At 44.7% G+C, this 136010-nt stretch overlaps 1 long non-coding RNA gene across 1 annotated transcript; it reads right to left on the reverse strand.

Annotated features, from left to right (window-relative positions):
* Positions 1-34730: 34730 nt before the first annotated feature.
* On the reverse strand, positions 34731-100182 carry LOC108518068 (uncharacterized). The gene is made up of 2 exons (XR_001882285.1): positions 99819-100182; positions 34731-35042 (listed from the first exon to the last, which is right to left on the reverse strand). It is a non-coding gene; the product is annotated as an uncharacterized LOC108518068 (long non-coding RNA).
* Positions 100183-136010: the final 35828 nt, after the last annotated feature.

Consider the following 136010-nt stretch of genomic DNA (forward strand, 5'->3'; position numbering starts at 1 on the left):
CTTTCCTGTGTTATTCTCGTGATAGTGAATAAGTCTCACGAGATCTAATGAGTTTATCAGGGGTTTCCACTTTTGCTTTTTCCTCACTATTCTCTTGCCGCTGCCATGTAAGAAGTGCCTTTCATCTCCTGCCATGATTCTGAGGCCTCCCCAGCCATGTGGAACTATAAATCCAATTAAATCTCTTTTTGTTCCCAGTTTCAGGTATGTCTTTATCAGCAGCAAGAAAATGAACTCATACAGGATATTAGCCCCAAGGATAACATTTTTGCAAGCTGGCAGACCTGGGCAGGAGATTCTTTTCTTTTCTTCTTCTTTTTTTTAATTTTTATATTATATAAAGATGGGTCTCACTATGTTGTCCCCAGGCTGGTCTTGAACTCCTGGACTCAAGCGATCTACCACTTGGCCTCCCAAAGTGCTGGGATTATATGCATGAGCCACTGTGCCTGGCCATGAAGGTTCTGAATAAGGAGTAACAGGGCATGTCTCCACTCATATACAGCCATGTATCCTGATTGCTTGCGAATAGGGAGCAGTGCTAATTCAGCAGACACCAAGGCAAAGAAATTGCACCTAGGGAAGATTTACTTCTTATTCTCTGTATCCGATGTCACCCCCATCCCCTCTAGCTGAGATGCACCCCACGGTCCCAGCAGCCCTCATGATGAGGAATAAGCAACTCAGCTGCCTGTCCCGTATCCTGCCGAGCTGCAGCCAAGACCAGAGGGACTTTCCCCGCCCCCACCATACATGCACGTCTATCCACAGAGGAACATCTATCAGGGGCTCCTGGAGAGAAATGACTACTCCATAAAGATTTCATTTTTGTTGGAGTCTATCCACAGCTCTATATAGTCATAAAAATTCAATAGGAAACTTCCATAAAAAAAGAGGCATAATTAAAAAGAAATAGGGACAGCTCCAGCAGAGGTTGAAGACTAAAGGCCAAGAGGCCCAGCACAGATAGGGGAATTTTATGAGCTATCAAAGAAAGAAAAACACACCACACAGAAAATGCACGCCGTAGAGACGGTCCTGCCACTTTGAGTGAGGTGAGCCGACCAGACCCGGGTGCTGGTCTCTGAAGATGGGGGCAGGCACTCAGGCCCAGTGCGACACAGTAGCGCTCAAGAAATACTGCAGCTCCAAGTACTGGGAGCCAGTGGGGTGTCAAGTCTCCACTGTCAGACAGCCCTGCCCTTGTTGGAGCCACAGAGGTCTGAGGCTCAGGACAAAGATAACCCTCTGAAATTTCATGACCTGACGAGCTGAATTGTTACCCCAGTGGTCATGGGGCTGGAGAAAGAGCTTTTAACTAACCTCTGGGAGACTGGATCCTTAGCCAACATTCAATCAAAACACTCAGCTTCAAGGTACCAACTTGCTTTTCATTAGACTATTTTTCTTTGTGTTTTGTTTTGTTTTGTTTTTTTGTTTTTGTTTTGAGACGGAGTCTCACTCTGTTGCCCAGGCTGGAGTGCAGTGGCACAATCTTGGCTCACTGCAAGCTCTGTCTCCTGGGTTCACGCCATTCTCCTGCCTCAGCCTCCCGAGTAGCTGGGACTACAGGCGCCTGCTACCACGCCTGGCTAATTTTTTTGTATTTTTAGTAGAGACGGGGTTTCGCTGTGTTAGCCAGGATGGTCTCGATCTCCTGACCTCATGATCCATCTGCCTCACCCTCCCAAAGTGCTGGGATTACAGGCGTAAGCCACCATGCCCGGCCTCATTAGACTATTTTGTGATTACAAATACAATGGATGTTCATTGTAGAAATTTTGGAAATACAGAAAAGCAAAATGAGGATTAAAATTGACTGTCATCTTTCAACCTATCTATATGCATCTATCACCTTGACATTTTTGTTTCTCAATCTTTGGAAAAATGCAGGTCATAAAGAAGAAAATAAGAAAATAACAGGGTTGGATACTGGAAATCTGGGCAGGATAAGGGGAAAACTGCCATCCAAAGCAAACCAGAGACACAAAATAGCTGAGTTGTGGACAAAGTTTAGCGGTTACAGAGCAATCCTGCCCATCAGAATCCCAGGTAGCTCAAAGGAGAAACTGAGGCTTAAACAATGGGGGTGGGAAGGGAAGAAATGCAGAGGGATCCCCGGGGTTTTACAACCAAAAAGAAACAGTAAGGTTTGATCACCTCTCTGCAAAGCCCATGAGTATGTGTACATTTCTGTCTCCATTTCCAAATTCAACACAGTCAGTGATGATGGCAGCTTCCGGAGTCAGCACCCTCTGCCCCATCTAAGCTATAACTATGGTGGTGAGACCCACGTTTCTGGAGATGGGGTCACTGCTTTACCTGCAATACTGGAGGCTGGGAGTCATGAGCCCTTAGGGGTCATTCCTAAAGAGAACAGTGAGCCCCAGATATCCATAAACATAATTTCACAATTGGGAAGAGGCAGCTCTTGTTATTGCTACTATCTTGTTATATCACCATCATCATCATCATCATCATCATCATCATCATCATCATCATCACGATGATGCTGAAGATGGCAATCAGAGTAAGTCAGCAGTGCCTTAGACCAGGGCTGAACCACCTCTTTGGGTATAAGAGAGATTTAGAACACAATAAAAAGTGCTTTCCAGTGACTTTTTTTCCAGTAAAACATAGCTATGTTGAGTCCTAAGGGGGAAGATTTGACTCATCTTATGACTTAAGAGTTCCTAATTTTTGGATAGAGGATCATCTATGGGGAATCTGGCATAGCTTTTATAATGTGACCCTTGGCTCATGCCTGAGAAGTAGCCCAAAGTAGCCTTCTGGTTCCTCCTGCAAGCAGGCACAGCCCACCACTGAGTAGGTCACCCATGGGGTTCCTGGGGCACTTGCTACTGGGAGTAAGGGAAACATAACCAGGTGCAAAGCAGGTGAGGGACAGGGATAGGCCAGAAGTGCCTTTCCTAGGGCTGCTGTGTGTTCTACTCCTGTGGGATGTGAGCTCTGTGGGGCAGGGTGAACTCTTGCTTACCTATGTCCCCACTTTCACCATGGCCATGGGCTCACCAGTGCAAATAAATATTTTAAAAAACATGTTTAGCTAGATGGACTCTCAGTAATAGAAAGAACTCTGGAGAAGGTTCAAGTGAGCCTGTTCTTTCTCTGCATTTGAAATAAAAAGACCAAAGCCTGGGCAGATGGGGAAGCCCAAGGACATGTGAAGGCCACCTGCAGAGGCCACAGACGACCCAGCCCAAGGTGCCTTATGGCTCACATCAAAGGATCCTGTCCAGGATGAAGGCCACTCTGTGCATTTTCTTATTCCATAAAAAGCTAAGAACTTGCTAGGAAGATGGGGGAAAAAGCCTTCCTAGGTTTGTAGAAAGGAAATTTCAGGGAAAGTGGTTCTAAGATGCTCCTGAATTTGTCCTGATGGAGTTTTCCAGATTTCAAGAGTGTGGACTCTGGAGCTAGATATCCTTGGAGTAGACGGAAGTCCCCTATTTGTTAGTTAGGCCTTAGAAGGACACTTCCGTTCTCTGAACCTCCATCTGGGCATCTCCATCCCAGGTCACAGCAGTAGCCACCTCGGTAGCTCATCTCAAAAATCACAAGATCCCTCAAGCAAAGCTCCTGGAAAGATGCCTGGAAGACAATTCCTGCTCAATAAAAGTTGACCACCATTGCTATTATTTCATTGCCACCCACCCTCCAAGAAAAAATCTTCTCCTGGAACTGTTTGGGATTGCCAAGACAAGTAGGAGGAATCAAACTCACCAGTCACTTGACACTCATTGTTTCAAGCCTATGTCAAAATTGGCAAGCAGTGGCGTCAGCCCTCAGGGGAGGGAGACTGGCCATCAGACAAGGGATGGGGAGGGGGTTGCACTTGAAATTGTTTACAATGCGCATATATTCATTTTCAAAAAAGCAGTTATAACAAAGGAATGTCATTGCTAGTAATGAAAAATAATTATACAGATATTTTATAAGTTAAAAGACAATACAGGGACCCAAACCACAGTCTGGTAAATATATCTGCCCTGAATCCCAACACTCCTTCCTGGGCACAGGGACAAGAATTGTGTGTCTTTGGGTCCAGCAAGCAAAGCAAAGCAAACAAAGGTCTGGGGCTGTGAGGGGCAGAGCTGAGAAGAGGGGGAAGGTAAATTCAGGCTTTCCTCTCACCTTACTAATAAAGACATTGGAATCTCTTTTAGAAATTTAAATGTGCAATGAACAAAAAGAAAGGAAGCAAAATAATCATTACAAAAGCAATGACGGCTGTCACTTACACAGTACTTTCTACACGCCAGGAACTATTTAAGAATTATATAATGGCTAACATAATTCCAAGAACAATACTATGAGATAGGTACTATCACTGTTTATTTTAAGTTTTATTTTAAGTTCAGGGGTATATGTGCAGGTTTGTTACATATGTACATATGTAAACTTACATCATGGGGGTTTGTTGTACAGATTATTTTATCACCCAGGTATTAAGCCTAGTACCCATCAGTTATTTTTCCTGATCTTCTTCCTCCTTCCATCCCCCACTCACCCAACAGACCCCAACGTGTATTGTTCCCCCTCATGTATCCATATGTTTTCATCATTTTGTTCCCACTTATAAGTGAGAACATGTGACAGTTGGTTTTCTATTGCTACATTAGTTTGCTAAGGATAATGGCCTCCAGTTCCATCCATGTGCCTGCAAAGGAAATGATTTCATTCTTTTTACGGCTGCATAGTATTCCATGGTGTATATATAACACATTTTCTTTATCCAGTCTATCATTGATGGGTATTTAAGTTGATTCCATGTCTTTGCTATTATATAACTGTATTTTTTTCTTTTTTTTTTCTTTTTTTTTTTTTTTTTTTTTTTTTTTTGAGATGGAGTCTTGCTCTGCCACCCAGGCTTGGGTGCAGTGGTGGCCATCTCAGCTCACTGCAACCTCCACCTCGCACCTCAGCCTCCCGAGTAGCTGGGATTACAGGTGCCCGCCACCACACCTGGCTAATTTTGTATTTTAGTAGAGATGTGGTTTTGCCATGTTGGCCAGGCTGGTCTCGAACTCCTGACCTCAAGTGATCTGCCCTCCTCAGCCTCCCCAAATGCTGGGATTACAGGCGTGAGCCACTGCACCCAGCTGTATCACTGTCTTTTTTAACAGATGAGAAAACTGAGACCCAGAGAATTTATGTAACTTGCCCAAGTCACACTTCTAATATGTGTTGGAATTAGGACTAAACCAGAAAGTTTGGCTTCAGAGTCCACACATGTTTCTATATACCTCTAGAATACATGGTCAATGTATTCAGATTATCAAATCTTTTATTTGGAGAGCTCAAAGAAAATAGAGAAAATACAACTGATATCCACAGAGCCGAATGGACAGATCTAAAGTCTAAGGGGCTCCATGGTGCTCTCCTCACCATACATAGAATTTCTTCATTTGTCACAAATGGCAATGAGCACAAAGTAGAGGCCAAAATCAAGCATCTTTCAGTTCAAGCTTCAGGAGAAGGGAGAAGGCGCAAGAAAGAGGATAAGATGGAGTGGTGGGATCTAAAGCCCTGCAAGGCCTGAATGTGTCCCCTCGAAATTTATATGTTGAGACAACTACCAGTGTAATAGTATTAAGAGGTGGGCCTTTAGAAGATGATTAAGTCATGAGGGTGGAGGCCTCCTAGAGGGGATTAGTGCCCTTATAAAACAGGTGAAGCAGAGCTTGCTTGCCCCTTCCACCTTGTGAGGACACAACAAGAGGCACCATCTATGAAGCACAGAGTGGGCCCTCACCAGACACCAAATCAGCCTGTGCCTTGATCTTGGACTTCCAGCCTCCAAAACTGAGAAACAAATGTCCATTACCTATAAATTACCCAGTCTAAGGTGTTTTGTTATAGTGTCTCTAATAAACTAGGGCAAGCCCCCAGCTGGAAACATCCATCTCTGCTAACAGTTCCACAGGACCTGAAACAAGTTACAGACTCTTTTCACATCTTATCTGCAAGAAGCTGGGGGCTCTGTGTTTGTCTCAGCCTGGCCCTGCTCTCAAGGTTAGCATTGCACAACTGGAGGAGGTTCTGGTGACTTCTGCTGCCCACCTTGTTCTCCCAATAGAAGAGCCAGACCCCAAAGAAGGGAAGAACACCAGGTTCACAGTGGAGAGAGAGCCCCCTAGTCCCCTGCTGCGGCTACACTAGGGGTGAACCCCACCCCGCCTTGTCCTCTGGGAAGCCCCTCCTGACTCCTCCCTCTGCAATCAGGCTGTTTCAACTCATAGCATGCAGTCACAGCACCATTCCCCGTATCTTTTTGGACACTAGTCCTGGCTGCATTGCCAGGACGTGGGGCCCTTGGGTTTTCCCTCTGCTACAGTGCTGTCCTGGCTGGATGGAAAAACAGGTCGACAAGGGTTTGCCCCTGAAGATAAAAGGGATATAGGCCTGTGGCCATCCTGGGGGTTATAAGCCTCTCCACTCCTGTCTTTTTCTGTGGAATATAACAGAGCACTTGAAACCGAGTATTTATTTTTTCTGTTATGGAGGCCAAGAAGTCCAAGGTGGAGGGGCCACATCTGGTGGGGCTGTCTTGCTGGTGGGGACTCTCTAGAGAGTTCTGAGGCGGCACAGAGCATCAAATGGCAAGGGGCTGAGCATGCTCACCTGCTAGCTCAGGTCTCTCTTCCTCCTTTGTGAAGCCATCAGTCCCACTCCTATGATAACCCTGTGATTCATAAGGGAAGAGCCTTCATCACTCAATTACCTGTTAAAGGCACTGTCTCTCAATACTGAGGATTAAGTTTCAACACATGTTTTGGAGGGGACAAATATTCAAACTCTAGCAACTTCCCAGAAATTGACTCATTTCTGTTTCCTATGCAGCAGCTTCTTCACCTTTCAAAGGATCTGGTCCTCCTAACTCCAGGCCGCTGAGATGGGTCTGAGCAAATCTAAACTGTATCCTGGGTTCCTGGAGACAAGCTTCATGCAAACCCCAGGATGAGTGTCTCAGACTTGCCAGACCCCACTTAGCTAGCTGGTTGTCTGAGAGCACAATTAGAAAAGAAATGGCTCTGAGGAGACAGAGGAGATGCGTAGATAACTCTCACACACAATCTCACATACACCCAGCCTCACACCCTCACATACACACACGCCCCTCTCAGACACTCACACACACTCAATCTCAGACACACACACATTCAGTCTCACACACACAACACAATGTGCCAAGCATCTCCAGGTAGAGGTAATTAAAAGTTGATTTATGTCCACTGAGACTATAATGAATTTCTCCATGTTTCTATGATTGCTTCTTCAAATGGGGATGCTGACTTTTCTGGGGAAAAATATGGTGAAATAAATCTACATTTTGCTGCAGAAAATATATATTAAGGAATATGTAACATTGGTCTGGATATGACAGGAGTTATAAAGAAAAAAATCATCTATGTGCTTGCCCTATACCATACATTTCCTGCCTGATTACAGAAGGTGGGGAAGCATCTGCCTTTGTCAGTGTAGTGGATGGAGTTGATGTGAATCCACATGCATCAGCATTGTAGACAAATAAAGGACAAACCTGGCAAGATATGATGAATCTGTGCTCAATCAAAATTCATTCACCTGAATTCCAATTGGTTCATTCTTGCCTGGGTAAGTAATGGAACAGACATCACAGGCATTTCAAAAGGCCATGTCCATCCAGTCATCAACATTCTCTCTGGATGCCTCTCTAAAGTGCTTTTCTCTAAGTTTACCTTTTATATTTTGTCTCTGAAACATGGTAGGTATCAGAGTTAGTCCTTCACAGTTATAGATGCTGCTGTGTTCCTAACAAAGTCTGATCTTAGTTTCTGATCTCTGAACCCACAAGGGGTGTTAGTCTGTGTCACTCCAGGCAAGTGCTTTTATCTCTTGGGGCCTCAGCAAATAACGAAGCTAAAGCTATAGCAGCTCTTATAAACAAAGATAGTTCCAATGATTAAATCTAAATTCGTCAACCAGAAACACTCGTTACTACTCAAAGTGCCCACGGCCACCAAGAATTCTTCAAATAACCTTTCTTTCTGAGGTTCCTATGTCCTAAAAGCCACACGTCACTTATCAATAATAATACATCTTGCCATTTGGGGTTGACCAAAAATGTACTTAACTATAAAGCAGTGCTTCTGATGAGCAAGAGAAAATCTATGTCTTCAGGAAAACTATAATGTAATTCCAACCAAAAGTAATGACATTGCAGATTTGTGTTATGAATAACTGTATGTTTTATACTTGGAAATACATAGTGCTTATAACTTACAGAAGCTGCCATTTGACTCCATACTACCCTCATGAACCCTTTTGGGATTCAGGAGCCTCGAGCTGAGAAGTACTGGGTCTGCTGTTCTCTAAGGTTCTGGTATTCTATGCAATTTGGTCTAAGAAATTCTGGCTGCCAAGGGGAAAGGATACCAGGGACTCTCATTTATTTCTGTGAAATAAGTGAGAATGTCTAATCCTTGTGGAGGTCAATTTTGGAATACATTTTAAGAACCATAAAGTGGGTATAGGAGAAGTTCTAGTTTTAATGATGATGGAGTATCCTCCACTGGCCCAATCCTCCTGTGGATAAGATTTATAAACTCTGACCAAAATATTTTTTAAAAATTGAAAGCACTGGCAGAGAGAAACTGAAGTTTGACCTTTGAAAGAAGGAACTGCACCCGTGATTCTTATGCTTGTCCTGTTTTTCTCTACGGACTGTCTCTAGTTCGCCAGGCAGAAAGCTGTGATCTTATTGCTTGAGGTGTTAGAGGACACCTAAAGTTTTTAAAGCTAAATAATTATTTCAACCAATTGCCCATTGCTCAATGATTGGGAGACAGATTTTGGAGTTTAAATCCTATCAATTTTTCCAAAAGAGCTGTTTGGAAACATCTTGGGCATTTCACTAAAATCCTAGGAAGGGGTCGTACCTAAGAGTAATAACGATGCCCCCAGGATTAAAGATCTTCCCTAAGACTAAGGAAAAATCTAAATAGGCCTACCCTAAAGAGTATAAAACCAAGCTTCTACAACTTTAAGGTGATATTCCACAATTAACAGATTGATGTTGCCAAAGGAAACCAATACAATCCAGAATCTCTAAATCTATTACCCACAAAACACAGTATGTAATAAAAACTTATAAATATGAAAAGAAACAGAAAAAGGTGACTCATACGCAAAAGAAAAAAAAAGTTAATAGCAACAAACTCCAAGGTACTCTAGGTGTTGGAATTAGTAGACAAGAATTTTTGAGTAGCTATTATAAATATGTTCAAGGACATAAAGGAAAATATTTTCATAATGAGGGAACAGAGAGGAAATCAGGGAAGAAAATAGCAACAATTTGGGGGAAAAGAAAAAACAAAAACAAATAGAACTTCTAGAACTCAGAAATGAAAATTTCAGTGGATAAGCCTAACATCAGATTGGAGGCAACAGAAGAAAAGGTCAGTGAACTGGCAGAGAGGTCAATATACACTATCCAATCTTAAGAACATATAGAAAATATTTTTTAATAAAAGAATATCAGTGACATCTGGTATAATATCACATAGTTTAATATATGTGTAATTGCTATTTCAGAAGAGGAATAGAGAGAAAATATAATTGAAAATGTCTTAGATTTGATGAAAAGAACTAGCTTATAAACTCAGGGATCTCAAAACACTCCAAGGAAGATAAACATACACACACACACACACACACACACACACACACACACACACAGGCACAACACAGTCAAACAGTTGAAAAATTAAGAGAAAGAAAAATCTTGAGCAGCCAGAGGCATGTTACATACATGGGGCCAATGATATAAATCATATCTGTTTTTTTATCAGAAGCAATGAGGTGAGAGATGACAAAATTTTATGATAATGAAATAATACTGAAATTCTATGTCCAGCAAAATATATCGTTCAAAAAAATAAGGTAATGTAGACATTTTCAGTTAAATGAAGCTGAGAGCATTCATCACCGGGAAATATGAAAGAAAGTTCTTCAGATTGAAGAGAAATGACATCAGATGGAAGCTTGGGTACTGAGAATGGAAAGAAGATACCAAGACGTTGACAACCATGGATAGGTAAAATATGTGTGTAACTGTAAAAGACTACTCTCTTTGTCTTTCTCTAATTTCTTTAAAAGATTTATTGCTTTAAAAGCCTATTGCTTATCCCTGTTGTCTATGTCATGCTATACAAAGTGTATTATCTAACTAAGTGGGTACTAGACATCAACAACCATAAAATATCTTAAAATTTTCATGCAAAATTAAGTAGCACACTTTTAGACTTATCAAAATAGACTTAAAATAAAAGCCTAAAACTATAAAATTTGTGGAAGAAAGCGTAAAAGATCTTTGCTATCTTGGCAAAGATTTCTTAGGATACAAAGAACACTAATCATACATTAATCATACATTTATTTTAGTAATAAATTTATTTTCATGAAATTCTTCTCTTTGAAAGAAAGAAAATGAAAAAGAGATATGCCAGAGACCAGGAGAAAATATTCACAATATATTTATGTGCGAAAGGACTTGTATCAAGTATACATAAAGAATTTCTATAAATCCATAATAAAAAATACATAGCCAAATATAAAAATAGTCCTAGAACAGCCTAGAAGTAGGTCTAATAAAAGGTCTAAAACAGACACTTTGCAAATGGTCAATAAGCACTTGCAAAGGTAGTCAATATAATGAGTAATTGGGGAAATGCAAATTAAAACCAGAACTAAATGCCATTTCCCATGTACTAGAATAGCTCAAATTATAACGACTAAAGGTACAAAACGTAGGTGAGGACATGAAGCAATTCTCATGCTTTGCCAGTGGGAACATACACCACTTTGGAAAACTATTTAGTAGTTACTTATACATTAAACATCCACTTACGTATGGTCTAGCAATACTTCTACTTTCCAAAGAGAAGTAAAAACACTTGTCCACGAAATGACCTGTACTTGTTCTTACCAGATTTATTCATGATACAGTAGTCCCCGCTTTTCCACGGTTTTGTTTTCCATGGTTTTCGCTACCTGTGGTTAATCATGGTCCAAAAATATTAAATGGAAAATTCCAGAAATAAACAATTCATAAGTTTTAAATTGTGCCTTCTTCTCAGTATCATGATGAAATCTCATGCTGTCCTGTTTTATTCCACCAGGGACAGGAATCCTCCTTCTGTCCAGTGTCTCCACACCATATACACTTCCCACCCATTTGTCACTTAGTAGCCCTCTCAGTTATCAAATCCATGGACAGTGTCAATACTATCCACAGTCAGTGTATATAAGGGTCAGTACTGTCCACAGTTTGAGGCATCTACTGGGGAGTCTTGGAACCTATCCTGTGGATGAGAGGGGGACTACTGTACTACAAAATTGGAAATAGCCCAAATGGCCATCAGCAGGTGAATGACTAAACAAACTGTGCTATAATCATACAATGAATTACTTTTCAGCCAATCTGGGGACACATGCAAGTTGCCAGAGACCTTAGTGCTGTGCCTATGGTGAGAATAGGTCATGAGCAACCCCAGCCATAGACACCTAGGCAGGGACCCCACGAGGGTGGCACCTGAAGACCAGGAGGGAGAAGCTCTGCTTCCTTGGGAGGCCAGCCCCTTCTCCCCAAATGCCACAGGGCACACACACCCACTTCTCCTGGCACCTGGGCTGGATTTTGGGAAAGGAGGGGAGTGGGGAATCCTTGAGCAGCATCAGAAACTTAGAACCTTAATGAATGTAAGTTTTAATACAGTAGAGATTACAAATCTTTGGTTAGTAAAATGAAATATTTTGTTGCTAACAGAAGGGGGTTGATATGGTTTGGTTCTGTGTCCCCACCCAAATCTCACCTTGAATTGTAATAATCCCCATTTGTCATAGGAGGGACCCAGTGGAAGGTAACTGAATTTTGGGGGCAGGTTTTCCCTGTGCCATTCCTGTAGTAGTGAGTAAGTCTCACAAGATCTGATGGTTTTATGAAGGGGAGTTCCCCTGTACATGCCTCTTGCCTGCCGCCATGTAAGAAGTCCCTTTACTCTTCCTTCGTCTTCTGCCATGACTGTGAGGCCTCCCCAGCCATGTGGAACTGTGAGTCCAATAAACCTCTTTCCTTTATAAATTACCCATTCTCAGGTATGTCTTTATTAGCAGTGTGAAAACAGACTAATACAGGGACCTTAAGTGTAAGATGAGTTTAGGCATATACATAAAAAAATGAAAGTTAAATAGTTTTGCACTTCTGACATGCAGCTGAGCTACGCATGTGTTTCTAGAGGATCTAAATATCAGCGATGGGATCTGAGAGGAGGTAAGAGTAGGTAAGAGGAGAGACCTGAGTGGCCAGAGACCACAAGCACTCCACGTCTGGATTTTCATGTTCCTTTTATTATTATTATTATTATTATACTTTAAGTTCTAGGGTATGTGTGCGCAATTGCACCAGGTGTATCCTGGTAATAAAAATTGCTATAGCAGGTCTCACTGAGCTGTCTTAGCTTAAGGTAAGCAATGCTCCCTTTGTAATTCAAGTTAATCAGTGCAATTTTGCCTCCAGAGAAAGGCTGTTTTCCACACTGACTCATTATGGGCTCTGAGAAACAATATGTCTGCGTTTTCTCAAATATTAAAATTTATTGTTAAAATAAAATTATGTTATTCTCACGAAATCCTGAAGGTCTTTAAGTGTTTTCCTTTTATGTCAGAGTCCAAAATCCTGGAAAGGCCCTGGTCTCTTCTCCAAGAAGGAATGGCAGGAGGAACCTCCCCTTCACCCTCCCCTCACTCTACCCACCCCACCACCTTACCACCAAGAATAACCAGTGGATGAGAGGGGCATGCCAGTGACCTTAGATTCAAGATAAAAGCACGTGACATTCTTTCAAAGCCAGATAATTCTATAGACAAGTTGAAACTTGGGGGAGCAACCCTCCCAGTTTCCCCAGGGCTATTTGGGTCTTAGCACTAAAAGTCCCACATCTCCGGAAATGTCTCAGACCCACACAAGCAAACCAGTAATGGTCCTGCTGCCAGTAGGTCAGGACTTGTGGGTCAGAGGTCCTCCCTGCCCCCAGGGCAGCTGCCTCCTCTCCCGACCGTTGGAAAGGGTTCTGATGCACTGATCTACACCCCGGTTCTCCAGGCTGTGTGTTATCTCTGATGGCAGCCCGTGTGCCGCCAGCCTACCCACCCCCACATCGTGTTAAATTTCAACCACAATCTGCTGCCTTGGCTCTTCTTGGTATCTCTAGCCCAACGACAGCAGACGGCTTCCCAAGAAGACTGAGAGTTTAGAAAGTTTTTTGTTTTTTTGTTTTAATATCTTTGAGTTATCTGTAAATTTACTAACCTATCAATTCTGATGATGGAGTCTCTTTTCTTTGTTGTTGCTCTTGTCTACATTAGAGCTATATAATTCCAAAATGCTTGAACGTGATATGGCACCAACATTCACTTCACTACCCCAAGCTTTTACCCTCAAGTAAAAGATGAATTCGGGAACATGAGCTTTTTGTTTAGTTTCTGGTCTGTGGGGTAAAACATGTAACGAGAAAAGGAAGAACATGTAGATGGTCATTGCTTTTCAGGTGCATTGCAGAGACTTCTCTGTGAAGGGTGACTGCAGTTCTATACAGCCATGTCAATCCACTGCATTCATTCATTCATTTATTCATTCATTCATTCAACACATATACATTGCTTGGCAAAGTGCTTCTGAGATGCAACCAAAATAAAAACCCTGCCAGGATTCATTATGGCTGTGGTCTCCCTCTACTAAACCTCACAACCATTTTTGTATCTGATGTGTCCTGCAAACTGCTGTGTAAATGGGAGTTTTATGAGCAAATAGAAGGACCTGGCAACAATGCTGCTGTCTTAAGGAATAGAAGAGCCTGTTGTTGCACAATAGAGAGTGAGGGGCAGAAATCGGTGAAATCAGCTCCAACACTGCCCCTCCCCCAATACACCCCAGGTGCACACTTCTGCTTGACAGATGGCAAGGTCTCGATGTCAGGACTGGGTTTTCAAGATACTACCCCATTTGTAAGGTGGCACTACAAGGATTCCTCAAGTCCTGAATTAATTCCACATAGCAGGCAATCCTGCATCACAGATTTGGAGTGCAAGCAACAGAATCTGCATCTGTGAACTCCAGCAGAGGGCCTCTGTGCTAACAGTTCCGGTAGTTCTCTGAGCCATGCGGAAGACTGGGTCATCGAGTTTGGGAATGAGATTGCCTAGGGGGCTGAGAATAGGAATGGCAAAATGTGGTCGGGGTTCATTGCTGAGGTGAACAAGTAAGCTGCCAAGTCTCAGAGAGCAGCATCCCAGCCACAGACTGTGCTGGCATGTACCAAGAAAGGAGAGGAAGCACCCATCCTCTTGCTCCCATGCAGACTGGCAAGCAGATCCACCCCTTCTCAAGGTATCACACAAGCGCAGGGGCCAGAGGAAACCAGGGGCTGCAGCGGTAAGGGTCAATGTGGGGTGGCCCCCAAAACAGCTCTTCTGACAAGGTTTTGTGGCTTTTTTTGTTGCTAGGCTGCTTCAAATACCACTCAGGGATACAGAAGGCTGTCTCGTAGGTCTTGACTGTAACTATCTGAGTCTGAATAATGGCCCCCAAAGACATCCACAAATCCCTGGAACCTGAGAATATCACCTTACATGGCAAAAGGGACTTTGCAGATGTGATTAAGTTGAAGATCTTGAGATGGGGAGTGGTCCTGGATTATCTGAGTGGGCCCTTAATGTAACCACTGGAGTCCTTATATGAAGGAGGCAAGAAGTTTAAAGAAGGGATAGCCATGTGACGATGGGGCAGACACTGGAGTGATGGACTTTAAGTGGAGGAAGGATCCACAAGCCAAGGAACATTGGCCACCTCCAAAAGCTGGAACAGCCAAGGAAGCTGATCTCCCCAGAGCCCTGCCGACACCTTGACTTTAGCCCGTTGAAACAGATTTCAGGCTTCCGGCCTCCGGAACTGCGAGAGAATACATTTGTGTTTTGTTTTAAGCTACCAAGGGTGTTAGAACAGCAATGGGAAAGGGGTGCTGTTTGCATGAGAAAAGCAGGAAGACAGAGAGAGGAACTGTCAGCCTGGTGGTGTGTGGGGAGTCACATCCCGGGAACCCCAGTCTCTACCTCCTTCTGAGAAACATTCTCCCGGTCTCCCAGTCTGGAACATCTCCCTCAAATCCCAAAAAGACAATAGTGGGAATCCTCCGTGGTCCAGCAGAGCCTTGGGACAAGATGCAATCTTTCGCTAGCCCCAGGTGGGAGGGTTCACCCACCCTCAGCTCCAGCAGGTAGCCCCTTCTCAATCTCAGGCTGGCTGAATAGGTTCCAGATGCAAGAGGGAGACCCCCATCCCCTCTGGCAGCTGGAGTATGTACTGGAGATCTAGGCACGGGCTTGCCCAGGCAAAGAGTGGAGAAGCTTTTACAGGAAAGCCGTAAAAGCAAGCAGGGTTGACCTGGGTACTTCCCCAGTTCCCATGAGTCTGAGGCCCACGACTGGCTCATCGATTGCTTGAACAGGCACACATCAGAGACATCCAGATCAGAGTAGAAGCTGCTCAAGGCTCAGATGGTCCCAGAGTCACCAATGTTATCCTGGAGGTTCTTATCACAGAGTATGGGAAATGCCATACTATGCTGTGGGTTTGCAGAAATCCTCCAAAAGATGCAGAAACAAATCCAGGTGAAAATGGAATGCTTCCTAATGGCTCATTTTGTTCCAGCTTCAATCCAAAGGTATCTATCACAATATTTCTTGTACAATGGGTTATGCAGCGGGGGAAGGGAGATGCTTTACAGGCGTACTGTGGGGTGAGATACATTTCGTAACAGCTCCTGTTTACTGAAATGGCTTTCTACTGACAAAGAAAAAAAGTCCCGAAAAGAAGGGGGCCTGTTAATTGTTTGCTTCCGTTTGCTTTTTTGGTTACAACAGTAAAAACTGTCCTTCAAATTTAGTCCCAAAAGACATCAGAGTTTGACAATGACTAGTGGTAAACAGAGGTTCTTGGGTTATCAACTTCACAGCTTCCTCCTCTACATGTGGGCTCGGGGACACAGAGCTGGTCCCTGCCCAGTCTCAGAGGCCGGCCAGACAGACAAGTTCTGGGTGTGTGAGACTGATGGGACAGGCTTCTCCTGGCCAAGTTGGGCAACTTGGGGCTTTTAACTGCCTTGGGAATGAGGGTGGGTGCCTTAAATGAGGAACTAAGACAGGCCCTCATTTCCCAGCAGGGATGCCACTCAGTCTGCAGAGTTCCCTGTTCCCAAGGCCTGTGAAGCAGGGGACAGAAGAGGGGCCTTTTTCAGGACACTGTTGTGGGGTGGGGTGTTCACTCGCTCTCCTGTGTCTACATACTCCTCTCCCCCTCTACTTCCCTCTCTTTGGGAACCCCCATGGGGCAAGTACAGGGAGATGGGAAGAAGTGGGTGGGAGGGATCTGGGCTAATGACCAGGGCAGCCTCTTCCTCCCTCTGGTCTCCCTCCACCCTCTTCTGTCCCTAGTCCCTGCCTGGACTTGCCTCCTTAATAGGTAACCCCTACAGCTTTCCTCGGCCAGTCTCTGCACACTGCGCCCAGGGGTTCCTGATGCCATTGCCCTCAGAACATGCAGTCAGAGGCTCTGGGGAGCTAGAGGTCCAGGTGGGTGTGGAGAATACCACACGTATTCCCCCAGGGCAGCCAGGACATCCCATGGGGAGGCAAAAAGGGTCCTGTCCTGGGCTTCCTTCATAATCAGGCCACTTCCTCACCTGCCCACCAAGCAGCAGCGTGCGTGGTTAATGAAAATTGACATCCATGTGAGGAACCACCAAGACCTACTAGCTGGGTCTACGATCCAGGTTCTAGATATTAGGGGTTAGGAGGGAAGGCCCAGGAGTGCCATTCCCCAGGTTCAAATTCCAGCTCTAAGACATCCTCCGTGTGCCCTGGCATAACTCAAGGTGCCCTCAGCTTCCCCATCCTCAAATGGCAAGGTTTCGTACTTGCCCTTAGAACTGCTTGTGAGGATTAAATGATACCTGACTGCCAAGGGCTTTGCACCAGCCCTAGTATGCGGTAGTGCCAGTTACAGAGGAGGAAACAGGCCCAGGGAGGTTGAGCACCTGGACTAAAGGAAGGGGTGGAATTTGAGTCCAGAAGGTCAGGCTGTCTTTCCGAGAGCTGACACCCACCAGCCTTCGGTGGGCTCGAGGACACATGGGGCCTGCCATGCACGCTGCTGGCATGCATCGGGTGGTGTCAGGTGGGACTTGGCACAGTGAATCCTGAGCAGAGGGCAGGGGGACGAGGGGGCGGCTGGAGCCCAGTTCGTTTTTGCGAAGCACTTCCTGAGCTGCACATTCGGTTACCACAAAATGAGTCAAGGTCCCTTTTAAGTGGCTTGCTGAGCTTCCCTCTGATCTGGCACTGTCTCCCCGGGATGGCCGGCAGCGGGCTTCCCTGACGAGCTGTCAGGCCTGGCACCGAAACCCCTTCCCTGGGCAGCAGCTCTGCACGGGCACCACTTCACTCCTCCTCATGACAATTCTGTGAGGCAGGGGCTGGTCTTGTTTCCACTTTAAATGGGGAAACTGAGGCTCAGAGAGGTTGGGTGAGTTGCCTTGGGTCACATAGCAAGTCCGGGCCTGAACTCTGGCCTGTCTGGTTCTTAGCTGTTTCGCTTGCTCTTCTGCCCAGCTCACAGCAGTGAGGAGACCCACGCTCACCTTCACTGCGGGTCAAGTAGTGGCCTGGGACCTCTCTGTGGGCCCATTTGCAAATCAAGGCTGGGGAAGTGAGGTTGTGTGGATGAAGCATTAGAAGCACCTGTTTATGTCCCAGAAGGAAACAGGGGACTGTGCTCTCCAGGATGAAAATACAAGGGTCCCCTGATGGACTAGTGTTATCCCTATGGACTGAGTCCCTCTAAGAAATGGGTTGCTCTCCCCACAGACAGGCTCAGCTTAAAGACCTTGTGTTTCCTGGACAAGAGAGGCACCCCCAAAAGGCCAAAACCCAGCTTCAGGCCCAGGCCCCTGGCCTGGATGGAGAGCAGGCCTCAGCAGGGAAGGGTCATTCCTCCTGGGGCTTGGGGGTGCGGGTCACGCTCTCCTGGAAATGGGTTGCCCCAAGACCCATATGAGTCTTACCCAGGTGTCTCCTTTAGGGTCCCGGAACAAGAAGGAGGGATTCCCAGTGATACCTGGTGAGTAAGAGAGAAAAGGAAGCGGGTACATCCAGAAACACAAGCACGCCGTCAGACAAGAGGGCCTGAATGGCACCTGTGGTGATTGGGTCTTTTTGTTTGCTTTTGTTTTTGTCATTGTTGTTTTGAGTCAGTTTAGGAGTTTTCTTAGTAATGACTACTAGGAAACTCCGAGGGAAACACACACACACACACACACACACACACACACACACACGTGAAAGAACAATGCTGGGTGATGACCACGGCTCAACCAAACGACATTTTCGTCATCCTCACACATCTTGTTGAAACGGAAACAGATCTGGGCCTAAAGTCCTCACATCATTTTTCCTGATTCTCTTTGTCTGTTTTTAAAAGTAACTTTCAATTAGAGAAATAATGCATAGCCCTCCTTGTAAAATATTACAAGGTGATAAATAAGGCTCAAGAACTCCTTGGCTGCTGCCTGGACCCAGGGGCCCTCCCCAGGCCAGCCACTGTGCTCTATTTGCTGTGGGCCTTTGCAGTCTGGGTAGAACTTTTTAAGCATTTCATTGCTACTACTTAGCTTTTGAGAGTGGGTTCAGTGCTGGTGACTGAGGCATATGCTTAGAGAACAGTGTCCCTGAAGTCAAATCTCAAACTTTCCCTCAATGCCTCTCTCCTCAGAAGGGCCCAGAAAGGTCTGAATTGCCCTGAGAGTTTTCCTCCAGACAATAGCTCAGCCTTCTGGGCCCAGCCATGTTTGCAAAACTTTCTCACACAGCCCTCAGCTAGCCCTCCACAGTCTAAGCCTAGGCTGCTGGGATAGACATTTCTATTTTACAGGTAATGAACAGAAATCTCCATAGAGTTAAGAGTCTTATACAAAACTACCTACCCTGGTTGGTTTTACCACTATAGCAGGGACTCCTTTTCTCCAAGTCCCGCCTCCTCACCAAGGTCTCAGGTGATGAGGGCCTTCCTGGCATGAATGTCCCACACCCGTGCTTCTGTCAGAGTCCTCACACTCCCTGACCAAGCTGCTCCTGCCTCAGTTCCAGGAAGCTCTGGGCCTGTGTTCTCCCAGGGAGTGGGGCTTCCCATCTAGTCCTTCAAACCAGGAGCCCAGGGGTATTTGTGAGGTTCTGGGAGATTCTAGGAGTCCATAAATACCAGACCTTTAAGCAAGCATGGTCAGCAGCTGGTGATAAAAATGACGGAAAGCGACACAGCAATCTGTACTCCAACCCTCCAAATTGAGTACCTGGGGTTGCAGGGAGGCAGGGCCACCAAAGTCCCCAGTGGGACTGCAGTGTGGCTCTGAGGGTGGATATTGTATGGTTGGCAGCAGTTCAGGCCAGTACCCTCAAGTGGGACAGTTCAGAAAAGAGGTAGAAAAAAACATAGCATGAGAAACTTTAGGACAGGAGCCAGATCAGTCTTCCTAAAGAATATTGTGCAGACGTGCTCTGCACACAAACCTTTCCTTCCTAAAGATCCAGAATATCTAGGAAGATTCATGTTCATCAGCATATTGAAAGCCCTGAGAAGTCCTGCAATCATGGAATATTATAATAATAATGATAATAATAGCCCAAGGTTTTCTAAACTTACTAGTCCAGAGAACTCTTTTCTAGCGAAATTCCTATTGCTCTCTCCCCATGGAGCACACATTGTGACTGCTGGCCTGGCCCATCTGGGGTAAGGAGCAATGCTGATCACAGTGCTTCTTAAGCAGCTGTGAACTTCCACAGCCTCGCTACAATGGTCCTGGCCCCCAATCTTACTTCAGATAGATTAGACAGATCCAATGTCTAAAACCCTAGATTACTGATAACAATTTTAGTGACTTACATCTCAAACTATGGGGTTTCAAACTATGGCCCAGAGGCCAAATCTGGCCCTCTGCCTGTTTTTAAAAATAAAGTTGTATTAAAGCACAGCTTCTGCCATTCCTCTATGTATTACCTGTGGCTGCTTCATGCTGCAAAGGCAGAGCTGAGCCGTTGTGATAGAGACTATGCAGCCCAGCAAAGCCTAAAATATTTACTATCTGGCCTTTAGAAAAAATGTTTGCTGAACCCTGGCTTAAACAGAAAATCAAAACTCACCTGAAGGATTGGTTCTGTAAAGTCTCAATAGCATGGGAAATTTAGATTTAAAATCTCTGCAATTTGGACCAAGCCAGGTTCTGCTGTAGTTGCGTTGTTGATGTAAAAGGCCCAGACTACGGTTCAAGTGTAGACAAGGGGGTGTGTGGGGGTGTGTGTGTGTGTTCATGAAGAGACTGAGAATAGGAACAGGGTGGGGAGGAAAGAGAGATGCTTTATGGCTTAAGAATATTGAATTTGGAGCCAGAGCAGGGGAAGTTGTGCCACCCTTTAAGCCTCAGCTTTGGTCGTGTGAGAAACCTGGAGATAATGTAACTGATGGCACAGGGTTGTTGTGGACAGAAAATGAGCTCCTGTGAGCAAAGCATCTCTGCTGTCTCTAGAAGACTCAGCAAGTCCTGGGGACTCCTCTGCATTTCTTGTTCAGTGCCCAGTGTGCATTAAGTGCTTAACAAATGGGCTCCCATTCGGGAATTATTCAAGCGACGCACAATCTTATTTGGGGAACAGACAACATCTGGGCAAGATAAAACTTCCTTCTTTCCTTTTAAGGTTGGACATTACATTCTAATTTGGGTCATCTCCTGAGCATGACCTTCAGCCAGCCATTGCTCACCTTAAGTGCGAATAGGGCATGAGTGACGTTCCACGTATAAACCGCATGACAGCTCGGAAAGCAGACGGTCCTGTAAGTGTAACCCACAGACTGAAAATGACCCACGGCAAATGGCAATGCGTGCATGACTTTTGTGCTGGAATTCATGATGGAACATTCTGGATTCCTCCCAGCAAACCTGAGCTGGTCTGCTCTGTTGGCCAGTGAGGTCTGCCCAGAGAGACGCTGGTGTTTATCTGCCATATCCTTTAGTTTTTATTGCACTCAGTCGCCTTGTATATTTAATGGGGAAATTTGCTGAAATGGTTACTAAGCCACAGGGGGAAAGAAAAGGAAGGGGGTGGGGACACAGTCTCCGACCCTGAAGTTGGCAAAGTTGCCTCATTAATCAGACCTGTGTTGGGATACGACGTTATTCATGTTTAGGGCATTAAAACTTGAAGCTAAAATTGTAGCAGGCAGTAATTTGAGTACAGGCAGCCTGTCTCTCTGCGATAGATTTATGATGTTTACTCAACAATGGATGGGAACTTTCAGGGAAAGACTACCGCCCCCACCACCCCCGCCTTTTCAAAACACATTGTCAGGCCACAGTGATCAGGTTCCCGATTTCTGTGTGAGTATGCAGAGCCTTTTTAAAAGTCTTCAGGGTGATGAGAGCAGACCGTGCTCGATCTTCCCCATTCTGAGCTCAGCGGAAGTAGGAAAATGTGCAAGGCAGATGGAATGAGCTGTCTACCAGGCGTATGGTGGTTGCCACACTCTCTGACTACACTGCTTTTCCTGACGTGACCGGTGCAGTGCCGCCCCCACCGGCCTTGATGTTGAACCTGGAACATCTGACCACTGTGTCACCTCGTTAGGACCTCAGAGAATTCCCAGCAAAAGTTTCCATGTTCCTGGCTGAGGGTCTTGCTTTCCTGTGCTTCAAGGTTACAATTCTTGGAACTGACTGCTGGGAATTTCATGAAAGTGAGGGTTCCCATTTTCCAAGTTTTCCCACCTCCTTTCTGTCATGACACACAGACAGACGGAGGCCACATTGATCTCTGTGAGTCCAGGCAGAATTTGCCTTCAGGTCTCACATAGCAAAGGAAGAGGCCTCAGCCCGGTCTTGGGTCTTACCACTCAGAGGGGAAACCCTTTCTGTAAGAGGATTCCTTTAAGATGTGGCACAAAGACCATTTATACTGCACTTGGACAGGAAGGCCCCCAGGTGCGTGAAAACACTTCGGAGTGCTCATCTTCTCTCTCTGGCACAGGTGTAGCAGGGATGAGACCCAGTTCTGGTCACTCTGGCTGTTAGCTCTGCTTTTAGCTTTGCCATGGGCCTGGTGTGTTGATGATGAATTGCAGATAATACCACCAACCACATAGGGCTGTTTCGCAAACTAAGTTGACATTGTAAGCAGTTTGGTTAAACAAACCGACTTTGAGTATGGGCTCTGCCACCTCCTAAGGGGGTCATTTTGGGTAAGTTGCTGGTTCCCTCTGATCTTCATTTCACCATCGTGAGATGGGATGAAGCTATTATCTGCCTCACTGAGCCATTACTATGTGGAAGTGTTTTTTTTTTTTTTTTTTGATAAAATATGCTCATAGATTTTCAATAAATGTTAGGTTCTATTCTCAATATTATGGAAAGATGCACTTCTTGAATGTGGGGAAGAAACAAAGGAGATTGCATTTTATGCCAAAGTCATAAGCACTGACGCATATCAAACCACAAATATTTCTATCATCCAGGCTCTGGGGGGATCGACTTTGCCGCCCTATCATGTGACACTTAGATAAAGGATATGAAAGTCGTGCCTCACGTGGACACTATAATTTTGTAAGCTTTTCTTTAAGAGGGTCCCTGACTTTCCAGTCTTCTGTGTTTGTTTTGTCATTTAAGTTCGTGTGCTGCAACAGATTTAAAGTAGACACTGCTTCCCCCTGCCCCACCCGGCGGTAAACATGAGAATTTTTCAGTTTGAACTAAATACAAGAAATATTAAGTTAGACTTAAAGAAATAGCCCCGAACTTGCAACAAGTAGGGCAGTAAATAAAGGGAGCCCTTTTCTACAGGGGCTGAGTGGGAGAGGAGAGCTCAAGGGATTTCGGAGGTGAAAGTAACTGTGATGATTTATCATCAGGGAAGACTTATTTACCCATGGAAGGAATACTTTAAAATCAACCTTGCTTATAAGGCATGTTCCTACGTACAGCACAAGTTACATACAAGTATTTATGTAGTTTTGCAAGGAGCTTGCAAGGTTAGAAATACACACACATGCACCCATATATATGAACTATGTTCAGTAACACTACCCATGCAGTCTTTGAAAAACTTCTGTGGATCATCTGGCTAGGGAACTGTGAGTCTCATCTGTACCCACATGAGCCCAAAGAGGAGGGGCCCTGTAGAAACAAGAACCAACCAACAAAAAGCAGTGACAACAAGCACCATCACAGCAACATGAGTTTTAAAGTGCATCTTGAAATAGCACAGAGTTTTCCAATTTAAATAGTTTGGAATGAATCAAAGAGAAAAAAAAAGCATTAATTAGATACAACTGAATTTCTCAAAAGTATATTAACACAGCCTACAAATAAATCCTCAAATGTACCACTCTCAACAAATCTTGCATTGACTGATATTCTCTGTCAACCAGAGAGGATGCAGGTAGGAAAATGAATGAAATTTCCATTCTTCAGTGTTTACCTGATCTCTCAGATTGTTTGCTTTGGGGAAGTGGCTGCTGCAGGGCTATGGGAATGTGTGAAACACTTTGCTGGTGAAGCCAGCTGAGGCCTTCAGGACCAAATCGCCAAATGAATGACAGAGGACCCTCGCAGTAGCTTTGTCTGTCTGCAGAGCGGACTCCTGTGAGTGTTCATAACATTTAAAGAAGTGACATGCCGGGAGAACGGAAAAGGGTGCTAATGATTTACAAGCGAAGATAAGATATTATTAGGAGTAGGAGGTCAATCAGATAAAGATACCATACACACAACTTGGATTTGGGCCCATTCTTTAATTTATTCTGAAAGGAAGAGGAGGAGGAAAGGATGGGGCCTGAGAGTGTCAGCGATTGGCTTCCCACGAGCTGCCTGTTTTAACACTCTTTGTGATTTATTTCAATCCCATCTTTTAAAAAGGTACAGCAATTTGTTCCATCTTTCCTGCTTCCTTCTCCTCTTCCTCCTTCTTCTAAGATGGCAGGGAGAAACTTTCTTCGAGGTCCCATCAACACTGCCATACAGCTTAGAAGACTGGAGATATTTATTCTCAATGTCCTCAGCTTACTTTCCAACAGGAGCATTATTTGAAAGACGGTCTGCCAGCGTTCAGCTGAACAGATACAAATGAATAGTGAGGGGAGAGAGTGGTTCGAAGGCTGGGGTTACTCTCAGGTCTGATGAACCCTCCAGCACTCGCCATCATCAGCTACAATGTTGATGAGACTCCATCACAACTTTGGATCAAGAGAGTTTCTTTATTCCTCCAAACCTTCCAAAGCACTTTATGGACCTTGTGTTTGGAGAACACCTCCATGAAGCTTGGAAGCCAAGAAGTCACATCTTCACTGAACAATTCAGGAAATTACAGGGCAAAGGTGAAATATGACCTTCGAGGGAAAAGCTGGCGGTGGAGCCCAGGTCTTCGTTTTGCTGGGATGGTTCCCTGCCATTATTCTCCTTTCTCACGAAAGGATCCTGCACAGTCGATTTACGGCATTTGTAAATAAAGGTGGCTATGTCAGCCTCCTGCTTGGAGAAAGGAAGTCAGTACCTTGAATGCTGAGAGAGTATCTCAAGCTTACTCTTTACTTCCATTACAATATCTCAGAAGTTATAACAGATGAAAACGGGGCGAGGTGGTCAAGGTGAGACCAGGGTCAGCAGGGAAATGGCGTGTGAGGAGTTTCTCATTAGAAAACACAAATGGGGATTTGGATTGGTTCTTTTTCTTGTCTCAGAAATCTTCTTCAGAATGATTTCCCTACCCCCACTTTGTCTTTGAAAGTTTTGCCGTGTTTGAATTGGCATACTTACACATTGTAATGATTTTCTTTCATCAATTAAAACAAAGCTATTTTTTGGCCAAGGGTCTCCTGAAGCAAAGTTAAGAAACAGAATAAGAAGGTTTTGAGTCATGCACAAGACTAAAATTAGCTAATAAAACCCCTTTTCCCCTATTTCCTCAAAAGTCAGTTCTCAGAAAAACAATTCTGGATGCACCCTGTTTACCAGCAAGGCTAAAAGTTCAAGAAAAGAAAGACATCACAGTATTTACACTCAGGCAAATCACTGTTCATCTATCGCGTCTGACCCTGCAGATTTGGGAGTGGGCCCCTGTCCTGCCTGTCAAAGGGAGAGGAAGCAGTGTCTGGTTGGCTGGTCCTGTATTTGCTCCTGGTGTCTCACTGTCCACCACCAGTTTTGTTTTTGTTGTTTGTTTTTGTTTTTTGTTTTTTCTAAGACTGCTGGCATCCCTTCTTTCTAGATCATCTTGTCTTTCTTCTGATATTTTATTTTCATGACTAAGATCGCTAGGACCCCATCAGAGTATTTTTCTGATGGCACAATGCTACTACTTCCTGATATATTTATTTCATTCTCAATATTTGAACCTTTGAATTAAAATAATAGTGATAATAGCCAGCATTTATTGGCTTTGTGCTTTGTGCCAAGCATCATGCTGAGTGGGTTCGCACCGTATTGCAAAGGTCCCCCCGTGCTGCTGGGGTAGGTGTCATTCTCCCAGTTTATGGGTTTGGAAACCAAGGCTCAAAGAGCTCCAACAACTAGTGGAAGGCTAAGCAGACCAGACCTGGGTACTTCTCCACTTCCTCAGCCTTCCAAGAGGGGCCCCAGCACTGATCTTCAGTCTTCAGACCTAGCTCGTTCTTGCCTCAGGGAGAGACAGATCAAGGAAAGTCAGGTGGTTGTTAGCTAACAAGAGCAATGTTCTTCCAGAGGGGCAACAGTTGAGGGACAGGGCTGGGAGCTCCTGCTCCTGGAGGTCAGGTGGGCCACCCCTCCACCCATCAGCATCTTGCAGCCAGGCAGATCCCTGTGGAGGCCCCTCAGTGACAGAGGGAAAAGCCCCCAGCAGCCCGGAATTGGCCTCATTGAGAGTGTCCCCAGGAAGAAACATATAGGGGATGCCAGCAGCCCAGAAGGCTGGAGAGGGAGCTCATCTCTTCTCCGTCGTAGCCACTGCACACAAAAGTTGGAGCCAGAAGCATCCACAAGGGTCCCTATCCAAACAGGGCAGGAGGAAGGAAATCCATTCAGTGATTCCTCCCTGGGAACATCTCTCCAGAGGCCTGACTATGCAGCAGGAGCTAGCTGGGCTGCAGAGACACAGCCAGGGCCTGTCCTCAACAGTCAGGGTGCTGGGTGGATCTGGTCTATGCTTGCTGCCTGTGGGCCTGAGGCCCCAACCCACACAGCAACACCATTGCACCCAGTGGCTTCCCAGTGCAGCCATGGTGGATGCCCAGGGACAGGCAAGAGTGAGACCCTTCTCCCCACCAGCTCCCAGGGCACAGAGGCTTCTCCTGTGGTGGTGCCACATGGAGCCATGCTTGAGTCTGCAGTAGGTCTGGGGACAACCACATACAAGCTTAGGAGGCACACATAGCATCACGTGTCACCTACAGCCACTCCACACACCAACACATAAGCACACAGGTACCAGCATATACCCACCGCACACACCCACACACATCACACACAACACACCTCCCACTCCACATGCAACATAGACACCGACACCCAGGGCCACACGACAATGCACATGCTACCAAACACTACCATACTGCCATGCACACACAAGCTACAGAAACTACGCTTCATACTGCACACGTCATACCCACATCAGCCCATCACGATACTACATCGCGCGTGCCACACATCCACCAGACAACCCACACTTATATTCACCATGCCATTCCCACACACCGCTACCACACCAAACATTCTAAACACAATAGGCATGCTGTGGATTGCCCACAGCTATACACACAACACCATAGATGTGCACTCACACACAAACAACCACCCCAGTGCATATAGGCACCCACGCACGCAGGACAACCCGCTGTCCTCTTCTGCCCACCCACACTCACACATTAAGGTACACAGAACCCATATGACCTTGTCACACACCCATACCCACACACCCCAAACACACACATGCTTGAGTGCACACTTTCGTTCTCACCCCCCCATGGCTGGCTCTGCTTCCACTAAGGCAGCCTTTCCAGAACTGTCAAGGAACTGCCAAACACCCTTCCTTTTAGAGATGACCGTGTGTTGAGGAGTCAGTGTTCGTAAAGCAACTTCTTCGGAAAATATAATAGCAGATATAAGGTAATCTAAAGTGAGGGTATCCACACCAGATAGGCATTCTCAAGCGAGGGCATGCCTGAGAGCGAAAGGCAGAGCTGAAAGGAATTATGAACTCATTTCTAATAGGCATGAACAGGACCACCCTGAGCGAACTCGGGTACATGGTCACCTCGCCTGCAGGGACCAGGGACAATGCTTACAGAGTCAGTGTGTCTGCTGCCTATCAACCCTCTCGGATATAAAAAAATGGGATAGGAGTTGGTGGCAAGGGCTGGAGGTAGAAGAGTCATAGTTTTTTATGGTATTTGTGCATTCCCTTCTCAAAGTCCCTTCTGGCAAATGGAACTCATTTCTCACTAATTTCCTTGCTGCATGTTGGTGGTTCTCAAACATTCCATCCTCTGCTCCATCCCCATTAGCTGAGTCGGGGAGGCCTGTCTGGGGTCCAGGAGTCCCTGTCTGATGTCTCCACCCTCTGATCAGCTCCTCTGAAGAATAAAGACCGAATGCACTCCTCTAACAGGTACGCAGCACCTAACTGAGGCGAACATAAAGAGCAGAGCTAGCAACTGTGACAGCCCCCTGGGATCTTGCTGAAATGCAGATTCCAGTGCTAAGGGGTCTGGGTGGGGCCTCTCCCTTTTTGACCCAGCAACATCAATTTTTTTATTTAATTTTTTAATTTTTTAATTTTTTCGAGATGGAGTCTCACCTTGTCACCCAAGCTGGAGTGCAATGGCACAATCTCAGTTCACTGCAATCTCCACCTCCTGGGTTCAAGTGATTCTCCTGCCTTAGCCTCCCAAGTAGTTGGGATTACAGGTGCGTGCCACCACGCCCGGCTAATTTTTTGTATCTTCAGTAGAGATGGGGTTTCACCATATTGGCCAGGCTGGTCTTGAACTCCTGACCTCTTGATCCACCCACCTCAGCCTCCCAAAGTTCTGGGATTACAGGTGTGAGCCACCGTGCCTGGCTACAACATCACTTTTGAGTAGTGGGCAGTTTTTGCAGAACAACGTCCACCCTCATCCCAGCCCGTGTGGATCCTCACACAGCCCTGGCAGGAGGCAGGGCCAATGGGGGCCACCGGTGCCCCCTGCTGAGGAGACTCCAGTGGGGTCTGCAGCAGGAAGGGGTGCCAAGCACTCAGCACCCATCAGTCAACTCCCAGTCGCCCTGTTTTCAGCCATTGTCTGGTGTCACCCTTCCCAACTGTTGCTTACCGTTCACAGTCCTTTTTAGGGAAGAATGACATTTGATTTTACACATCTACAAAAAATAAAATGGCAGCATAATAGAGGGATAGGGAGAGGTTCACCACTCTGGACTTAAATATGGGATGCAGCATCGCATGACCATTTTTGTGATATGGGAAAAATTGACTGTCCTCACTAAAACTCAGTTTTCTTAACTGAAACAAAGGGATGATCACCTTGCCTCTGGGGCCTGCCTATGCACACTGGAAAATAACATTGTAAACCATCAAAAATGTCTCCAGAGCAAGCTAGAACCTTAGGTGGTAGCTGGGATGATTATAAAGGTGCACATTTTTAAGTCCATCTGTGTAGACAATCATCACTGAACACACTAAGTACCCTAGACCTGAGTAGAGTGAGGCTGAGGTTCATGCGGGACTAAGGGAGAGGGAACTGGAATCTACCCCATTCCAGCAGGAGCACTCAGGACAGCTTTCAAGATCCTGCTAAGTCATGTAAAGCATGTAACAGACCATGATTCCAGCAACAAGAGCATCAAGAGAAGTAGGTGAATCTCCAAAAGGTAATCCAGGTCTCGCATTGGAGACAGCAGTCTTCCCTAAACACTTGTGAGGCAAAGCCAGCTATTCCTTCTCATGGACTCTCTTTTACTGCATAAAAGCAAATATGACTCAAAAGTACTTTAGTTTTAATAAAACAGACATTTAAATCTGGAAATTGCAAGTAGAGCCATTTGTCAGAAAACCTCAGCAAAAATAAGCATGATGCAGCTTGTCTAGATCTGAAACCCTCACTGCTTTGATAACTGAGTTAAATAACTCAACACGGGGGTTGGCTTAGGTGAAGCCAGATAGGGCTGTCTCAGCCACAGTGCATTTCTGAGCCAAGTGCTCACACACGGAGCAGGGGAGGAAAGCGGAGTGTTCCCACCAAGTTTCATCTCCACCGGATTAGTTTTCTCTTCCTGCCATTTTTGATAAAGTGAGAACATGTGGATCCAACAGCTTCTCAGGGGAAGGAGCTGCCTAAAGCCCATGCCAGGGAGGCCACATGTGGCCCTGTCAGCCTGGTCATGGGCACAGAGCGTGTGGCTCAATCACATTCTTGCTGTAATTCGAGTATGTGCAGATCTCACTTCAGACAAACTTGCAAACATCTTAGAGATACTGGAGAAAAAAGGAGAGAGTCGGGAAGACTGGGAATAAGCAAATACCACCACCATTTTCCAAGGGAATGGATTCTAAAAACTACAGAAGAACAGACTTCCTCCAAGTTCCGAGAAAACCCAGAAGAGACACGAAACAAGGCTCACAAGCTTTTGGGAAGAAAGTGGTGGTCTCAAGGAAGCAACATAAGTTCTCTAAGAGAAAGTCATTCCATGCTAACCTCATTTCCTGTTTTGACGAGCTTCACCAGAACAGTCGATTAGGGGAATGCCCCAGAAAGTGTGTCTTGATTTCAGTAAAGCATTTGAAAACCTCTCACCCTATCCGATCTAAGATAAAAAAAGATGGACCAGATGATGGTGTGACCAGGAGGACTTGCAACTGGCAGGACACTCGTCTCCAAAGAAGGCCACCTCCTGGCTCATGGAATTCCTGCCTGCCTTTGCTCCCTTTGCAGCTGCTGCAGACAGCCAGGCTGCTCCTGAGTCCCCAGTTGGACAGACAATTCCGTGCTTTCTGCCCACAGTCAAGTGTGGTTTGAAATGACTCTCTGCAGCTCTACCCATGAGAAGGTTGAGGACCCAAAAGCGAGAATGTCAGCCTGGCGTGGTTGGTTCTACACAGGGGACATCCTTTGGGGTGACACAGGACCTTCTTCATGGAGAGCCATGGGGGTCTGTCCTGTGTTCTGTCCCATTCACCATTTAAAAAACACCTTGGAAGCTGGGTACGGTGGTTCACGCCTGTAATCCCAGCACTTTGGGAGGCTGAAGAGGGTGGATCACGAGGTCAGGAGATTGAGACCATCCTGGCTAACATGGTGAAACCCTGTCTCTACTAATAATACAAAAAATAAAATAAAATAAGCCGAGCATGGTGGCGGGTGCCTGTAGTCCTAGCTACTCGGGAGGCTGAGGCAGGAGAATCACTTGAACCCGGGAGGTAGAGGTTGCAGTGAGCTACTCCGTCCAAAAAAAAAAAAAAAAACACCTTGGAAGGAGACATGGTAAATGAAGGCATATTTACCAAATTCGCAGATCACACAAAGTTCTGAGGAAGAAATGGTTCCCAAAAATGTAGGCACAAGGGTTAGAAACCTGGGATGGAACCAAAGAGAACAAATGTGAAGCTCTAGTGTCTATTAAAAACACAGTCCACTGTAGGATTAAAAATCTATGTCAATTTGTTTCCAGTTATGCCACTAAGTACTTGAGTGTGGCCAGGGATGAGAAAACAAAACCTGTACTTTTCAATGCTTTCAGCAATATTAAGCTCTGTCTTAGGGTGTTAGACAGGCTCTAAAAAGCCCTCCCCTCCTTATCTTATGGCCTTGTTGGGAGGACAAAATAAGTCAGAGATGGTAAAGTGCTTTGAAAAAGGGAAAGCTCTGAAATTCAAAATAGTATTATTATTTGTTGTAAGGTGCTTTCCCTCCAACAAAAAAAGAAAATCTGGCAGTCTATGAGTGATAAGCAGAAAGTGATTCAGCTTTGGTTCTAATTCTCCATCTCTAACCCCAATGAGTCGAGTTTGCTGGGCCACCTGACTAAATCCGTGACCTCCGAAAGGTGGCACTTCTAGCACTCTGCTTTTCCAAAAGTCTCATAAATTCTTGGATTACACGAACTAAACAATAATTTAGAAAGCTCCTTTCTAGAACTGGGTCTTCATAGATACAAACTGAGTAAACCAGTAGAATGAATACCAAAATACTTAGGTCTGGGCCTTAGATTTTTACAGATACAATCATGCATTGCCAATGAGAGGGATACAGTCTGAGAAATGCGTCGTTAGGCAATTTCGTTGTAATGCGAGTATCACAGAGTGTACTTACACAATCCTAGATGGCATAGCGTACTACATGCCTAGGCTATATGGTATGGCCTATTACTCCTAGGCTACAAACTTGTATAGCATTTCAGTGCACTAAAAACTGTAGGCAACTGTAACACAATGGTAAGAATATGTGCATCTAAACATGTCTTCGCATAGAAAAGATAATGCATTGTGCTACAACATTATGACAGTTGCAACATTACTAGGTGATAGGAATTTTTCAGCTCCATTATAATCTTATGGGACAGCTATTGTATATGCAGAAACATCACTGAGTGCGTAACTGTATTTTCAATGCTTTTCAGTCCTACAGTGCAGTGCTTTGAAGGTTTGTCACCCTTGCTTCTGCACAAGCCCTGGCTCGAAACATAGATGAAAAATATACAGCAAATCCAAGACAGGAGGGCTTGTTAGTGACGTTAACAGACAGAATTACCTTAAAGTCCCTTCAGGCTTAGCAGGATTTCACTTGGCAGTCATAGGACTCCAGGTTCCCCTGGACCACACTAGCCAGTAGAACTTCCTGTGCTCACAGACATGTTCCGTATCTGCACAGTCCAATACGGCAGCCACAAGTCACATGTGGATATTTAAATGTAAAATAAAAAGGAATTTAAAAATTCAGTCCCTTGGTTGTACAAGCCACATTTTATATGTTCCAAAGATATCTGTGGCTAACAGCTACCATAGTGGATGGTACATTGAGAGACCAATGTTTCTCAGTCTTGGCTATGCATTGAAATGACCTGCAGAGTTGTAAAAAATACTGATGTCTACACCCCCTCACTCCCCAGATTCTGATGTGATTGGTCCAAGCAGATCCTGGATGTCTGGATTTTTCATAGCCCCTGGGTAATTCTAATGTTTGGCCAGGGTCAGAACTATTGCCTTAACCATCTAGAATTATGTGGTCACTTCTCTTTTGCTCTTTCTCCTAATATCCTTGTGAACTAACTATCCTGCAGGCACCATATGGGTTATGTCTGGTCCTCCCTGCGCCTGTGACTTCCATCTTTTTGAGGTCATAAATAATCCTGGGGGTGAGACTGGGAAATGGGTAGAGAATGTGGTTTCATCCTGCTCGAGAACACAGAGGAAGAGTGATCACTTGGGTGAATATGTTCTTCCCAGTGGAGCCCCTTGCACCTGGGCAAGGGTGTGTCCAGAGGGGCCAGGGTTAGGTGTATGTGAGCAACTCTGCCAACCCACAGTTGGGCCTGGCTCCCCACATCCTCAGGAGGACTATCCCTGATGTCCATGTTACCCCTGTACACTGCCCTTGCACATGTTACACTTGTACACTTCCTTTTCTTCTGCTAGAACCTAGCCAGGTAGAACCAGCAGAATCTCAGGGCAAGCTGGAATCTTTGTATTCATCTCATCTGCTCTTCTTAGTGTTCTTCTGGGGAAAGTAGCATCCAGAGACACCCAGCTAAGGCTAATTCCCTCCACAACACAGTGGTCCTTATCTTCCAGGATGGGGGCAAATAACGTGAACTTTAGGAAGTTTATCAGCAAGGCAAAGTTTGGTTTCCGATGAGAACCTGACTATCCAGACAGTAGAGAGTTCACGATCACCTTTTCTGCTGGGTGATGTCCCAGAGGAAAGCCTGGGTCCTCACCCTAGTGAGGCCATTCACCAGACTCAGATCAGTTTCCTTATCCGCCAAACATGGTCAGAGCACTGGGCTCCTCAGCATCTCAGCGTGCCTGAGAAGTAATGAGAGGATGAACCCAGTCAGCACACAGTTGTTGATGAGGCTCAGATCTCAAACGCCGGGGACAGACTGGGAAATAAGACAGACCACAATCTGCCTTTCTAGAGCAGAATTTTGGGAGTGGAGTGAGAGACAGACAGATAATAATTGAACATTCAGAATAAGTGCTGATAATGGTAAGTCTATGAAAAAAATAAAATAAAATCACAAGATAGAGAGAAACGGTGGGGAGGAAGGAGGGTTCCCTCAGGACATGGTGCCCAGGGAATTCTCCCTGAGAAGGGGACATTTGGGCTGAGACCTAGATATGCATTGCAATGAACACTGCATGCACGTAGTGGCTTTTGTGATCATCATCATGGCCTATTGGTAAACTAATTCCAACAAGTACAAAACAGTAAACGTGGTCATTTAAAATTATTCTTGGATGTTTCTAAGCTTAAAAGTGAAGATTGGCCGGGCGTGGTGGCTCAAGCCTGTAATCTCAGCACTTTGGGAGGCCGAGGCGGGCGGATCACAAGGTCAGGAGATCGAGACCATCCTGGCTAACACGGCAAAACCCCGTCTCTACTAAAAAGTACAAAAAACTAGCCGGGGAGGTGGCAGGCGCCTGTAGTCCCAGCTACTCGGGAGGCTGAGGCAGGAAAATGGCGTGAACCCGGGAGGCGGAGCTTGCAGTGAGCGGAGATCCAGCCACTGCACTCCAACTTGGGCGACAGAGCGAGACTCCGTCTCAAAAAAAAAAAAAAAAAAAAAAAAAAAAAAGTGAAGATTGCCAGAAAGTTCTGGAAGGCTCCTACTAATGGCCTCTTTGGCTATGTCCTCAGGAGGGGGTCAAATTGTCCTGCTTGAGGTTGGGGAAGATAGTGGGATTACACAGAAGGAAGGCTTCGATATTTCACCGTTGTATAGACTGTTCAGGTGCCAGTCCCAGAGTGTCAGAGTTCAAGAGAGCATTTAGGAAATCCGGGCATCTAAGTGAAATGGGACGGAGCCATCTACCATGATGAACTGTGCAGTGTGCCCAACACTTCTTCAGCAGAGCCCACTCAGACTTGGCTAGAGGTGCTGGGTGGGGACTGGGGCTGAGTTGGTCCCACCCACTGTTTTGTCTCCAGAACCCAGCACACAGCAGGCCCCCAAGAAATCCTTATGGGATGAATAAGTGAAGCAGTAACTGATGTGTGAGGGGAGGGAGGCAGCAGAGATGGTAGATGTCTCTAGTGGAAAGCCCAAGGTTAATGGAGATCTTGGGGTCACAGTTTATAGGCCACGATCAGGGTGGGTGTGAAAAGAGGTTTCCAGATGAAGCTCAACGTTTCTCTCAAATGTCAGTCTGCCCACACTGACTCTACAGCAATCTGGAGAGATATAAGAAGCAGCAAGGCAAGCGTGGCTGAGTTATGAGAGAGTCAAGCCCAACACACATTGAAAGATGTCAGATGAACTGTGTGGTAATGCCAGGGTTCCCTCAAACACCTTTCAATCAGTGCTTAAAGATAGCTAATAAGCAAACAATTCTGTTTTCTTTAGTTTTGCTTTTAATGAAGGACAAGGGATTAAGACACACAGAGACTGGCCAGATAAATGGGAAACCGACCAGATCAGACCATGACCAAAATATCACAGGCAGACCACCCGCAAATGCAGAGGCCTCAGAGTCCACAGCGGGCGATCAGAACCAGGCCCCGGGGAATCTTTCAGCTGCATCCCATCTGTGATCGGCGGGCAACAGGTAGAGGTGCTGGAGGGGGCTGAGTCCTGATTTTCGGTGTCTGTCATATTCAATCAAGTGTGTCATAGAGCTTCCTGTTTCATCTCCCAGTTATTCTGAAACAAAAACATGCATGAAAAACACAGGTCACTGCCAACCACACTGACAGTTGCTCTAGTACATGGAGACTGAAAAGGGAAAGACATATCATGAATGCCACAATAAGCCAGAGAATCAAATTTATCAGCATCTATTCAAATATTCACAAGCAACAAACATTGCTGGCGCCAACAGTGGTGCAGGACATGGGGTGTCCACACAAACAGAATTCAGAAGAGACTGAAAAGGCAGATGTTCCCAAAAGCCTGCTGCTTTGTTTGGGGCCAGCCTATGTGTTTATTGAAAAGTTGACTCAGTTCTGACTTCCTGGTCAGAGTCTGACTCCTGATGGACCCTGAGGCTCTTCCCCTACATGCCCCCATTGACTTGGATGAAGAGTCACACAAGGACTTACAGGATGGCACAGGTGTTTGCCCAGGTGGTGCCCTCCACTCCCCTCTCCAAGGGCCCAAAGAGACCCAATGAGAGATCCCCGTGGAATTCCAACCCAATGAGGTCCTGAGCCTCCCCGGGAGACATGGCCTCCCAGGTACATGGAATAATCATGATAAACCTGGGCCAAGCAGCCTCGGTGAGGTAGATAAGAAGTGGGGCTCCTGACCAAGCAAAGTCCCTGAGGACAGCACAGGACTGACAGCAGCTCTAGAAAGACTGGGATTCTGTTAATGACTGCTCTGCTGCTTGAGACCAGCGTGGTCTGGCTCATTGTTTGCAGAAAATCATTCTCAGTCTTCCAAACACGTGAAAGGATACTTCCAAAGACAGACAGAGGGATGGCAGAATCAGAAATACAGATGGCACCATCTTCCTAAAGTCCATACTGTAGCCCCACAAAACCAACTTCATGCTTAAATCTGCTGCTCAGACACACTTTGGGGAGAAAGCAGTTTTTCCAGGAGCGAACCGGAGACAGCACTTCCATGGAAGGGAGGTCAAATCCAAGACTACCGGCTATTTCCAGCCATATTCACTATAGATGAAGAAGGGATAGCTCTACCCACGACCGTGCAAAGCTTCCTTGGGAACCCTGCCGTCCCTTCCACATACAACCTGTCCAAGATGCAACCCTCAGTTCACCATGAAAACCCACTGGCCCTGCCGCTCCACATTTCCTTTGGTTAATATTAGGCACAAATTTTTCTGTAAAATGAGATGAGGGGATGTGATTTTGGAAAAGCTTCATCCTTCCTCTTGAGACTCATTCACAAGATACAGCAGTACACAAAAGACCCAGAGAAGTTAAGAAATAAGAAAGCTGTTTAAATTATTGTGCACTTCCCGAACATATATGGGCATAACTTTTTTTTTTTTTTTTTTGGCACACCGTATTTTTTTTGTACACTGGCCTTTGTTGGCATGATTCTGCTGAGTGGTGTTAGGAAATGTGGCCGAAGGCGGGTTGCCCAGCCCACAGGGCCTGGCAGAGCTCTCCTCCTCCCAGGGTCTCTTGCAGCACTGCAGGCCAGGGAATAAAGCTTCTCCTGAGCCGGTAGCCCTGGCTGCCAGGACATGTGGCGATTGTGACAGTCTCTATTTATCTTTTGAAACTGTATTGTTCCTCCCCCCACCCCGGTATCTTTCCCAATGTCTTGTACAAGTGAGTTAACGGATCCATACAAACTCCTACAGTCTTATTTGTTTTTTCCTTAATTGGCTAGTGACGGTGAAAAATCGAGCTTCCTGAGTCTTGAAGAACCTGGCCCCGTGATCCCTACACATTCTGGGAGGAGAACTGCCCAGATGAATCTGTTGGGAAAGCCAGCTTCCCGTTTTGAGTCCTATGAGCTAGCATTTTCTAACGTGGCTTAAAGTCCAGCATCTGGGCCCAGGATTTCATACACAATGCCTTCCTGGGTGGGCAAAGAGAAACAGGAACTAAGTAATGCATCAGTGGCCAGTAGGGGTGGAAGGGGAAACCTGGTTTCTTTAGTTTCATCACTGAAATAGAGAGGTGGTTTACCAACCCGTGCCCCTCACCAGTTACCCCCACTTCTGAGTGTGATAAAAAACCAAAATGTAATAGCCCAGGAGGGCTACAGTATGGAACACCCAACCATGTGGACCTTGGGCCAAAGTCACAGAGTGAGAGGTGGCCACCCTTAAGGATCATCAAACCAACCCTTAACTTTGCAGGTAAAGAAAGCAAAGCTCACCAAAAAAGGAAGTTGGCAACCTTCCCAAGGTCACTCTGGGTAGGACACAGCAGGGACCGGGACCTGGGTCTCTCCTACCTCTCCTACCTTTGGCTTCTGGCCAAGGCTGAGAAGACTCTGAATTCCAGTTCTCCACTGCAAGGCCTGAACTGGCTTGTCTGGGAGGTTTTGCAAGGATGAATCAGCTCTACATTGGCCTGGCTGTCTAGTTATCACTGAAGAAACCTACGACACTTCATCTGAGAACTAAAAGTTTTGCCCCTAATTCAGAGCCGATCACACATGGCTTCCTAGATGCCAGTGTACACTGGGAGTGGGTGGAGACCACCAGTGCCACCCCAGTGTTGAGGCAGCCCTGAAGAAGCTTCTAGTCACAGACAGGGCCACTCTTACTCTTGGCTTGGCTGACCTGCTGTTCCTGCAGGTGTCTAATATTGAGGAGCCCCCAGGTAGGTCTCCCCACTGTAGGTACACAACCTCACTTCCCCCCCAGATCTGAGACATGACCTCAGGTTCACACACATCACCCTGAATAGAAGCCCTCATTGGGGGCCCAAAATGCAGCTCAGGCAACCTTCAGGAAGCTCTCCAGCTAGCTCCCAAATCATGCTCTTTCTGTTCCTGATGACAATCAGACAGAAGGCTGCTGGCATGGTAAACTAACAAGGGGAGAGAAGCAGTGGCACAGATGCCCACCCCCCAGTCCCACCCCCAAGGCAGGCTGTTTTGCCCTTGAAGTTGAACCATTCAAGCCTCTACTTTCTGCTCAGTAAGTCTCAAGGCAGGAGGAAGTGAAGACCACAAGCTTCGATTTGCTGTGACATCCAAGGAACTGCCAATACCTCACTGCTGAGAGCCCAAGCCAGAGCTTCCAGTCAGCCACACGCAAAAACACACTGGAGCTTGCTCTGCCCCATTGGCAGCACCGAGGTCTTCCTCAATGCATAGAAAAGGCACGAGTGAGGAACTCACACCCTGTCCATCTTGACTCACGTCAGATTCTAACACTATAGGAAGCCAATTTTTTGAGATTTCAAAAGAATTGCCAAGGAGGATGGAGCCTGCTCAGTAACTGCCAAACTGTTCGGCTCTCAGGAGTCCACTGTTTTTATTTTTCAGAATGTTAAAACCTAGACCGCACACTCAGGAAATGTATGTTGCTTATCATAGACTAATTTTAGGGAGATATAAGATGGGTTCTTTGTATAAATCAGACTCGTGTGCTGCTAGAGCTGTCAGGGCAAGGGAGCCAGGCAGCAGTACTTGAGTCCCCCGGTCCTTGTCTCTGACAGAGGCTCCCGCGTCTAGAGCTCCAGCCACGTATCTCTGAGCAGTCTTAGCACCTTTTCAAAGGGACCTCCCCTGAGAAGCAGTTTCTGCAAAGTGCTCCACGCATCATTACCGACCTACACTTGGTCAGGAAAATTCTGTGTCTTTGAGTGGGGACTTTCAATACCCCCGTCAGCAGAGTGTGTCAGTCCCAGGACACACACCCGGGTCTTCCTGGCCACCATTTACCGAACACGTACCACAGGCCAGCTACGGCTCCCCAGCCAAACTTTCCTTCAAACATCTCCCCAGCCCTCTCAGGTTGGTGCTATTGGGATCATCTCTCTTACCTAGGAAGGACCGGAGCTCAAGGGAATTCAAAAACTAGCAGGGAAATAGAGGCACACAGCCTTCCATGCAGCGAACTGATGGTGAGGCTCTGCTGCCTGCCAGGACACTCAGCAGCCCCTTCAAACATCTGACCCCCTGAGGTCTTCCAGGCTCGCTCACTTTTGGGTGCAGAGTGTCCTGAGCAGCACAAAGTCAGACATAGCCAGGTCCATGCACATTTGTGTCTTTCCACAGGGTCAGACTTTTACCGACGCTATTTCAATCACAAAAGCCACAAGTTACATGGAGCTCCCAAGGAAGTGATTCTCCTTAGTATGTCCTGTTTAGTTGGTAGTCAGAGCTGTGAGTACTCAGGCTCAAGCCACTCTGCAAGTCAGTCAATATTGCAAACCATACACAGCAGTGTCCTTAATTTAATCAATATATAAATGCTATATTAAACATTCCACATGAAACAGTAACATATAACATCGAGAGAAAGGGGATAAAAGAGCATAAATGTGGCTTTGAAAAAAGAGTCAGAAGGGGATAGAAGAAAGGGTTAATGAGCCAATCCAACGAGAACAATGTGGATAAGAGTGTCCTGGCCTGTTCCGGACAGACATCAAGAGTCTTTGATGTGGGCAGAGTCTTTGGCAACAGATGCTGGGTGCTGATCACGACAACAACAGAGCAAGGCTCTGTTAACACGACCATCCCAAGCTGGTGAAATCCTGCTCTTCTTATAGCCCCGAGACCTCTGGCAAGGACTGATAGTAGAAAAGAGCTGGTGATGTCCCTATTCGGTTGGGTGTGGTCTTTATTGATTAGGTGGTCATCTGTTCCCTGTTGGCATGATGCCTTTTGACACGTAAGATGGAGTCTTTTTCTAAGATGGTGTCAATTCCGTCAAGAGTGCTCTGTATAGGGAAGAACCTCTGACAGCTCCCTTAGTTTATAGTAAAGGTGGAAATTGTCAAGGGGCAGCAATCCAAGGGTCGGCCCTTGGTAGATTGTTTCCCAGTCTAGTCATACCATACACTACAGATTCACCCTTTCACTGTCTGTAAAATAAAACCCACTTTTCAAAGAACCAAACCTCAAAAACATTTCAGCCACTTTATAGTCTGATGGACACGGTAAAACGTCAAGATGACAGGTAACCTTGCTGTTCAGTTACTGAGAAATGCAAAAGGCCTTCTGAGAGGCTGGTGTGGATTCTAAGTTTGTGGTAGGGCACACAAAGGGACATTAGGAAAAAAGTGGAGACAATTTGCAGACTCCAGTAGACATGGTTTTCAGGTATTTCAACCACCCTGGCTCTAGGCTGTGGTTCTCAATGGGAGTCTCTGCACAGGCAGCATCTCCTTACCTGAGAGCTGTTAGAAATGCAAATTCTCCGGCCTCAAGAGCTCAGATATTCTAAGAAGGAAACCCTGGGGCTGGGTCCTAGGGATGTCTTTCACAGCCCCCAGGTGATTCAGATACACACAACCGCAGGTGGCAAGTCATATCTGCTCCTAGTGACATTCTTGTATGCAGGGCCATGGGTAACTGCGGGTTGGCCATGTGGCTGGCTACTGATGTTCACACTTAGTCAACTGTACCCAAGCTACTTGCTGGACGCTCTCTCCTGAGATCTCGACCAGGGGCGGAAAGAGCAAGCAGCTCAGAAGCCGTCCAGAATTTCAACACATTTTTGGGGTGACCTGAGGAGAAATGTTCGCATGCTTCATCCCTTAATCTCCTTTTCCAGATGTTGCTGTGGGATATTCAATCTGCACCAGTGATCTCTCCCTAAACATCAAACATCTCTTCTAGCCATGCTCCACCCCTGCCCCATCCCCCTTGCCTTCCATCCTTCAGTTCCTTTTGCCTGCACAGAACACTTAGCCATGAATTCTACTGCAGTCTCTTTCAAATAGAACAGAAATGTTTTCACCAGCTCAACCCTCCTCACTGCAACCCTGGGGAGGAGAGGTGGGTGCAAAACACCACATCCCCCACTCCCACTTTCAGGCTCTACTAACACCGACATCTGTGCCCAGGTAGACAGCACCAGCAAAAGGCTCACAACAATGCAGGCAGGAGGCACTAGACACCCAGGCCTCCCAAGAAAGTTGAAAAAAAAATAGTTTGTTTATCATTTAAAAAAAAAAAAAAAAACTAACCTCATACAGGAAGTATGAGAAGCAGAAGAAGAAGAAAAAAAAAACCCAGGCTACAATACTGGAAATGTCCACATTTGTTACAGATAAAATATGTGTTTCTCAGTTTCCATATTCAACTTTGCAGGGATGGTGGGAACAGGTAGGGTAGGGCACTGAGGGGGGGTGGGGACTTAGGATAGATGGGGATCAAACAAAAAAGATGACTGTGAATACATGAGGCACAGGCTTGCCAGATGCGGGGCAGGACCACGACCCCCATCAGGGCCCTCCCTGCAGGTGTGGCTGTCCCAGCCAGACTTGGAGAAGGGGACGCCTAAAACAGAAACTGTTATCCGAGATCCTCCTACTCACCGGCCTCTCTGGCCCCAGGTCCTGCCCTCGTGTGTGTTTCAGGTGAAGAAGCCACAGTAACAAGATCATGATCACCTCCCTCCAATAGCCCTTCCAGACCTGCAGCCCCAGCAGCAGTCAGCTATGGAGACACCGTCACCTAGGCCTCCCATGGAAGCCTGAGGCTGTGCAGACCTTCAGGACAGCAAGCCCAAACCGGGGGACTTGCTTTGGTGATGGACACAGACATGAGGCCACTGGAGGCAGACAGGAGTCAGGTCTGATGCCTGACATGGAGCCGGGTGCCCTTGGGAAAATGTGGCTCAACTGGATTTTTTTAAATGGGGCTGGAGGACTCACAACCTCCACATGAGGATTAGAGTGGAGAAAAACAGTGAGAATAAAGAATGTGTCCTCTTCCATAGAACCAATCAGTAGGAGAGAAGGAAATAGGAATTCTCCCTTCTCATAATAAAAAATAAATGCAAACACTGTATAATGTGCACACATTAAAAAGATATCAAGTGAAGGATTTTAAGTCATTGTGATAGGTGTCAAAGAAAGCAATTGGTATGAGAGAATGAACGAACGAAAGAAAGAGAAAAAAAGAGAAAAACTGTACACCAAAATCTCAAAATAGAACCAAAACCTGCAAATCATACTCAGGAGTCTATTGTGAACCCATATTTCAGCATGCTGTTGAAAAGGTTAATAATTTTCCTACCGAAACTGAATGTGGGTTGTGAAAGAACATTAAAATGAAGAAAATTTCCCCGTGGCTGCTATTATATTATCACCAAAGCCATCAAGTTTCAGTTTGAGTTATTTGTATTTATTTGTGAAAACAAAGATTAGATAAGTAGAAACATAAACCTCATCCTAATTATTGTCCTGGAGTATCTGATTTTTAAGACTAAAAAAAAAAAAAATAACACCATCACACACATAGAGGCAACACAAGGTATGAGAAGTTAGAACAGCAGAGGCAAGAGAGAGGAGGCTGTTATCTCGTTCTACCGTTTGAAAAAAAATGTATTGTCTCATGTAAAACATTAATAGTTGCTTCCAGTCTGTGAAGATAATATGAGAGCCAATATGTACTTTTAGCTGTTGACATTTTTGTCAACTATATGTCCAGGAAGAGAACTTTTCTTTTAAACTGCAAACTCGAATTTTTGTTTGACACTTGCAAAAGTGTAGTAACAGCCATACAATTCAATGTTGAAGATTGGGGTGGTGGGGGAAATGGAATTTAAATGCTGCTTTAAACGATCAAAATATGAGCTTTGGGACATCTACAACCAAGTGGAGTCTGGAGAAAACAAAAGGTTTAAGTGCAGAGCTGGCTCTTATTCCAAATTTTTCTCAGATGTCCGGTGGGCAGCTTGTTTTCTGAAGTTTTAAAAGAAATCCGCAGATGAAATAGTTAATCAGAAACTATGGTAAGCAGAGACTTCGTGTATTTCCATCACAACATAAGCATCAGAATGAAAAAAAAAAAAAAAAAACATGCAAAAAAGAGCTTCAGTGGTCTCACATCACCGAACAAACTGTTTTTCTACCTATTTTGTGTTGCTGGCTTTTGTTATCAGCCCAATCGGCAAATTGTGGCCAATTTTGTCATGGTTTGAGCAGACATTTTGTTCCCAAACTGCTTTCAACATTTTAGCTACCAAATACAGTTTATGAGAAAATGAACAAGCCACAATACAAACAGAAAAGATACCTTTTCTTACCAAATTAACCCACTTTAAGGTTAAAATGCAAACTGTTTTTTAAATGCAAAAAAAAAGGAATTCTAGTAAATTCAAATTCTGAAACAACCTCATCAGTTTTTTCCTGGAAAAAGAATAATTAATGATTAACCTACTGATGGATTTTGAAACCAACTACACGACATTCCCTGATTCCGACCACCATGACACCATGAAACCTGTTTTTAATGACACAGTATGTAAATGCTATTTTGCAAAAACACACACCAAATATTGTTTGAAGATGCAGATCACGAGGCTCAAGAAGAACAGTAGAACTATGTTAAAGTAAAGTAATCGGTTAAGCAGTTATTTACTACTGAAAATAAGTGACACCCACGTAGTTCATGTTATATATTAATATTGAAACCAAATGACAGTCTAATACCGCAAATCATTTCATAAAAAAATAATGAAACCAGTTAAAATTAAAACACAGGGTTTTATTTTATAAACCATTAAATATTAAGATCAAAATGATAGAAAGCTGACTTGGCTTTTAAAACATTTGTTTTGCTGAATTACAACAACCAATTGAAAATGAAAAAAAAGAATGAAAGATCCCTCCGTAAAATTTAAGAATTACTACTGAGAAGAAAAGCAGAATTTCAGACAGAGGCTTGAAGAAAACTTCTGTTTGTAATCTTCCCTCATATTTGAAGACACAGCAATATGTACAACATTTTTAGCCTTTTAAAATACCAGCATGCCCACACACTGTCTCAGATTAAAACAAGGAGAAAATGACACATTCTGAAACCATTTTCTAAAGCTTCTTTTCCTGATAACAGTGAGGCGCTTACAATCAAATTAATGAGTTTCTAAAAAGCCTAAACAACTCTCCATAAAGAGACAGAATTGTTCATAACAGCATGCAAATATTTCTAGATTTTCAGACAATACTTTGAGCATTAGTCCTTGCTACTTACATTTAGAAGATGTTTTTAAACATCTATATTAGAAAGAAATACAACTCAGTGCTTTGCTTTGTTAAATTGAGGAACACTCTGAAAAACACCAGTAGAGTCAGTCCAGTATTTCCCTCATTTCAATTTAAAAATTAGTTAACTCTTCCCCACGCTCCTTACACACATATGTATTCTCACAATTTATTTATACTTGAAAATTCTTAAAGTAGTGAAGAAAGGAAACACCCACAGAAAATAAGTCATTATTTCTTCTGAAAGTGGATTTCTTCATAAAACATAAACCAGCAAATAAACAGAGAAAAGAACTAAAAGCAAATAACACCACTCAGTAAGAACACTGAAAAACATATATTGACTGATAGAAGAGTTAGCACAGGACATTTTAAATCATTGAGAAGAATAGGGACATTTGGGGTCAGTTTAAAAGATTCTCAGTGAAAGGTCGGCATTGCTTCTGGTCAAGCTGAACTGATGACATCAAGGTAGTAACATCTTCCATTCAAGATAATGTGTTATGTTGTTTAACACCATATCTAAAACATGTGACTCAGAATTCATACTTCATTTTTTTTTTTGGATTTCAATTTTTTCAATGTTATAGGACTCTTCTGGTACTTTAAAGCAAGTAGCCTGACTTATGTAAGACAGCAGCATTTAAAAACAAACACACGAAACAGCTTTGAAAACAAGCACGACGACTAAAGATGACAGTGGATAAGGAGACTGTGGTAATCACCTAATTTGTTACTTTCAGACATTTTCTGTAGGAGAATTTTACTCTACAATACCTGCCCCTATCTTCATGCAGCAAAACTGAATGTTCACATTCAGAAAAAGGCTGACCTTAACTAGTATTTGCCACTCTTTTAAACCACATATCCTCTTCCCCCGATGTAAGACTTGGGAAATGAGGGTGATTTTAGTCATCTGGAAAGAGTGAAACAGGACATGGTCTTGAAGCACTTTCTTCAGAACCGTTGTCATTTTAACTTTGTTTTACCACAACAGAAAAGGCCGTGCCCACGGAACAAATTCAAGTTCACCCTCGATTGTATCTGTACCTCTGGAATTTCTTAAAAGCAGAGTGGCACAGCACAAAAGCTTTCCTTACATAGTCAAAGCATTAAGGAAAAAATTCCCACTTTTCTTTTGCAAGTATATGAATCAAAATGTGAATACTCATATATTAAAAATGAATGGGTTTAGTACAATTACTTCACAGGCAACCAGCTAATTTATTCTTCCTCTTTTTCACAATATGCATTTGTTAAAACACCAAGATTTTTTTTTAAACTCTGTTATGTTTACAGGGATTCCTAAGTGTAAGCAAAATATAGTTTTCCTCCCATTTACCATTTTATTTGAAGCCAATCTGTCATGTATAAAATGATGACAATTTTGTTAAAGCAATCTGGCTTTAGAGGTTAGGGCTAGCTCAACTGTAGAGTTAGAAAATCGAGCTTTTCTCTTTTAAAGCAATGAATAATTTACCAAAATCTAGAAATAACTGCAACTGGGTGGGTGAGTGGGGGTGGAGGGGAGGTCAGACAAGAATGAAAGAAGCCAAGAAACTCAGAATTCTTGTCCCAGAAATGAGGGTCTCTTGCACTTCATTTTCTGTTTTCCACTAAATAAATAAATAAAATTGATTTCTAGTTATAAAACTAAATGTGTAACAAGTTTAAGAAATTTACAATATGTCAGATACAAATATATATAAGTGAGCTTAGAAAGGCAAATTGCATTTCTCAGAGCATAAATCCAGCCCCCTGTTCTAATGCTATTGTGAGTTGACAAGAAAGATGCAGACACTGGATCTACACCACTGAAAACAGGATGATTTTGGTTGTAAACTCGAATTAGTGTGAAATCATTCTCTTCTGACAGGGTCTGTTGGCACAATTAAAAGGCATAGTGGATACCCGTGGACCATGAAGAGTGGAGTGTAATTCTGATAGTCACCTAAAACCTTTCATTGATGTTGGCTTGAAAGCTGCTTAATTAGCTGTAGGCTGCCAACCAATCTCCTTATCAAAGCCAGCTGAAAACAAAACTGAGAGAAACAGCTTGTGGTTTCGCAAAAATGTATTTACATGAAGTATATTTTAAAGGGAGTTTGATCATTAGGTACGATGTCATCTGTGATGTGCGGTGGGTTTGACATTTAAAGATGTCACAGGTTGTCAGATTCATCTCCAGTCCATACTTCGTTGAGATATAACAACTTCTGCTAGCAGATCTTGTTCTGTTGATTTCCAGCCTAGAAATCTGAAAAGATTTAACTCTTTTTTTTTTTTTTTTTTTTTTTCCAGCCTAAAATTTAAAAAATTTTAACTTTTTTTTTTTTTTTTTTTTTTTTTTTGAGACAGAGTCTCACTCTGTCACCCAGGCTGGAGTGCAATAGCACGATCTCAGCTCACCGCAACCTCTGCCTCCCGGGTTCAAGCAATTCTCCTGTCTCAGCCTCCTGAGTAGCGGGGATTACAGGCATCCACCACCATGCCTGGTTAATTTTTGTATTTTTTAGTAGAGACGGAGTTTCACCACGTTGGCTAGGGTGGTCTCACACTCCTGACCTTAGGTGATCCACCCGCCTCAGCCTCCCAAAGTGCTGGGATTACAGACGTGAGCCACCGCCCCTGGCTGAAAAGATTTAACTGCTATTTACTTCATAGCAATCCTTCCCATGTCCTCTCACCTCCTTACGCATGATCTATCAAAAAGGAAGTGAAGCGGTGGGTGACACATGGAACGTAAGCCTATTTTTGCACCTAGTCCCAAGGATGGTGACAGAGGCAAAAATACCGCAGTGAACACAGGCCAGGCAGAGAGAGTCGCCGACAGGCGTGTGCTTCCTGGAATCAAGAAGGGTCCACATCTTTCTAGCCCGTTACTTCACTGCAATTTGTATTGAAAAGAACATTCTGACAAGACGGGATTTCCTTCAGTTAACACTTAAAAATTGTCGAAACCAAGGAAAACCCAGAGTGAAAGCAAACGTTCTACCTCGTTGAAAGCTATCTTGATAGAAGTCATACCAAAGCAGCAGCAAAAGATCCCAGATAAACGTCGACCGTCAGGTATCTTCAACCAGGAACATGGTTCAGTCGTTTTGTCAGTGTGTTTAGCAATCAAGATTTAATACTTTATATTTTATCAAGAGATGGAGACATGAATCACTACCATTTAACTGTTACAAGAATGACGTCTGGTGAATGTTGAGTCATCCATTCACTCCATCTATGATGAAAATATCACTTTCTATCTTGCCTAATTTGTTGGAAATTATAATTAAGCTCTAAAAGAGAAATTAGGACAAACCAGAACAGACCCAAGTGAAATCAGCATTCTGTAGCCAATAACACACCTGAACCACAGAACCTCATGCACAGGACCGCGCAGATCTCTCAAACAGAAAGGGAAATGGTCAGTAAAGTTACAGGAAAAAAAGATTCATTCAACTTCAAAACTTTGTTACTTATGACCCTTCTTCTACCTTAATTCATATGGCAGAGGTCAAGGGGTGTTAGCCTTGGGATGTGAATGCAGTGTGATGTGCAGTTAGCAACATAGTTTTTAAAGGATAATAGAAAAAAAAAGTTTTATAAAACTGCACTACTCATCAATTATTTTCCATAGTTTGCTTAAAAAGGCCTTCTTCCCAAGCCCAATTATTCCATTGTTAATCATCTTGTTTGAAAAAGAACTGTGGCATGAAATCTGTCAATATAGGTTGCCATTCAAGCCCAGGAGAGCCAGGCCAGAGGAAGTCCCCAACCAGGGTTCAAACAGTAGCTAGAAAAGGTGGAAGGCCAGGAGCCCAGGGAACAAGCAGGGGACAGTAATGACTGTGGCCTGTCACCTGTTCTGTACCTGTCTTCTTAGCAGGAAATAGCAATTTTGATTATTTTATAAATTCAAAGGCAACCAGACTTCATTTCTTAGGAGCTCTCTTCTACTTGCCTGAGCTGTGGCCTTCATTTGAGACGTTACAAAAAGCAGTGCATGAATACCAGGAAAGCTCGTCCGCAAGGAGGAGTGGAATGAAGGGCTTCACTCTCCCCCAAAGCACCAGAGAGCTCTGCTTCTGGGTCCTCCATGCTGAGACACCCCATTCTGTCAGCTCCTTTGAAGACTAGACTGGGGTTCTGAGCCAGCACACCGAAGTCCCAGGGACAGTTGATCAGCAAAATGGCATTACGGATCAGTTTTGAGGAGGACAAATAAAGAAAGAAGTACAATAAAGCACAAAAGCGTGTCTGATGGAGCTAATCCAGAATGGGCAATGCTAGACTGCACAGTAAAATGTGAACTCCTCCATTGCAGCCAATCAAAGGGACTTCCCACATTGTCAAGGTCTCCTTCCCACTTGCCTCTGGTCCCAGGTGCAGACGAAAGCCAGAGAGGCGATGTGGTATGCCCCACATGCCCCTCCCTTCATCGCTGGTTTGTTGTTGATACCGTTCCCACTGCGTTTATTCGGTGACTCTGCCTGCAAAGCTTCCTTTCTGCTGCTGCCTGTTGCTAGGGAATGAACCCTAACCATTGCGAGACAACAACAGCAACAGCAATCTTCACTTGGCACCAGCAGGCACAAATGTCTCAGTTTAGTGACAACATAGAAATCATCCCTAAAAGCATCCTCATTTACATTTTCCCTCAGAAGGATGGCAACATTTGCCCTGTCATGAAATATATATTCTCTTCATCATAATGTCGGAGATGGAGCGTTTGGAGTGGATCCTGTTTCCATATTGAATTTCTGCCCTTTGTCATCAACCTGGGTGTCCAGGGTGACTTCAGGCTCTTAGAATAGCTTGGCTGTGGATCTCACCTAGTTGTCAGCCTCTATTTAATTGTATTTTTTTTCTTGGAGTAAAAAGGCAAACCGCATCGTCAAAGCATTTAAAAACACAAACCAAAGGAAACTGGGTTTCCAAGCTTTAAGCAGATGTTATTTACCCACAATTTATTTCCAAGAAGTAACTGAGAAACCATTGCCAATTTTTCATCAGTATTCAATTAGAAGCATGAAATCGTTGTTGTACCAATGATCTGTAATATGGTTCTTGTCAGAGATAAGTGAAAAGCAACCTATGTCCTCAAACTCCAGCTCACCTCAATTCTGGGGTTGCAGCTTCCCCCAACCCTTTTATGTGCTTTCATGGGGGTGGCCAGAGGCTGGCCACTGCTGGTTGCAGGGACTGGGAACTGGTGGAGATGAGCAAGCGGGGTTCTCTCCAGCTGCCACCACCCCAGGTAAAAGAGAAGTCCAAGGGTTACTTTGTAGTTTGAGGAGCACCTCCTTTTCCCTGGCACTGGGAGGATGGACCTGGTCACTGAGCAACACGCAGGCCTCATGCCTCAGGCTTCTCTTGGGCAGTGGAGTCCCACCTGTGGAGAATGGCCCTGCTGGGCTCCTGAGGAGGGGAGGGCAGGGCCAAGGTCTGTGCTTCTCACCTTTGCCCCTGCCCAGAACAGTGTTTGGTTCAGAGTTGACGCTGGGTGATCATCTGCCGAATGGGATCACGGTGGTGGGATGGATGGCGTGAACCAACTCTCTAGCTTGGGACTGAACCACAGTTCCGAGGTTGGCAGAGATTGGTGCAGGGAGATGGGCAATGCTGGAACTGCCACTCATTGAGGTATTTTGGCCTCTATATCTGCGGGTTCCACATTACTGGATTCAATCCACTATGGATTGAAATTTTTAAAAATAATAATAAAACAATAAAAATAAAATAAAAATATCATAACAAGTATTTACACAGTATTTACATTGTATTAGATATTACAAATAATCTAGAGATGATTTAAAGCACATGAGAGGATCTGTGTAGGTCACAGGCAAATATTATGCCATTTTGTTTCAGAAACTTGAGCATCCTTGGAGTTTGATATCCGTAAGAGATCTTAGAACCAATTCCCCATGGATACCAAGGGACAACTACACATTCTGTAAATTACCAAATTTGTTCAACCTTCTGAGGCAACTACTCTTAATATCCTCATTAGAGAGAAGGAAGGTAACAGAGGGGTGGTTAACCTGCAGCAGAGAACAATAAGTCAAGAGTTAGAGAAGGATTGCAGATGTCCTTGCCTTCTTACCACACCTTCTCTGCCATTAGAGTCCACCACCTCGCAGCTTATGGACACCCTTCCCCAGAGGCTGTAGGTCTGGTCCACTTTCCTGCCTTCCTGATTGGAGTGTGACTTCTCCAGGACAGATGCCACGGCCAGCTCAGTTCACTCTGTCTCTCCGGCACCAAGCACCCTGCCTGGAGCACCATGGACCTTGGCATGCATTTATTGGACTCTCAGTTTTTAAGATGCAGTTTGCCCTCTCCTGTGCACAAAGCTTTCTAAAGCAAAGAGGAACTGTCTTCAACATTGGGTGTTTGGATCTCTGCTAAGAGCAAGACCTTAGTAGACCTACAGCAGACTCACCACTGTCACCATATTTATCCCAGGAGGTGCGCCTTTCCGGAATCACCTTCCATATTCGTTTGTCAACGCATTCCTTCATTTATTCATACCACTATCTGAGTGATGAGTACACACCAGGATGAAGCCTTTCACACTGATGCAGACACGAATAAAAATCTTTTCACAGGTTGCCCTGTTAGCCACGTCAGCAGGATCTTGAGATAAAACAGAAAAGCAAAGCTACACAATGTTGTTTATTCAATTTAATAACATTTATCTCAGAAGGTCAGAGTGTGTATAATCTTCACGATCGAGAGTAGAACATGTCTGGCACCTACGTTCTGCTGAAAATGCTCATGGGTAGAGCAAGGAAAATGGGAAGGCACTCTTGCTGAAAGATGGATGGCCATTGGTAACTAAGAAAGAACCGCTTCTCTATCACGCTGGGTCAGGTCTACGATGCAATCACCCTGTGCCAGAGGGAGCCTGCCTGCGTTGGGGCAAGCAGGGCTTTCATGCCAAGGAAAGAATCCAATGAGTCTTTCATAGAAAAAAAAGTGTATTAGATTGATGTTTCCAATAGCATTATTATTATTAATTATGATTTTATAAAAGTATTACTGGTTTTATGTTTACCTACTTTGGGATTGCAAAGTATCTCCCAGTTCACAGGAGCTTTTATACATATGGTTTCACCTAAACTTCAAAACTGTCCGGAAAGGTAGGAGAGGCAAATTCATTCATTCATTGGTTGAGTTGCTATTTAACACACGCCCACCTGTTATCAGGTCCCTGGGCCCCTCCCGCGTAGCATCACTGCACTAGTAGAACCAGCCCTGAGAGAGCACAAGGCTACGTGTGGCAGGAAAAGAAGGAAAGAAAAAAAGACACGCAGAGTTTTCTTTCCCTTTCCTGAGTCTAGCCTACTTTAGACTTACTCTCCCTGTTCCTCTAGCTCCCACCAGGCCAGGGTGGGGTCGTAGTGTCCCCAGGCTGCCCCCCAGCCCCATGCTCACCCCCTCTCCTGAACTACTCAGCACTTTCTTTCCTTTCCGCCCCCACCGCTCTGCCCTGGAAAGACTGGGGAGGCCATCTGTGCCATCGCTTCTCCCAGACCAGTGGTTAACAGAACTCCCAGAGGAGGCTCCTGTGTGCGTGCAACTCTAATAGCAGGATTTCAGGCCTCATTTCTGGCCAAGGCAGTGCGGAGGTGACCTTTGGCAACAGGCCTATCTCATTAGCGTGTAGCCTACAAGATTCTCCCAGCGAGCTCTCGGATGGGATGGACTGTTTCTCCTTGCCTGAGATCTTCTCCTGATTGGCCTGAAGTCCCACTTTGAGGGAGTGGGCGGCTGTGGTCATGGGGAAAGTGGGGTAGGTGGGCTCCCTGCAGCAGCCCCTCTTGGACTCCTCAGGTGGCTGTAGCTTTCCATTCCTTTACATACCGCCAACAGGATGCCTATTGCCCACCAGGGGAGTGGGGGGCAGAATCCTCTTGGAGTCAGTCCACAATTAGAAAAATAGAAGTTGTACTTCTGTTATTTGCTTCTTACCTTGGTTTTCTTTTCTTTCTGAAGACTAATATATTATGGGTGGTTTCATTGTTTAACTTCTTTTTTTTTTTTTTTTGAGATGAAGTCTCGCTCTTTTGCCCCAAACTGGAGTGCAGTGCTGCGATATCGGCTCACTGCAACTTCTGCCTCCCAGGTTCAAGCGATTCTCCTGCTTCAGCCTCCCGAGTACCGGGACTACAGGTGCGCGCCACCATGCCCAGCTAATTTTTGTGTTTTTAGTAGAGACGGGGTTTCACTCTGTTGGCCAGGCTGGTCTTGAACTCCTGAGCTCGTGATCTGCCCGTCTTGGCCTCCCAAAGTGCTGGGATGACAGGCATGAGCCCAGCCCTTCATACTGTTTTTTAAGAAAAAAAATATGAAAATCCTGTCTTTGATTTTTTTTAAAAAAGCAATTTTATGTATATTGGCAAAAAAATAAAAAGGTAGAAAAAAGGCAACAGGAGAAATAAGAAGGAAAAGGAAGAGGAAAAAGATGACAAGAGGAGAAATGGTTTGGAATGAGGCGAAAAAGAAAGGGTAAAAGTTAACATAGAAACTGACCTCATTCAGAGAGACCCTGGGGGAAGACACAGCCTCCCTTTGGACTCAGATGCTGACTGCATAGAATATTTTAAAAGCAATTGGAGAAATTAAAGGGAAAAGGTGCTTTGGTCTCAGACTTTCACTATTCCATGGAGCACCGTCCTTTAACTCTGGGAAAAGTTGCTCTTACCTTGTTATATAGTTTCATTTTGGGCCCAGCACAGTGGCTCACGCCTGTAATCCCAGCATTTTGGGAGGCCGAGACGGGTGGATCACCTGAGGTCAGGAGTTTGAGACCAGCCTGGCCAACATGGTGAAACCCCGTTTCTACCAAAAATACAAAAAACAATTTAGTCAAGTGTGGTGGTGCGTACCTGTGGTCCTAGCTACTCAGGAGACTGAGGCACTAGAATTGTTTGAACCCAGGAGGCAGAAGTGGCAGTGAGCTGAGATCGCATCACTGCACTCCAGCCTGGGCGACAGAGCGAGGCTCTTTGTCTCAAAAAAAAAAAAAACCCCTGAAAAGTATCGCTTTGCCTACCTAACACAGTGGAGGACTGTTTTAAAAGCAGGTCAGGACACGAAGCCAGGAAGACTTATTGCAGGACAGCAAGCACAACACTGGAAACCCCTGCTATGGAAATAAATCTCTGCCTCTGAAGAAAGAACAAATCCAAAGCGATGACTCAGGGAGGCAGCAGGGGGCATCCTTCCAGGCACTTTTAATAAACTCTAGTTTTAATGGAAAATATTTCAACAATGGTGATAATTCTGCAATTTATTTGCAAAGTCAAAAAAAGTTTGTTTGTTTGTTTGTTTGTTTGTTAAAAAAAAATGCCCCATTATGATTTTCTCTGCAATTCTTAGCTGTGACTCCATAAACACTACCTCACAGTGATAGGGCTTTTGCCGGGACACTGACTGCCAAGTTTGGGAAGCCATAGTCCCAAGGTGACAAAAAGTCCAACTTCAGGAACATACATGTAGGGAACTTCCAGACATCCAGCAGTCCGCGATTCAGGGCAGGTCTTGCTGGTGTCAAACTCAGCTTCCAGCACTCTCCTGGTGCTCAGAAGATGCTCTGTAAAAAAACTCCACCACCATTCCTCAGGCCAGCAGCTCCAGCCTGCACAAATGCACCATCCTTCATATTCCACCACTCTTAACACACACCCTGTTTGCCTCTTTCTTCTTTCTGTTCATTAGCTTTTTATTCTAACCTTCTCTGCAATGTCAATGAAACTGGCATGCAGCTTGTTTCTGATAAACCCATTTCACACTCGGATGGACACTTCCCTGTTTGGAAGTTTATTTCTAATATTACATTCCAGGACGTCCTCCCTTGGTTTCGCCCCATTACTCTGGTTACCCTTCTTTATAGCATGTTAAATACTTCTTTTACCTCCTGGGTATCAGTAACCTTCACATGTGTGAGAGTTATGGTCTTTTTCCTGCCCAAGCTCCATTCAAGCAATTCAACATTCTTAATTCTTGAGAGCCTTTTTTTTTTTTTCCACTAAACTTTTCTTGGCGACTTTTCCTTCACTTCGGGTTCTCCTCTTTCTCTTTCTTCCATCTAGGTGTCCCCAACTGAATGTGTGTGTTCAATTCCGGAAGGAGCCTTGGATCAGGAAAATTCTTATCAGCTTAGGGGAAATACACTTTAGCCTAAAACGCCCTGCTGGTTGAATTACAAAAGTAGCCACAGCAATAGCCTGGAATAAGCCTGACGTTGAATGTCGTATTTCAGGCTTCACATTGGGATTGTATGCAACCTACAATTATAAACTCATCAGAAGTGTGGCCATTCACGCCATGCTTTTCTGAATGGTATTTATTTTACATGGGCAGTGGATGGGATTTGATAACTGTTTTCTCCAGCAAGATGTATTTTAGAAAGCGAAACTGGCTTTTTTAGTTGTGGCACTGCCTCATTTGGAAAGAAAAAGTATGTCATGCTTTTGTTTCACTGAGATGCCGTCACACGTTCAGGGATTTGTGGTTCCATGCTCAGGTGACATCTTCATTTTACTGCCACTTCCACACACGATTATTAATGCTGAAAATGGGCACAAATGTGTTAAAATAAAACCTCATACCGGTGTAGTGTTTGCTGTCAGGAAGTAGGTAAACGGTCTACAACTGGGACGAAAGTTTGTGTGGAATTAAATATAATGAGTGTTAATTCCACTGGGGTGGAAGTTTTAAAATATATCAAATATGGCTCAATAACTTTTTGTATGATAAGGGATACATATTAGAGTCAAAAATAAAGACAGATCATAGAAAAGGTGTGGGAAATGATACTCCAAGGCCATAGAATGGCTACTGACATGTGTTTTGTGAGCCATCTACAAAAACCATGTGTAGATCATTCTCACATATATACTTCCCTTAGAAAAATGGTGCACTTACAAATAGTAGATGCAAATGAAATCTAAACTAAGGTTGCAAAAGCACAAGTAGACCCTCCCAAGCTCAAAGCTCTCCTAAAACCATGATGTCTACATGCTGTGAAAAGCCTCGTGCTGTCCTTTTGAGCAGCCAGTGTTGCTGCAAACTGCTGGGGACCCTCTCAGTTTCAAACATGATTTTCCCCTGAAATAAAGGCCTCCCATCTAATGGCACTCTGAGGTCACGGGGCATGGTGGAACCAGTCTGTGATCTGGGAGGCTGCCCCAGAGACACACCAGTGGAACTCGTGAACCGTCTAGATGAAAGGATTAAAACGTCCTTACTGCAGGTCTTTATCATGAAGCCCATCTAATCAGCGGCACGTTTACTCAGAATAAAGAATGGCCCCTCTAAGGGAGGGAGGAAGGCAGCAAAGGGTCAAAGAGCCCTGTGTGGGGGTCCTGCCATCTGGGTTCTTGTCATTAAGAAAGCACATGTTCTTTGGGCCTCCACTCCTGAATCTGTAAAACGGGAGCTCTGGATGCCAGGGTGGCTCTTGAGACTCTTGTTTCTCCCTATAATTTCTATAATTCTTTGCAAATCACAACTAGCTTATCACTTTATTATGCATAATGATTTAAATGCCCTGTTTCCATGAATGTGTATTCTTTTATTGTGCTAAAATAGGCATAGCATAAAATTTACTATTTTAACCATTTTTAAGTGTACTCTTCAGTTGCATTAAGTACACTCACTGTTATGTAGCTATCACCACCATCCATCTCCAGAGCTTTTTCATCTTCCCAAACAGAAACTCTGTTCCCATTAAACAATAACTCCTCATTCCCCTTTGCCCCCAGCCACTAGTAACCACTACTCTAATTTCTTTCTCTGTGAATCTAACCACCCCAGTTATCTCATGGACGTGGAATCCATACAATTTTTTTTTATATTTACAAACATCCTCAGCATGACAAGGATTGAACATATTACAGTTTTATTTTCTTTTTAACATGCTGTCCCTTTTCTGTCCTGTCCTGACACATGTAAATTGCACTAAAACAGAGTGGCCCTCTCCAGGGCCGTTGGCATGATGAATGTTTTCACAGACTGAAAAAATGGAAGTTGAGCCCCCAAATCTAATTGCATAGAAAGCATTTGTGCAGGGATTGCATGCAGTGAGAAGCATCAGGGACATACTATTTTGGTATACTAAAAGACAAACTTTTAAAACCAATATTTTAAAAGTCATATCAGAAGTAAGATAAACCAGGCTGCTATCTCAACCCTCCGTGTGTACTCAGTACATGATCTCTCTCTCACCACTGAGAAAAGCTATGCGTAACAACAGGAAACTGATCACAGATCCCAACATCAGTCCCCGGTGGCTGTAGGTAGAAAATACAATGAGTAATTCCCCTGAAAAATGAGATGACTGAAGTTGATTATTTGTTGTTTAAAACTAAAAAAGAATCAACAAGAATGGGAGTGGGGTGGGGAGTTTTCCATGTTAATAGAAAAGGCAAGTTTTATTTTTAAAATGTATCTGTAAATATAAAGCAAGTGATAAAGAGACCATGTGTCATTTGTTTTTGTACAATAAGGAACTACATGCAGCTTGCTAATTTTCTCAACTTGTATGCCACAAGGTGAACTGCAGCATCACAAAAAAATAATTTCATAGCCAAGCAAATGTGAAATATGAATTTCATAGATCAGCTTATATAAAATATTAAGTTATAGGCAAGCCAATATAAAATATTGATGGCATACAGTATAAGCAAATATGGAGATAAAAATCACTGACCCAGATTATGAATTGTTGATTAAAGAGCATTGTTTGCTAGTTTGTAAGTATATCAGCAAAATGTGTGTGTGGGCATATGACAGTTCTAATTTGAAATATAATTCTAAATCATATTTACCTTTGATCTGAAAATATCTGATAGTGTGAAAAAACTAAGACTTGACAGCCAAAACAGTATGAAAGTCAAATGCTGCATTTTAATTCAGAATGGGCAAATGTCAACTTGTTTTGATTTCTGGAACCTCTCCTTTTGGGGTTATTGTTACACATTTGATATTGAAAAGAAATTGAGGTTAATTAACCAATATTATTTCTCTTTTTTAGAAGCCTCAGAAAGTTTGCATACATACATATATATGCTATAAGAATATACAATATGTAAGTATGTATAAAAACATAAAATATTACAATAAACAAGAAAATTCATTACAGACTTCTTAGGGAAAAGGGAAAAAAATCATACAGAAAAGCAAATCTTGATTTGGCATAATTAATTGTAGGGTTTCTTAATTGTGTGGAGGGAAAGGTTGGAGGAGTGAATATGTATCTATATTTACAGAAGAGAATGGATCTTTCAAGCTGACAACCCAATACTGAATTTTAGAACTGAAGTTCTAAAATTACACCACCCAAGTCCTCTACTGTTTCCTTCTTTTGGACAAAAGCAAACATTGACCAGGTGCCAGCCTCAAGCTATTTGAGGCAAAGGCAGCCGTTGTGATGGGCAAAGCCACAGCCTGGCCACACCGGGCCAGGCTCCACGTCTAAACCCGCTTACATCGTAGAATTTTGTTTTGTTTTGTTTTTGAAATTAACAAGTCACCAGACCACACACCAAGCAAGGAGTAATCACTTCACAGAGAGAAAATAACTACGTTTAAAATGAAAGCATGATCAACATTGGCCTAAATGCTGGTAAAATGCCCTTGAGGGATGTTCCAAATTGAAACGGATCAAATTAGTTTTCAATTCACTCTAAAATATGAAGTGTCAAAAATAAAAATATGCCGATGAGGCTCAACGCGCTGAAGTTTTAAAATGACTAAAACGACATCTGTCATGGAAATCCCTACAATTTTACAAGAGAATAAGAAAGGCTATTTTAAATGGTGCTTAGTCACGTTGCGTTTTTTTGGTAGTAATGTCCAAACTTTCCTGTCCCGATGGCAGAACCCACGGACGTGACCTCCACAGGACTCTGGGGGGTTGGGGGTGGGTAAGTTCCAAAAATACCGCTCACAGCTCACAAATGACTGCTGGTCAACTCACATTTGACTGTGAAAGCCACAGTGGAGGAGTGAGGACGGACTAAAATGTCTACAGGAGAAGGTAGGGTGTTGTGTTCTAGAAACCCTGGCAGCTGTGGGTGAGCACAGCATTTTCTAATGAGTAAGACTGAAATCAGTGAAAATGCCTCAGCATTAAAGGGAAAAATAACTTATCTGCTGTCTAACCACGGAGCTCAGACATTTAAGAAAAGCCTAAATAATTCACGAAAACTGTGCCCAAATAGACAAAAGGAGCTCACTGCTTCTTACAGAATATTTAAACCTGACTTAACTTTGGGGTTTTAATCCAAATATCTTAAGTTCACATTTCATTGCTAGAACATTCCATGTAGTGACAGGAGCTGACTTAGGTGGATGAAGTTCTTGACCCTGAACAGAGAATAAAATGTTAAAAATAGTAATGAGAGTGCTGATACCTCCATAGACAACCCTAAAATGTGTAATGTGTTCATGAAACACACTGCTCACTGTCTAAAGGAAAGGTGGTTAATCCTGGGCAATTCAGGTTTCTTTGCAGCTATGCCATGGAAGATCGCTGAAACACAAGACTCAGCATGGAAATCTCTTTCGCTCTGGAATCCTTCTCCAGAATTGGATGAAGGTTCACACACTTACATCTACCCTCATGCTTCTCCAAAAGGGCTAAGCCCAGAAAAGCCTTTCCCGGATGTCTAATTGGTGAAAGCCTATGATGCCCAAAGGGTTTACTTTTCTCCAGGTGCGGAAAAACAGAGGACAGATTTGTTTATTCTCTCCCATTTTTTTTTTTTTTTTTGACATTAGCAACTTTGTTTAATGGCCTGGGAGCTTGAGCCAGTCAGATCCCCAGAGCAGGGTCCACATATTCAGCCCTGGACTTTCTCCCACTTATTCCATTCCGCCTCACACTCCCATGACTGCATCTCTAGCCTTTTCTTCCCGTATTTAACACTGTGCTTCACTTAGTAATCAACATAAAAACAAAGCAGATAGAAGGACCGGTCTAGGCCAGGCAACCATCTGGGGAAATGCAGGTGTCACAGCCACAGGCCAGACTTGACTGGCACAGGTCTGGGGATCCTGGGGGCGGCCTGGGTGGGTGTGAATTAACAGCCTAGACGTGGTGGGAGGGGGCATTCTGTGTGCCTCCGGGGAGGGGCGGAAGTGAGGTGTTCTCTTTGTCAGGGACCCTTGGATCTGCTGGGGACAGAGCCTGCCCAACTCCCTCCTAAGCACCTTCTGTTTCCTCTGCTCTCCCTTCCTGCAACCTGCACTCCTGCTTCCTGCCTGGCACCACCAACTGTGGGAAACCCAAGTAGGTGGCACCACAGTGAGGGGCAAAAGGCAAAGCCTTGGTTGGGTAGGGGGGCATAAGTCCAGGCCTACTTCTGCAAGCCCTGGCACAGAGGCAGGACGCTTACAGAGGAGACAAAAAAGCAATGCAGTGCCTTGAATAACAACTGGGGCTGCCCCACACTGCCACTGACAACTGCCCCGCAATAACTAGTACACCCCAGTCTTTCTAGCTTCTGGGCACTCCTAGAGTCCAGAGCTCCCAAACCCTTCAGTTCACACAGGCCAGGACTTGCTGAGGGCAGGGGGCTGGGGAGGAGGTGAGGGTTGCTTTCAGGAGTATCTGTTCTTGCTCCCATAATCTTGGAGTGGATCACAAAACTGAGTAAGTGTTGCTATGGTTATTACAGTCATTCCTTTTTAAAAAGAGCAAAACATGGCAGATTTTCTTAACAACTTGTTCAAATGGCAACAGTCCCGGGTTGTAGCTAACTTAGGGTGCTAAAGATAAACACAAGATCACACATTCCTATGAAGATTGTTTGCTCCTGGTTCCTTTACACACACACACACCACTTTGAACATTCAGGGGAAATAATAAATTCTTATGCACTCAGCATGAGGAGTAAAGAAGAAAAACATATTTTCCATAGAAATCGTCTTACTTTACCTCCTTTAAATTCTACAACTTGGTTCAGGACAAATAAAGAGGAAACTACTGGAACGTGTGAGCAGGATCCACGAGCTCTGAAGGCAGAGGCCTCAGCAGGAGGTGAGCAGCTGCAGAGAGGCTCAGGCAGGCGGCCCTGGGCCGCCTCATTTCTTTATTAACACCACCACCTACAGGGACGGTTTTGAATAGGATGGTGTGGTGTGGCCCGTAAAGCGTTGCAAGAAAAACAACATTCAGAACAATTGCACCACATTTTTTTTCAACTTCCTGTTTATTAGTATTTTATCTAAGAGCAGAACAAAAGTCTGTATAAATGGGAGAAAAGAAAACAAATAAATGCACTGTTAAGGCCTATTCACAATCTATTCACAATGCACACATACAACAACTTGTCAAGTGCATTATGTTTTTTAATTGAACCCACCTCAGACCTTCAAATGTCTCTGATGTCAGAGGTCAAGAGGAAATAAACGGAATCTGTTATTTTATAAGAATTATATGTAATTAATTAAAAAAAAAAAAAGCAAGGGGGCGTGTTTTCTGCACAGCTGTATGACAGTATTCCTTGCTACACAGTACAAGTCAACATCAGTAAGAATTTGTATTTTGCTAGAAATACGCATGAATACAATGAAAATGCAAACGTCCCCCTGATGTTTGGTGCAGAGCTTGGTTGTGTAAGAAAAGGAAGAAAGTATGTGGTCAAGGTGTGGGCGGCCTTTGAGGTTCCCAGCCTAAGAGGTGGACAAAGAGCTGGTGACACCTTCACCGGAATCCTTCCAGCTAAGTCACGAGGTCATTACGAAATTGTTAGTGACGTCTGTGAACTCTGCTTTTCTTCCTTAACCTGCCTGCCATGTTGTTCTTTGGGCTCCTTCTCTGCCTACTTTTCGAAAGGCTCAGGGCCAATGAGATGGAATGAATGAGTGGTCATAGAGCTTCCACTGTTGACCTTGATGGCCACATTTTCTCTTGAAAGCCGCCGGTACGGTCTGTTTTTGTGGATACTTGTGAATCAAAGGGCTGGGCCTTGGCATAGTTCCCTAGGACCGGACCCTTGTTGTTTTGTTTTTTTTTTTTTTTAATCTATGATTAAAAATACCACTGAGTCTCATTTATTTTGAGTAGTTCTAATGTCATGTTTTCCTTACTTGAGAAGGATGCCTAGACATTTGGGATTATCAACTTGGGGAATTACCTAAGATTTTTTTCTATGCCTTAGTAATCAGGAGTTTTGTTATTATTTACTTTCCATATCTCAGTCTCCTATGACATTGGTGCATATGGCCTGGTCTAATTATTCCTGATGCCTATTACCTCGTTCACATGAAAATAAGAAGAGGCCTCCTCTTGTATAGGGTAACAAGAAACATATCTGCAGATAGAGAAGGCATAAATCAAAGCTGAAATGCGAACTTAGCACTGGTCAGGACCAGTTTAGCTAATCAGAAACAGATTGCAAATGCCCTAGCAGAACAAATACTGTCTTTCTAAATGGCTGAAAGTGCTGTGAGGGACTAAAAGTGAACAGAACAATCACAACAAACAACAAAGGTCACCAAATAATAAAGCAGCCATCATTTGTGTGCTGGTAGTAATCACTGAGAACTCACTGCATATGTCTTGGACATGGGAGATGAAGAAATGTGAGGTTGGTTTTGTTTTACCAAAGGGCGTTGATCAACCCTAATCAGTAGTCAAATCTAGGAAGGGGACCCTTCCTGGAGAGAATGCCTCTGTGGAATTCACTATTTAATTTTTGGTGATTTTTTTAATTGACAAAAACTCTATCACATTTACTGTGTAACATGATGTTTGGAAATAAGCATTAAGGAATGGCTCAATTGAGCTAATTCACACATACTTATCTTTTATGATGAAGACAATTAAAATTTACTCTCAATTTCAGAATACAATACATTGCTATTAACTAGAGTCACATGTTATACAGTAGATCTCTTAAGCTTATTTCACCTATCTATCTGAACTTTTGTATCCTTTGAACAGTATCTCCCCATTACCCTACATCCACCAATGCCTGGTAACCACCATTCGACTCTCTACTTCTGTAAGTTCAACTTTTTTCTATTCCACATATAAGTGAGATCATGTGTTATTTGTCTTTCTGTGCCTAATTTATTTCACCGACCATAATGTCTTCCAGGTTCATCCATGTTGTTGCAAATGTCAGGATTTCCTCATTTTAGAAGCTGAATAGTATTCCATTGTGTATATATGTGTGTGTGCCGCATTTCTTTATCCACTCATCCACTCATGGACACTTAGGCTGGCCCTGTGGCATTCCTGACTGGCAAACATAGATGAACCTTGAACCTCTAACTTCTGCTAAGGGAGGAATTGCTTAAGAGTAGACAAAACATTTTATCAGCATCAGAAAATATTTTTGGGCCAGGAGTGGTGGCTCACACCTGTAATCCCAACACTTTGGGAGGCCAAGGTGGGTGGATCCCCTGAGGTGAGGGGTTCGAGATCAGCTTGGCCAACATGGCAAAACCCAGTCTCTACTAAAAATACAAAAAAATTAGCTGGGCATGGTGGTGGGGGACTATAATCCCAGCTACTTGGGAGGCTGAGGCAGAAGAATGGCTTGAACCCAGGAGGCGGAGGTTGCAGTGAGCCGAGATTGCGCCATTACACTCCAGCCTGGGTGACAGAGCAAGACTCTGTCAAAAAAAAAAAAAAAAACGCTGGGAGCGGAGGCTCATGCTTGTAATGCCAGCACTTTGGGAGGCCGAGGTGGGAGGATCACCTGAGGTCAGGAGTTCGAGACCAGCCTGGCCAACATGGTAAAACCCCGTCCCTACTAAAAATACTAAACATTAGCTGGGCATAGTGGCGCGTGCGTGTAGTCCCAGCTACTCGGGAGGCTGAGGCAGGAGAATCGCTGGAACCTGGGAGGCGGAGGTTGCAGTGGCGCGATCTAGCCTCACTGCAACCTCCTTTGCTTTTGTTGCCTGGGCAACAAAAGCAAAACTCCGTCTCAAAAAAAATTTTTTTTTGAAGCCACTCACTGACTTAACTCACTTCACTGATAGGATGCACAGAATAAGTCAGAAAGAAAAAGCTCCCGAGTCTGCTTCACAGAAAGGGAATGTGCATGCACGAAATAAGAAGTCTTTCTCAAACACAAACAAACAAAAAGCAACTCCCTGTGCTGATAAGGAAGGAGTCAGATGCTCGGAACCAGGAGCTAGGGTTGCTAGGAGGACGGGGGAAGAGGCATGAGGGCAGGTGTCTGAATAGGAACTGTTCTGCCACCATCTCACACGGGGGATGGAATGAGGGGCATGATGCCTAATTTGCAAGGCGTGATCTTGAAAGCCACTGAGATCCCTCTCCCAGGCAGCTTACAAAAGGAAGAGCTAGTGTGACAAATAAGTGAGAGGTGGTTACTTGCAAGTCAACAAATGCCTCCTTTGCGCACCAATATGCTTAAATTTAGTGGGTCACCTATGTCTCTGAGTAAAACCTAGCGGACATCTGGCTTGCTTCCCTACTATCCCATTAGCAAGCTTCGTAACTCCACCCTCAAGACAGGAGTGGAGATAATGGCGGGCAAATTAATGAGTACGTCACAGTCTTTTATGCACTGTGATTGGCTCATGGATAGGCATGTGAACTGGCTGGTCCAATCAGGGTGAACCTCAGCACTTTTACAGGAATGCTGTGACAGAAGTTTTTTCCTGCTGGTTTGGACCTGAAAGGACCAACGTCAGCCACCTTGGGATCATGAGGGCTGAGTTTATTTGAGAATGGGGTCAGTGCATTAGAAATTGGGCCAGGAGAAGAGAGAGCTGAAACATCTTGACTTCATTTTAGCTGTATCTATGCCAGCCTTTTCCTAGATTGTTCACTTGCATGAGACGGTAAAACTCTGGATTTTGCTTAAACCACTTTGAATTGAGTTTTCCGTCACTTTTAAACAAAAAACACTTAATTAAATCAGCAATGCCTCTGCAATTATGTACTACCCACCACCCCTAAAGAAGGTTTTTACAAGTGTAGACGACTCCTCCTTCATATAGCCCTCAGTATTATGCAACAGTCCACCCCATTTGACTAAAGTCACAGAAATGTATATACCAAAAGATCCAAAAAAAATGGAGTGAAATGCAGCTCTCTTAGTGCCTTTGCTCCTTAGCACACTGAGAGATCCTACTCCCAGTGATATTACCCCAGGCTGTCAAGGCCGGTCCCCTGAATTCTCTTTTATAATTGTACAACAATTATAAAGAAAATTAAAGTGGAAGTTAAAGCACCCAGAAAGAAAACCAGATTAAATGATTGAAACACAGAAGACTAAGTAATGACAAAAGACTGCATAATATCATCATTAGGCCTCCCTCCATTTTCAACATTATTTCTCATTCAGCTTTTTTATGAGAAACAAATTTCTTCAACTCAAGGAATTTATTTTGCTTCAGACTCAGTGTTCTTTCCTGCAGAATCTGACCAACTAGGGTAGAATAATGCTTGAAGAGCTCTGGATTTTTATGTTATAACAAATAATTATGTATAGGTTTCTTGACATTACTGATTTCTCACTGAGGTTCAGAATAGCTCAGCATACATAATAAGGGGTTTTTAAGAGGTGTTCACCCTGATGCACTTAGAAATAACATCCAACTTTGATCAAAGCGTACTTTTTGAAAAAGTTCTTGATACTGTAAGCTTTGATTTGCTTCACAGAAACACCTCTAACTATAAGGGCAACTGCTGAGGTTTGACATTTCATCTGCCCTGATCTTTCATTCATTCATTCATCAGTGTGCAGCACTGAGTTAAAATAAAAAGATCCATGTCATTGGGCTTAGAATTTAATGTGAAACCCTGATCCATGCAAGCTAAGGGCCAGGGAAGGAATGCCAGCTAGCTTCCTACGGGCAGCAGCTGAAGAGCTGAAGAAACCTGGTGGCCACGTCAGGCCAGGGAGTTCATTGAGCCTCTGCTACCCATGGGCCTACCCCTTCCTGGCATCCTGGGTCAATGGATGGATTCTGACTATGGAGGGCCTCCAGTTCAGCCTCTTTTCATACCCCTGGGGGTTATCTGCAGTGCAGCAGCCCCTTGGTGGAAGCCTCCTTCTTGCACTGGGGACACCCTGGTCCCCCTAAAATCCCACATATCCTGTGGAACTCCATGGGTGTGGATTCTGAATTCCTTAGACACCAGCTCGTTCACTCTCATTTTACAGGTGAAGGGAGCTGCTCTCTGTCCAAGCAGATCAGGGCCTCCATGGGCTTGCTTCCCAGGCAGAATTCCAAATTCCTGGTCCATCAGAGGTCCTCATCTGCTCCTCTAGGAGAGAATCCTGACATAAAAGGGAGGAAAGATTCCCCCTCCATGTTTCCAGTGCCCATTGGTTATCACTAGCCCCAGTCAAGCCTTCTTGTGGCTCCCAGCCCCATCTCACTTGCTCAGAGCTCCAGAGCCTAACATCCCAGACTTCCTGAAACATTGCTTAAGCCATGGAATTTTCCTGCTCAGGGACCCACAGAGCTCCCTACTGGCACCAACACAGAGTTGACATTCTTTGCCCAGGCTGAGAAAGACCTCTGTGGTTTGCTCCCACCCTAAGTATGCAACGTTTCCCTCCTCTCACAAATCTCTTTGTGCTTTTATTCAACAAAAGTATGTTGAGCACTGGTTTATTAGTTTGCTTGAGCTACTATGACAAAGTATTAGCGACTGACAACAGAAATGTATTGCCTCACAGCTCTGACGGCTGGAAGTCTGAGACCAAGTTGTGGCAGGCTGGTTTCTTCTGAGTCCTCCCTCTCTCCTTGGCTTGTAGACGACCGCCTACTTGCTGTGTTGTCACATGGGTCTATATCTTAATCTCCTTTTATAAGGACACCAGTCATATTGAATTACAGACTACCCATATGACCTCATTTTACCTTCCTGTTCGGAGATTCTTTCTCCAAATATGGTCACATTCCAAGGTACTGGAGTTAGGGTGGCACCATACGAATTTGGGATGGGACACAATTCAGCCCTTAACAAGTCCCTATATGAACCAGGGAATGGGGATGGGAGGAGAAAAAGCGACATAGAAGGGGACAAAGATGGATAAAACATGGCCTCTGCCCTCCCTAGACAAAACTCCACTGTTCACACAGGAAGATGGCATGACTTTCTCCTTGCCCACCCCAGCCCCAGCCCCTCCCTCTGCTGGGCAGCCTCTGATGCTTTCCTTCCTCCTCCATCTAGTCAATCTTTCAAGCCACATCCTCATTCCCTTTCTGTGGCGCCCCCTACTGGCTTACCCTCCCTCAGTCCCTCCTGGACTGCCCCCAAGCATATTACCTCCTCCCCATGCTATCTTGACCACCCTGTGAACTTCTCCAGGGAACAGCTACCTGGATGATCTAATGCAAGGCTGGGCATGGTAGGCATCAAGCCAATATTTCCTTCTCATGGGATAAAACACGTTCTCCTTTTCTGCTTTCTCTCTGGTAAAAGGCACCAAAAGGCACTGGGGGTGTCTAGCTCCTCCACCACTTGTCTGTGTCTTTCAGATAAATATTACCTATTTTATTGTGTTCTGAAATGCAAAACCTTTCTAGTGTCAGTAAGTGAAATTCCCAATCAGCATACCATGATGTTATATTCTTCTAGGTCTTATATTTTTACTAGCTTTATGCCCAGAGTTACGTGTGTGAGAAGTGACATTTTACTGTGTGGGACAGGAATGCCATCCTCACTGATGTTAACCATGTCACATTGGAATGAGGTCTCAGAGGACAAAAAATAACCAGGGGTCTTTAAAACTTAATGCATCTTGAGGCCGGGCACAGTGGCTCACGCCTGTAATCCCAGCACTTTGGGAGACTGAGGTGGGCGGATCACTTGAGGTCAGGAGTTCAAGACCAGACTGGCCGATATGGTAAAACCCCATCTCTACCAAAAATACAAAAATTAGCCAGGCGTGGTTGTACACGCCTGTAGTCCCAGCTATTTGGGAGGCTGAGGCACGAGAATCGCTTGAACCCGAGAGGCGAAGGTTGCAGTGAGCTAAAGATTGCGCCACTGCACTCCAGCCTAGGAGACCGAGCAAGACTCTGTCTCAAAAAAACAAAACAAAACAAAACAAAAAAACAAAAACTTAATGCATCTTGAAATGTGAACAAATTATCCTATTTTACACTTTTCTTTTACTATCATCAGCAATAAATGCCACCTGATATGTGCATCCAACACTGTGCCCCAGCCCTTTCCTGCTGAGCTAAATATCAGCTCTTAACTTTGAATATGCCCTAGACTCACACAGACAGACCCTCAGAGGTCTTCTCTTTGCTCCCAAAGTGCTTTGTTCAGAGTCTGGTTTAGTGGCATGGTAATTAGGAGTGTGCACTTTGGGATCTGTTTGACTTTAAATCTACCTACTGTGTGACTTTGGACAAATTACATAACCTCTCTGGGCCTCATTTTTCCTCAAAGCCCCCCAAAAAGTCACTGAAGGGCATTGGGGGCATCTGGCTCCCAATGTGAGGATGAAATAAGATAATTCAGATAATTAACCTGGCCCAGAAGCTGGAACTTTTCTGGCCCCCGGGAAACACGAGTGTTAATATTCACAATACCTTTCCCAACTATCTGCCCTTCCAAACTGTGAACTTCCCAAGGACAAGGGCACTATTCCTTAGGTGCCTAGGACATAATAATCACACAGCTAATGTTTGTGGAAAAAAACACATGCAATGACTCAATTCTACTTTTAAAACTGGCTTTTCCTCCTTATTTTAAAATGTAACTTGCTCACCTTAGGGCCTTAAAAAGAAGAAGAGTAACACAGACCAATTAAAACTTTCAAGTTAACTGAATGAAACTCCCCAGCTCCTCATCCTATGGATGAAGTCTTTGGGCTTCATCCATAGGTTTCCAGGGCAAACACCCCACAAATGCCAAATAGATTTGCACATGTGCTAATTATCTGCTTTGCAGTGTTTCCTATAAAATAAATACTTTCAAATGCAAAGTTGACTGTGAAAAGTATACTAATTATAGAGAATGAAAAGCCGTACCATGATGTTCATCCTGAGGCCAAATGAACAATGATCAAAACTTCTAACTGAAAATTCCTGGAGAGCACCTTCATTGGCAGCATATGCCGTCTCCTTGCGGCTCTCTCAGCCAGCACCAAAGCCAACCTCCAGGCTGTGAGTCTCAACTTAGCCCAAGTCACCATCCCCCACACTCCCTGAGAGTAGTTATGTTTTTATTATCTGGTAATTAAAGATAAAACATAGTATAAATTGACTTATGCATGTAAGAGGATTTCTATTATTTACATCACAAGAGTTCCAATATCATAGAATACATAAATGCTAGAGTCACTTGTGATTTTTGTTATTTACAGAGGCTGACAGGCAGGTGGGTTTCAGCACCCCTGCCAACATGGTGGGATCTGAGGTTGCCAGGGAGGGGACCACTCCTCAAGGAGAACATTCCCCTCTGTCTACCAGCAAAGATCCAGGCCAACTGCTGGCTGAAGAAAGAGCACAAAGAAACATGGCTATGAAGGGTTTCCGCTCTTACAACCCTATAAGGAGTATATATTTTACAGTGGAAAATCTGATCCTCAGAGCAAGTCAGTCCTATATCAGCATATAGTCCTGGTATTGTCCAGAAAAAATAAATCGTCTTGCTACTTAGAGACATTAGCTACCCAAACACAGTAGAAGATACAAGATCACATAGTATTCAAATTATTACTAACCAAAAACGCCTTGTAGTACTTCAGGGGTACAGAGCAAGCAGAGAAAAGGTGGTGGTCCATGGAGTGTCCTTTGTGACATTCAGAACTGAGCCGTCCCCTGTAACTGGGCACCATCTCTGCACTATCCCTCAGGTGTTAGGCTCTGAAACACTCCAGCTGACTCAGAAAATGACTCTCGGTGGGGGATGGAAATCAGAAGCTCTTTATTTTTTATTTTTTGTTTATTTATTTATTTATTTTTTTTTTTGAGACAAGATCTCAATGTGTCACCCAGGTTGGAAGGCAGCAGTGCCATCACAGCTCACTGCAACCTCTACCTCCCGGGTTCAAACCATCCTCCCAACCTCAGCCCCCAGAGTAGCTGGAATTACCATGCCACCACACCTGGCTAATTTGTGTGTGTGTGTGTGTGTGTGTGTGTGTGTGTGTGTGTGCATGCGCGTGTGTGTGTACACGCATGTGTGTGTGGAGATGAGATCTCACTATGTTGCCCAGGCTGGTCTCGAGCTCCTAAGCTCAAGCAATCATCCCACTTCGACCTTCCAAAGTGCTGGGATTACAGGTGTGAGCTACCGTGCCTAGCTAAGCTCTTCAGAAATGATCTACTTCCATTTTTTTGAGGTTTGCCATGTCACAGAAAATGAGACCCCACTGAGAGATTCATATGCGCAGGAAGAAAGGACAATGTGTGCTTTTTTCACAAGGGGAGAGCAGGGAGTCTGCAGCCCGCCTGAGCTGCAGGTGCTTCAGCTGGTTTCACACTTGCTGCCCCCAGCCCCTGCCCCTGGCCAGACACCGGCCTCTGTGGGCGGCCGGAGGGCACCGTGCGTTGGTGCAGGCCTTCGTGGGCAGCAGCGCTGACGTTAGGAAACAAGGCCCCACCCACACAGGCTGGGTTTCAGTTTCACCAGGCGGCAAACACCATTATGCAAATTATTTTCCTTGCTCAACTCCCCATCCCCCACCACTGTCTTACATATTCATTCTTCACTCTGAAGTTAATGTACACAAGAGGCCAACTAAGGATTTGCATCCTATTTACTTTAAAATGCCCAGGTGCAATTTTGAAACAAGATTCTCCTTTCAGAAGGGCAATCACGAATATAAAGTAGAGAATTAGTAGCGGTGTCAAGAGTAAAGCCCTGAGGCTAATACCAAACTTCTAACATAAATGAAGCGTTGAAAGGCACATGCCAGGAATTATATAAACCAAAGGAAAAAGACAACTGAGGGGTGTGTTCCCATGCATTCGATTTGGTCCAAGGGGAGCCAGGCCCACGGAGAGTGGACAGACAGCCTCGGGCCTCTTCAATCCTCGCTACACATGTCAAGAATCCCTGGGTCTCGTGGGGCTTAAGAAAATGAATGTCTAGTTCACATTCAGGTCACGTTCTAGAAATTAGGGCATGCAGTCATTTTATCTGCATTATGTGTGATTTATTTGCAGTTTAACTCAAGTGATTTGAGGTACCGACTCAGACAAAAATATTCCGAACCCAGAAACAGTGTTAGTAAAATTTGTAGGGGGTGGAGGGTGTGGGATGGGGTGCACAAAGCTATGCTTTCCTTTACTGTCATGGTAAATAAATTAGTTAGGGTTATTCATTTAGACCTGAATAATTCCATTCGGCTATAATCATTATTTTATTTATGAGATTCAGATCATTGTAGTGAATAATTTTGCCCTTGCTTCTAAAGAGGTCAAGGGTTTCTATCAGCAGACACAGAGAAGGAACCATTTTTAGGATGGTAATTTCTATTTCCCTCAAAAACATTCTTCCTTGGTCCCCACTTATACTCAGTTTCATTTTTCAAGGCGGATTGCAAGGTTTGTGTAAAGCTCACAGCTGCAATGAAATTACTGATAACTCTGTGAATTACCCTGAGTGCAAAGACAAGCTAGTCCATTTATAAATGGCCCTTAAGATAATAGTAAACTAAACTGCAGTTGGGAAACCTTCATAAGATAAAAACTACAGACACACCGTCCCTTCTCGGAAAGCCCTGAATAAGAAGTAAACAATGCCAACAACTCCCTTAGTGACTTGTCACTCCACTTAAAATGGCCCTTATTAAGCGTGATGTCCTCCGCCTTAACTGTAAGACCAACCAACTCAAATGTAAGTCAACAACAAGAACATATTTCTTTGCAAGGGATTCTGTGCAAACTCATAGGCGATTTAGTTGAGGAAACTTGAACAGCTAAAGTACACCCGGGCTGTCTGCTAATTACCTGCCAGGCAGTCACCTGAGCACTCCACTATCGTTGCATGATGTGCAGAGCCATGAGATAGGATCTGTCTCCATTTATAGATCATAAAAACCCAAAGCTTTAGAGAGGTTAAGTAACTTGCCCGATGAAAGCAATTGCTTCTGACCCTTGTACATCATTATGTCTACAGGAGAACACCGTATACACATGTTGCCTAACCTTTGAACACCATTTACTCAAGAATGGCTTTCCTTTCCCTGCCGTACACACCCAGTCCTTTCTGGTCTGTGTGGAAACATCTGCTGGGTTCAGGGATGTGGGGTTACGGATCTCACTGTTTCCGTACCCCAAAACTATGTTCTCCAACAGCTCAGTCAATAAAAACAGCTGATATCGGGGCAGAAGATGGAGTTCTTGGTTCAGGACTCTCTCTAATGTCCTGGACTGCAGAAAAGCCCTTGCCCTTGCCCTTACCCTGGATAAATACCTGAGAATTTGTGTCTCCTTCCCACTCTGCAGGCACTCTTGTCCTCTCCGTTCCGTTCCTTGCCTCCTGAGGAGCTTCAAGATTGCTGTTCTGTAGCCCTGGGCTGACGTGGGGAAGGGAGAAGGGTCCCCCGCATCCCTGGTGGGAACAGGAATGGGTCTGCCCACCAACTCCTATGAAATTTTGCATACCTGTGCTTCCATTTATGAGGCCATCAGTTCTGCTGGTCTCAGAGCCCCCCAGGGAGGGAGACCCAGGGACTCTGCCTGGAACCTACTGCTGTGAGCGTTTCTGAGGTGTAGACAAACAGCTCCCCCCACACCTAGCCAACAACCCACTCTCAAGGTGGGAAACACCTTTCTAAGGACTTGCATTAACCCATCTGGATAACCCAGGGTAGTCTGGAGCAGAGGTCGAAACCACTGAATGGCTCAGGTACGGTAGAAAATGCCTCTGATTGTTTTGGACATCGCTGCTATTGCAACAGAGAAAGATCGAGCCCCATCACCTAGAAGGGATTTCATTCTTTGCAACAGGAAAGATAGTTCAGAATCCAATGCCAATTATTCCCAGAAAAAAATACCATTTGAAACATTACAAATCAAATTAAGTTACATAAATCCCCTTCCTCATCCCTTTCAAGGAGGGTGGATTCTGCGGATGTCAAAGGTGACTGTGGCAGGTTTGAAGGGTGGGAAAGAGATTGAATTAGAGAAAACCAAGGAAAGAGCAACTGCCAGCCACCTAGGAAAAAGGAGAGAGGCCTAGGTGATGGGACTTCAAGTTGGGGAGAAACAGACACAGAGAGGTGAGTCAGAGGGAGGCTACAGAGGGGTGTGCTGGGGAGAGGTGGGGCTGCCTCAAGGAGAGGAAGCATGGGAGGAGACCTGGTCCAGGTTTCAGAGGCTCCGCCCAGCAGTGTGCAATAGTACCTCCTCCCCCAAGAAATCAGGATTGTGCAGGAAACACTCTCCTACTTCTCAGTGGCCACTGGAGAGCTCTGAACCCAATCCAGCGTCAACAGCCAGGCGTTGTCACGCAGTTCCTCTGACTCCGCAGCAGGTTCTAATTGCTGTCACTGTGAGTAGACTAGGCAATTTTGCCCCCTGCCCCAAATTCCTAATTGTAATAGGAAGTTAAACTGGAGCATTTTTTTTTAATTGCTCAAACAAGTCTTTAGGAATTTAAATGTATTTATAGAAATGTGTGTAAGTACGTTTACGTACATTTCTCTACAAATATTCTTGTAAGTAAATGTTATTTATATATACTGCAGATCTAATGATGCAATTGGCTTCATGTTTTTAGATATTAGAGATTAAGGGAGTTTCTTGGCCAGGACGGTCAGGAGGAAGGGAGAGATGCTTAAAGAAATTGACAGAGCCGCATGGTAGAAGTCTGATAGAAAGGGCTTGAGTGAAACCTGGGAAGACAGTTCATTAAGCAAAAGGTGCCCACTGCCTGTTGGGGGCCAGTGCCTCCCACATAGTGGTGCTCAATGCACTATGGAACTCAACAGAGCCCTGGCAGAGCACGCTCCGGGACTCACAAATCCAAATGGGTTAAAAGAGAAACAGAAGAATTTGGTCGTGAGAGAAAACAGAACTTCTGGACTTCTATTTTATCCATATTTTCTGTCCAAGAAAAAAAAAAACATTAATACTGAGAAGGAGACTGTTAGTCGGGGTTCTCCAGAGAAACAGAATCAACTGGGTGTGTGTGTGTGTGAGAGGAAGGAGGTGGGAGGTTGAGTTGTTTAAAGATTAGGTTCCCACAGTGGTAAGGGCTGGCAAGTCCAGACTCCACAGGGCAAGCTGGCAGGCTGAGACCCCAGGAGTCCCTGTTGCAGTTCGGGTCAGCTGACAAAATTCGATCTTCTTTGGGGAGGTTTGTGATTTTCTGTTAAAGCCTTCAACTGATTGGATGAGGCCCACCCACATTATGGAAGGCAGTGACTCTGCTTTGCCAAAATCTACTGATTTAAATGTTAATCTGCTAAAAAGTGCCTTCACAGAAACATCCAGGATAACATTTGACCAAATATCTGGGTACCATGCCCTAGCAAAGTTGGCACATAAAACTAACAATCACAAAGAGACTGACATTGTGTGGGGCAACTGAAGCCCAGGAGAGGGTGGAGAGTATGAAACGGCATCCAGGTGATGAGAACTGAGTTCTGTTTCTGCCCGGTGACCTGCAGCCCAGCAGCCAGGACCTGATCTGTAAGAATCACCGCCACGACCTTCTCAGGAGTCCGTAAGACACCAGCAATTCTGGTGGCCTTAAAGGGCTAGAGGGTGACTCCATAAACCCTGAACCTTGTATTTACCTTTGACAAGATTCTAAGATAGATTGCCAAAAACATGCTTTAGAAAAACCTTAGGTAAGGGGCCAGGCACAGTGGTGGCTCACGCCTGTAATCCCAGCACTTTGGGAGGCTGAGGTGGGGGGATCACCTGAGGTCAAGAGTTCAAAACCAGCCTGGCCAACATGGTCAAATCCCATCTCTACTAAAAATACGAAACTAGCCGGATGTGGTGACAGGTGCCTGTAATCCCAGCTACTCGGGAGGCTGAGGCAGGAGAATCACTTGAACCTGGGAGGCGGAGGTTGCAGTGAGCCGAGATCACGCCATTGCACTCCAGCCTGGGTGACAGAGGAAGACTCCATCTCAAAAAAAAAATAAAGGTAGGTAGTAGTAGGTTATGTACTTTTGGGTACAAAAAACGAAGCCAAACAAACAAACAACAACAACAACAAAAAACCCACCTAACTTCATAAGTGTAAAATATGAGAGTTATATATGTGTGTATGTGTGTGTTTTGTTTTGTTTTATTTTGTTTTGTTTTGTTTTTGAGACAGGGTCTCCCTCTGTCACCCAGGTTGGAGTACAATGGCTCCATCTTGGCTCACTGCAACCTCTGCCTCCCAGGCTCAGCGATCCTCTCACCTCAGACTCCTTCCTAATCGGGACAACAGGTGGGCACCACCACACCTGGCTAAGACTTTCGTGTTTTGTAGCAGAAATTAATGGGGAACAATGTTATGGAATTCCATCATTAACAGAAGTGTAATGTAGCCACCAGCCAAGCAAAGGGCTCCAAGGTGCACTAATAGGGTCTTATAGGGTGGGAGGAGGTGGCCCCTTACTGCTCTATGCTGATCAAGCCTCACCCGAAGCACCTTACTTCGTTCTCAGGTCTACAGTTTTAGCAGGACAGAGGCAGCTTAGAATATTCAGGGGAGAGTGAGAGACAGTGAGGGAACTTGTTAGGTGTGAGGTGGTCAAAGGAACCCTGGGCCTTGAATATCTTGGTGGAATGTGAAAGGAGGTAGACAGATTGAACCATTTTGTACCAAGGGATGCAGATGGAGGTTGGAATGTGGATGGAGGTTGGCAAGTTTCCAATACAGAACTGTTCGATGAAGACCAACTGTTCAAGCCATCAGAAGAAGGCCGGGGCTGCTGCATCACTGGGGACATCACAGAAGAGTCAAGAGGTTTCCAGGGGCTGCAGGCGATGGTTGCTGGGTCCTCTGTAACTTTGGGCATGAGTCTAGGAAAGGAATAATAGCTTTGCAGAATGCTACAGCAAGTGCAGAAGAGTAAAAAACGAAGCTGACATTTTCTGCACACCTCGTGTGTGCCTCCTTCTGTGTTGTGTCCCACAGTTAACACGAGCAGCAGCCTCTGAGACAGGCATTATGGTTACCTCCATCCTACAGATGAAGACATTGAGGCTTAGGGATGCAAACTGAATTGCCCAAAGTTACACGACCAGTAAGTGGTGGGCTAGTTCAAACCCTGATCTCTGGGACTCCAGAGACAAAAGAACCGGCGGTCTCAGGGGAAAGACCAAGTGGGTTGTATTTAAGACCATAAAACCAAAAAAAAAGTCTGAAAGAGAGACCTAAGTTGTTCATTTAGTTTTTATCTCTACTTGGTCTCATCTTAGTCAATTTCACACGAATAGAACACGTGGATGAAATTACAATCAAAAATTATGAAATAAGGCTGGGTGCGTTGGCTCACGCCTGTAATCCCAGCACTTTGGGAGGCCGAGACAAGTGGATCACCTGAGGTCAGGAGTTCGAGACCAACCTGGACAACATGGTGAAACCCCATCTCTACTGAAAATACAAAAATTAGCCAGGCATGACGGTGCATGCCTGTAATCCCAGCTACTCCAGAGGCTGACACAGGACAATGGCTTGAACCCAGGAGGCGGAGGTTACAGTGAGTCTAGATCACACCACTGCACTAGAGACTGGGCAACAGAGTGAGACTCCATCTCAAAAATATATATATATATACACAAAAAACATAAATCCAAGGCAGAACTCAGGCCTTTTATACCACCAAAGACAGCCAACCCTTTGGAGAATGATCGTATACAATTTAGTCAGAAAGGTACATGGGAAAAAAAATCATAGAAGGTGGGCCAGATGGATATCTTCTGGTGATACTGAGAGAGCCACAGGTTGAACCAGAAGCCCAAGCGTGGGAGAATGAAGTGTGTCTACAGAATGACTAGGTCTCAATGAGGAGGGCCAAAACTGGCCTAGCCAACTCCAAGGGCTCTAACTGAGGTGCCAGAGGAACAGACAGGTAAGGCCACCCTTATGATGGGAATGTCGGATCCTGCCCAGAAAACTGGGAGCTCCCTTGTTCCCAAAAGCAGGAGAATCACATTTCCACGTACTTGCAATTGTTGACTACGGGTCAGAATCGTTGAAAACAAAAAGTGTAATGTTTGAAATGAGAAATAGATTTGATGTACCTGCTAGCAAAATACTAAATTTTTGTAGCCACCAGATGTAAAGCACAGGATCAGCAATGAAGAATGCAAAGGGGAGCATACTGTGTCTCTATAATCGAGCATGATGACAATAATCAGTCAGACATTTCACATTTCACCTAACCACTTGCTGCACAATTTCTCCATGGGTGAAATAAATGGAAGTGGGTCTTTTTATTTTACTTTATTTTTTAAGTAACATAGTCTTACTCTGTTGCCCAGGCTGGAGGACAGTGGCATGATCATAGCTCACTGTAACTTCAGACTTCTGGGTTCAAGTGACCCTCCCACCTCAGGCCCTCAAGTAGCTAGGGCTATGGGTGTGCACCACCATATCTGGTCAAGTTTTTTTGTGTGTGTATTTTTTTTATATAGATAGGGTCTTGCTATGTGGCCCAGGCTGGTCTCAAACTCCTGGGTTCAAGTGATCCTCCCACCTCGGCCTCCCAAAGTGCCGGGATTACAGGCATGAGCCACTGAGTCCAGCCCAGAAATGGGTCTTTTAAATGTATTACAAAAAACAAATGTTGTGGGCTGAACTGTGTCCCCCCTCAAATTCATATGTTGAAATCTTAACCTCTAGCACCTCAGAATGTGACTGTATTTGGCCATACAGCCTTTAAAGAGGTAAAGTAAAACGAGGTAATTAGTTTAGGCCCTAATCCAATTTGACTGGTCCTACTAGGAAAAGGGAATCAGGACACAGACATGAGCACGTACAGAGAAAAGACTGTGCGAGGAGAAGGCTGCCGTCCACAAGCCAAGGAGAGAGCCCTCAGAAAAATAACGACCTTGCTGACACCTTCCTCTTGCACTTCCAGCCTCCAGGACTGTAAGAAAAGAAATTTCTGTTGTTTAAGCCACCAAGTAGTATTTCGTTATAATAGTCCAAACAGACTAATGCACAAATCAAAACTACTTTAGTCTTTCCACTTTATTGCAAATGATTGCAAGGTGTCCAGGTTTTCTGTCTTCCCCCAGCCTGCAAGGGCTCAGAGAACACTCAACCCCCATGATCTCAGCCAACACATGAAGTCTGATTTCACAAAACTTAGTGATGTCCTCCCAGTGGAATCCTAAATGATAAGGAAAATGGTATAGAGCCAAGACTCGAATGTTAACAACCCAGGAGCACAGAAACAGCAGAGTTAGCTGAGAGGCATTATAGAGAGAAGCAACGGAATGCACACTGAGCGTTGTGACAAGCCGATGACAGTGGGGAACAGTGCCCACTGTCACAAAAAGAAAGACCCTCAGCAGGTACTTTAGAGTCATGTGCATGCCGTAATATGTGGGGAAGAAAGACTATTCCAAATGGATCTGGCTCTTTAAAACAAGGGAATTTTCCTTGCTTGGGAACCAGCAAAATCCGGCTGCTCATTGAACTGCCCATCTGGAATCTCACAAATTTGCACCTTGAAGTTGTTAATAAAGGACTAGGTTGATAATTCGAATAAACCCTGTGGTTTGGAAGTCACCGTTTTTCTGCTTAGTGTTTGACTTTCAAGCTCTTCTTTTGGAATAGCTCTTCAGGGCATTCTATGGATGTGTAATAAACTGACAAATTCCTTGTGAGAAGTTTGAGAAACTGTCAGGTGAAATGAGCCAGGTGGGAGAGCCCGGATGACTCAAAGCTGAAGCAATGAGGGCTTTTTCCACTGTGGCTTCTAAATGTGCTCCCAGGGTACACCCCCCGCCAAAATTTTCAGCCTTGTTTTGAGCAACGTCAACCTTGGTAGAAGAGTGCATCATCCTGAGGGTGCTACCACGAGGGACCACATCATTTGCATATTTATGTCACAGCAGGCCTGATCCACACAAACTCCTGTCTCTCACCGAGTTGTGTACCTTTACCTCCATGTGCTCATTGGCCAGCCGGAAGACACACAGAGAACCTCTTGTGCTCTCAGCCTCGGTTTGCCCACCTCCATGTCTTTGTACATCCTGACCCCCACTCCACACACCTGGACCACCACTGCACATCCAAATCCACCTGCCTCTCAGGGCCTTGTCCAAATGCTGCCTCCTTCATGAGCACCCATGGTGAGTCCAAGGCAAGTCCCTGTCCCTCCCTGAACTCCAGGTCACATCACCGCAAGCCATCTTCATCAATTTGCCTTCCTTTTTTATACCCCCATTGCTTAGATCTTACTTTTGTGGGACTGTAAGTGGTTTCCACTGGGATGCCTTTCTAGTTCACCTCTGTGTCCTCATCAATTCAGTGCTGAATTATATACCTGTGATTTTTTTTTCACTTCATTTCAATATCATTACTTTCTAATTGCAATGCAGAAACATTCCTAGTGGTTATATTCCAAAGCACACTGTCATTTGGTATTCTTTATAAGGTACAGTGACTATCATGTTTGCCCTTCCAGGCCCTAAAATCTTTCCACTCATCTGTTCTGCTTGTATGCCTTGATGCAAGAGGGGTTAAAGTTTCATGCATAAAATTTCTGCACTAGAGGGCACACTAGAGCATGTCCGTGCATAAATATGAACACATATAAATATGTGCATGGGATGAGGCAAGAAGACGGGGATAGTAGAGAGAACAGAAGCTGGCTGAGTCTCCTTTGGAGATGATCTGGAGGAGCTGCATTTAATCCAGACATAAAGCCTTCGTCTAGGAAGTGATCTTCTTCAAAGGCTCTTAGTCTCGTGCATGAACATGAAGCAGCAGAACCTGTGACTTCCAAACCACAGGGCTGTTTAAATTATCTCCTGTTCCTTTATTAACTGTGTCAGCATGCAAATTTGTGAGATTTCAGGACATACAATTCAGGGAGTAATGGATTTTATGGGTTCCAAATAGCAAGAAATTTCCTTGTTTTAAAACAACCAGATCAACTGGAATATTCTTTATTAATTATATATTGCCTAATACTATCTGGGATTGCAGCTATTGACCAGCGATGGCAAGCTGGTCCATCATGGGCAATGAAGGGGCCTGGCTGGGCCACCTGTTTCTCCATGGCTGCCAGAGACATTGGCCCTGGTCACTTACACGATCTCCATGTGTACAGCCCAGCAGAGGAGCTGGCCGCACTGCAGTGGCTGCAAGAGCATGCAGGTGTCTCCATTTGTTTTTGGTGGCTACTTAGCCAACATATACTTGGGGGAAGGAAGGGGAGTCCCCCAGAGGTGCTTCACTAATTCTGTAATAATATTTCTACTCTGTAACACTCTTAATGCTGGGGCGAGAGAAACTGCTACCACCCCATGCCCACCCTCCCTCACATGTGTCACGTTTTTCTGGCCCATCTGCCCAGGCAGGGGCCCAGGTGTTGCCATCTGTTCTGAGTTTTCAAAATGTCAGTGTGATATGGGCAGCCTAGAGTTTCACAATTCAGCCCAGTTCTTCACCCTGCCACGTCTGTCTTGATTGCGGCTCTCATGTGTCCATTCTGCTGCTGCCTCCCACAACCCGGGTCCTTTCCTTCCAGGCCACACCAAGATCCATGCTGAAAGTGACTTCTAGGAGGGCTACAAATCTCCAGTGTTTCTTCACTTCAATTCTTCCCACCAAGTCATTATTCTAAAGCTGCACATTCATCATTCCATCCTTTGCTCAGAAACCTTTAAGCAGCACATACACACGTGTGCACAGACACACACACACACACACACACACAGCCCTGCAGGTGAAAGACCCAATCCAACACTGTGATCTGGCAGTTGGGACTCTATACACATGTCCCCAGCCTCCTGCTCCACCGCAGCTTGCCTGAGCCAGTGAATCCAGATGTGCCACAGGCACCTGCACTCTGCCTCTGACCATGCCACTCCTCCATTTGTAATTATTTTCCCATTTTAAAAATTTCAATCCAATGTCATTTATCTTCTGCCTATAGTAATGTATTGCTTCTAATCTTCTACAATATTCATAGGTTTTGTCCTCAAAACATTTGTGTTTTTTGGAACTCTGGTCCCATGAAATTCTCTAAGAAAAAATAGAAAGTTCCACCATCATCTACATTTAACATATACCGCAAATGTTATGCTATTTCACATATTTTCAAAACACATATTTGGATATTTAAAATGCATGACCAAAGGCTCTGAGAAGTCTTGCAGATTTTTAGAAAAAGATGTTTCTCTTACGTCAACCTGGTTTTACCCATGCTATATTTATTTGACTGTACACCCTTTGGGGACATAGTATTTATAATGGTCTCCACCACTCACTGGCACCCCCTGACCTCCAGTGCTCCCTTTACAGGCATCACCACAGTATGAACAACTGACCTACTGGTCATCTGAACATAAAAACAGTAGAGAGGAAGTGATAACAAACTTTCTGCTCCTTACGGGGTAACTACAGCTGGATGTGCTGGCTGTTTCATCTCTGAAGCCATCATGTTGGTTGAGTTCCCAGATTCTGCAAGCTCTGACCTCAGTGGGCTCACCTTGGCTGGAGCCTGAGCAGTGCAATCCAGAACTTGTTTGGGAGCTGTGGGTTTAGGAGAGTTTGAGAGGGAACATCGGTGGGATGGGCGTCATGGCCCCCTGGTGCTTTCTTTACAACTGGACAGCAAGTTTCCCCCAAGTAGGGTGCTTCTTTGCATTGTTGGCCTGAGCCTAAGGTCCTCATGGGAGCCTGGGACTCTCCACCACTGCTTTATGTAACAGCAGGTCCTGATTTACGAAATGTGGCTTAAAAGCAACTTAAAGAAATGCAAGGTCAAGGATAGAAGGTCAAGGTCAAGGAAGAAGGTCAAGGATCCTCATAGTGATAGAAATGCACCTCTGATTGTTCTCTCTGAGTCCCTGAATGCTGAAACCAGGCTGATACCCAGTATAGGGAGGACCCTAAGGTTGCAGGATATGGGTGGTGAGAGAAGAATCCTGGAGAAACTCGGTTTCTCAATCCCAAGGAATCCCGGGGATGGGTGAATAAATTGGAAAGGCTGCCCAACAGCCCCACTCCACAGAGCATGCCTTAAATTAAGACAGAGAGTTCTCCTGCAACTAGTCCTTCAGGGCCCCTGGTCTCTTAGTTCTGGGAACCAAGTGGGATAAGTGTCATCAGTCTGGTGGAGCAGGCAGGCCTCCTGCTGGCAGCCTGCCTTCTCTGTGGACCCTTCCAGGCCAGAGAACACAGCCCAAGCACAGTAAGCCATGGGGCTGGAGGCTCCATGGGGTCAGAATCTCATCACATATTCTCTCCTTGACCTTTCATTTCTTTAAGTTGCCTTTAAGCCACATTTCATAAATCAGGACCTGCTGTTACATAAAGCAGTGGTGCCTCAGTCATCAAAGGCAACTACGTCATTTGGTGTTGGCCCTGCCTTGTGGCAGGGGTCCCCTAGAGACCTATGCTAGGTGACTAGAAGCATCTTCAGGACTCAGCAGGAAAGGGGTTAAGACCCACTGATACCCAGACCTGCATGTCCAGGGGCAGTGTCAAATTTGACCTGAAATATTAAGAGTTTAATGCCTTCTTGTTCTACCATTTTAAAGGGGTAATTTCTGACATTCTTATTTTAATAAAAGGAAAAGCACAGAGTTTTTAATGATGTAATTATAAACTGGTGCAAAATGAACATGTGCAGCCCTTGTTCAAAAACCATTAAGAATTTTCAGATGGTAAAAGCAGGGCATTAAACCAAGCCCGGCCCTTCTCACAGGGGAGGCCCTAAGCGACTGCACAGCACGCACGCCTGTGAGGCCGACCCAGTGGACATCGACATCGGCCACGGGTCCAGCAGGGAGAGTGCCAGGGACTTCATGGTCTCACTGTAAGGCCTGCAAGGTGGCAAGACAGAAGTACAGCATCCTGGAAAGACTTCTTTGAGAAGAGGTTCTCAGTCCAGCCCTCGGTGCCCTCCCAAATTCCCACACCCTTGGGGTTTGGGCCGACTTGACAGCCTCTAATCGTTTGGTTTTTCTCAAGCTCCACTCTTGGTGGGTTCAGTCTCCTTCTTGTAGGTTGTGTCCATTCCTACTCTTGAGATTATTTTCATCAATCTGGTTTAGTTTTGGCCCCAATCAGGCCTATTTTTTATTTGGGTTGCTTGTCTACATGTCACACTCAAGGTCAAACTTTCTCAATATGCAGATACTAAAATGCCTGGCCTGGCCTGGCCTGTGCTCAGGTCTGGTTGTCTGTCTTTCCTTGAGCTGACCACGCCCTGGATCCATTTATGCTGAGGCTCTCTGAAACTCATCTCCTGAAGTTTCTCAGCTGCTCTGGCTCCAATGGCCCTCCACTGTGTTTACTGTCCGCTAGTTCCCATTATCAGGCCCTGACTCCTTCCTGTTTCTGGCCCATATTCTCTAAAAGCTCTGAACTCCATTCCTCTACCTCTTTGCCCTGAAGTCACATGGGAGTCAGAAAGACACAGACGTCGTGTCAAAGCTCTACCTAATCCCACATTCCAACTGGAAACTGCCCATGTGACACCTCCCCAACACATAAAACGTATCAGCTTAAATATCATAATTTCAGCAGGAAAAAAGTGGATGACTTAATAAATAGTCTGGGAAAATTTGCTACACGTTTAGGATAAAATGAAACCCCCTTACTTCAAATTATAAACAAAATAAGTTCTACTTGTTTTGACATTTTAAACTTTAAAAATAAAATTATTAAGTATCAGAAGAAAAAAATGTGAGGATATTTTTGGAATCTAGGGGTAGGAACAGATTTTCTAAGCAAGACAAAACCTGGGTGTTAAAAGGAAAATAATAACTACCTAAAAGTGAAATAGTTCCATAATATAAATGACACAGTAAAGAAAGTTAAGACGGGCTGAGAGACAGTAGTTGCAGCATATTTATCAAAGGCTTAAAATCCACAACATTAGAAAAGTTCCCCCAGAACAACAATGAATAAAAGGAAGAAAGGGAGAAGGAAGAAAGGAAGGAAAGGAGGGAGGGAGGGGAAAAGGAAGAGACAGAAGGAATAAAGGAGGGAGGGAGGGGGAAAAAGGGCAAAAATTATGAGGAGGCAATTGATAAAAGAGCTATTAACAGGCTGTAGGTCTTTTTAAACCAATCTTCCCCGAGCAAATATACATAAAATCAGTATTTCTGGAGGCTGAGCTTAATCCTTTACTTTTTTGCAGTGCTTAGCTACAATGTTATTGGATTTTTACCATAAAACTAACTCTCCAGCAAAGAGGGCACATTTTAAATACACCTTCCAAACACAGAGTCCTTCTGAGTTATGAATGACTGCAAAGTGGCATGACTACAAAAATTATTCTAAATAACATTATTCTAAATGATTCTGCATGATCATTATATTATTCTAAGAACTATATTATTCCAAATTTTAAAGGAGATTAATTACGGGAGAGATGATTTATGCAATTATCAAATACACACAGAGGACGGGACTGGGAGGAAATAGGCCTGACTGGGAACAGTGGGCAGCTCTAGTGGTGGGAATGTCGGCGGTGAGTTTTATTTTCTTCTTTGCCTTTTCTTCTACACCCCTGCACCTGGCATCAAGACAGGCACTGCCACCTGGGCACCAGCAAAGCCCTTCTCTGTCCTGGGGCAGCCAACCCTCAGGGGCACCTCTGCTTCCAGGGCATCTTTCACCTAGGGCTTTTGTGTTTTCTTCAGACATTACCTTAAAGAAACATACTATTCACATCCCACAGACATTTTTTTACATGGTTTTTGCGTTGCTTAAAATAATGTGCTCAATTTTGCAATAAGAGGATTATTTAAAATTTTAAAAGCTGACACTTGTAGCAAACTACTGTGACCTGTGGTGCCTGCATCCCCTGCCCAGCCACGAGGGTGTCCCGGCTGGAGTCCGAATGCCCCCCAGCTGCCTGCTCACATTTCTGAGGTGGGCAGGGATCCATGGGCCTCTCTTTGGCCCACTCCTGTGCACGTGGGATGTCCACAGCTGGGGCACCTGTGTGTGGGCACCCGCCCTGCAGATCGCCTCCAGATCTGAGTCCTCACTCCTCCGCCTCTTGACTTTGAAGTCAAGGTTTCACTCTCTTGACGAATACTCACTGCTGAAGGCTACCCTTGCTACTAAAATAACTTTCCATGAAATACTCTGAAAGAAGCTTCTTGACTGTAAATGCCATTATATTATCAGAAATGCCATGTTTGTGTGCGGTTATGTCTTGTGTAACTGACTCCACCGGATTTTCAAGGTGAAGATTGCTCGTTTTTGTCATTTCCAAAACCCGACATTCTTTCACTATAATGTGGCAACTTCTCAGTTCTTTAAACTATTTTTTTCTTTAAGTTCTTACGAATTGATGGTTCCTGTTTTTCTGAACTGTGTGTTGAACCCGTGCTTCTGCTAGGTTCAGAGTCACCTTTGTTCAATAACTAGCAAATGAGGCAAAAAGGTCTCACATAAAATGTGACTTCATGGTCACTTGGGAGCCTCCATCTCCTCTCTTTGTAAATTTTAATTTGGAGAGACGAGTGTGAACCTCAAAGGAGGGAAAGGGAGAGGGAAAATGGCAACATGGGTGAAAGTTCCATGTTCGGGCAAGGTTCTCGGTGTGAGGTGAGACTGCTGTCCTGCTCATGTGGGAACCGTGGCTCGGCCGCCAACCTCATACGGAGTACAGGGACCCGCAGAGAGAGACACTCGGTAGCCCACCAGAGCATGGATCATATCCATATAAAGATGAAAGGAGTCTTTCTTTCTGTTTTTTCCTTTTAGCACATGTAAAGACCAAAAATTTTTCTTTGAACCTCGATTTTCTTTTGAACCTTGATTTAACTTTTAGGAAAAGTTAAAACAAAATGAGAATATTGTATTCACCCAAATAAAAAATGATTTCCTGCGTCCAGGTTGATTGCTCATCCATTAGCAGCAGATGTCTCTCGAGTAGCTGAACCACACCAAGCTAGACCTGGGACTTGAGGAGCCCCCTTCACCCTCTGTCAGAATGCACGCTGGATTAGCATCTGCTAGGGCTGCTGTAAGAAAGTACCAAAAAATAAGTGGCTTAAACAATAAAATATTGTCTCACAGTTCTGAAAGCTGGAAGTCTGAGATCACCGTGCCCGCCGGACCAGGCTGCCTCCAAAGGGAAGGCTGTGTTCCAGCGTCTCTCTCAGCTTCTGGTGGTGTAGCTGTGTAAGTCCAGTCTTCACATGGTATACTCCCTGTGTGTGAGTCTGTCTTGAAATTTCCCCTTCTTATAAGGACACCAGTGGTATGGGATGAGGGGCCCACCCAACTCCAGCATGACCTCATTTGAACTAATTACATCGGCAACAGCACTGTTTCCAAATAAGGTCACTTTCTGAGCTGCCAGGGGCGAGGACGTCCACATGTGAATGTTGGAAGACACAAGTCAACCCGTCACACACATGGAGGCCCTAAAGGATGATTCACACACGTCTGGACTCCTACTCACTTTCTTAGTCGTGTCTTCTACCAGTCCTCTTCCCCCAAACTCATTGCCCTGAAAGCAAGTTGCCTTCCCACTAAGAATGGACCATTTGCTTTCTTTCCCTTCAGTGTCAGTGTCTATGCTAAGGAGAAGGTTGTTTTAAAAGCAGCTCAAAATCCACCAGACTCCTCAGAAAGTGCCTCTCAGGGAGGCCTCCAGACGGGGCTGCTGTGCCTCAGCGAAGACCTCCAGCTGCCCTGGGTCTCCTGACTCCCAGGCTTTCTGATTCTAACCTCATGGGTGCTCTGAGAGTAAACCCCAGGAAGTCCTGTAGGCCCTGGGGCTGCTTCTGTGAGGACAGCTGTCCCCTGCACGCGCATGGGGTGCTGTGTGCTCCTGAGTTGCTGGCTGGGGCGGGCAGGGCCCAGTGACACCTGGGCTGGAACTGTGGCTCCCCGACTTGTGAGCTGGCTCTGCTTCCCGTCTAAGAAATGCGGATGAGCATGTAGGGTCACAAAGGGGGTTAAAGTGTGTGAACTCCTTAGAGGCGCACCTAGCCCAGAGGAGTAACATAAGTCAGCCTCAGCTCCTTGCGGTGCCTGCTGCCACAGACAGCATTTGCCTTCGCTAGGCTGGTTTTTAAAACAATTCTTGACTTGGAAAGGGTCTTTGGGAAAATCAATATTTTAAAATAAATAAATAAAATCTGAGATTAATTCTTTTGAAGACCCAATTTCCATTTCCTCATCCATCTGTTGTGTAAATACAATCTGGTATCCAGGTGACTCTGAGGGACTGGGACCCTCCTGAATTACACAGCGTCCAAGTCACTGCTCTCATTTCTGGCTATCAGATTGTCCCCCGGGGAATGGAGTCTCCGCCCCCGGGAGCTCAATTTGAAACCAGAAACCACGGCTGACCCTGAGGATGGCGACTCCCCACTCAGACCCCCTGAGGATGGCAACTTCCCGCTCGGGCCCCCTGGGACTTTGCTGGGGCTGGAAGACCACACACAGTGCATTCCCTAAAGGCCAGGGCCTGCCCATCCATCCATCCATCCACACTTCCCCTGCGGATGCCTGGATAAGCTCAGGGCCCCACTCACCCTACAGGGGAGGAGGAGAGACCCAGCCAGCCCTCCTGGAGCCCTGACATTTACAGCTGCAAAGGTAGGCAGCTGAGCTCAAACACACAAGCCAGGCCTCTCAACACAAAAAGAGGTTTAACATTAAAAAAAAACATTGTGAGGCTGAGGCAGGCAGATTGCTTGTGTCCAGGAGATTGACACCAGCTGGGCAACACAGCAAAACCCTGTCCCTACAAAAAATAGAAAAATTAGCCATGCATGGTGGTGCATGCTTGGAGTCCCAGCAACTCAGAAGGCTGAGACGGGAGGATCACCTGAGCCTGGGGAGGTCGAGGCTGCAGTGAACCGTGATCGTGCCACTGCACTCCAGCCTGGGTGACAGAGTGAGTCCCTGTCTCAAACAAAATGAAACAACAACACCAAAAAAACCATTTTGATAGATTTTGTGGAAAATAAGGAAGAAAAGAAAAAGGCCCATTCTTTTTTGTTTATACCATATTTGCATCAAGAAACTCTGAAAAGACATATAAGAAACTAAGAAAAGGGTTGTGGAGGGAACTGGATGGGAGATGGGGATGGCTGTGTGTTTTTCACTGGATACCTTTTCATTCAGTTTCATTTTTGAATCCTATTCAGAAAAATTAAAGCTGGCAATTCCATTCCCTCATTTACCACATTTACAGGGTGAAAGAGAAATTCTGTATCCTCATCTCAAGAGATGCTGAAAAGCACCTGTGGAAGGTTGGCACCACCTGTCATGAGCGCCTTTTTCCAGATGAGTACCTACAACACCTGCCTGGGCAAAAGAGTTCTCCAGGACTCATCACAGAGTTTCCGGCTGGATTCCTGGAGGCCATGGAGAATTGCCAGGGTAGGGGTTACAAAGAAAGATGCCCTCCCTTGGAAATAATTTGTTTGTTTGAAGTCTCCTAATCTGCAAGTGGTCTTAGAAAGTAGGATCCAGCAGACCTGGATGTGTGCAAGCTATTGGAGATTCATAGTTTCTCGGATGAAGCTGGGAATTCCACCTCTACCTCAAGCTGTGCACCCTCAAATCTCAAAAGCCTCAGTTTACTCATCTGCAACATGAGTTAAGAGTGCCCAACCCCCATAGGATGGGAATGATCATGTTAAAAGACATACAGTCTCTAATCCCTACTGCTTCCAGGAGGCCCTTCAGAATAACATTGATTCACTACACACAGTGTAAGCAGCATGACTGATCTCTCGTAAGTCCCGCAATTAGAACCTCAAACATAAGAATCAAAGAGTGCCACTTTTGCAGCAGTAGAAGACTAAGAAATTGTAATAATCCTTTGAATCAGTTTGCTCAGATTACTCCCAGATTACTCTGGGACTATTTTCTTACATATGAAGAACAGTTTCTATTTCAATAGGGTGTCCATTGCCTGCCACCACCTTTTCATTTTCACAGAGAATGGTTGAAATTAGAATTGAGAGATTCTGATAATTCTGGCAAGCTGAGGGCAGGTGGGGGTGAGGATGTGCTGACAGCGGCTGCGTTACTCTAAAGGGCAGGGAAGGACTTGGGGGCAGCATTTGTTCCCCTCTCCAGTGGCATTCCTGTTTTGTCCAAGTGCCCCTCTGATGAACCCAGTGGGTGAACACAGAGCAGGCAACACACACTTTGGACAGGTGAGACAGTCGGCGGGTGAGTCACCTCCTTACCAGGAACCTCTGGTGTGCAGTCACCTCTCCTGCGGCTGGGTGGCAGTCTGTACTCATTCTGTGTCTTACCTCTTCCCTCCTGCGCATGACTCTGAGCAGGCACTTCTGATGACTTCAAAGAGACCGTCGTATGCAGATGAGATGAGCCATGTGCCTGTCAGGCCCGGCTCAGCAGGGCCAGCTTGAAAGGCATATCTGAATTGAATCAAATGCATCCACCCCACAAACTGAGGATGTGACTATGTATAAACAATGAAAATTACAATCATTGACAGTCGAGCGTTTACATGCTCTGGATGTTGGAGGTAACTTACAGCTGGTATCTAATTCACAGCTGCCCTGAAGTTAGCTAACCTCGCCAAAAGTTCTCCGTGCTTGAGGATGCAGTAAAGAGAGAACAACAGAGAAGGATGGGTATCCATCAGGAGAAGCCTGGCTGAGCGTCTAAATCATCCCCACCCACTCCATTCGTCTGTGGGATCACTATCACATATTCGATCATATGATACATTTTATAACTCCCTTTACCCCCATCAGTGAAACTTGTGCAGCAAGGGGAGCTATTCATGTTCAATGTGGTGTCCGAGAGCGCTGGGATAGTGGCAGCAGTGAAGACAATCGCTAGTGGATGTCACGGGTCTCTGCTCTTGGTCTTCACTGATCCAAGTGGTCTTCTGGTGAAGATGCAAAGGGGATACCACTCCAAGTTATAGACGACATGGAGCTTCATGTTTTATATTAGAGAATACATGGGCTAAATCTAAAAGACAACACCAAGGATAATGTAAAGTTCTACTTCGGTTAAAAAAAGTTTTTTAAAAAACTCACCACCTCATATTCAGAATGATCCCAGCACTTTGAAAGGCAGAGGTGGGAGGATCACTGGAGGACAGGAGTTTGAGACTAGCCTGGACAACACAGTGAGATTCCCGTCTCTACCAAAAAATATTTTAAAATTAGCCAGGCATGGTGCCACATGCCTGTAGTCCCCAGCTCTTCAGGAGGCTGAGATCAAGGGTCACTTGAGCTCAGAAGTTCAAGGCTGCAGTGAGCTACGATTGCTTCACTGTACTCCAGTCTGAGTGACAGACTGAGATCTTGTCTCTAAAAGATATATATATATACACATACATACAGAGAGAGAGAGAGATGTGACTTTGCAGCACATTCCCACACAGAGACACAGGGAGGTCAGCTGACTTCGAGCACAGTGCCCGGGTCCAACAGATGGGTATGGTTGCCAAAAATCAGACAAGGGAGGTCACTGTGCCCACGTGAAGAGGGACATTGGAAAGTTGCCAAGTAGATGCTGTGGAAGGCAGCACAAGGTCAAGGGTAGCTGAACACCTCAGCACATAAAGAATCTTTCCAGGAACCATGAGAAGAAGGAAGAGCTTGAACACAAGTAGTGAGGTCCATGCAGTCAGAAGGGCTTTGGTATGGAAGGAGCTGGGGCTCACGCAGTAATTCAGCAGTTTCTGGGACAGAATACATGCTCAATGAATATGAATGGGCATGTTGAGTTATCACCATCCTTCCCATCACGGCTATGCTTATATGACTTCGGGGGCAGAGCTAGGTCCAAACCATGGATGTGCCAGAGAATAGACTTTGGATAATTTATAGAACATCTTCTCAGCTAGCGCTTTGCAGTGATGCGCTGGGCTGCCTCTGTGGGAGGCAAAGGGCTTATGGATTAGACAGCCCTCTGAGGGCTCATAGAAAGGGGCTTCTAAGGTGGGAAGTGTCCTTCACACTGACAATCGTGACTCCAAGTAAAGGTGTCTTAGTAATGATGACTTCATGCTGGATGATTGGGCATCCACCACTGTGGGTCACCTCACCCATGTATCACAGAGGATCAAAGAGGACCCTCCATCATGGCCACACAGCTAAGCAAGAGGAAGGCAGGACTGGCCTAGGGATTCTGATTCCACATCAGCAAGAGTTTTTAACATCCCCATGGTGTCCCTGATTCCCTCTTCATGACTGTGCACTAGCTGCTATATTCATACAGGAAAGCACACCAGCAGCAGCATCTCCCCCACTAACAGCCCTCCTCACAACCGCACTGCTTCTCACCTGCCCTGACTGGTCTCAATTAACATTCATTGAATAACGAATAAATAACTAAACAGATGGACAATTGAACCCACACCTAATGCTGCCCCTGGGTGTCAGCAAATGCAACCCGGAGGCAGGATTGTGGTACTCCTCCAATGCCGGAGTTGGAGGAGAGAGATCATTGCTGGCATGGAGAGCTAGGACCCAGAGAACAGCTCCTATGGTCAGGAGTAAATGGCAAAAAGCCACTAATTCCAATCCAAATAGCTAATGCTATTGAATACCTACTATGTGCAGCACTTTCCTAAGAATTTTTCGTGCAAGAACTCTTTGCATCCTCCGAACAACTCTCTGTGGTAATTGTTCTCTATTCCTAGTTTACGGGTGAGGAAACTGAGGTCAGTAGGTGTTAATGCATGCAGTTGCCATGCATGCAGTAAGTAGCTGGCTGAGCTGAGGCTCAGCCCTGGCGGTGGCTTCATCATTGTGCCTTCTGAGCCCCTCCAAGGTCACATGGCCCAGCAAACTGCAGCCAACTGGGGAGTAGCCAAGAGTAAAATCATGTGGGGAACTTGAGGGGTGACTTCAGGGGAGGGATGGCCCGCGTTACAGTCTGTGATCCCACACACAGAAGGACATCATTTGTGCTCAGAGTAACTTGAGCAGGCAGGGCATGGGAGAGAAAAGAGGCTCAGGCCTGGGGCCCTGGGTCTGCTCATCTCCTCACAGCTTGTATGTTTCTTGTCAATTGTGCCTGAACGTAGTGTAATGCCTCTCCCTTAAAAAGCCAAAAGAGTAAAGTTTGGGAGATTTGTAGGACACTAACAAGAACCAAGCCTGAGGCTTATGTATGCCAGTCTAACTATTAATAGTTCCTGGAATGGCTTTACACAAACAAGAATAAGGCTGTCTATCCCCACGCAGGAAAGTTCATGCACAAATACCGCAAGACTGGACAGTCTGGATGCACGTGCCCTGCACCTGGGGTCCCCAGCGCAAGGGAACTGTCAGGACAAACAGCAGAGGTGCTCTGGGTGCCAAGGCATCCTCCTTGATAGGTCCCCTACCCTGGCATGGGCATGTGAGGCCTGAGAGCCCACTGGAGGTGGAGACATTGAGGTTTCCACTAGTGGCCACTCGTGGCAGAGGCCAGGAACCCCAACCTGACTAGCCACTGCTCCTGGCCCAGGGGCTATGCACCTCGGAGGGGTCACCAACCCCTCTGAAGACCTGCCTAGTGCCACTGCAGGGCTCAATTCAGGCCCTCCACCTCATCAGAGTGACGGCTCATCTTCCAAGGCTCCTAGATCAGGAGTCTGTGTTCCTCATGTGTGCTGTCCAACCTGGTAGCTACACGCCACATGCAGNGCATGTGAGGCCTGAGAGCCCACTGGAGGTGGAGACATTGAGGTTTCCACTAGTGGCCACTCGTGGCAGAGGCCAGGAACCCCAACCTGACTAGCCACTGCTCCTGGCCCAGGGGCTATGCACCTCGGAGGGGTCACCAACCCCTCTGAAGACCTGCCTAGTGCCACTGCAGGGCTCAATTCAGGCCCTCCACCTCATCAGAGTGACGGCTCATCTTCCAAGGCTCCCAGATCAGGAGTCTGTGTTCCTCATGTGTGCTGTCCAACCTGGTAGCTACACGCCACATGCAGTTGTGGGCATTTAAATTAAAATTAATTGAAATTAGATAAAACTTTCAATCCAGTTCCTAGTCACAGTAGCCACATTTCAGTTGCTTAGTAGCCACATGTGGCTTGTGGCCACTGCATTGACCAGCACAGATACAGAACTTTTCCATCCTTGCAGGAGGTTCTATCAGTGTGCTGCACTAGAGAGTTTGGGAAGCCACCTTGTGACTTCCCTGGCTCCTCAGAGAGTTTTCTGTTTCTGTCTCCTCTGCTGTCACTGTCTCTTGGCCTTCAGACTGAGACAGGAGGCCCGGGCTGGGTGAGGCCCAGCAGCAGCTAGCAGCAAGCAGGACAAGGCCCACAGAGGGTGCCCCATCAGACATTGCTGGGTGCATTTGCTGAGACTGGGAGCTCACACCATGGCCAGGAGAGCAGAGACACATTTCCAGCAGCAGAGCCTGTGGTTAGAGGACAGATCAAGAGAGGTGTGGGGTCCACCCCAGCTGGAGCAGGCCCTGAGCAGCTCCCAGAGCTCCCCACACACTGAGGCTCCAGGTGTCGAAGTTGCAATGGTAGCAGCCACCGCAGACAATGGAACTCCCGCCCAGGTTTCCTGGCATCAACTAAGCCCAAGATTGCTTGATGACATCTGGAGCATTGTGACAAGCAAGGATCCTCAATAATGACAGAATTTTAATCTTCCAGTAACCAGGTAGAAAGGGTGAGGTAGGGCAGGGTGAGCTTGGAGCAGATTTCACATAATTTAGAGATTTCTAGAGTAAAGTTATGTCACATATTTGATACCTTAGCATTATAGACTGGAATTCATACCCACTAAACAAATACATTGAGGCAGTGTAGCACATTATTACAGGGGGAATAAGGAGGCTGAAATTAAAACAGGGACAGGACAGATAATCCTGTTCTGAAAATCCTGCTTGTCATTTCCAAAGCTCGAGTGAGCATTGAGGATGCCGGGCTCACCAACAGTACATGAAACCAAGCCTGCCTGCCTTCCTCAGAGGCAAGAGTTAGGTCCACATTTCCCGCCGTGCAGCTCTGGGTAATCCAAAATTCCGAAGCTGCCCCTAGACAGACCAGCCTATGTTGGCCAGGGCAAGTCTTTCTGCGATTGCTCTCTGCCCTCCTGGGACCTACATGCCCATTGGGCACACTGGGCACAGTGCATGGGGCCCATGATACTGTTAGGGGCCTGAAAAGTGTTTTAATTTTGATTTCTTTTTAAAATCAGAGGAAAACCACAAATAAATGAAAATGAATGTATAATAATGAATCAGCCTGAACGACATTTATCTTTCTGCCAGGGCAGTCACATTCTGCTTTTTCATAAGAAAGTAGTCTGCAAAGACCACAGCAACTGGGGTCCCAGGGTGTCAACATAAGGCCATGACCCCTGCCCCTCATACCAGAGACCTGAAAGGCAGCTCCACACAGAGGTGACCCTGACACGCTGACAAATACTCCTACAGATTGAATGTCAGCAGGAATAATTTTCCCACCTCCGTCTGCGTCCGGCTCCAAAAATAGTCAAATATCCAGGCAAAATAGCTGGTCACTCAAAGACCTGTGACCATCTGCCTGCTCTGCCATCCTTAGCACTAGTTTCCTTCCTCCATGTTGTGTTATGGCTTCATGAAGGCTGCTGGAGTTCCAGCCATCACGTCTGCATTCCAGATGGGGGAAGGAGGGAATTCAGGTGCAAAAGGCTAAGCCTACTAGATGTCAGGCTCCTTTAGAGAACTTTCAGAATCCCCAGCTAACCCTTTCAGCCTACATCTTTCATTGGCCACCATATCTGTAAAGGAGACTAGGAAATACCGTTTTTTAACCAGGCACAGTGTTGTCCCTAACAACACAGGGTTGTGGTTGACAACAGAGGAAGCAAAAGAGAATGCATACTAAAGTCTCTACAACAGAGTTCTGAAGACAACCAGACTGATATTGTATAGTACTCTGTCCTGTGAGTGGGTCTGCGGACAGATCACTTGGCTTCTCTGTAACCAGGGTCTACTTGTCGAAGTAACCACATTGCCCGCACCAGAGGCATCAGGAAGGGTACCAAGGAAATGGTAGCTTCAAGGACTTTGGACAACTTAGAGGAGGGTATTCAAAGGGACAGAAGTCACTTGTTTGATTTTTGTATTAAAATCAGGTAGGATTTCTTTTCATTCATGCATTTAACCAGTATTTATCATGCATCCGATAAAGTAATAAGGACAATCCAAACACTGCTATGTTGACTGAGGGCTGACTTGGGGCCAGGCACTGTTCCGGATCCTTTGCATATGTGGCCTCACTTAGTCCTCAGAACCATATATGGCAGAGTCTACCATTCTCATCCCCATCGTTCAGATGTGGAATTGGGACAAAGAGGGGTTAAGGATCACACTGTTAATACATAGAGGATCCCAGCTTTGAACCATCAGCCTGGCTCTTAGACCCCAAGGAGATCGTAGTGAATTGGCAGACAATTCACTCCTATTTTTGTCTTTCTAGTGAAACATATATAAGCCCAATTATGTAAGGCCATCATAAATTCCCCCCAGGAGACTGGCACCAGGAATCTCTGCTGTGTCTGGGTTCATGACTCACCCCTTCCCTCAAAGCCAGCTCTTTCTGAGTCAGGACCATGCCCTTTGAGTCCTAAGGTGCAGCAAGGAAACTGTCCAGACTTGGCTTCAAAAGTCAGGCTACTTTCCAGCAAAGAGCCAAATGGCTGGGTTGCTTAGAATTTTTAGAACAAGTTCATCTCCAAGGACATGGAGCCTGTTCACATAAGTCAACCTGATCAAAGTCCAGAGAAGCTGAAACTGTCACATACCCATTATCTACTGGCATAATCAAGGCCAAAGGGATTCATAAGGAGGCGGTGGGTTTTGGAGGGAGGGTGCTTGCTGCCATTTCACCTTGGACCTGAGCCCCCCTTGTGTGCCCCTTGCTCCGCATCATCTCAAGGCCTTGCCTCACTCCTCCATCTTTCTCCTCCAGCTGCTTTACAGATAGGGTAGCCAGTAAAAGACTAGGGTGAAAGTGTTAGCTGGGAATTCAAGGAAAGGCCTGCAGAGGAGTCTGACATCTAAGAGGCTTTGCCTTTTGCCCACCACTTCCTTCCTCCCTTCTGTCTGGAATGCAGAAGTGATGGCAGGAGCTCCAGCAGCCTTCCTGAAGCATAAGATAACTTGGATATCCATAAGATGGCAGAGTAGGCAGATGGATGAACAGGCTGCCTGTTGACCCTTGTCCCAGACAACCTGTTTCCTGTTTGAGGACGGGACAGAAAGAGCAACAGAATCCTTTTTCTGTGCAAGAGAAATTAAGCCTGACTGTTTTTGGAGCCCTTGCTATTTTACACATTTTCGCTTGTACCTAGTTGAATTGATAGAAACTTACACATCCGTCTCACACTCTGTAAGTTATTTGTCCAGTGAGAACAGCCAAAATAATACATTTTCTGCCATCATTAAAATTCCTGTGATTTTTAGTCTGATAAATTTTTTAAAGGGCAGGATGAAGAGAAGAGCTACAAGACCCTGTAGCAGAAGCCCTCACTCGCAGGGTAATCACTCCTAAAAGCAAAAGATAAGCAGGAAAACCACAATGGATAAGATCTGCTGTCACCCTTAGCTTTTCTGATTACACAAAGTGCAATAACATCTATTTTTTTAATCAGAAGGAATCCTCTCACACCACCAAGCATCCTGCCCACTCATCCTTCCTGATGGCCCAACTTCCTTCTGATCTATTATTGTCTTTTCCTTGCCTGAGCTCTGTGATCTAACCAGAACCCTCCAGAACCTATAGAGAGTCCAATCCTTGCCCAACAGCCCTGAGCCAGGCCCATATCTGCCTAGCCTACAGCACTGGGGGCAGAGGGAGATCCTCTGGATTATGGCACAAGGGGAAGTTGCAGGAAAAACTCCCCACAAATTAGCACCAACTATGATTGACCAACAAAGTGCAGATAATTCTCGGCATTCAAAGCCTAAACAATCCAGATGGAGACGTGTAAAGCATTCAGTGCTTCATGTTCACAGGCCGATACCAGGTATTTCCCTGACAGGTGAAACAGCAGAGTGACGGGACAGAGTGATCAAGGCAGAGTGATCAAAAGGGCACAGTAGTACTTCTTTAGGACCCTGGCAGAATGGAAGAGAGCATCTGGCTTCTAAGGCACTGCACAAACTTGAAAGATCTTCTTCAGAATTGACAAGGAAAGGCCATGTTATGTTCACCCTGGGTTAAGTTTTAAGTGTATCTTATTTAATTTTTTTCAATATGAGTCATCTCCAGATACTGCGATGATTTCCAAATAACCCGAATCTAGATGACTAGAAATTCACTCTAGCTGGCTTTAGACAGGAAGCGTGAGGACAGAATCCAGCTGCTTCCACTCCAGGGTAGGTCTGAAGCCAACCGTCCTCGGTTTCCTGGCCTGTGGCATCAGTCTGGTTGGATTACACACAAAGCCCTGCAGAGCTGCTGCTTTTCCTGATTTTCCTGCCTGAGTGAGTGCAAGGGGCTCCCCTGTTGCCGCCGACGCGTTCTTTGAAGCAGATGCTATGCCTGATGCCTGCTGGAGAGTCCCACCGCCTTGAGTGAGTCAACAAAACGATCATCCTTCCCATCTTCCAGGATGGATATTGGGGTGGGGAGAGGGTAAAGGGAATACCGTAAAGTTGCTACCATACAGTTAGGGCTGAATACAATGGGAGTTCTTATTGTGAGATGTCAATGATGATGACCATGATGATGATGATGATGATGATGATATCTAAAACCCCAGGTTTTCCTGGAGAGAACCAAGGAGGATTCCCCATTTACCTAATAAATCAATGTCCTGTAAATGCAGAACATGCCATGTAATTGATGATGCAAGAGGGATCTCATTTCCGGGGGATGAGAATCAATTATTTATGGATTCCCACGGGGCAGAGGGACCCAGATGGAGACACTAAGCTTTCTGTTATATTTCTGAATGAATGGGTATGTACATAACAGTTATCATGTCCCCTTGTAACATGTGTGCTAATCATAAAATCTTCACGAGAACTCATGACATTCGTGCTATGACTATTCGCATTTTACAATGAGGAAGGCAGGACACCAAGGAATTAAGTAACTTGCCAATATAGGGACAAGTTCACCACACAACAACAAGGGGTGGGGACAGCAGTCAGGTACTGTGGAAAATGCTGGACATGAGGTAGACCAGGTGCACCAGGTCCAGGTGCTGATGAGAGGTGGAGAGTGGGAGACAGGTCCAGTGAGCCACAGGCCAGTCCCTAGGCTGAGGGCACCATGACAACAGGACATTGGCCAACTTCCAGCAGTCATCACGGGCTGCATTTCATTTTCGCAGTTCGATTAATACATGCCGTATATTCAGGATGCCCACGGCCTTATTTCTTGATGACAGAAGTGATAATATCAGTCCTCCCACAGGCTTGTTTCTCATGGGTAGGAGATGACTCAACTCCTAATGTCCAGACAACTGCCCAAATTCTGCATGAAAAAACATGATCAATGTATGGGATAAAAATCAGCCACCTCAAAACCCTTTAAAGGATTGAAGGGCGTGGGACCCAGTGATAAGCACATGTCTGGGACCCGGCACCTTCTCTGAAACAAGGATGAGAGAATGTTGGTGTCCACACCGTACGGAAGCGCTGTCTAAGGCAGTTTGCCTTTTACTGGCTCCCGTCTCCATGAAGGTGGCACGTCTCCAAGTGCTTACAAGGAGACAGGGTCTCACCCTGAGAGGACTCACCCAAACAGACAAGCGGGGTTGCTCCCCCGGCTTAGAAATGCCTGGCACCTGACTTGTGGAGGCTCCTAGTTGGCACGGGATTGTTAGCCTTGGAAACAACCACTGCTCACGTTGGAACTGCAGGATCTTTCTTGAAAAAGCCGTGGAGCTAACTCAAGGACCACAAGCCCAAGTGCCTTCAGAGGGCAAATTAATAAGAGAGTCTAGCAGAGTTAGTGTTGATGGAGTTCCTTCTCCATCCAGGCCCTGTTCTGGGGGCCTGGCAGATGCTAAACCATGGGGACCACACAGCAGCCCCACGAGGCTGGCAGGCCCTTAGCCTGGCTTCTGAGCCTCCCTGTAATCGTACTCTCCAAGCTTTGTGGCATCAGGGTGTGGCAGCGCCTGAGATCCGGAGAGCATGGACCCCACCCACAGTTATCTCAACACCAAAAAAAAACAATCCTGAGCAGGCCAAACAGAATCTGGTGGGGGATGCCTTCACCAGGGCTGCATCTGGTCCTAGAGCTGCTGGTTTGCAGCCCAACTATTTCATTTTATTTTTTTAATTTTCTCAATATGTATCTTCTTTTATCTATAAAAGAGTAAGGTTCTGGGGAGGTTTTCTTCCTTGGGATCTTGTTCTCTCATTTTAAGCTGACTTAATCTTCCCACGCTACACGTCACATGCAGAGCGCCAACTTTGAAGTTCACTCGGTGACCAACTCTCCCGCCCAATCCCTCGGCGAGGTGACGTGCAAGCGGAACATCTCAAGGCTCCAGATGCAGCCTCAGCCCTCAGCTCCCCTAGCCTTAATAAACACTAGATTTTTCATTTCAGAAACTATGTTCAACCTGTTCCCTCAATACAACCTAAAAATCGTCAACATTAGCCAAAGGTTGGAAGCCAAATGTGTTAACTCCTGCCTTGGAGACAGATCCCTTAGCAGAGGGGGTCTCTCAGCAGTAGCCCAGAGGAGCTGGGACCCAAGCTGGGAGCTGGTCACTTACATAAGGGGGGGCATCCTAAGTCAATTTTAACCAAATATCCACCAGCCAAGCCTTCCTACGGGGGGCCGGCCAGCCACTGTGCTGTGCTAAGGGGCAGATTGAACATTCTCTTAGCTGCTCCAATTTTAGAAATTGGGTGCTGACTCATTATTAACCCAGGAAGCCCACACACTCAAATGACTGTACTGAAAAAGCTCCCTGTCATACCCTGCCTACTGATGTGTTGCTTTTTAAGCAAATTTGAAAAAATGTTTATCATAAGGTATTTATGACATTTTAACCGTTTCATTTACAGTAACTAGAACAACATTTAAAAAAATGTTTCCTGTATTTTACTTGACAGTAAAGCTAAGCTTCATCGGAATACTAACAGCCTGAGAAATACCTATCAAGATCAAGTCAGGCCTCAAAGACTGAGTGCCCCCTTCTCAGTCCTCCCCAGTCCCCCCCCCAGCGCTAGCCCCAGCATTTTATGTTCTTCCTGATTTTGCTACAGTTTGTGACTTTCAACGTTAAGGAAAAGGAAAGGACGCAAAATAAGCTCCTGCAATCATTCATATGCTTTTAGAGAAGGCAGCCAAAGTTCTGCCTCTCTGGTATTTCTTGCACCGAAATTGGGCAGCTCCGACCACGAGGCCAGAAATGGCTCAGGAGCTGCCTCTCCTCCACCTCCGAGAAGCGGAAGCTCAGCCAACCTCAGCAACCCTGGCTTAGCACAAGTAGACCCACTTCCATCTCTGAGCTTCACTCTGGCTTCTCAGAGGAGTCCCGAGCAGCTTATTTTCCAGCCAAGCACTGCAGTTTCTTCCAAGACAACAGAATGTGCAACCGGCATCTACATTCTCGCAATGAAGGACCGAGAAACACCTCCTGACAGTCACACTACAGGACAGTAACCACAGGGCTGGGGGCAGAGGCAGCCACTTTTCGAAAACGACAGATCTTCAAAGTCTGAAAGAAACGCAGTGTCCCTGCCAGGACGCAGCAGCGTTTCCCACAGCCCAGACTCTAAGGCAAACTGCAGAAGCGACCCTAAAAATGACAGAAACATACTCACCAGGGAGAGGCTGGTGGCTCCACCTTCCCAGGAACTGTGCTGTGAACATCTGAAGACAGGCACGGGCTCAGGCACCGCTTGCCTAGAATGTCAATTTGAAACTTAAAAAGTGGCGACCATCCAGTCATTTATTTCCCTCCATTCCCAATGATGTACACACGACTAAGAAGGAAAAAAAAAAAGGCGCACACCTCAGCCTTCATTCTCATTGGAACGAGATGACTCATGCTGACTCATAGCCACCACTTCCTCTCCCGACATTCTCTTCATACTTGTGAGCTGGACTGGTCCGGTTCCCAGGGTCCCTGCAGCCCTTCCTGGAAGGGCAGCCTTCCTGATCCTCTCAGAGAGACCCAAACACTGACCCCACATGGGACCCAGGGGTCGCCCACACAGGGGAAATGCTTTATTTAGGAGTCTTGAGAACAACTGGAAAATAAAATGCATGAACTTTGTGTGCATTTGAATTTCAAATACATACTAAGATTTTGTAATGTGCTACAGGCTCATGTATGAAATTCTTGCTCTTTTCAAGGCAGTTCAGAGTAGAGAGAAGGATGAGATATTTTCTTATCCTTTTAGGTGTTCAGGTTTACTTTGTTCTGGTAATAACCATTTTGGTGCCTGTTGTCTTCTGCATATGTTCCTCTGACACAACAATTCACAGGATCTAAAATCATCATCTCTTCAAAGCTGTCTGTTAGGGGGGTTGGTGCCCAGTTTTTAACTTTACACGACTTACATCTTTTCTATCCATCTTTCAGACTTCAAGAATATGCTAGATCCCAATAGTAAACCACCAAGGAATTAAATGAAGGTAGAGCAATCCACCTCTTAATAGTTGTTGGAAAATGTTTATCTGCAAGAATCAAGAATTGTCGCTGCCTCCTGGTTTTCTTTTGAATAATGCAGAGGGCCAGGCAGCCTCCCACAGCTTCAAACATTTTTAAATTATGAGAAGCACTGGGTGTGAGCAGAATCCATGTGATCCTTAGCAGCTGCTCAAGAAGCCAGCAAAGGCTGCTGTGATTACATTTGCCCAACTCAAGGTTTCTGGGGGGTGACATAGTCAAGGTCATGGATGAACAATGGTGCCCTTGAAGCCTTTTTTGGCTTTGTACCTGATGCTATGTAGGCTATATTCTGATACTCCTAAAGGTTTAGAGTAAATAAGGAAATAATATTTTGTCGGAGGCATGAGACCCAGTTTCCATTTACAGCTAGATTTGTCTTAGGGAAAAAATGCTTATTCCTTTGCCACATCTCAGATCTTTTATCGGGAAATTCAGGGCATTTTTTCCATCAGGCAATACCAAGTGCGGTGAGTTCCCTAAGAAAGTTGTAGCATATTGGCCATTTGGCCAAATAGTCTCATTCCTTGCAGTTTTGTTTTTTATGGTTCTTTCCCCCAGGAGAGTTCAAAGCCTGCTGGTTTTCCAGAATTTAGGAGTGCCTTTATTGTGCAATTCATTGCAGTGCATTTCCTTTAGGGGGAGAGTGGAGAACAGGGAGGAGGCACAGACCCAGAGACAGTCTTCAGCCCAGCCCCTGTCATCCACAAGGGGCTTGTCTGAGGCCCCAGGTGTGTGGCAGCCCCACTAGAAGAATGCATTGACCAGGATCTCTGCAGAGATGTGGGTGGTTATGTTTGTTCTCTATGTGGAAAGCCAGCCTTTACCTTCTTTATGAAGACTTTTATTAAGTTAACTCGTTAATTCCTGGGAGAACTGAAAACAAAAATTAATTTCAAAAAATAACACCAGGGATGAATGAAAGGAACGTGAAATAGTTAGAAAACACGGGCTCCAAGCAGGGCCACACCTTCCTGCCACATTAGAAGTGGTTTCTTCCACAATGGCACTGTTACGGGAGACTTCTGGAACATTCTGAGGCCTCAGACACAGCCAGGCCTGCTCCCGAAGCAGCAATTTGGACTGCCACCATGGAGGATGAGTGACACTGTGTCCCCCCAGTGCAATGTCTCATTCGAAGATAATCCCAGAAATGCTAAATCTTAATTCCTGATTGACTTCAGCCCTTCTCATTTGGAAATGGGCCGGAAAGTGGGGAAAAGATGCTAGTGTGAGAAGGGGGAAGCCATTCCCAATATACTAATAAATAAATCATTCATTAAGGCATATGAGCACCAGCCCCCACATAATTGCTAATATGGAACTTTCTGGAGTAGAGTCTCTTTAAGCTGGCTCTGAATATCCCACCAGAAAGGAAACAATGATGACATTTTAAACACCGCTACATTGAAAACACTGAACATCTGCATGCTCTTTCCCCAACGAAAATAGCCCTGGAAAAATGTAGGTTTCACGAAATTAGGAAAACAAAACAAATTTCATTTCTAAAGACAATGTACAATCCAGCATGTCATAGAATTATTATAAATAATGATGATTCGCAGTAAAACTATCTACTATGTGCCAGTAACTCTCCAAAACACACACAAATATTAAGTCTTCTGATCCTTCCGGTAGGTCTATACCAAACATAGTGATATCTTGCCCATTTTTTAGCAACGAAACAGAGGAGTTCGGGAGCCTGCCCAAGGTTGCAAAGCCTGGATGTGAGCCCAGTCCTCCTGGCTTCAGAGTCCACATTCCTAACCACCAAGCCAGGCAAATTCCCACAAGTGACTTTTTAAACATCTTCGCACACACATTCCCTGAGCTCATGATGTATTCTCCCAAACTCTGCAGACATACATGAGGCAAAGGCACTTCCTCTTCATTTGAGAAGTGAATCAAAATCCTAATTTTCAAGTGATCAATCTCTGAAAATAATATCAATTCTATTTAATGAAAAGAGCCAATTAAAATTACACATTGGACACTTCCCAGAAAGTACCATGAAGCTGCCCACACTGCCAGTATCTCCAGCTGTGCTGCTCCTCCTACCTGGAGGACACAAGACCGTCAGAGGCCCTCACATCCCTTCCTTCACTTAGACCTTCATAGCAGGTCTTTTCATCATCCTCCATCTAGGAGAAGTTTCATGCCTTCATTTCAAATCTAGACCCTCCCTGCTACACGTCATTTGTTCTCTGGGATTTTGCTCCTAACCAAATTTAGGCTCTTTCCCTTCAACATCTTCAATCGCTTCCTGTCTGTGGACCTAAACACAGGCTCAAGTCTCTTTCATCCCAGTAACACCATCCCTGCCTTTGAACCTGTGGAGCAGACCCAGTGGATACCCCCACATTCATTCCATCCCTCCCCCACTGGTAGCAACCTTGACATTTGGTTAAGATGGACTCCACCCTCATAGCCAGGGGAGTGTTCTCGTCAGTTAGGCAAAACAAGGGCCACCCCTTGCCACTGTGAATGGCTCCAGATGGGCTCCCAGGCCTATGTCAGTTAGGGCACGTTTTTTTCTAGCCACAGTGGTAAGCTCAGGGGTGCCCAACTGGAGCAAAAAGCCCAAGGCTACAGTGATTGCCTCAGGGAAGAAATAACAGGGAAGAATGCACAGAACTAAAGAGTCTCCTTCTTGCTCTAAAGTTTCAAAAGTCCAGGACAAAGTATTTGCTGTGGTTTAAATGTGTTCCTCAACAGTTCATGTGTTGGAAACTTGGTTCCCAATGCAGAAATATTGAGAGGTGGGGCCTTTGGGAGATGATTGGGTCATGAGGGCTCTGCTCTCATGAATGGACCCATTCATATATTAACGGATTAATGGGTTATCACAAAAGTGGGTCTCATATGAAAGCCACTTTGGCCGTCTCTAGTGGGTCCTCTCACTGTGTGATGCCCTGAGCCATCTCAGGACTCTGCAGAGAGTCCGCACCAATAAGAAGCCCCTTATCAGTTGCAACCCCTCAACCTTGGACTTCTGAGACTCCAGAATTGTTAAAATATAAATTTCTCTTCTTTATAAACTAGTCAGCCTCAGGTGTTCAGTTATAGCAACAAAAAATGAACTAAGACAGTATTATAAAGAGAAAAATAAAAAGCCTTGGAAGAATGGGTGAAGTCAGGCAACAATGTATAGTTGTACAGATTATATACTGCACAACCTAATGGAGTAAATTCATACAAGTGTATGTATGTGTACAACCATATGTGGCAAAGCTAGGTGTAGTAACAGGCGATACCATCCCAAGTTCACATAAGGATTGCACAGGCTGGGTGCTGAAGAGAGTTAGAAGAAAAAGGATAGAAGGAAGGGTGTGAACCCTGTTCCCCTTCCCAGAGGGGTGCTGGGAAGGAGAAGCAGCATCACTCTCTCCAGAGCAGTTGAGGGACTCTGAGAACAAAGAGACATCTGAAATTGGGATGACAGGATGTAAGAGTTTGATTGGCAGCCGGGCTCAGTGGCTCACACCTATAATCTCAGCACTTTGGGAAGCCGAGGTGGGTGGATCACGAGGTCAGGTGTTCGAGATCAGCCTGGCCAACATGGTGAAACCCCGTCTGTACTAAAAATACAAATATTAGCAGGGCATGGTGGTGAGTATCTGTAATCCCAGCTACTGGGGAGGCTGAAGCAGGAGAATCGCTTGAACCTGGGAGGTGGAGGTCACAGTGACCCGAGATTGTGTCACTGCACTCCGGCCTGGGCTACCGAGCAAGACACCATATCAAAAAAAATAAATAAATAAAAGAGTTTGATTGGCAGTGCTTCTTTCTTCCTTACCGGAACTTAAACTTAATGGTGCATCTTATAATTGAGGGCATCTTAAATTGGATGTAATATAGTCTGTAAAGTAAGGAAATTGCATGAGTTCACCACAGAAATGAATGTAGAAAAAGAAAGCAGGAACTGAGCCTTGGGGCCCTGCAGCTTTAAGAGGTTGGGGAGTGAGGAGGAGCCAGCAAAGATGGGAGTGGGGAAGTAAGGGCTGGTGAGGTGGGAGGGAAGCCTGGAGAGTATAGAACCTTTAAGGGCAAGTGAAGAAGGTGTTTTAAGGAGGAGAGACTGATCACCTGCATAATCACTGCTGAAAGGCCATGTAAGGTGGAGATAGAAGAGCATCTGTGGATTTGGCAAAAAAAAAAAAAAAAAAGGAATTGTTGGGGAAATGGGGGTGAAGCTCTGAACTGAGTAAGGAGAGAAAGGGGAAAGAAAATGAAGACAGAACAGACGCTGCTTTCTAGAAATAAGGCTATAGCTGGAGGGGGAAATGAGGTCGAGAGAGATTTCCTTATTTGTTAAGATGGGAAAAACAACAGCCCATCTGTGTACTTATTGATAGAAATAATTTAGTAGAAAGAGAAAAATTGATGTTGCAAGAGAGAGTGAGAATGAATTTGGTGGAGTAGATAGAAGGCTAGAACCTACTGCTCAAGGAGAGGGTTTGGGCTTGGTGAAGGAGAGTCTGTCTACATGACAGAACATTGACCAGGCAGGGAGGTATGCTCTTGTAGTTTTCATACTTTGTAATAAAAGAAACATCAATTTTAAAAATTCAACAACAAACGGAACATGAAAATTGTCTACTAAAAACCTTAAAACATTACAGACAAAACTAAAGTCCCCTTTGGTGATATTGTGGGATTTTATTTATTTTGATTTCTGAGAACTATTCCATTGTATGGACATACCACAGGTTGTTTATCCATTCACATGTTGAGGGAAATTTGTTTTGTTTTCCACATTGGCTATGACAAACACAACTGCTGTAAACATTTGTGTACACATTTTTGTATGGATGTAAGTTTTTCTTTTGTCTAAAGTAAATAGTTAATGTACTACTACTGGGTGACTGTATGTTTACCCTTATAAGAAACTGTCAAACTTTCTCCAAAGTGACCATACAATCCATTTTGTATTTCCGCCAGCAATGTATGCATGAGAGACCAGTTGATCCTCATCCTTTCCCCTGCTGGTATTGTCAGTATTTTTAGTTTAGCTGCTCTAACGTGTGAGTCGTGGTATCTCCACATAGCGTTAATTTGCATGTCCCTAATGACTAATGCTGCTGAACATCTTTTCATGTGCTCATTTGCCATCTGTGTATCTTTGGCAAAGTGTCTATACCATTCTTTTCTCCACTTTTTAATAGGATTCTTTGTTTTCTTACTGTTGAGTTTAGAACCACCTTTATACATTCTAGGTACAACTTTTTAGATCAAATACGTAATTTGCAAATATTTTCTCCCAGTCTATATCTGGTCTTTTCATCCTCTTTAACAATATCTTTTGCAGAATAAAATATTTTGATGAAATCCAATTGATGTTATCTTTCTTTTATGGATGGTGCTTTAGGTCTTCTAAGGAATATTTGCCTAACCCTAGTAATGAAGATTTTTTATTCTAAAAGTTTTAGACTTTTACATTTTATATTTAGGCATATTGGCAATTCTAAGTTAATTTTTCACAATATGTGAGGTTTAGATTGAGGAGTTTTCTGACTGAGGATATCCAATAAAATACCATTTGTTGAAAAGTCTATCTTTCCTCCATTGAATTGCTTTCGGGACTTTGTAAAAAAAATCACTTGGCTGGCTGGGCATGGTGGCTCACACCTGTAATCCTAGCACTTTCAGAGGCCAAGGCAGGCAGATCACCTGAGGTCAGGAGTTCAAGACCAGCCTGGGCAACATGGTGAAACCCCATCTCTACTAAAATAGAAAAAATTAGCCAGGCGTGGTGGTGCACACCTGTAGTCCCAGCTACTCGGGAGGCTGAGGCAAGAGAATTGCCTGAACTTGGAAGAGGGAGGTTACAGTGAGCCAAGATCGTGCCACTGCACTCCAGCCTGGGCAACAGAGTGAGACTCTGTCTAAAAAAAAAAACAAAAATAACCACTTGACCATGTTATGTGTATTTATATTTGGACTTTCAATTCTGTTCCATTAATCTACCAGTCTATTCCTTTCCCAATACCACAGTCTTGATTACTACAGCTATATGTCAAATCTTAAAAACAGGTAGTATGATTTCTCCAACTTTATTCTTCTTTTTTCAAAATTATGTTGGCTATTCTTTTTTTTTTTTTTCTATATGAATTCTAGTGTCAGCTCATTTGTGTCTACAAAATGTCCCCCCTTGGATTTTGAAAGGAATTGCAGTAAATCTATCAATGAATTTGGGTAGAATCTACTTCTTCACTATGTTAAGTCTTCCAATCTATGAACATGGTATATCTCTCTATTTATATAGTCAAGTTTGGTGTCTTGATCTATATGAGCTAAAAAGTATTTTCATTACAGGGTGTTGGTTTAGTGATTCTCAATAAGCCATTCTATTGTCTTTATAAGGTCCCAAATTAAACAACCCCTACAAGTATTCTTATATATATAGCTACCAAGATTTGATGCACCCACCTTATTATTTGGGTGCTGAGAGTGGGTTGAAGTATTAACAGATAAACAGCCCCTTACCCCTACCTTTTCCTTTTTAAGAAACTCATGAGGCATCATTCTGCTCAAGCAAGCCACTCGCTTTCTGTAAGGCCTCCAATTTTCCACTGATCTTCCTGGCCCTGAAGGTTCTTTTTTCTCCTCCCCTCTGCCTCTGGCCTAGGGCTATTTGCCAAGATTCCCAGCTCAAATTGCCTCCCTTCTCACTTCTTTAGAGACTTCATCTCCCAGTTCACAAGACTCATTCTCCTGGGCTGATGCTGGGGGTCCTCCCTCCAAGCCCCCTTAAGCATTCCAAGAATGTCCATGCTTCTGGTTATGAAAGCTGGAATCCCTGAACTCTCTTGGCTCTCACCACTTCCATCTACCATCCATCTATCCAGAGGTGTGCTGGCAAATGTTTAACAATCACTTCTCCAAATATAGATGAATAAAGCAAACCCTAATTTCTAGTGTTTGCTGATTTCTCTAGTGTAAATTCTCCCTCAATTGCCAATTGCAAACTACCAGCATGCTCTCACTGAAAGTGAGCTGGGCAGAGATGAGCAAATCAGTTCCAAAACCCAGAACAAGTCACTGCCAGCATACTACTGCATCCATCCATCACAAAACCTGAGTGAGCACAGATTGCATTTTGGGCTTAATTCTCATGTGCACAATAATAATATTCTTGTTAATGGGAGTCACATTGATTTCACTCATGCTGATGATGAAAGGATTTGAGGGGTAACCAAGTTCTGGGGGCAGCAAAAACCTGGAAATGATGCTGCTGACTCGTGGAAAATGGTGCAGCATCCGTGGGTTCAATCCATTGAAAAGCAGAGTCCTGACTTCTTTGGTCATATCTGTCTTCAGTTACATCCGAAGTGATGGGAGTGAGTAGACAAGGCACCATGGATAGTTCCAGTCCTTGTGAACAGAGTAACCCAGTGCATCTCACCTGCATGACTACATCAGATTGTCAGAAAATCTGCCCAGCACGATTTCCAAGGCAGCACTGGATTCTCGTCACACTGTAGGGTATTATTTAAGGTCACAGGCTCTGGGGGCCAGAATACCTTGGTTTGAATCTGGCTTCCACTGCTGGTTGTATGACCTTGGATAAATCACCTAACTTCTCTGAACCTCAGTGCAGTGGGCAGAATTCTAAAGATGCTTCCCCAAGATTCCTGTCTCTGCTTTTTCAGTCAAACACTAATAATAGGTAATACTGTGAGGGGATTTTGTAAGTACAATAAAGTTCAAGTTAAGTGACCACAAAATAAGGAGAATAGATGAGTGGGCCTGACCCAGTCAGGTGAGCCCTTTAAAAGCAAGTCATTGGCCAGGTGTGGTGGCTCACACCTGAAATCCCAACTCTTTGGGAGGCTGAGGCGGGAGAATCACTTGAATCTAGGAACTCAAGACCAGCTAGGGCAACATGGTGAGACCTTACCTACAGAAAAAAATTAAAAATTTAGCCAGACATGGTGGTCCATGCCTGTAGTCCGAGCTACTCAGAGAGGCTGCAGTGAGCTGTGATCATGCCATTGCACTCCAGCATGGGTGACAGAATGAGACCTTGTCTCAAAAAAAAAAAAAAAAAAAATTGCAGAGCGTTTTCTCTGGCTGAAAGCAGAAGAGGAAGTCAGAGACTCAAAGCAGGAAAGGGTCCTGTGGTCCTGTGTCAGGATTTCAGGAGGTCTTTAAGCACTAAGAGCAACCCCCAGCTAACAGCCAGCAGTAAAACAGAGACCTCAGAGTTACAGCCAGAAGGAACCAGATTCCACCAACAACCCTGATGAGCTTGCAAGTCAGTTTTCCCCTAAAGCTTCCAGACATGAACACAACCCCTTTGACATCTTGATTTTAGTTGGTGCAACCCTGAGCAGAGAACCCAGTGGAGTCTGCCCAGACTTCTGACCCACAGAACAGTGAACTCATAGATGTGGCTTGTTTTAAAGTCACTCCGTTTGCAGGAATTTGTTACACAGCATTAGAGAACTGACACATTCAGCCAATTTACAAAAGGGAGATAAGAGTTTCATACTCATAGGGTTATATGAGAATTAAAAATTAATATCCACAAAAGTCTAGGATGATAATAAGAACAATCTCTAAGTACTGGCTATTTTTTATATGTACCATGGAGCTGGTAAAATCCAAATACGTGTGGTTGATGATTTGAAAGTTTTCCACCAATACAGTATTTGAGTCACAGGCTGCAGTCAAAAGTCTAAAATTTTAAATAAATGAATCATACACTAAATATACATCATCTTTTGAAACTCAGTGCCTATGAGTAAATCTCGGTGATCATAACACATTACTCAACAAAGCAGACCATAATAAAGAAGATATCAGAACACATGGAGCAGAAGACAGTAAGTTTGGAACTCAACCATTCAACAAATCTTTAATGAATACACACCAGATGCTAAGGTCCAACTCAGGTCCTGGGACACAGCAAGAAGAAGACACAAAAGATCCCTATCCTCATGAAGCCTACGTTCTAGGAGGGTGAGACAGAAAATAAGTACGTGAGAAAAGTACAAGCTAGTGACACGAACAGTGTAAAAAATTAGCATAGGGTAGGAGGGAAGTACTTGAGATGGGCAGGTCATCTAGGAAGGTCACTCTGGAGAGGTGCCATTTAAGCTGAGATCTGAATGATATCCAGGAGCCAGCCAGCAGCATTCCAGGACAAGAGTGCAGCTGTTGCCAAGATCCCAAGACAAAAAGGAACAGGAAAGAGTCCCCAGGATGGCTGCTGCTTACTAAGCAACAGCAAGAGAAGACAGGATGGGGCTGGAGAAGGTGGCAAGGAAGCAGCTTGAATTTTGTGCCAGCTGTGATGAGGAGACACTGGAGGCTTTTAAACAGGAGAGTGACATGATCTGACTTGAATTTGCTGAGGACAACTTTTTCTCTTTCTTTTCTTTTTTTTTTTTTTTTTTTTTTTTTTTTGACAGGGTCTCACTCTGTTGCAGGCTGGAGTTCTGTGGCGTGATCATGGCTCACTGCAGCCCCAACCTCCTGGGCTCAAGTGATCCTCACACCTCAGCCTCCCAAGTAGCTGGGACTACAGACAGACACCACCACGCCTGGCTCATTTTTGTAGTTTTTATAGAGACATGGTTTCACTGTGTTGCCCAGTCTGGTCTTGAACTGGGCTCAAGCAATCCAGCTGCCTCAGCCTCCCAAAGTGCTGGAATTATAGGTGTGTGCCACCATGCCCAGCCTCTGAGGATAACTCTTACTGTTAAGTGTGGAGCCCTTGTGTAGGACCAGGTGGAAACAAGGGAGTCTAGTGGGTCCCATTGGGGTCTGATGAGTATAGCAGAGACAGAAAGACGAGGACCTGTTTGAGTAATGTTTTGGAGATAGAGTTGTTAGATGGATTGGGTTTGAGGGCAGTGATGGAGAGAGATAAATCAAGCATAACCCTTCAATTTTTGGTTTGAGTAACTGAGGAGTGCCACTTACAGAGATGGGTGGTGTGAAATCCCAGATTTGGTTTTGGCCATCTTAATTTGAACGTTGCCTATCAGATATCCATGTGGAGATGTTGAGTGGGCTTAGAATTCTTGGGAAAAGTCAATATTAGAGGCAGATTCAAGAGTTAATGTCCTGCAGATGGAATTAAAGACCTGCCCTGGATGAGAGAGAGAGAGAGCATGTGGAGAGAGATGAGAAGCGAACCCAGCACCCTCAGCCAGTGAGGTTGGAAGAAAACCAAGAAAATCACTGCTCAGAAGCCAAGGAGTGAGGGTTTCAAGAAGGCATGAGAGGTCCACCTGCCAGCACTGCTGAGAGGTCAAGTCAGACAGGAGCAGAGTAGGATGCACTGGCCTCGCATGCACTGGCCTGGCATGGGAGGCCATAGTGACCAGGGAGATGGCCCTAGCAGCCTCCATGAGTGAAACACAGGAACTTGGCTGCAGGGAATGGGTGCAGCACCCACAGACAATGCTGTCAAAAAAGGAAGCAGGAAAATGGGATCTGGAGCATCCTTTGAGGCCCCACCAAGTACAGTGATGGCAACTGAATGATAGAGGCCTGGGCTCCACCAGCCAGCTTCTGAGTACTACAGTTATCCTACAAATGGAGAAGGCAGGACAGCATGGAATAAGGTGGGTGCTGCTAAAGAGTGCATGGTCCCTGAGTGTGCAATGACATCATTCAGTCCAGGCAAACACATTTTTCTTGATATCAACTATCTCTAGTTTGGTGAAGACAGACTATGTGTTTGAAATACTAGCAAGAAAATCATAAAGTAAAACAATTATTAAGAGCCAAGGCACTTTAAATTCTTCAGTTTTGGCTAACAGGAAGAACTTATAAGTGGTTTCTTTTTGTTGTAAGCAAAGGTGGATGATAGCCTTCATTATTTGCTTGACTTGATGTAACTGGGAAGTTTCTTAGGCTTGATAACTAGCAAAACAAAATCCTTGACACCTAAATAACCCTGTGGTCTAACGCTTACTGCCAAGAGATCAGATGGAGCCTGATCTGATATACCATCTTGCTTCTTAGCTGAGTGATTCTTTAATAGCTTCTTAATTTTCACTTAATTATTCCATGCCCCTAATGACTCCCTCAAAAACACTACAAGGGCACATACACCCTAAGCAATCTGAGTTTGCCCTCTGAAGAGTTTGTAATTAAAAACTTTATCTGTATTGAAAAAAAATCAGCACACTTCCTGACCACTACTCCTGAGTTGTTGAATTTAATCAGACATGGACTTGATAGAGTGCATTCATCTATAGTGGCTATTAATGGGAACCAGTGAGTCAAATCTCATGTCTAGCAGGGGCCAGCTTGACTGAGGGCCTGAGAGGAGGTTCTCAGTTCAGCACTGGGCCCAAAACAGTCCCTCCCACCCCAGGCATCGCCCATCTCTTCACAGCCTGTCATCATCACAGTGTCTGCCTATTCTTCCTGCCTCTGACCTGCACACTCCGCTCCCTTCTGTGAACTGCTTCTTTCACTTTTGTGATGACACAAAGTCACAGATCTGATCAGGCCACTACAGCTTTCACATCTGCACAGCTTCTCCGTGCCCTTGTGGGGCTTCAAGATTTGTCCCTGAGTCAAACAGACCCAGAGTGGAAAGTAGCTCCCAACCCAGTGGCCTTGGGAAAGAACCCGTCCTGAGCCTTTGTTTCCTCATTTGTAAATTGAGAATAGCCCTGGTCATAAGAGAGTCCTTGTGCCCCCACTGTGGTGAGGATGAAGTGAGATGATACAGATGGTGAGGTTCCCAGAGGGCCAGGCCCTTAGCGCCCAGCAAATGGCAGCTCTTTGTAGTGGATATGTTATTGTTCTGTCTAACAAACTGCACCCTTTCCTGGGGGACCCACTCCTTCCCTTCATGTGGTCCTGTAGTTCTGTCATCTTACTCTACTTCCCACCCTAAATCACCTGTCATTAGGTCGGGCTGCACATTTCTGGAAAAAAACAGCAATGCATTAAGTCGGGGCTTTTTTTTCTCCCTCTCTCTCATGTAAAAGTAAAAGTAGCCTGGCATAAAAAGCACAAGCCGAGGGTGCAGCCCCAAAGCATTACCAGGAAATTGGGCCCCTGTCTTCCTGATCCACCATCCCGGAGCCTGGCTTTCATCTTCAAAGTGACTTCACAGCCCAGGACGGCTGCTGGCACTCCAACCAGCAAGTCCATGTTCCCCTTATTGACAGTAGGAGGAAGTGAGGGAGGACAGAAAAATGTGTAACGCCATCCCTTCCCACCATGATGGAGCCTACTGAAAATTCCACATAATGGTTCCACATATGGAACTAGATCACTTGGGCTCTCCTAGTTGCAGACTAGTCCAGAAAATGTGGTCTTTTCACTGACACAATGCCATCTGAAACAGAATTGTTTTTAAATTAAGCAAGAAGGGGAGAAGGGTATCTGTTGTCAACTAGTAGTGTCTGCCAAGTCTGGGGGCCCCAGGCTGGACATGAGTGCCCTTCCATGGGATCTGGTCTCCAACACTGGCAGAGAGATGGTCTGCATTCTCCATGGGTCATGGGCTGGAGGGACACAGTCATACACAGAGGAACATGAGCCAGGGGAGGGAGAGAGGAGCGAGACTGCCCTTGGGCTTTGGCCGGGGAAAAACTGATCACCTCTAGACCCAAGTGAGTTGGGGTAGAGTCTCCAATGCTGTCATGTTGATTAGAGCACCACAGTTATGACTGTTTATTGTAGTGAGCAGGTCATTCTATATAAGCTTATTATTGACATTAATAATACCCAAGTGACATCAGGGACTCCTCCAGCTGCATTCTCTCCCCAACCCCAAAGCTCCCTGCAGCCCCTTCCTCCATGCTGCCTCCTTGCAGGGTCTCAAACCAAAAGCCCCTTTTCTTCTCTCCCTGCCTGTACCTGTGCTCCTGCCACCCCCAGCCTGGTCATTTCTTCTCCAGCCCCCTTCTCCAAGCAAATTCCTGCTTGGTCTTGAAAACCTGATTCAAATATCACCTCCTAAGCGGAACTTTCCCCAACTCCTTTGCATTCACTTGAGTCCCTAAATGTTTGAATGATCTCTTTCATATTTTGCTGCACATCTTTACTCTTCCACTAAATTGAAAACACCAAGAGGGAAATTTTCCACCCTTGCCACACACACACTCCCACAGGTGACCATAAACACTTGTCACTGAATGACAGAATAAATGGCAAGTGGATGAGGTTTGGCCAATGCAAGCTCCACCCAGGCAGAAGCCTTCTGAGTGAGGGGTGCTGGGTGTGAACCTCACTCTGCCTCCACTGCCTCCTCTGTAAAAGAAAGCTAACAATACTGACATCTCTCTCAAAGGATTCACAATGCGTAGGACCTCAACTAATGTCAGCCGTTCATATCGGTAGTTTTACTGCACGTCATCAACTCTGCGGTGCATATTTCTTTTTCACATTGTAATGGCACTTGCAGTATATGGCATGACATGGTTTAACTGGCAGAGGTTTGAGGTTTTTTTTTTTTTTCCCCTTGGTGATGCAACCAATGCTGTTTAGAAGTCAATGCAGTTGTTATTGTTAGGAAAGGAATAGAGTTCCGAAATTCAGGGCTTTGCAAAGTCAGAAAAGTCAACTGCTTATAAATCCCAAATAGTAAGAGATGAGACTATGCTGGCCTTTGAGTGGTCAAGGGTCTGAAGCAGCTCAGAACGAGATGAAGGGAAAGGACTGGCCTTTGCCATATGGTGTTCCAGGAAGAGTCAAGGTAGCTGCCATTCCATCAAATGAGAGTGAGTGAAGGGGCACAAAAGAAAAGCAATAAAGCAGGTCTGAGGCGTAGGTCTTGGCAAGAATTCAGTGTGACTGCAGCCAGGGAGCTGATGAGAAGCAAGCAGGTCAGAAGCTGAATGTGTTTTTGTGGATCCCGATTTGTCAAAGAAACCATGAGTTAAAAATATATTTTATGAATAAATTGGAATATTATTCAGCCATAAAAGAATAAAAAGAATGAAATATTAATTCATGCTTCAACATGGATGAGCCTTGAAAACATTATGCAAAGTGGACACACACTACATGATTCCATCTATATGAAATATTCAGAATAGGCAAGTCCATTCAGATAGAAAGTAGTTTAGTGGTTGTCAGGGCTGGGGGCAGGTAGGAATAAGAATAATTGCTTAATGAGTACAAGGTTTCCTTTTGGGGTGAGGAAAATGTTCTGGAACCAGATAGAAGTGGTGGTTGTCCAATGTTGTGGCTGTCCTAAATGCTACTGAATTTGTTCATTTTTAAATGGTAATTTTATGCTACCTGAATTTCACTGCCCTCCCTTTTTTTTTCTTTTTTTTCTTTCGGAGACAGTGTCTGGTTCTGTTACCCAGGCTGGAGTGCAGTGGTGAGTTCACGACTCACTGCAGCCTCGACCTCCTGGGCTAAAGCAATCCTCCCACCTCAGCCTCCTAGTAGCTGGGACTACAGGCACGTACCACCATGTCCAGCTAATTGTTTAATTTTTTGTAGAGCTGAGGTCTCACTGTATGGTTCAGGCTGGTCTCAAACTCCTGGGCTCAAGGGATCCTCTGGCCTCAGCCTCCCAAAGTGCTAGGATTACAGGCATGAGCCACTGTGCCCCACCACATCTCAATTTTTTAAAAAAGGCATTTGACTATTCAACTGTGGAATCTCCAACCTTCAGCAGCAGCAAGTGAGCAGGAGGAGCTGTGCAGACCCCACTAAGGGCATGTCCCTAATCCCATATCATACACAGCTATCCAGAGTGAGAGGCCAGAGGGTCTCTCTGAGCACAAGTTAGGGGCCCCAGAGGACAGTGAGTAGAGAGGTTCCCCAGGGATAAACCAGAAAATCTGGGGGAAAGGCCTGCTGCTGCATGCTCAGAAGGTTTGTAGCTGGGCGGGGGCCCCTGTGTGCCTCCCGTCTGCTCCTCTCAGAATGGTGGTGCTGTTGCTATTATCCTGCCCCTGTTCTCCTGCAGGGTACTGAGCTGTGTGGGGCAGCTAATTTATTGCTTTATTATCTGTTTATAGGCCTCTGGGTCCAGAAAGGCCACATTGCACACTACTGAGAGACTGCTATGCACCCCCTGGAGACCTCAGAACATTCAGTATGCTCCAGTTATGGCCACAGCAGTGATTGCTGGTTGCCTAACCCCACATGTGTTCTCCCCTCTTCCCTGAAAATCAAGACCCTGATTTTCAGCTGGGCACAAAATAATTCTTTCTAGAACAACTCCATGCGTGTTAATGCCCTTGCAGGTGGGGGTGGCCACCACCCGGGGGAGGCAGGGTGAAGAGGTGGAAGGAGCCTGAGTTAGCAGGGATGAGCGGTGTCCGGGTAACCCCAGACTCACTATCTTCTGGATTTCTTTTATGTGAAAGAATAAAATGTCTCGTATTTGAGGCTTTTTTATTGTAGGTTTCTGCTACATACAACCAACCCTAAGTGTAATTGATACAGTGGGCCCCATCCTTATCAGCCCTGGGTACCACATTGTAAACATCTGTAGTGTGGCTGTAACCCCAGCAAAATTTGCTATTTGGTGAACCTCCTTATTCTCTTAGATCTTTCAAAAATTGACTAGGGAACTAGCAGCTTCCCACAAAACTACCCCACATTTTCATAGTAGGAAACTGCAACAGGGAACTTGTTAAGCTCCTTGTTAGCAAGACAGTTATCCCTGAGCCTGCAGGCCGCCTCTCTGGCCACTAAAGTTTCTAGATAGACCTGCAAAGCAGTAAAGGAAAGCAGCATTGATCACTGCATCCTTCTGTACAATCTTTACTCGAAAAATAATTGCAAAATACCTTGATTTTACCCAGGATGTTTTTCAGCATGTCCCAAAGAGGAAATTCATTTCTGATGTAGTTTGTGGATTTTTTGTTTTTATTTTCATATTGTTTTTGTTTTGCTTTCATTTCCTGGGCAATTTCACCCACTGATTACCCAATGGACAATTGCTCCTATCAGTTTCTGTTTAAAGTTTATATTATTAATTGTGAAAAAATATGAATTAACCAAGATAGCAGCTGCTCATTAGAGTAACATAAATTTCTTTTATCACATATTCTTAAAGTTGGGGAAAAGTGTTAAAATATGCAAAATATGTATATTATAATATAAAGTTTATTTTTGTATGATTATAAAAGTTATAAATGCTGCCTGGGAATAACCTAGAAAATGTAGAAGAGTAAAGCATATTTTTTTTTTCTTTTGAGACGGAGTCTCACTCTGTCACCCAGGCTGGAGTGCAATGGCATGATCTCGGCTCACTGCAATCTCCACCTCCCGGGTTCAAGTGATTCTTCTGCCTCAGCCTCCCCAGTAGCTGGGACTACAGGTGCATACCACCATGCCCAGCTAATTTTTGTATTTTTAGTAGTGACAGGGTTTCACCATATTGGCCAGGCTGGTCTCGAACTCCTGACCTCTTGATCTGCCCACCTCAGCCTCTCAAAGTGACGGGATTACAGGCATGAGCCACTGAGCCCAGCCAAGTAGAGTGTATTAATCCCACCTTCCAAAGCCACACACTATTAATATTTTCCTGTATTTCCTTCTGCTCTCTCTCTGTTTACATAGTTGTAGTTACACTGTATACATTACTTAGGACTCTATTTCACTTAACATGACAACATAAGCATTTTTCCACATTATTAAAACTCCCCGGTACCCAGAGTAGAGGTCTATTTTTATGGTGAAGCTTAGATGGTTCTCAGTGGACTCTGCTACCCAGCCTTAATCACACAAAGACAAGTTATCAAGTTTCCTTCGAAGTCCTGGGCTGCCGCTCGCCTACTGAGCAGGAACCAGAACTAAGGCTGGTGTGGAGGGGGAAGGACAGGCCAAATATTGTTTGGCTGCCTGCTCCCTCTCAGGAGCCAGCTTGCAACCTGTTAAGGGGTCCCACTGATCCAGAAGTTCTTTCTTGCAGAAACACACACTGGCTTTGAACCAAGGAAGCAGGCTTACTTCTGCAGCCCCAGGGGAAAAATCCAGACACAGAATGAAAAAGTAAACTATACCAGTGATTGTATGGTGAGATAGCAGGACTGCTCCTTTTAATTTCCAGAAAAGAGTCGTCCTTATGACAGGAGCCTTCACCTCTGCTTTCTACATAGTGAGTGCACTGGAGGTTTCAAAAAGCCTGTGGACTAGGACCAGGGGAACAGCAGACACAGCCCGCTGGGCAGCCCTGGGTGTTGACCCCCAGAGTGGACTCGGGGCCAGGCTCCTGGTGAGTGATTTGGCTTCCCTGAAGCAAAACATCTTTTCTGCAGAAATGCAGTGACAGGGCACGGGCTTTGCTTATTTGTTCACTCCTGTTTCTCCAGCATCTACAACATGCCAGGCACATATTATAGTATTTGGTATAGTTTATTGAATAATGACTCTTTTTGCAAGCTCCCTTGAATGTTGACAATTAGAACCCAGTTTGAGTTCACAAGCATTTCTTTGTGAAGGAGCAAATGCCTCCAGGAACACACACATGTTAGCAGTCACTCTTCCCAGGTATGGCTCAGCCTTCACAGCTTGCTGCTTCTTCACTGCCCTGCACCCTGTGGTAAGGTGGGCATGGCTTCAGCAAAAGAATGGCAGAGTGACATGGGAAGTAGACACTACCCAGAGGGGAAGATGTGCAAGCGATCACAGATAGACTTCTCAATTTCAAAATGTGACTCAGCATATCCATCTTCTTCCAATCATTTCTCCTTCCCTGTTTCTTTCTTTTTTTTTTTTTTTGAAACAGAGTCTCACTCTGTTGCTCAGGCTGGAGTGCAGCAGTGCAGTCTCAGCTCACTGCAACCTCTGCCTCCTGGGTTCAAGCAATTCTCCTGTCTCAGCCTCCCAAGTAGCTGGGATTATGGGTACATGCCACCACACCCAGCTAATTTTTGCATTTTTAGTAGAGACGGGGTTTCACCATGTTGGCCAGGCTAGTCTTGAACTCCTGACCTCAGATGATCCACCACCTCAGCCTCCCAAAGTGCTGGGATTATAGGCGTGAGCCACCGCACCCGGCCTCTCCTTCCCCGTTTCTTCATCTTTTATCTCCTCCTGGTTCCCAGGACCCAGAACTCAGGTTGGTACTGTTAATATGGTTTAAAGCTCAGCTGTGTTAAGAGTTAAGTATGGTAAGCAGTCCTGTGCACAATTTATATCATTTTATTTCTGGAAAACTGCAATGACAGCTTTGACTTTAAAAGAATATTTTGGACCACATGTATGCTCATAAGTTTGGTGCTGCTTGTCTGTAGAATTTTCCAGGCATCTGGACCAGTCGAGAGGAATTCCGGAGTCTCCTCTACCCTGAGAGATAGGGAGGCCAAGCAGTGCATCTATAATGTGAAGGTGTTTTCTCTACAATAAGAGAAAGAGACTATGCCGTGATATATACAGATAGGCATATCTCCCAAAGTTAGGAAACTGTAACCAAACCTTAGAATAGAAATGGAATCATCATCATCACCATTGTCATCATCACCGTCATCTCCATAGCTGTCATCTACGTGGTTAATAAGTGTTGGGCTATTACTGTGCCCTTGGCACTATGCTAAGCAATATGTATCTTCTCATGCAATCCTCCGACAGGCAGCCACATTATAAATTAGGAAACTGAGGCCCAGAGATGTCCAGCAGCTCACACAAGGGGACACAGAAGTGACAAGGTGGGGACCCACACCCAGACAGTCTTTCTCTGGGACATGGACTCCTAACCACTCATCATTGTAGGGAATGCAGAAGCAAAGCAGATGGGACTCCAGGACTCTGACTTTAATGGAAAGTGACTGCATCCTAAGCCCCTGCCAGCAAAGCAGGTGGGACTGGGTCTCTCGGAGTTGCCTGGATTCTCATCTCTCTTATTCACTGCAGTGGCCCCAGGCAGTGCCATGCACACTCCAAATATGCAGAAGGTAGATGTTGGGCATATGAATGACCCAGTTCTCAAGTTCATTTCCCACTGGGAACTTCATAACATTGCCTTCAAATATTTAAACCAGGCTTCCTGACCTATACTTGGGAGGTTGCACTGTGATTTCTGTGCTCCCTTTCATAGCCCTGAGACTCTAATGTTGGCTTACTTCTTTACTTGAGAGTGAGCAGCGTGAGGGTGGGTGTTCAATCTCCCCCACCCAGTCACATCAACTCATAAAAGACAAGGACAACCATTAATAGAGGCATCACTGGCTTGCAGGGTACAAAATCAGCTTGAGGAGCAGTCTTGGTGGTATAAAAGAAGGGTACTCAAGCATTCTAATCAGGAGCCAATATTTCAATGAGGAGGGTGCAAAGACATAACGATGGAAAACTTGAGAATAGACACTAAGCTGAATATTAACCACCAGTGAAATGTTAAGTAGAGGATATGTTAGTGATCTAAGATAGACTTAAAACAATAAATATTTACTGTCACAGTTTCTGTAGGTCAAGAATCTGGACATGGATTAGCTGAATGTTTATGGCTATAACTGAAAGGTGGAAAGGGGATGGAGGCAGTGGTGCACTTGGGGATAATGGTGCATGTGATTACATTGTCCAGACTCCTGAGCAGCTGGAGATGGCTATGGAAATGAGAGTTGAGCTTGTTGAGTGATACTTCCTGGGATGAACAGGATAGTCAATGGGCTGGTGCCCTCTTTCTCTTCTCCCCCTGTTCTTTTCTTGTTGTTCTGCTGCTTGGAATGCAGGTATGATGGCAAGAGTTCCAGCAGCTTAGGGCCATAAGTGAACGGCTGCAAGAACCGCAGTGCCCTCAGCCTTTGAGCCAAGGCCAGCAACTATCTGCCTCCAGATTTCTCATTAGAAAAACAAAAAACTCTTCTGTGTTTAAGCCACTTAGGTCGAGCCTGTTAACAGCAACAGCTGAACCCAATTCCTAACTGACAGGCCCTCTGTGGCAAGCAGCCTCTCAGATGGCTCCCAATTTCCCTACCTCCTGGTATTCACACTCTTGTGGAATCCTTTCACTTGAATCTGAGCTGGATTTACTGACTTGATTCTAACAAAGAATATGGCAGAAGTGATGGAATATCACTTCCAAAATTAAGTTATAAAAAAGACTATAGCATCTGTCTTGAGAGCTCTCACATTCTTTTACATTCTTCACCCTGGGGAAAGCTAGCTTCTGTGTCACGAGAAAACCCTTTGAAGAGTTCCAGTGTAGTGAAGACCAAGGCCTGCCAATAACCACATAGATACAGACACCACCCCCAACCAGCTGAGCCTTCAGATGAGACTGCAGCCCTGACTAACACCTTTATTGAAACCTCAAGAAGTCTTGAACCATAAACATCAAGCTAAGCCATGTTCAGATTCTGGACCTACAGAAATTGTGATAATAAATGTTTATTGTTTTAAGTCTATTTTAGATAACTAATATATCTTCCAACAATTTATTTGGCTTAATATTCAGCTTGGTGTCTATCTCTAAGTCTTTCATTGCATGACTTAGCTTACACTATAGTTATCGATATAGTGGCTCCTGAATAAAATGTTTGGCATAGAGCCTGACACATAGCAGATGCTCAATAGATGAGTGAATAAATGAATGGGTGGATGAGTTAATGCATGACAGAGCCATTGTCCTACCCAGCTGGTCTTCAGCAACTGTATCCTCAATAAGTGTCAAACAAAGCGCATAGAAAAGATGAAGGAAAAATAATAACTATATGATTAGTTCATCAGTAATTTTACTTGGGTTGGCACTTCTAAACCCAGTTTTATGATTTGTTGAAGGAAAATTTCTCATTGGAGGCCTTACTATTTTAGAAAAGTTTTTAATAGCACTCAACATTTATCTTTGGATGTAAAAGTAAATAAAAATTCTATTTATTATTGTGCTCAACTAAGCAACATATTAATAGGATGTGTGAAGGCCAGAAACCACTAGTCAGTAAACTACCAATCAAATAAACAGACTGACATTAAAAGAGAAAACTCACCAAATTCCCTGATAATTTATGGACTAGGACTGACTTCAGAATCAGCAGAAAGGGTGGTGGGAACCCTGACTGCAGCTGTGTGAGAGGCAATGAGGGATCATTCGTTACTGTCACAAGCAGACAGGACTCTTATTTTAGTCTGTCCAGTTTTTCATTTCATTATTCAAGGCATTTAAATGGTCACCTGAGGCAAACTATAAAACCCATATTGTGCTTTAATCAAAAACAGGTCAATTTAAGAGCTTTATGCCGACATGTGATTGTTTGCCAAATTCTAGTTTTATGTTGGAGGTGATGATTTTGCAAAATAAAGAGAGATAAAAAGTTTGTTGGCTGGAGGGGCTGGCCATGGGGAGCAGAAAGAGCAGGCAAGAAGGAGGGTGCATGGCAGAACAGGGAGATGGGTGAGAGCTCCATGCTCCATCCTGATGGGATGGTCTCCCCAGGAGAGCAGGAAGGACACACCAATATAAATGGTCAGGATCTGCTGCATTGCCATACAGTGGGGACATGATTCTCTCCAAAGAGATTTACATGACAAAGACAATATTTCTTAATCTAGTCTCTAAATCCAGTTTTCAATTCAGAGAAAATATCTGTCTGGCTTTTTATATGATTTGCTTCAATGCATTAAGTAGATGAATGGTTGTGGCTGGGGTCTTGCAGAGAGCTCAGAGGAAATTCTACCCCTCAAGAAGCCCAGGAGCTTCATCTGGTATTTATTCTGGCAGTCGTTTGATTCCCTCCACCCACTCAGTGCATGCCCTCACCTCCTCCAAGCCTGCATCCCCCCCAGCTCTCTCAGGACAGGTCCTTGTAGGGCGGTAGAACAGGGTTCCCATTCTAGAAAGCAATGTCGCTTGTATTTCTTAGAAATAATTGTATCCTAAGTAGCAACATCTTGGAAACATAAATGGATTCTACTGCTGGTCAGAAAGGAGAAATGTAGATCACAAAATTACTCAAGGAAGTAGTTAACATTGCGAAATAATCTCTTAAATTGTCCTTATTGTGGAAGGCCAAATGATCGGGAAAACCAGGCTCACTCTGGTGAGGCGAGTGCCGACATGAGCCACAGGGGCTACTGAGTTCCAGGCAATGAGCAGAGTCTTCTCGTGGTACATTTTCAACTCTGTTGTTTGGATCTATCAGTGGAGAGGACCCACCAGCCAAAAGGACTGTCCCTTTCCTTAGGTCTCTTGGTCCATTTATACAACAACTTCATTCCTGAGCCAACAAAAGGAAAAGTTCCCATGTTCCCCACACACGAAAATTCTCTCATTGCAGAAGCCCAATGCCTCCTTCAAAAGACACTAATCAGTTCTCACGGCTCCCCCAAGCCAAGGTGCTGTGCCTGGGAAACGGCCAGTCCCACAGTCAGAGAGAGGCCATGGAAAACCCGTGTGAAAACCAGTTAGAAAAAAAAGAAAATGTAGCTAGAAAAGGAGGGAGAGAAAAATCATGTCACATCCTCAGTCTTCAAAGAAGAATATTAGACACTGAGCAGGCTCCATGGTTGGCCAAAAATGCAAACTTCATTTCATTTGTCAGAAGTTATGTAGAGTCAGAGAATGAAATCTGGCTCATCCTGGTACCTGATAGGGGAGCATCTTCAGGCTCTAGAAACTTCAGTGTCTGAACATTTTCCAGCCAGATCCGTCCCCAGACCTGGAATACTTGAGATCAAATGTACTCAACAAAGGGGCCTCTAAATGTGACATTTCTGGGTGTATAAGTTGAAATCCAGAGCGATACCAAAAATACATGAAAATATGTCTCCTCGAAAGTACTTGGAAATGTAGTCATCACTGACTTAGGACAAAGTTTCAATCCCATGATGGGTTTGAAATCATCAAATCCCGGCCGGGCGCGGTGGCTCAAGCCTGTAATCCCAGCACTTTGGGAGGCCGAGGCGGGTGGATCACGAGGTCAGGAGATCGAGACCATCCTGGCTAACACGGTGAAACTCCGTCTCTACTAAAATACAAAAAACTAGCCGGGCGTGGTGGCGGGCGCCTGTAGTCCCAGCTACTCAGAGGCTGAGGCGGGAGAATGGCGTGAACCCGGGAGGCGGAGCTTGCAGTGAGCCGAGATCGCGCCACTGCACTCCAGCCTGGGCGACACAGCGAGACTCCGTCTCAAAAAAAAAAAAGAAATCATCAAATCCCAATCCTGTTTGAAAACAAGAGGATAGTGAGGTTGGTCGCTGAAAGGAGCCACAAATTACAGGTAGCCCAGTCCATCACTGGTGTCTGCAGGGAAGCCAACCTCTAGGCAGGGACTGGGTCACTTTCCTCGAAGGGTAAAGGAACTCATTTCCACGTACAGGCCCCTTTCTGTCCTTCAAGATATCGGTTTATTCTCATTTCTTCCTCCTCAGGCTTCTGTGACTTAGCACATCATGTAGTCCAGAAGCAGAAATCCTTTTGTGAAAACATACCTCCCCCTCCACCAGCAGTTTCTCTAGGGCTGGTTCAGTTTGTGTTCACAGTGTGGGTACGTTGGAAGGGGACTACAAATCCAGAAATGACATGCTGACTACTGTTACTGTCCACAGGCCTGTGTCCACCTCTACTCTGTTTCTGCTGGTTTCCCTGCACTCCTGGAACCAGGGCTGGCACGGGCTGACAATCTCTGCTTTCCCAGGATTCACATTGCAAGGCTCTCTTTGACTCTATGAGTAACTCCTATATCTTCCCATATAGTCTCTGTCTCCCTCGTGCGATCTCAAGTTTTCTGAATTTTCTCTTTACTTGCTACTAAAAATGCCTAACAAATACAACATCTGATGCCATCCCCTTTTTGGAGTCTGAACTACTAAATGCAATTTATGTAATTTTTACAACCTCACTGAGCTGCAATGAATGAAGAAGTGAAATTTTTTCCATGATCACTGTTAACCCCAGGAACCAACATTGTGATGATGGTTTAAGAACTCAAAGCCTCTCTCACTCAGCGAATATAAATTAGTGTTCCTATAGCTAAAAAACACCTTCAGAATATAAGGATAAGAGCTAGCCCATTAATCCTATGTCAGCAGCTAAACTAGAAAGAGAAAGTATGTCAAATGTGACACAGCTTATGGTGAGGGCATCGATTCTGTATGGTCCTGAGCTAATCACTCCCCTTTTCTGGCCCTCTCTCACAGGCAAATGCATCCAGCAGGACCTCAGTTAGTTATTACTTACCTAAAACATGTGGGCTACTGTGGGGGCAGTGAGGAGGGGAGGTGGATCACAGACGACCTGCTGCAATTTCAAAGGCATGTGGGATCTGACAGGCAATGCTGCCATGTGCAATATATCATGGACAGAGGGGCACTGCTTTCTGCCCAGACCTCTGTCCTCGGCAGGACTACGGTGCACAAACCCAGAGGGAGAGTCTGCAGGAGAGGCAGAATTCTGTCCATGACATCTTAACATCTCTCAATATTTGGGTCTTATTTGACCAGAAGAATCTGGGAAGGACACAGAAGTCCTTCCACTAAAATTCTCTGTGATGATAAAAGAGGCCCTAGCCATTTATATGCGGAGGAGAGGTTCTGATGGGAAGCCCATGGAGGGTCATTAAAGCCTAGATGAGAGGGGGTGAAGAGGAGAATCAGAAATGGAAACCCAGGGAGTGCAGATTTGAAGGGACCCAGAGCTGGGTGACGTGTACCTTTGATCTAAGGACCGTGGTCTGACAGACCAATCACTTGGTAAGTAGGGGCATTCATGTTACAATCAAATAAACATGGCTGTGCTAACTCAGGATCTGTGCTAAGCAGATCCTGAGCCTTAGCCCCAAATCCCTCTGGTAGGTCCTTGCAATGGGAATCTCAACTTGTTTGCTGTTTAGATGGGCCAGTGTTTCAACACAGGAGGTGAGAATTCATCTGAGAAATGTGGGAGTCTGCCAAACCCATACAGAGCTACATTAACCCTGGTGAGCCATTGGTGTGTACTTCACCTTTAAAAGGTTTGTAATATTTTGCAAATGTTGGCAAGTCTGGTGGATTAGCCTGGTGACTCCAGTGTAAAGTGTATAATTGGGTATTCAACTTTAGAATCTGGATATTGGTCAAAAGGTATAAAATGATTTGTGTAAGGTTTTACATAAGTTGAACATGCATTCTACGTTTCATTTATCCGATTTCAAAGAACGTTTTAAGTTCTTGGAGAGGTCTTGTTTGTTACAAGCTTTGGGAGAACTTAAGACTATCAAATACATTAGATGCATACATGCACTTTAAAATATTTATGGGATGTAATTAATAAGTTGTAAAATTAAATTAGTAGGTAGAATAATGAAATTTATAATGTGAACTCTAAAACCTAAAGAAGCTAGGTTTTTGAATGTTTAAGAAATTCTAACGTTTATTTTTCAACCCTAATACATTTGACCTGTTTTCTGTGCACTTACCACTCTCCGGGACTCTACCCTGACTCACACTGACAACACCCAATAGATGAAAGATTTTGTAAATAAGAGGAGAGAAGAGGCTTATGCAAAAGTAAAGAGTAGGGAGTCAACAATGCATTCTAGGCAAGAGTAGTCCAGCAGTAAAGTAGATGAGTCCAGAAAGCAGAATGGGAACCGGAGAGCAGGATTCTGCAGTGAATGTGAGTGGCTTCCACTGGCTAATGTTTAGCTCAATTGGACTGAACCGGAATGATTTCAGCTGGGGAGGAAAGGGAGCTAAAGGAGGAACAATGAGGTGGAATTAGACTGCAAGACCCTGACCAGGGGGCTAGAAATTTATTTCTGATTCATGACATTTAGAGCTAGTGTTCTACAACAAGTGTCTCCCCTGGTGAGAAGCCGGCCATCTCTGCAGGCTGCCAAGGAAAGGAGAGTGGTAAGAAAATGCATCCGGCTTTAATATGGAAAATGAACTGGCACCATCGAGGATGCGGGAGGCAAGAGTAAGGGGCTGGCAAGGAGCAGAAAGGATGTGATCAGAGGCAGGAAAAGAAAAGTAAAGATGACTCCAAGGTTGCCACCCAGGCACCCGAGAAATCAGATGGGTGAAGCAGGCACGGGGAGGCAGGAGGAGACACCCTGTGGGGAAAAAAGAGATCAGTGTCTGGCGTGTGTACTTTCAGGGCCTACAAGACCCTGGAGGGAAGCTGTCCTATAGGTAAGAGAACAAGAAGGAGTGTACAGAGCAGGTAAGCTGGGGTTACAGATCCAGGTCTGGGATTTGGAACAGAGAAATGTATGCAAAGTGCTCAAAGCAGTGAGGAGCAGGCTGGGGAAGAATCTTTCCAAAGGAGGTGAAGAGGGAAGGCATGGACTCCATGGAAATCACCTCCCGCCTACCACTTACTAAACACACAGGAGAGGTCCCCATTCTGTATCTCCAGCCCACAGAGCAACTCTGCAAAGTGGACGATTTTACCCCATTTTACAGATGAGGCAACTGAGCCCTAAGAAGTTACAATTTTCGCCCAAGTTCAAATGCTATCAGGTGGCAGAGAAGGGTGAAACCCAGGTCTGTGGGACTCTCCACTGGTTCCTCCTTCTAGGGTCCCATGTCTCCAGGCCAAAGGCCAAGTACTTTCCAGTCCTTAAATGTGACATTTGCACTCACAACAAATGAGATTGGAGATGGGTTTTGGTTACTGGATTCCTTTTAGTTTCATAAGAACTTGGTACATCTGTGTTTTAGGAAAAAAAAACAATTTGCAGGTTCCAGTAAAGTTATGAAATCCAGGGAAGTGTAAACAGTGCAAAGCTGGCTTAAGCCCTGGGTCAGTTCTACAAAGGCTCCTCTGGAACCCAGAGATGCCAGAGAAACCAGAACCAGACCCAGGACAATACAGATGATGAGTGCACAGGCTGCAGCCCCACGACAGACATGGCCCCATGGCCCCACAGCCCCCAGACTCCTCTCTTTTGACAACAGGCCACAAAGCTGCCTCTGTGCAGTTAACTTCTTGCTTACTGGCTTGCTTTTTTTAAAAAAAATAAAGTCAATACCACGGTGATTAAAAAAATAAATAAAAGCACTCTTCACAAAGCACGGGGAGTCCCTGAGATCTTTCTTTCTCCTCTCACGTCTGCCAGAATGCAAATAAATTTCCCTAGGGTCTCAAATTCACTCTCCAAAAACTAAAGGTACCACCAGTCACTCAAACTTCCATGTAGGAGTTCAGACATCTTGGAGGAAATTTGCTTTTTAAACCCATGCATAAGGAAATGACATCTGTCAACCAAAATGTAGTGCTTCCTCTTCATGCTGTGGTGTTGTGGCCAAAAACTGCATGGCCCAGCCCCCCTGCAGCCCGACATGGCCCTAGGTCCAGTTCTCACCAGTGGGAGGAGAGGGGAAGCATTATGGATCTCACTCAGGCCGCTCTCCCTGTCTGCTGGCTGAATGCCAAGGCCGCTGGGACCTCCAAGGTCTCAGGGAATGGTGGAGAGCGTGAGATGGAAGGAACTAGGGTTTCTGAATCACAAGGGAAAGGAGAGAGCCTGCCAACCAGGACTGTTCCATGAGCACTAAGGCACTGGTATGCTGGGGTTCATCTGTATAGCTGCTGGCATTACCCTATCTAATGTATCTGTGTGTACAGAAATGTATTTATTCCTGTACGTGGTGTGTGCATTGTTTTAAGAAACCCTGAGATCCAAATGTGGGCTTTTATTAAGTTAAATACATTCGCAGCACAGGAGGGTTCCTCATTATACAAACTATTCACTGCAGGATTCCTTTACAAAAATAGCTCCTCATCCCATGCAATAAAAATATTATTCTCCTTACAAAAAGTGGCTTTCCATATAGCTTGAGAACACTATGTGTTCTCACATAGTGAGAACATAAATGTGGATGTGGATCCACACAGGAGACAGGAGGGCTCTGGCTCACCCTGGAGTCCCGGATGACCCCTTCCCCTTTCCCGCTGCCTCCAAATGGATGAGGTTGGGACAGATTTCCTCCTCTGATCTGAAACGTCGCTGGGATTTCTGTCAGGCTTTTCTTAGTGTGCTTTACAGACCCTCATCTCCACAAGCAAAGCCGTAAAAACAGCAAAGCAGGGATGTGACTTGTAACAGATTCACTTTTTGTTGGTGAACAGTGACGCTGAGGTTTCCAGGTTGAGACTCAGGACCCAGTGAAGAGTGTTTGAGCATAAGCATCTGTCAGGATGGGGCAGGGGTCTGGGATAGAGGCTGTGTGCATAGCTAGAGATGGGGCAGGTTGGGGGGCTTCTGGAGGGGAGAAGGAAGGGAAGAGAAAGGGTCTCAGAATGACACGAGTTGATTTCACACTGAGCCGACAAAAAGCAGATTTAAGAAAACACAAGAGAATCAAGCTGGAAATAGGATACATCCAAGAAGGAAAATAGATCCTAAAAACAACCCAACCTTTCAGTGCATTCGTCATTTATGTAAAAAGTCAAAGTGTCACGACATGATTTTAAATATATTTTATCTAGACTTTTGGAGGGGAACGGTTGTTTGGTCAAACAAAAAGTGGTTGCAAGTGTAGGCACCCACTGGAATTGAAGGCAATGTTGTAGCTCAGTCCCAAATCTTCTGTGAAAATGTCCTGTTAGGGCCTGAGCATAGCTGGGCAGGACGGCAGCCTGGGTTTCAGTCCCACATGTAGCCAGATCCTGCCAGCTTCCCATGTTCCTCTAGCTACCAAAATCCATTTTGTCTGTAATTCTCCGTCTCTCCAGAGAAGGTGTTGATAAATGAAGTGGTAAGGAATGCAACTAACCAAAGAAACCCAAACTATAGACATGATGCCAAACAAACATTAGAAATCCAAACAAGTGTTTAAATACTCAGCCCCTTACCATGTTTAATTACAAAATCCGCCAAACAAGGATCTAAAGGACCTTAGAAACATACTGTAAAGAGAGTAGAAGAGAGGATCATCCACACTTGTGGGCTAGAGCAGCATTTCTCAGCTTCTCAAACACCTGTGGGCATTCAGCTACCCCAGGATGTCAGCACAATGCAGATTCTAATTCAGTAGGTCTGGGGTGGGGCCTAGGATTCTGCATTCCTCACAAGATTCCTGAGGATGACATTGCTGCTGGCTCTTCTAGTTCGAAGATTACATTGCCATGGTTAAATTGCTCCTGTAGCAAGGGTTGAGAGCAATTAAATCTAGGGACTAAAGGAGCTGCACATATTAGAGACACAGCTTCTGATCTGAGGCTTGGAGTATGCAGAAAAATTGTGGCATTAATAGAACTCTGCTCACATCAAGATGTACACATACATACACACAAATATGTGCAAGCTTACACACATGAAGGTATCTATTTAAAACCCATGGTACAGATTTTTATCCATACCCTACATCACATGGGTAATAGATTCAATCTGGAAGCTTGAACATTCATCCTGGAAGTTTCTTTTTGAGTCTCAGTCACAAGGGTAACTTTTAAAAGCAAATTTCTAAAATATGGTCTGATATACAGGCATTTACGTCTGACTCCTGACTCGTGACTCTTTTTCTTTTCTTTTTTCTTTTTTTTTTTTTTTTTTTCAGATAAGATCTCACCCCGATCATGGCTTACTGCAACCTCATCCTCCAGGGCTCAGGTGATTCTCTCACTTCAGCCTCCTGGGTAGCTGGGACTACAGGCGCCCACCAAAACACCTGGCTAATTTTTTGTATTTTTAGTAGAGACAGGGTTTCATCATGTTGCCCAGGCTGATCTTGAACTCCTAGGCTCAAGAGATCCACCAGCCTCAGCCTCCCAAAGTGCTGGAATTACAGGCGTGAGCCACTGTGCCCAGCCACTCCTGACTTTTAATAGTACTGACCTCAGCAGATGGGTGCTGGGGTTTTTAATTGATATTAACATGCTCAGGTGCTCATAGCCTGAGGCCCCAAAATGAATGTGATTATCTCGTTCTTCATAAGCCAGACAGATGTCGACTGCCAGGAACATGAAGTATACCAGGCCTCATGGAGGGGAAGGTGACTTGAGGATACTAGGTCAAGGTCAGCTCCCCAAACACCTTCTCTAATTGCTCAATAGTTAACTGATGTCTTGAATTATCTTGGAACTTAAAGGGAAGGGCTATCCTCTTTCTCCTCTAGTCATGTCATGTTTATCTTTAAACTGAACAGTCTTCCACTGAAAATACGATTTACAAGTAAGGAAAGTTAACAGGCAGTTTCTTTGCATATCAGCTTTATTTGGAATTTGCATTACGTTTTCATTATTCTATCAAACATTTGACCTAGGCTCTGAATTTTAAAAAGCAGAACATGTGGCCCAACAGGAGCCCTTGCCCAGGATCATTAGTCATTTATGTAAATAAATGACTTTCCAGGGAAGGAGCAGATGCAAACTCATGCTGAGCCTGGGGGATGCTGGGCTGTGGCTTAGGGTGCAGCCTCATGACCTGTATCTTGGGGGTATGTAACGGGGTGCCCTTTAGGGCCGACACGGCTAGCCTGTGCCTTACCACTGGACAGCAGCCCAACTTTGGGCATGGCACTGGGTCTCACTCAGCCTCAGTTTCCCTAGCATGATCATATCTACTTCATAGGGTTGTCATCCAAATGGGACAAGATGTTATTAGTAAAGGTCCAGCATGTTGCAATCCCTCCCCATGTGACAGTGAATGGTAGTAAAGCTTCTGCTGCCCAGAAACTTCCTTCCCTCAAAGGGTTTTTGACCTATTTGCAAGTTGACACTCCTTCTCCGACGTCTGTTTTACAAAACGAGGGAAATCTGCTGCCCCTACATATTGTCTAAATTCCTGCTTTCTGATTCTCATAACCTTCTTTTTCACACATGTGGAGGAAATCAATATCTGTACCCAATATTGTTATTGCTGTTGTTGTTGTTATTATTATTATTATTATTATTATTATTATTATTATTGAGACAGAGTCTCCCTGTGTCCCAGGCTGGGGTGTAGTGGCCCAGTCTGTCCCAGGCTGCGGTGCAGTGGCCCAATCTCTGCTCACTGCAATCTCCGCCTCCCAGGTTCAAGTGATTCTCCTGCCTTAGCCTCCCAAGTAGCTGGGATTACAGGCATGCACCACCATGCTCGACTAATTTTTGTATTTTTAGTAGAGACAGGGTTTCTCCATGTTGGCCAGGCTGGTCTCGAACTCTTGACTTCAGGTGATCCACCTACCTTGACCTCTCAAAGTGGTGGGATTACAGGCATGAGCCACCACTCCCGGCCCCCAGTATTATTTCAATGGCTTATTTTACCCATTTTTTTAATGGTGTTTTTGGTGTCCTAATTAAGAAGTCTTTGCCTTGGCCAAAATCATGAAGTTGCCCTCCTATATTTTCTTCTAAAAATTAAATTGTTTTATCTTTCTCATTTAAGTTTGCTTCGTATCTGGAATTAATTTTTAGCAATGTAATTTTAAGTATCAATTTGCCATTCAAATATAATTTAAATATTAATTTGGTAGTATTTGTCATAAGTTTTGTCTCTTTTGTTTTAAATAAGAAACCAGGAATTTAGAAAGTGCCAGTTTTCTGGGTGGAAAAAATTATATGCACTAAAATTATAATATTGTGCCATATTAGAATAGTCAAAATGTCAGAAAAGAATTTTCCTATTTCTTGAGACTCAATAAAAATCAATTTACCATAAGTATTAATCACATACATAGAAAGATAATGCTTGCATGAGATGAATGAATCATAGTGACTGCTTAAGACATTGAGGCTGCTTTAAAGGATTTATTCACCCATTCAACAACATTGTATTGTTATTTCTATTATAAATATATATTCACAATAAATATACATTTATTGAAAACACCTGTGTCTCCTATAAGACAGTCATACTTGTTATATTCATTATATTTATTTGTAAATGTTTATATATTCATTAAAATATATTATATTCAAAACAATGATATCGATGTGCCTATGAAGATACGTAATTTGCTTGGGGGAAACTAGGGAGATCCCAAAAATCACTCAGCATTACACAGTGACATTTGAGGACAAATTTGATGATGCCATTGGTATGCAATGTCAAGCTTTATTCCTTGCCTCTGTGCTTTGTCATTATTTCAAAGCACCGTCTTCTAGGTCACAGTGTGACTCCATGTGCACCAGAAAAGACGTCTGGTCTTAGTCTAGTATGAAAGGCGTGGCATGTGTGGTGCAGCTGTCACCAGCATCCTGAGTCAGAACCAGAACATCAGAGACTGAGTTAGACACACGCAGCAAAGCACAATTTCTCCCACTGGGAATTGAGTTCAGATATTGGATTTCAGATGACCAAGCTACTAAGCAGGAAAGCAGTTTATTTATCCTTCTTTTGAATATGAAAATGAATAAAATCATGAAGTGACATGGGAACCTTAGGTCAAAAGCAATACTATTTGCTGTCCTATGTATAGGGCCGCAGATCACTTTTTATTCCAAGCAATAAATGCTATCATCATCAGTGATCCTGGTGTGTTTCCAGTGAAGCAAAAATCATGCTGCCTGAAAGGAAGCATTAGGCGGGGGGTAATCAGGCTTTCCATGTTATAAAGAATGGGGCAGGGCTAGGAGGAGAAGGAACCTGAGCACTGTTTCCTGCTGAATGTGAACTCCAGCCTGCAGTTATTGAGACAGATAGAGCTGTCCAGTTATTCTGAAAACTTTTAAAGTCTACCTTTATTATCATCCAAATAAAAGTCTAAATTTCACATCCACGTGGTCTGTGAGCATCTGAGAGAACCCATATTTTCCTCAAACTCACTTTAACCAAAGTTCCTGGGGAAGACTCATGACCCATAATACCGGCCCACACATTGGTCTTGAGCATGGTGATTGGAACTGGAAAACCTTCTTCAAAGCCAGGATTACTAGCCAACTGTATCAAGCACACAGGAATGTCACCATGGGGCATGCAGACTGTGTCATCCAGGAAAGAATCGTGCCCACGTAGGGGCTACAAGATGCTATTTGGCTCCACTGTTCATGCCAACATTGAAAACACCTATGAAACACCCAGGTTTGGCATAACTGTAATGCATGTTAAGCCTCTCTGCCTGATAATCATTTACCTGTATGGCTTACTTCTTTTAACTCCAAGTTAGGAAGCATAAAACTGAGACCTTGGCTCAAGGGAGGAGGCCCACATTCTCGTGCACAGCTATCCTCCACTGACTGCTTCAAATTGCCCATCATATGTTGACAAAGAAGAGTTTATTTATGCCCTCTTTTATGTAGTGTTTCAGGTTCTCAGCATCCGAAGTTCATTATTTATTGATTTGTAGCAGGTGTGGTCTAATCCACAGCCAGCTAAGCCAGTAGGGTCAACCCCTAAAAGGACAGAGAAGTTCTGGGAGCAACCTCCCCTTGTTCTTAACTGGTATCTTGATTAAACTAAATAGAAAATGGAATGAAAGCTGTTAAATTCACCTGCTCTTTATGCTCGTGTCAGTGGAAAGACCTCATTCTGCCTTGCAAAACTTTAATATCCTCCAGGACCCTGCTGACCATCAAAGACAAATATTAGCATCCCTTTCTCTTCTGTGATGGGACGCTTCAAAGCAAAAAAAAAAAAAAAAAAAAAAAAAGAAGTCCTAATTAAAATTCTTAGGAAATATTAGCCACTCCAAAAACTGGCATTAGGCATTAGTATATTTCTCAGACGCAAGCTCTTTCTGGCCAGCTTGGCCAAAAAAAAAAAAAAAAAAAAAGCCTTTAAAATGCAATTCCATGAATTGTTGAAAATTGTTCAAAATGTTCCTTGTTCAAAATGTTATAGCAAAGAAAATGGAAACTGCCATAATGACTTATATTGTGGCCAAAACTCTTCCAACTCTGGTAGAAAATCACATTTCATTTCTTTGGCAGGTGAGAAAAGCAGCAATACATCGGAAATGAGAGAATGGAAGAGTCGGATGCCATGCTTCCTTCTAACTAGGATTCCAGTTTTCACCCACATCGCTTCAGTAATGCAAAGTGGCATAAAAGCAGGTCACTGCACAGTGTCTGAGCAGTGAATGCAAATACAGTACTTGGTTCCTGACCACAGCGTGTGAAAGCACATAAAAGAGAGAGGGTCACATTTCATGTTCATTTTGCTTCTCCATGACCAGGCTACATGGAGGCTGAGCAGCCGCTGGCTGCCTTGTTCATCTCTTTGGCCCTTGTCTAAATCACAACCTATTTCAACATGGAAAACAAAGGAAGAAACATCAGCAGACCATTTTCCAAATGTCGATTGTCTGCTTTAATTGTGGTTGTGCTGATTTTATTGCTCTTGGCAAAATCTTGTTCTCCCTGCAGTGCAGCCGAAATACTAGGTTGTACCAATTGCCATTGAAAACACAACCCATTACATGTCAGACAAAGGAAATAAAAATCGCTGACACTCTGTTTTGCAAGGACAAATTAATTTGCCCCAGAATATGGTATGTTTGCCACCGATCTCATTAAAAGTACTATGAGATTATCAGGAAAAATTAATACAAGCTGTTGGTTATCAGCGACATCATTTCAGCTCACAAAGGCAAGTCCTAGTTGTCAGTTTGCTGCTGGGGGCAAGGACAGGCATTTACAAAGAAAGTCACATTCAATTAGAAACCATAGCTGGGGCTGGCATTTGCGGTTCCTCTGCACCGGATCAGCTTGAAGAGCAATCGCACTGCTTCTTTTTGGTTTGAACTTGAAAGCAAGGGCATTTATGGTAGCAAGGGGAATCAAGTCCTTTCTCAAATGTGCTTATGAAAGAAGTCTGCTTGGAAATGTGGAAACTGAGGCTCCATGGCACTGAGCATGCTCAGAAGACACAGGATTGGAGAACTACTAAAAAGTGCCTTGGAAATACTCATCTACAAAACGTGGGGCTGGTTGAATCTGCTGATGACACCTCCCTCCTGTCTGTGTGCTTAGGTCCCTTCAGAACCTCTCCCCAGGTGTCAGTCCCATGATCTCTGCGCATGGCTCTCAGGCATTGCAGGCTCCTCTTTAATGTCTGGGACACTCATTGACAACGACCACACTGATGGCCTTTGTGTGCCTTCTGAAGCATTCATTTATCAAACCTCTATTGAGCAATAGCTCTGAGCCCAACACCATTAGAGTGTACAGTAATGAGCAAGAAGATCAAAGAAGAGAAATTCTGTTCAAAAGCACTTTATTGCTAAACAAATTTCATTTGGTCTCCAACCTTCACAGATTGCTAATCTAGGCTGTGGGTTATTTCTGAGTTATATTCATCTAACAATGTTTAGGAATCACCTGTTTTCCAGTGACTCTGCATAAGCAGCTGTTGTGTGTGCTCCTCTGCTCCTCCTTAGACCAGTACAGACAGTTTGTAAAAGTACAAATTTGGTCCCTGCTACAGGTGCCGTCATGCTAAAGGACCAAGGTTCTTACAGGGTATTTATTGATCAAATTATATATATAATAAATATATTTATTTATTATATATAACTTATTATATAATAAATAAATAAAATTATATATAATAACTATATTTATTTATTATCTATATAAATAAACATATACATCTCTCATTTTTTTTTTTTTTTT

Source organism: Rhinopithecus bieti, unplaced genomic scaffold (genome assembly GCF_001698545.2).
Source record: "Rhinopithecus bieti isolate Rb0 unplaced genomic scaffold, ASM169854v2 scaffold_42219, whole genome shotgun sequence".
NCBI classification, from domain to species: domain Eukaryota; kingdom Metazoa; phylum Chordata; class Mammalia; order Primates; family Cercopithecidae; genus Rhinopithecus; species Rhinopithecus bieti.